At 40.9% G+C, this 144,179-nt stretch overlaps 1 long non-coding RNA gene across 1 annotated transcript; it reads left to right on the top strand.

Moving 5' to 3' along the window:
• The first annotated feature begins 42,922 nt into the window (after window positions 1-42,922).
• Window positions 42,923-44,841, top strand: LOC117813786. Its single transcript, XR_004631449.1, has 2 exons — window positions 42,923-43,130; window positions 44,631-44,841. It is a non-coding gene; the product is annotated as an uncharacterized LOC117813786 (long non-coding RNA).
• Window positions 44,842-144,179: the final 99,338 nt, after the last annotated feature.

Raw genomic sequence — 144,179 nt, 5'->3', positions numbered from 1 at the left:
GCTTTTCGGTCAAGGGAGTGGGCTCTCTCACAATCTTGCCTAAAAACACAGCCATGAATAAAGAATGGTACCAGAACCTCCTCCGAGAGCAACTTCTCCTAACCATCCAAGGGCAGTTTGGTGATGAAGAATGCCTTTTCCAGCATGATGGAGCACCTTGCCATAAAGCAAAAGTCATAACAAAATGGCTCAGGGAACAAAACATTAAGATTTTGGGCCCTTGGCCAGGAAACTCCCCAGATCTTAATCCCATTGAGAACTTGTGGTCAATCCTCAAGAGGCGGGTGGACAATCAAAAACCCACAAATTCTGACAAACTCCAAGTATTGATTATGCAAGAATGGACTGCCATCAGTCAGGATTTGGTCCAGAAGTTGATTGACAGCATGCCAGGGAGAATTGCAGAGGTCTTGAAAAAGAAGGGTCAACACTGCAAATATTGACTTATTGCATGAATTCTGTGTAATTCTCAATAAAAGCTTTTGATACTTATGAAATGCTTCTAATTGTATTTCATTATACCATAGAAACATCTGACAAAAACACCTAAAAACCTTGAAGCAGCAGACTTTGTGAAAATGTAATATTTGTGTCATTCTCAAAACTGTTGGCCATGACTGTACTTAAGATAAGTCAGAAGTTTGACAGTGAGGGAAGACTCAGACTCCTCAGACTCAAAGTGCTCAGCTTGATTCCAGGATTATAAAAAAGAGAGCCTTGTTAATAAATCTTTGTGTTCAACAGAGCATTTTAAAAAGAATAAGAGAGATTCACACAAGCCACTATCTCCAGCAGAGTACACCATTAGAAAGAGATGTTTCTGATCTTTCCCAGAAGAAGACGATTTCAGCTCATTCCAAACACTGATGTTTGGAATGAATATTTTTGTTTTGCTTGATTATTTTAAACTCAGCGGGTCTCCTCAATCCTCTAATGGTAGTTTTTCTGTCTCAGCAGTTTCTGAGAATCTCAGCTCAACTTTTTCAACTTTCATAGTCTCTTTGCTTTCATTTGATTAGAGATTCTTTATGACTGAAATGAAATCACAGTAGCTCCATATCATGCCCTTCAGTTTATTTTACTAGAGAACAACAGGGACAACAACCTTGCTTATTTCCTACAGAACTGATGAGCTGCTTTCACAGAGCACTTGATGAACTAATCCTCCTCTTTCGTCTGTGATTTCTGTTGATACACTTTATGATTCCTGAGTTTTAGACAAAACCTTGCCTGCAGGACAGATGAAGGACCCCTGTGAGAGCAAATAACACAAATCGAACCAATCCCCGTTCAGGTGGGGAAGGTCAATGACATCAGAGAGGTAACTGACTGTGACTCAAATCGCAATGCAGAATAAACTTGTTGTGTTATATGACCCTGGAGGTCACCTGCACAAATATTTCAACTGCACAAAAAAAAATTATCAAACACCTTCATATTTCATTAAATGCAAAAAACAGAAAAAATGTCATTAAATTTCACTAAAGAGAAAAATACTTTTGCTTCTGTGAAATGTTTTCAAGTGCCATGAAATTTATGTTTTTTTCTTTGGTTCTGTGTTTCATGAAATATTGTTGTGTCTTCTGAATTATTGTTCCGTTTTGCGTTCTGTTAAATCTTTGGTGTTGAATGAATTGTTTTTTGTGGTCATGAAATGTTTGTGTAGTTGATCCTCACAGGGCCACTGTGACAGGCTGACACAGCAAAACAGTAGACTGTGTTTAACCTGTAAAGTCATCTTGGCTGAATTTTAGTTAGAACCATAGACTGTATAATAAATGGATGTAGTATCCGTGAAGTCACCCATGTGTTTCTGAAGCGCTGTTTTGAAGCCAGTCGTCAGCGGATACCATATTGGAAATGCTGAACTCAACCAAACTTCATCCAAGCTAGTGTGTGGTAAAGAGGCGAGCTTTAGCCTTTTCTCTAACAGCTGCAGGGTGCCCACCTGTCATCAAGTCAGTCATGTGCTTATTTAGGCAAAATGTTGAGTTTAATATCTTCAAAAGTATAGTGTTATGAAAAAAAATCACCCCCTGTACAGTGTGTGCCGATAGAGACACAAGCTATCGAGACTACAGTTGTTCTTTGTACCAGGCTGTAAACATGTTTATTTCTGCTGTAAAGATCGTCTTCTTTGAATGGGTGTGTATGTGGTTTCCGGTGTTTCTGCAGCCAGCCTCAAGTGGACGCGCGATGAACTGCAGTTTATAGCACTTCCACATGGGCTTCATATTTTAAGACCGGACGTTGCCGCTTGATTACAACGCATGCAGAGGACTGACTTCCGAAGACACACCCACAAACAGGACGTCACAACCAAGGGTCACACTGTGCAGTGTTTTCAAACATACAAATAGAACAATCTTAGAACACATCTTGACAGTAAACTATACTTTGAGACAAATTGTGAAGCTGTGTGTTTGTCTGTCTGTCTGTTTCGGGAAACTGTCCCCCTTTCACATCCTGAAACCTTGATGACCTTATTTTATCATTCTTTTATTGAATCTGTTTTATCTTTATGTTTGGTGTCATTGTTTTCTGGAAAAAAACAAGAATACTTTACATCATTACATTTCCTTTTTGATAAAGCTTATAGTTAAGCTGGATCAGGCTTGGACCAGCTTTTGTCATGCTGCTATAGGCCTAGACTGCCGGGGTAACTGGCACACTGACACACTGGGATCCTAGCTCACCTTCTTCCCCCCAACCCCTTCATCACTTACTTTAACTCTGCCTGTCCCATTAAAGTTACTAACCATAGACCTTTCTGGAGTCCCTGAGCTCCATTGTCTCGTAGATTCCTCTGAGCTGCCGTAGACGTCCTCCTGCTGTGGACGATCTGGACTCCAGCTGATACGGACGTGCTGGACTCCAGCGGCAACAGCTTCTACGACTCGTCTCATCACTATCACCTCTCTCTCTTACTCCCCTCTATCTGTCTTTCCAGACCCAACTCAGTCGAGGCATGATGGCTGTCTAACATGAGTCTGGTTCTGCCTGAGGTTTCTGCCTGTTAAAAGGAAGTTTTTCCTCACCACTGTAACTAGCTAAATACTGCGATGTGCAATGCTCATGATGGATTAAGGTGGGGTCAGACTGAGTCTTACCCTGTCTTGGTGTTGGGTCTCTGTTCATAATTTGACATAGTGTGGTCTAGACCTCCTATGTTTGTAAAAGCGTCTTGAGATAACGTTTGTTGTGATTTGGCGCTATACAAATAAAGATTGATTGATTGATTGATTGATAAAATGATCTAGCAGGCTGATCGGGGAGTCACAACTTCATCCAGAGTCCCTGTAAACCTGACAGGTACAGAGGATGACTGGCTCCATTTTGAATAGTGACTACCACCCATTACGTAGTGCTTTTCAGATTCTCCCATCTGGATGGAGGTTTGAAGTACCAGCCTGTACAACCAAGAGATATAAAACCATTTTCTCATTCTCTTATCATAAAATCTCTTCTCTCATCTGGAGGTTTGGTGACTTTGATTGTTCATCAATCCCTAAACCACTGAGTCCCCCCTGAACTGTAAGACTTTATAATCTTACGACACAAAACCAACAGCAATGTCTTTTAGAAATGTCATGACGTTCTACATAGAGTGGGCCCAGACTGCCTTTATGTTAGTAAGAAAAACCCTGGTTCAAGGCGTCCTCAGCACCAGTTTTATCCTCATGCTACACCTCTCTTGGTCAGCTTGCTGCCCTAAAACGATTATCATACAGGCTTCTAGATAAGGTGGAGGAGTATGACTTGAAAAAGGGGCAGTATCACTCATTTTCAATGTCTGACTGAAGACGTTTCCAGCTCAGAAAAGAGGGAAATAATTTAAGTTAATGTAAAAAATTGTGGGAGTAATGAGGTAGAATTGAATAAGAAACCCTGTCATCGTCATCAAGCTGTCTGAGTATCACTGATTTTTATTTATTTATTTTTGTATTCGTTATTAGTTATTATTTGTACTATTACTATTATTATTATTATATTTGTTATTTGTTCATGCATTTATTTATTTATTTAGTCTAATTGTATCTTGTTTACTTTAGTTTGATGTGGTCTTTGCTTTTCAGAGTCCCACTGCTTGTGTGTGCTTGTTCACTGTGAAAATAACAATAAACTATTAATCCTAAAAAAATACATGCAAATAATCTAAAACAGAAAACACATCTTCTCATTTTTAAAAGCATTTCAAACTTTGAATCTCCAATAACTTCTACAATAATATTTAATACATCATCTTAAACCACAGCACGAAACAAGCAAGAGACTGACTCCCTCCAACCATGTGACCACTCTCTGCCCTTTTACTATGCAGAAATGATGGGCTTTGTTTTCCCCCTGTAACAATCAAGGGCAACATGGCTGAGTGCACCTCCGGCAGGTAAGTGGACATGAAGCTGTGTAAGTGTATGTTTATGTTAAACAGAACTCCCAAGTGTGCATCTTTTGGTTGTGCTATGACACAGAGAGTGAATGAAGGATGATGGAGAGGTCTGATGACAGTGATTAGAGAGCAGAGAGGGGAAGGTAAGGCAGGTGTGTGTACGTGGGTCGGTGTGAGGGTGTTTCGTACTTATTTGGTGCTTCTTCACAACAAATAAGTATGAAATATGCACAATGACTGTAATACTGCTCAGAGTATTTGGTGTAACTGAAGCCAGTTTGTGTAAAGTCTGTCAAAACTGAACTCCAGACGGACAGCCAAGTCTGTGGATTCAATCCTCATGGCAGAATCACTAAGTCAGGACACAATGGGGAATTTAAAGAAAATTCAATAAACAGCTAAGCGTTCTCAACTTAAACTCAGGACTCATGATGAAGTCAAAACTATGATGAGCTAAAATACATCACTGATAATAAAAAACTCTCACAAACGTATTTTTTGTTTTTGTTCACAAAACGATGACGAGACGAAAACGTTAGTGACAGACAGCCAGACATTCAAAATCCATATTTTCCCCTGCTGTGCTTCTTATCTTTAAAAATACACGCATTGCATTCATGTGACAGGCTGAGTTATTATTTGAGGGTGTACGTTTGTGAGAAACACACAACAGGGGGAACGTCTGTTTACTATCTAATTATTGACGTATTTGCCTCTAACACCGTAAACAGCTCCACGTCTACAGCTTGATTTATTCCAGTTTGGGGAAACATCAGACACAGTAAGATTTGTTTTTTTTAAGTTATATTTTTTGGGCATTTTTGCCTTTAATGGATAGGAACACAATGCGACGAGGGCTATAGCCTCTCTATATGGGGCGCTTAGACCGCTAGGCCAAAATCGCCCCACATTTAGTAAGTTTTGATCAACTCCTTGTCATCAAAGATGAAGATGCATTTCAGAGTGCCTTGAACTGACTCTCTGTCCAGTGTGCCTATCACTGCAGGTACATTCAGGGACCGTCGTAAAAGTTCAATGCAGTATTTTGTACCTTGGATTTTGTGTTCATGGCATTTTTATTTGAATGAAGAGAATCCAAATACAGGCATGGTGGTCACAGAGACAATGTTTTCTTTTGACTTTTTAGCAGTCAAGCGGTATTACTTAGCTTAAGATATTACACAATTAAAGGGTTAAAAGTGTGAAATGTTGCCGATTTTAACACTTGGTACAATCCTGATACCGATATCTGATTGACTACATTAATTATTTTAAAGGGAGGAAATGTTTTGACAAAAATCAAAGACTAAAATGTGACTTAAACTGCACTCAAAAGTTTTGAGTTTTCATCGACTAAAGCTATAAAAGGCTGTAAAGACTCTGTGTGTGTGTGCGTGTGTGTGTGTGTGTGTGTGTGTGTGTGTGTGTGTGTGTCTCGTTTTGTGGTTCAGGTGAGTCCATCAGGTGAGGGGTTTCTTATGTTTAAAGGGAGTTAAACTTTGGGTTGGCAGCTATGAGGTGTCAGTTCTTGTTTTCACAGGTCTCAAGCGTCACCAAGTCCTAGAAAGTTCCAACAAACTGTCCAGATATACATCCAGGAACTCCTCGAGAGCAAAGAGAGTGTACTGAAACAGTCGGCCCACTACTGATGCCTGGTGGCATTTCTTCAGCAACCTTGAGGAGGGAAAAAAGGCTAAAAAAGGCTGGAATGCTGATAAAATAGGTACAAGACGAAGTGGCATAGAAGGGAGGGAAGACTGAACTTAAATGCACACAGGGAGTAGGGCTAACAAGACACAGGTGTAACACATTGAGGTAATCAAGGGAGCAGGAAGTCAAAAGACCTGAAACGAGAGACAAGGGTGAGTATCAAAATAAAACAGGAAACACAAGACAAGATATACAAAGGTATGAAATAACACAACTTGACTAATCTATAACCATGACAATGTGTACATATATTATCTTTCTACCTTCCCCATCTATCTCCTCCTGCTTCCACCTAATCACCATAAACATTTTAAAGTTGTATATTTTTTTGGGGTGGGGGGCTTTTTGCCTTTATTTGATAGAAAAGCTGAAGAGAGGCAGGAAATGTGGGGAGTAGAGAGTGGGGGAAGACACACAGAGAATGGTCGACCGGTTGGGAGTCGAACCGGCGACCTCTGCAACAAGGACTATAGCCTCTGTATGTGGTGCGCTTATACCACTAGGCCACCAGTGCCCCAACCACCATCCACATTTTGACACGTCCTCAACCAACCGCTCAACCTGCTGCTTCCACATCTGTTCTCCTCTCTGCTTCATCAGTTGCTGTTCCACTGTAGATGGTTGCAACCCCTCTCCACCTTAGTTAAACCTCCTTCTTAAAATCAGTGTCTGGGTTTAGCTCTGCATCCACCCTTCATCACATCCTGCAGCTTCCTTCACAACCACCAGTGTCTAGACTCAATCAAGGAGCAGTGTTGCCAACTCTTCAGTGAGGAAAGTAGCTGTTAGCTGTCCTATAAGTCGCTAGAGGTCGCTACATGACGTCATCGACTTATTTGCATAAACTGAATCGTAATTGACGCTGTCACAGAGAGACTTGTAACGTTGAGGGAGAGATAAAAAGGGGTTAAAAAACAGCCTAAATATGTTTATAACTACACTTTCCTTAAAAAAAATTGAAGTAAAACATTACATTTTTCAACAATATCATTTTCAAGATACTTACTGTATAAAATCTACATTAACTATCTAAATGGATCAGCCAGCGGTGTCTCCTTACATGCGCGATTCATTTGAAATCTGGATGCAGAGGGGTTAACATCTCTGCTCTGAATGCAACTAGAAGGGACTGCTGCGCGACTAGGACTGAGCCGTCTGTGAGTGCTTTGGGATGGGGGAGGGGGCCACTGCAGCACCCACTGCTCATTTAGAACGATACTGTCCATGCTTTCATTTCAGAGTCTCCAAAAGTCTCCAGTAACACCAGAGAAAGTCGCTAGGTTTGTTGCTAGTCGCTTTTTTGAAAAAGAGTCGCTAGAGGAGTCTGAAAACTTGCTAAGTTGGCAACACTGTCAGGGAGGTCTAATCATCCAGGACGTTGCACATTCAACATCTTCTTCTGAATCTTGTAAAATAAACTTTGGCTCCCTCCTAATTAAATCTCCAGATGGAAATAGAGCTATGAAGTGTCAATATTTCACATCATCCTCACATGTGATACAAACTAACCTGTAATTATCTCAAACTGAATATCTGCACCCCAAAATCAAGTGTGTGTCAGCCACACCCATACACACTCATGTCCTCTGAAGAACAAAGCCTGACTTCGCTGAGATCTGTTGGCTTATGAGAAGAACTTTTATTAGAAATAAGTAAATGTTCAAACCTTCATCTACCATATGAATATCAGATATGAGCAGCAGTATGTAAAAAAAGGGATCAAACGACTCCCTGACACAGATCTGCTGCTGGTGTATATACTCTGCACTGCCTTGTTAAAATTTAATTTTCCCCATAAACATCTATCCTGAAGATTTATTCTGTGAAGTAGAAAACACTCAGTGAGATCTAAGTATTGAAGTCCTGTCTCTTGCACACACTGATTACACAGATCGCCAGCAGGCTGATTGCAGGATTTAGTCAGAGCCGTCAGTCACAATGACAACCTGTTAACCGGTTCAACCTAAACACATGGCTCCACGATTATGCAGAAGAAGACGTGGTGCTTTATGTCTCCTAGAGCTCTTTCTTTACAGGACTAACCATGATGTTTGGTTATGTACAGTAGGTGAGCAGAGAGCTCTTACCCAACCTACTGCGTGACTCACCGTTTGGCATTACTCTTATAGCTTCTTCTTATCGAGAGCTCCCCCAAGCTGCAGATGTAAATAACACTGACTAGAAACTTATAATATATAAGTTATATAATTGTTTTAAACTCTGAAAAGTAACTGTGTGAGCTGTGAGGAGAAAGAAAACGCTGCAGTTCATCTGTTCTCCCTTTCTTATCTGAGCTGGGATGTACTAGCAGAAGGTCAAGAAAGGTAGTTCTGCTTTCTCTTTACCTTGTAATGTTTTCCAGCTCCTCCTGTGGGGTCCCAAGACTTCCCAAATGTTCTGACCAGACCCTCACCTGACTTCTTCTCTCTGTTGTCTTTGAGATCAAGAGAAACATGGCCTCGGATATGGAGGTGCTTATTCTCATCAAAGCTGCTTCGTACTTGACTGCCTCTGCCTCTGCCTCTGTGCACACTGGAGGTCAAGGCAAACTGAGCTCCCCTAACATGCTGTGGTCGTCCAATAATCACTGCCTTCAAAACTCCGATATGAATTCCTGATTATGATACAGAACTGCTCTGACTCTGGTTATATAAAAACAGAGTTACAGAAAAAGCACGACTGTCATGAAATCTGAGAGAAACATTTCCATGCAACAGGGAGGAAACTCAAACCAGCACATGTCTGAGTAACTTTAGAGGTTGTTGCCCTCGCCAATACTGACATAAGTTTATCTTGTGCTACGGTTGGTGCTCTGGACAGCAGAGTAGTATCTGAAGTAGACCTGTGGTCATCTCCACTCTCTGCAGGGCAGAGCTGCACAGTGTGCTCTCATCCTCGTGGAGCTCCACTCTCCACATAAGCTGAATGAGGAGGGGACACTTGTAACAAATCCATGTTAGGACCCACAGTACAGACACAAATGGAGGCAAGGATGAAGTCTTGGAAACATGGTTTTAATTAGACAACTTGCAACAGGTAGAGTTCAGGTCTCCAGGGTGCTTTGTGGATGGTGAGTGGCTGGGGTCCTGGAGCTGGGCTTTGGTTGTTGAGAAGTTGCATGGAGATCTGGGCACAGGGAGAGACAAGGTTAGATTCAGTCAAGAGAAAAAAGGAGTTCAAAAAACACATTCCAAGAGGGCCTGAGTTGAGTACCACACTTGTTAAATGGACGATCTGGCAATGAATGAAGGACTGAGTTGGGCTTAAGTACTGCAGACAGGGTTAGTGGCTTGTTGCAGATTAGCAGCAGGTGAGCAGACTTGAGGGCAGCAAGATGAGTTAAACCCACGCCCATCTCCAGGTGAGCAGAGACAACAAACAAGACAAACACACAGGGAAAGGGAAACAGAGAAAAGAAAGGGAGGGAAGGAGACTAGGAACAATATCAGTCTATTTTCAAGTTGATTATTGATGGATGTGATACAAATTTCACGGTTACAACAAAGCTTCTCACCTGAGCGAGTCACAAAGAGCAGAACTCATTCACTCTCACTGCATGTGGCTGTTTGAGCTAGTGTTTGCGAGATGGAGGTTTTTGAAGGGCTGTCAAAATATCGGCTAATTTTGATGAATTAATCTCAGAATAGAAAAAAGGGATTGAAAAACACAGATTAATCACACTCTAATGTCACACGTCACTGATCATTTACAACCATCCACAGAAACATGAAACATGATAGTTTCAAAAGTACCTGCTGTACATTTTATTTCCTTTTTCTTTAAATTATTTCATCCATCTAAACAAACACCATCCGTGATGCTTTAGTAAGTCTGCTCTGTTTCCCTACCGCGACTGCTGCTTCTGCACACAGCTGAGAAACACCCACGCATGTACACATACACACAAACACACACATACACACACACACACACACACACACACACACAACACAAACACAAAAATGTGCTCAGGTACCTCCAAACTCTGAAATCTATAACTGAGCTGAGACCCTTTCAGTTTAATATAACTCTACACCTGTTGTTGTTTTAAAAGTGTCAGTGTCATTCAAAGTTTTCAATCGTCAACAACGATCCCTCTCCACACGCAGCTCATGAAATGAAAAACTGTGACTTTATAAAACATTCTGATGATGAAGACAGTTAATGCTGCTGTTACTCAGTGTCTGTCTGTGTGTGTGTGTGTGTGTGTGTGTGTGTGTGTGTGTGTGTGTGTGTGTGTGTGTGTGTGTGTGCGCGTGTGTGTGCGTGCGAGGGGGAGGCAAGGTAATCAATCAAGGTTTGTGAATTAGTTCTAAATAAGCTAAAGGATAGAGTGCAGTTCAAGTGTGGATGTTATTACTGACCATAGAAAAACAAAGTCATTTTTGTTTGTATTGATTTTTTTTCATTTTATTTCAAACATCTTGAAAGAAAAAGAAAAAAATAAAGATAAAAAGATATGGAGAAGCAAAGAAAAATGTTATCACAGCGTACTCACTGTACTAACATAAAAATGACGTTCAAAAAGGGGATAGGATCAAGCAGATCTTATCTAGTCCTATCCCTTTTTCCATTTTGAATTAAATTAATGATATATTTAAATACAGGCTGATGCATTTAAGTAACGCCAAAGAATACATATAATAATAATTGCATAATGGTGAAACACAAAATAAACAACATGAGTAGGTCATTCCACAGTACACATAATGTTTCCAGTTCCCTCTGTTCTTCTATTCTGTACCTGTTTAATATGTTCTCTTTGAGGACTTGTCTTAGCTTCTGTAATGATTTACATGTTTTCATTTCATCACTGTTCCATAGATTTACTCCTTGAGATGAGACACAATAGAGTAATACATTTTTAAACATGTACTGTATATTCCTCTAAGGCTGTGTAAAAAACATTTGGATGCTGTTGGGAAGTCGCAGATTTCTGACTCACTACATAAATTGGACAGATCCTTAAATTTCAGCGTTTTCAGTTTGATGAAGAGTGGCTCTGGATGTTCTCTGTAGGATGTTTGATTTATGATTCTTACGGTTCTTTTCTGTAGGATGAAGATCGGGTCTTGATAGTTTTGTATGTGTTCCCAAAGATATTAAAGCTAGGGTTGGTAGTCACAGAAAACTAGCATGAATTTGAATGTAGCATTTCCTCAGGACTCCGTCTAACCCCTCCCCCCCTCCCCTTGGAGCTTCTCCAAAATGATGCCCTCGCTCACATGCACGAGTGCTGCTGATTCACGACCATATGATGGTGACTGATTCAAAACCAGTCCTCAGCACATCGTTTGTGTTTTGCACTACGTCAACTCATGTCTTACTCAGCGGTAAGAAAACACCAAAACATTCTCATAGTGAAAGTTAAAAACACAAACAAACATGAAATGTACGCTTTGCAGGAGGCGGGCAGAACGTCAGGTCGGGATTTGATTGGTTTCATAGTTTGGCTCCTGATGGCAGGGATTGGTTGGTGTTTTCCCAGGTTTACTCCAGCTGTAGATAGCAGCTTTTTTTTACCTCTTTTTTAAGAACATATTATGTATTGATGCCATCGGGACAGAAAGATAATTTAAACCAGTAAAACAATAAGTGTATCTAAATCTGACTTCCAATCCCAGTTTTAAGATTTAGGCACAGCTGTCTTGATTGACAGGCGGGAACACTGTAGCTGTTATCGAGGAGGCTAAAGGCCCGCCTCTTTACCTCACACTAGCTCGACAGAAGTTAGGTTGAGTTCAGCATTTCCAATATGGCTCCCACCGATGATCGGCTTCAAAACAGCGCTTCAGAAGCCTATGGGTGATGTCACGGATACTACGTCCATTATGTATACAGTCTATGGTGTTCCCCCTCACAGTAGTTAATGTATGGAAGTATGAAGGAGCAATACAAAGTGAATAATTAATGGTGATTTGTTAGATCTTTATATTAGATTGAAATTGATTTAGATATCTTTGATTTGATTTACACGTTCTTTCCAACGTACTTTATCATCAGTTATGACTCCAAAAAGCTTTATTTCAGGCACTCTTTCAATTTCTACTTCATGTATCATGAGTTTACTGCTTGAGTTTGTTGATCATTTCCCAAATATTATACATTGAGTTTTGCTTAAGTTCAATGTTAGTTTATTGGAATCAAACCATCGCATTAAGTAATGCAGTAAGCCTACCTTTGATACAGGGCTACTCTCATTATTGATATGTGATTAATTAATTCAAAGGCATGTAAATAATAAGACTACTTTTATACTTGACAGCTCCGGTTTTTAGTAATGACGTTAAATGACAAAGAGGCCAATTCTGCCCCGGAACATCACTGACACACCGAGGCTTCTAGTGCGGTGCGGTTTCAGGTTCATGTAACACTTATAGGGCCTGATCTACTAAGATCCCAAATAACGAGTGCTAATTTGCGTGTGCAAATAATAATTTTGCACGTGCTATTTCTGGGCGTGTTGCGGGTGATCTACTATGACTGCGTGCGCAAATGATAACAAGTGCAAAAGTGATGCGGACCGCCCTTTAATGAGCGTTTTGCATGTGCTATCGGCTGTCACCATGGAGAGTTTGAGAGAGCAGAGTGGTCTTAAGCGATAAATGAAGTTTGAAGTCATGGAGTTGGAGGTCTTTGTGGAGGAGGGAAATAAACACAGCGGTGAACTCCAGCAAAGGTGAATGCTGTGAGAAAAAACAGAAGATCTGCAGATGAAATAAACGCATCTACTCTACTCCAAATCGCAATCAGCGTTTAGACGGAGTTTAGAGATCAGTTTGATGAGGCCTGTCCCTGCTTTTATTTTTTACTCTTCCCGTCAACGTTGCACCCTCTGAGCGCTCATTCTCCAAGTTAAAACTAACTAAAAACCCCTTGAGGAGCACGGTGGGACAGAGTGGACATATCGTGTTATCTATTGAGAATGACAGAGCAAAGAAAATGGACATACAGTGCATCGTGGACAAGTCCGCGGAGCTTAAGGCTCCTTCAAACAGTGGTGAGTAGGCCGAGTACTTCATGTTGATTTTTTGTTTGTATGTGAAGATGTGGGTCGCTGTGCCAATTTGACTAAACTTTATAGTTGTTGATACAGTGGCCTACTGTGCTCTCATTATATGAAAAAGTTAAAGTGGGTGTCAGCATGATGCGGTCGCTATCCGTGGTGCTGAACTGCTTTGAATTTGTGTTGTTTTATTTATTTATTTGTGTTGTTCTCTTGGTTTGTTAGACTTCATGTCCGTTTGATTGACTTAAAAATGACACAAACTGTGTGTAGAAACTGTAGTAATGCTTGTAAGCCCCGCTGTTGTGGGCATGTTGTAAAGTTATGATGAGCTTTGCTTTGACCGCAGCCATGTGTGCGTAACACTGTGCCAGTTTGCACCTGCCATTCAAACGTGCTAAATATAGATGCAAAAATACCGCTCCCTATCTGCTTCAGGTTTGATAGATCACATTGCGTGTGCTAAATGATTACATTTGCATCTCCTCCTCCCAGTATTTTGCGCGTTCTGATGATCTGCATGTATTCTGCATATTCATGAAGGCAAACACACTAAATGAATAGCGAGTGCTATTTTGCTCATTTGACAGACGCAATCCTCGGTGCTCCCAGTTAGTAAATCTGCTTTGCGCGCGCTATCAAGTTTGCACGTGTTTTTATACACGCAAACCTTTAGTAGATCAGGCCCATAGTGTGCTTTGTGATTTAGACAGTGTCTCTTTGTCACATGTTCAAAAGATGGGTCATCTTTGAGTGATTCAGGCCCATAGCCTCACTAAAACTTTCAGTTACAGTCGCTTAAATATACTACTCAGCTGCTTCAAACTGTCTCTTTGTGCTTAGCTATGCAAAGAATAAAGCAAATGTTGTGAAACACCACACTATTCCTCTGAGACCAAACTAGATGAATTATTTCTCACACTTCCTGGACTTAACCTTTCTAAACTTGGTTCTTGTTGACACTCGCTTCTGACAAAGTCTTTACTTGCCAATATGGCAAGGTTTGAAAGATAACTCCTCAGGTACCCTCGTCAACTATTCTAAACTCAAACAACAACAACACAGAGACCGGCTTCTACCCGTTCAGCTGTGAGAGAAAGTTGTTCATGCAATATTAAAAACAGAGATGGGGAATAAAAAAGAATAAACTAAAAGAAAAAAGATAGAAACAAAAAGCTGCTGATGCTCTCAGTGGATTTAGATAGTTGCAGCTCATCTGAACAAACCTGATGGCAAGTTGAAAAGAAGACAGGGAGAGAGAATTTGTAAAGGCTCATTTGTCATTTTTTCTCAGGACTGCTGATGACTGCAGCCGTGATGTATCACCCTTACAGAGGCAGAGTTAAATCAAACTTATGCTCGCAATGTGGAAACTCTAATGATGTCAAACTCTTGATCTCTCCCTTTGTGAATAAAGTTAACATCATGTTCCAGCAGGCAGTCCGTCAGAGCCGTGTCAGGCCAAAGAGCTGAGGAGAGAACAGAGGAGAGAAGGGAAGGTGATTAAACAGCCACGGTTTCAAAGACTCTGCCATTTTCTTCTCATTTTTATGCACATGTCATTCTGGTTATCTGGCACAGCAAAGAGTGTACAACAGGATTATGGCCAATAGCTAATGAGCTATTTAGAGCTGGTGATGCTGCCAGGAGAGATTGTCCTGCTGGCTGCTCATGTTGTACAATCATTTGGTATTAACACACAAGTGACAGCTCACACATTCGCTGCACCCAAAAAACTATTCCATGTTTCGAATCTGAAACAGACGTCAGAGCTTAGCATGTAATGTGCATGTCTGTGTTTTCTGCAACCATCTGGCTGCTCATGGTAAGCTCTTTCTCATTCATCCCTGTGTTTGTGTCTGCTTGAATTATGTGATATCTGCTAAACAGACCAGGTATCATTGCTAAGTTGTGTCTCCTGCTTTTGACATAATTAAACCACTGTTAGCAGGTGTAGTGTTTTACAGGAGAGTTGGAGTATTCTGTGTTTCAATGTTCACACAAATTAACTGGATCATTCATGATTCTTCCTCTTAAACAGGTATACCAACTATAAGTGAGCACTATGTGTTATCACTATGGATCACCTTCATAACAGCACAGTATGATTCATCCACACACTCTCTGTGTGCAAAAGTGTGCTCAGGCTCTTACTGATCTGAAAACGATCCTCTTTTCATCTCATCACTTACAATAATGAGGCTGACTCATAAAGCCTTCACACATATTTACAAAAACTTTCAACTTTTATGGACTTTACCCTTTTTAGCAAGAAGTATTTCATAATGATGACTAATATGTCATATATGGGTGCTAGTTTAGCCCAAAGACTGTATAAATAATGGACATGACGTCACCCATCTAATTCCTGAGCGATGTTTTGAAGCCAATCGTCGATGGAAGCCATATTGGTAATGCTGAGCTCAAGCTAATTTAGTGTGAGGTAAAGAGGCGGGGTTTGAGCCTCTTAACCAACAGCTACAGTGCTCCCGCCTGTCAGTCGTCAATCATGTCCTTATTTGGGCAAAACTCGTAATATTCATATCTACTGAACTGCTGCGTTAGAAAAAAATTCACACCCTGTACAGTGTGTGCCAATAGAGAAATTAGTGACATAGACCGAAGCCGTTTTTTGAACCAGGCTGCAAACATGTTTATTTCTGCTGCAAAGATCATCTTCTTTGAATGGGTGTGTATGTGGTTTCTGGTGTTTCTACAGCCAGCCTCAAGCGGACACTCAAAGAACTGCAGTTTATAACACTTCCACATGGGCTTCATATTTTGAGACCGGAGGTTGCCGATTGGTTTAGCCCCGAAGTTAAAGCAAAAGTTTTTAGTCCTCGCTGCAGAGGTCCCTGCTTAAAGCCCCTTCATTGCATGTCATCCCCCACGATCTACTCTATATTTCCTTGATCTCTACAGCTGTGGCAAAATGCTCCAAAAAAACCTTCAAAAAATATATCATGTATATTTTGAAGTGGGTCGAAAAGCAGACCACTACTACCAAACTGCTTCAGCACAAAGTGGTACTCTCCAAAATAAGATAAAGTAAACTAGAGAGCAGGAGTGGAAACCAGGAATCAATCCAATTCAGGCAAATACATCCACAAGACAGGCACTCATCAGACACAGGTGAAAACAATCAGGACAGAACACACAAGTGGGAAAAGGCCGGAAGTGAAGCTTCAGAAATAAGAGGAATGAGTGAGCGAGAAAAAACAACAGGAAGCATCAAAAACACGAACACAGGAGCAAACTGAGTCCCCTTTCACATATGCACTGCACTCCTGCAAACCTCTGACAATATCCAAGTTCCTACACAGGGCAGCTCCGTTTTACATAGAGTCTGTGTGACTCAGCATCTGTGTGATGGCCAGGTGAGCAGATGTGTGAACACAGCAGGTAATAATTCAGGTTGTTCATGTCACTGATGCGTTTCAGGTTGAGCAGCTGCTTCATAGTCTTTGCTGCTGACCTCACTTTCCTGTATTGTGTTTCTCATTATTGCATTTTTATTGTGGAGCTATGATTATGCATGAAGTGATATAAATCAACATTAGTGTCCATTATGATAGTCTCCTCCGAGTATTTTGACTGATATGCGATCTCTTGTTGTTCATGGCAGAATGAGACTGTTTGGAAACAGTTGAGAGCTTATGAGCATAAGAGGATGTGAGGATATGATTATCTATGTGTCTCTGAGTTGGGCACACGTCCATTCATTTTTAATTATCAGTGGGGTTTTTTATTTTTAACATGAATGTTAATTTGATTGTTGAAACCATCCTCAAAACCTTTAACTTAAATTAGATTGTCTATAACGCTGTCATTTTTGTGTTACCTAACTCACTGCCACATACATCTGTATCATGTAATGCCAGCCATGGAAAGAATTTGTGAAAGATGCTGACAGTGGTTTTCACCTGAGGCAACTTGAGCAAGATCACACAGCCTTATATTTGAAGTAAACTGTGGATCCTTATGGATATAATGTGTTTTGATTAGATCTTTTACTGGACTTGGATTATGGGGCCCATTTCTGTTGGAGTGGGATGGGGGTGACATTAACGTAAATCAAATTACCATAGCTGAAGTAAGTATTAGCATAGCTCACCCAGTGAACTACTAGCACAGACACTGGTCTGTGGAATGTTTTGCCTCCAAGTGTGGCTTTGTACTGAGTGATACATCGGTTAAACCCTCCTTTTTACATGTCTGTAGTGGTCTAATAAAGTGATTTAGACCAGGGGTTCCCAAAGCATGGGTCAGGACTCCCTGGGGGGTCGTGAGACACAAATGGGGGATCAAGGGATGACTTCCAGAATGTTTAGTTTTTTCAATTATCTAAAAATAGTACATTTTACCCATTATAGTAAAAAATATTGTCAAAAATAGTAGCTAAATTTGAAATAAAACCTTGAAAATAGAAAATTTAATGAGTTTTCTGCCTTTCTTTTTGCCAGATGAATCCCTAAGTTTGGGGTTAGTGAACAGTGAATAATCAAAAGCATCAGTAGCAGCAGATTGATTCATAACGGCACAGGAAACACAGACACATGCTCATATAGGTAGGCAAATTTTCTGCAGACCAACTAAATAAAGCCAAAATTAAATTAAATTAAATCACTTTGAGGGACAGTGGGGGTCACAAGACTTTGGCACCTATATTTTGGGGGTTGCGGGCTGAAAAGTTTGGGAACTCCTGGTTTAGACTGACAACAGCAGGTGTAATTCACCCAATAATCATACCTCAAGCAGCTGTTACAGTATTTCCATTACCTCTGCCCACTCAGCACAGACAGAGCAGCTCTCCAGCTCTGGTCCCTGAGCATCTTCTCTGTTCCTCTTAAAGTCAGCCCAGGCAAGCCAATCTGGCACTGGCCAATCCTTGAGCATTGATTGCTCAAGTGAGACATCTGTATGGTCACTATGTAGCCTTGCTGACCCAGGATCATAGCCATCTCTTTGCCAGAGCCTCTGGCTTCATTATCCTGCAGAGACCGGGTCTCAGGAGACAGACTAGGCAGCAAATCACCTCCATCTCAGAATTTGATACTCTTTATCCTCTGCTCTCTGTCCGGTCCTACCTGTTTCTGGCCTGTTGCTTTCTGATCTCCCCGCTGAACAGTGCAGGTAGAGCAGTGAGAGGCGTGTGTAAAAGGCAGAGCGAAAGAGAGAGAGCCAAGAGGAGGCTGCAGGGAAGAGGCAGAATGTCCTAACAACCCTCTTTGTGTGTTGTAGGAGAGCAGACCCAAGATGAAAAGGGTACATTTTGTATTTCTGTCTCTCATTGCCTCTCTCTGCAGTATTCTCTTTGCCTCACACTCATTACTGCTGTGCCTTTTATCAACAGTGTGTATGACTTTAGCTCCATGTCTGCCTCCTCTTTACCAATTCTCTCTTATTCATAACCCCTTCTCCCCTCCCTCTCTGTGGGTGAGGATGACAGAAGCAGAGAATCACAAACACCAAACAGCCTTCTGCCGGCTCCAGCTTCATCCCTGCTGCTTTTTGATCACAGGGGATGAACAGCAGTCACCTGAAAGAGACACAGCTTAAATGTTCACACTTGCTATGCAGTGAGTGTGATGGTTACTGCTTATGTAAAAGAGGCACATACCCAAAGACACTTCTATTCTGCTCTTCTATTCTCTAGCTCAAACAGATTAAATCAGGCTAAATGATCAAAATGAGATTTGATTAGACGCACATTTTTTCATATTCTGTTGGAAAGATTAGATTAAGCTCCACTTTATTCGTCCCTTGTAACACAGAACAAATTTTAAAACAATTTGGGAACAATATTGATTTATTTTGTTCCATATGGTTCTCATTATGACGGATAAAAGAGGCAACTTTCCGGAAAATGTCCAAACGGACAAAGTCATACTCAAAGCTCTATCCCACTGTACTTACAGTAGAAAGTGTGTTTGAAGTACAATCCTGAATGGAAATAATAGTGATGCTTACATGCTGATCTTCCAAATGGAAGATATCTTGACTCAGTGAGTTATCATGCTAAAACATAAAGATTTAAACTCTATATATCACTTCTCGGTTTGCGCTGCATGGCTCATTGGGACACCTGATTAGAACAAAGCCATCATGATGACAACACCTGTTTTTTTTTTAAATGAGTCACACTTTGTGTGAAAAAAGGGCTAACTGTTAGAGGATTAGCAGGTTAGCATCAGCATCAGGTTTCTTGACTCACTGCATGAGGAGCTGATCTCAAAGAGGTCAGTTTGGATCAGAACTGGCCTTCTGCTTGACTTCAAGTCCAAATAATGCAGACAAAAATAGAGACCCGCTGATGGCTTGCTGTTCCTCCTCACTATCTGTAACTTGCTAAATGCTCATGGTGGATTAAGATGAGATCAGACTGAGTCCTGTCTGTAAGATGGGACTGGATCTTATCCTGTCTTGATGTTGGGTCTTTCTTAATAACAGAACATAGAGTACGATCTAGTCCTGCTCTGTTTGGAAAGAATCTAAGGAGAACATTTGTTGGGATTTGACACTATAAAAATAAAGATTGATTGATTGATTGATTGATTGATTAATATAAAGTCACAGTCCAAACAAGGAACATCACATTTAAATCTAATGATGAGGAAATGACATCATCGCCAAACTTATCACAGCATATTCTTCAACATTCATATCATATCAAAAGATTTAGGGGAAAGCAAATGTGAGACTGTGTACCAAATCCAATGTCTGTGTGTGTTCAGACACTCCACCAGCAGAGTAACCTCAAGTGATAAACTTGACCTGCTGGTGCTCCGAGATGAGAGGTCATTGACATCATAAGTCCTCAGCATTCAGTATGGAAATCCATCCAATACTTTTCTACTAAAAACATCAACCTTGGGGGCAACAGAGAAGGAGTTGGAGCATAACCAAAGTGATGTGAAAAACTTCCTTAAGCACCACGAATATCTGTTCACACTCCGATGGTAGTCCATGTAGTACTTGTTGAAATATTTCAGTCTGGTTCAAAGTGTGGGTCTGAGTAGACACACTAACAGCATGGCAAACAGAACTGCTCACTGTAGTTGTTTCAACACTCTGTGGTGAAAATCAATATTTCATGTGCAGCTAAGCTGATTTCTGTTATGATGTGCAAATAAGATTGTTCAATTTGCAATGTATCTGCAAAGTTAGTTTACAAAGCATTAAATCAATCTTGCAGTAAGAGGAATTATATTATTGAACACTGATGTAAAAAAAGCGACAGAGGAAGAACAAATGAAACACAAGGCCACACAGCTGTATCTGTAATGAGGAAAGTGCTGTATTATTCCTATCGCTGTGCTATTAAGTTAAAAGTCTTTCTTTCTTCTGCCTCCGAGAAAAGCTGTTAAATCACAGAGTACAGCAGAAACAGCGTGCCTGGAGCGGTTTGGAAAATTGCACTGTGGTGGAACAGCATTAACTGTTGAATTGTCAATTTTCACCAGCACTGGGGGAAAGAATGCGCTGAGATAGATTTCTGTCTGATTGGCATTAACAATGTAATAATGTACTTCAATTATGTTGTTCAGACATGCAATCAAAGAGGGCGGCTGGAAAGAAAGAAGTGTTTATTATATCTGCATTATAATGTTATACTTTACAGCCAACAAAACATACACTTCTTTGGAAACACAAATTGAAGTCCCATTTATTTTTGAGCCCGAAGATCTTGTCTCACCCTGTTGGGATTGTTTTTCCCATAACAACCTGCTAACCATACATTATCCCACATATTACCCGGCTAATAACTTAAAATACAAACGCATTGTCAAAAAACATTGATTAATTAAAATATTATTTTATTGATTATGAAATGATTTATGTTTACAGTTTTTTTAAAATAGTCCCAGTGATTCCTCGTCAGTGATCGTTCCATGGTGATGGATTCTTCTCTGCCTGTTGCGGTGGATTGAACATGAAACTGTCCTCATTCAGCTCTCCTTCTTCTCTGAGCTCTGAGGTTCACACTCCTTTAAAAAGAAACTAATGTCACAACTTTGAACCCTGCTGCTATCATCACCACCGCTCATGGTTTAAGTTTCTTTGTAGAGATCGCTAACCTAAAGTTTCTCTCACCTGCTCCGCTGCCGTTGCTAATATTGCCGGACAGGATCCAATATGTAAACGTCCGTAGCCTGCTGTTTTAGCATGCTAACCGAAGCTAACATTTTAGTCACATTGTTTACCAATATGATGCTAATGGAAGCTAATGGTTTCTCTTCACCTTACAGTCTATGGTGTCAACAAGCAGAAGCAAAATGTGGCTGAACTCTTTTCCGTGGGTTGATTTGACATGACGTGTAATCAGTTTGTCTCTGGTGTTGCTCATGTTAGTGTCACGGCACACTGTCTCCCTATTGGCTGATCGCCATGACTGTCAGTCTAGGGGGTGGGCTTACCTAGTCAGCACGGCTGGGAATTTGGGAAAAGAGTTGATTACGGGACTCAGAACAGGTGTGAGACGCCAAGTGAGCAGCAGCCGATCTAATGAGTCACCGGAGAATTGAAGAGTCACCGAAGACCCCCTTCCGTTGTTTTTGTTTGACTTTTTGTCCATGTCTTATAACTAAATAAACTGGCGTCGGAGCCACAGAGTGACGCCGACGGAACGCAGTCAGAGCTGGCCGAAACCAACCGAGTCGAAGCCGGAGGAGATCCGCCGAGAGGGTGAGCCCACTATTATCTTTCCTCTAAGCTGGCAGCCAAATGTGTGCACGGGCATCCCAGCCTCGGAAGCCCTAGACGCACCGTCAATACCTGGGGTGGTGGTGCCGTGACATTAGTGAAAGTTAATAACCATTGTCAAGGGGTTTTGGCCATAGACTGTATAAAATATGAACGCAGTATCCGTGACGTCACCCATCTGTTCCTGAGAGCTGTTTTGAAGCCAATCGACGGCAGCAGCCATATTGAAAATGCAGGACTCAATCAGGCAGAGTGAGACGTAGTGTGAGCCTCTTAGCCAACAGCTATGTGTTCCCGACCGGGAGTCACGTCAGTCATGTCCTTATTTGGGCAAAAACTCAAAATCTTAATATCTTCTGAACCGTCTTGTTAGAAAAAAATTCACCCCCAGTACAGTGTGTGCCGATAGAGAGATTAGCTTCATAAGGCCAAGCCGTTTTTTGAACCAGGCTGTAAACATGTTTATTAATGCTGCAAAGATCGTCTTTTCCCATTCATGTCTATGTGGTTTCTGGTATTTCTGCAGCCAGCCTCAAGCGGATTCTCAATGTATTGCAGTTTCTAACACTTCCACATGGGCTTCATCGTTTGAGACCGGAGGTTGCCGCTTGGTTTTGACCAATCAGAATCAAGCTTCTTACATAACCGTAAGATTAGTAAGAAAGACGGGTAATAATTACAATTAGTTATAAGCAGTCAAGAATAACATTACATTATTTGAAAACTTAGATCTTTCCCCCAATGTGGGAAAATAAAAACACTAGTCCAACGTGGCAGCATAAAAATGACTATTCTGCGTTTTTTTGTATATACTTTAGTATTATTTTATTTTATTCTATTTTATTTAATCTTTTTTTTAATTCGTATTTATATCTAATTGTATTCCTTCTTCTATTCATATTTTGACTTTCTTACATACTGTTTATAAGAGCTCTGTAATGACCGAATTTGCCTCCCCGGGATAAATAAAGTATTTCTGATTTCTGAACATGAGCCATGAACTGCCCTTCTTGTCCTGCATTGTTTGGTTGAGCTGTGACCTGGATGTTGCTGTATCAGTTCCCTGTCTAGCCAGGTGTCTGTCAGAGCAGCAGTGGAGCAGAAAGCAGGGACCACTGACACGCTTTTTCACTTACTTTCACATTTTCTGTCGCTGACATTTGACCGGTTTGAACCGCTTGCTCTCTACTTGTTGCTGTGTGATCTGCTGAGACCTGACCTTGACACAACTCGCACTACCCCCCACTCCACCCAAATGAAATGAAGCTTTGGTGGGAGAATGATTCACACTCTCCTCTCTTTAAGTCTTTCTTTGATGTTATATTATTTTTTCATTCATCCTTAAGGTCCTGTTTGACGCCTACCCCTCATAGAGAAATGCACACTCTCACATACACACACTTCAATCTCCCACCATATCGCAGGAGTGCCACCGTATGACTGATCAGCACGCCAGCTATAATCTTCTCTCTCCTCCAACTCAACTGAAGGATCTCTCACTTACTCCTTCAAAGTTGTTTTTCTCCTTTCACGTGGAAAATCACCTGCTTTTCAGGGAAACAGAAAAGGATAACTGTTGGCAGCCATGCATCATGCTGGGAGAAGCATTCATTCAAATTGCATTGCATTGGGTTGAGTTACAACATATTTAACTAGACAAAAAGGGAAAGAGCAGATTCACAGCAGCAGATTTACAGCACCATTTTCCCCCTGAAAGAAATCGTGCATTTGAGATGTGAAATTTCAGAACAATTATAGAGAAATGGAAAGTGAACAATTCCCAAATGAAAGTATTAAATATTAAAACAAATAAGGTACATCTCTTTAAATTAGGGATGTAAATTTCAAGTATTTTTCATGATCAATCTTTGGAAATGTTAACAATCAATTATCGATTAATCATTGAAAAAAACGTTTACGTTTTCCATGTCAAAAAGAATGTCAAATGCGTAATTTCCCCCTAAATCAAATTTTCCTTCACGACACAATGTTTATTACTGACAGTGTTAAACAGCTAAGGATCGTATTGAGGTGCTCAAAATGTTAAACACGTTGAATATCAATGTGAGGAGCAGGCCCTTAATTAAGCAAAACTCAGAACTTTTATATCTTCAAAACGAATGAGTAATGGAAAAATTCACTCTCTGTACAGTGTGTGGGGATAGAGACCACCTGCGGAGGTGGTGGCTGACAGGAGAATTATGGCCAATCTGTCGTCTTTGATGAACATTTCTTTCCTATATATTGTCTTGTTAAATTCTTATATTTAAACAGAGAGAAGTCAGACAAAATTTCCTTGTACTTGTACAACGACAATAAAGCTGATACTGATTCTGATACCAAAAACCCTCGGTAGCCATGTTTACACCCAGAATTAGTGCTGGGTGTAAAACAGGGAGGAAGACGTATGTTACTTACGTCCGAGAATAGTGCAAAGTAAAACTCTGTAAGGTAGAGGTCCCACTGAAACCAACATTAATGTTTGGGTTTAGTGTCTTAAAATGTGTTAAGTGGAGACAGGCTGACGTGGGATCCCCTATAATATAATAACCACTGATAAGTACAACCCCACTTAGAAATGTAGATACATAAGTAAACTAAAAAATCCCTTTAAGTCAAGATATTAGAGGAAACCTGACAACTCTCAGAGCTCAGTTCAAAAGTTATTTGTAAACATGTTGCGTTGCTTGTTACATGCTCCCGCCCTGTAAACTACAAAATTCAGTGTTCTGGAATGACCTCTGAATCTTTATATGTCACACAGACAGTCAGACAGACACACACGCACACACACTCACTCCCTCACCGAGGGTAACAGAAGTGACAGAGCAACATAAACTTGGCTGTGAGGTCTATTATTTTTACAGCTCCCATAACCTGAACACCCCGGAGCCATCATTTTAGGATAGAGCCCCCCCATTAACAACCCTGACTTCACATCAAAAATGTCATCCTCTGTGATATCACAAACCCCTCCACTGTAAAGGTTTACAACCCACTGAACTCAGGTCATGTTTAATGAGAGGGGAGAGGTGGAAGGCGTTTAGATGAATGTATGCAAAGTCTATGTGTTTGGTGAGTAATCTGCAGGAACCTCAGCTACAACCATACAACCATACAGCAGCAGGTGGAGGCTTTTGTTTTGATCTCCACTTAAAGGGTTTGCAGGCGCTGTTGCCAAATTGGTTTCTCTGTATGGTTGCAACCTGCCAACTGTGGTGAAAAAAAAAAGAGACATGTGAAGACCTTCTGGAAAACATTTCATGGTCATGTAGTGGCTTTGGATGTGTCAATGCTGCTAAAGCCCCCACCCCCCTCTCTTTCTGCATAAACATAGGTACGATGGAGCCATTTGAACCACCCAAAAGCTGGTGAGTTGGTGCAGTCACAGTTTAGTTTCTGTGGAACAACAGTTACAGCAATCATTTCTTTTTAACATTAGCATCTTCTTCTTATTTCAGGGTATATTATTTGTTGAAGTTGATGGAAAAGGCTGAAATTTTATGAGGGGAAAAAGCTAATTGGCGGTCAGGTATGAATGAACCCACCTACACACACACACACACTTACACACTCACTCTCACACATATATGCATTAACCTGAGAGCAGAGAAGCATTCAGGCCTGACCTCCAGCGGCTAGCCCTCTAACCCACAGGCTAATTATAAACCTCATTATGTTCCCTCAGTCCTGTTCCCTCACCACATTAATTCTGCTGTGTGGTCGGACAGACTGCTGGCTGATGTAAAGTAGCACAAGAGCATCACGCCAAGACCTGTCTTTATAAAAGAAACACATTTACAAAGACCATAAAGCTCTCTATAGAGGGTACACACTGACGTCACTTTCCCACCAGGACTCGCCTAACATCCTGAAACATGACAGCCTTAGGGATGGGAACAAGGAAACTACAGTAAAATACAAAGATGTGCTTAAATGAAGGACTCAGTGATCCCTACAGCTTACATAAGACACATTGATCCAGATATCCAGTTTCCTGACATTTATATGGACCTGATTTATAGGGGAAATACACAAAGCAAGGCCTGCAGGGAATTATTGCTATCATGAAAATTCATATATTGATTTTATCATCTGATAAACTTGCCTCCTGTTTATTTCTAAATTTGACAGCTTCACATAGTAAACCTCCTCAACTTTAACAATGATATGCATGATTTCAGCAGTACATACTGTGATTAGGTCAGATACTTTCACTTCATTAAAAATACACAGACATAACTCAAGTCACATTGAATTATTGATTTAGTTCAAGCTGTGATAAACACATGTTGATGAATATATTACCACACGGATATTCATGAACTGACTTTGCAGGACCAAGCATACAAACTTAATCCAGTGTCCTGAGACACTGTGATCGTTCTTTATCTCATGCATGATCAATCCATCCATCCATCTTCCTCCCCTTATCTGGGTCCAGGTTGCGGGGGCAGCAGTCTCAGCAGGGAAGCCCAGACACTCCCCTCCCCAGCCACTTCCACCAGCTCTTAGGATACCGAGGCGTTCCCAGGCCAGCTGAGAGATATAATCTCGCCAGCATGTCCTGGGCCTTCCCCGCGGCCTCCTCCCAGACAGACATGCCCAAAACACCTCCCCAGGGAGACGTCCCAGAGGCAACCTGACCAGATGCCCGATACACCTCATCTGGCTCCTCTCGATCCGGAAGAGCAGCGGCTCTACTTTGAGCCTCTCCTGGATGTCTGAGCTCCTGACCCTCTCTCTAAGGCTGAGCCCAGACACCCTGCGGAGAAAGCTCATTTCTGCCGCTAGCATTCATGCTCTTGTTCTTTCAGTCACTACCCACAGCTCGTGACCATAGGTGAGGGTTGGAACATAGATTGACCGGTAAATTGAGGGCTTTGCCTTCTGGCTCAGCTCTCTCTTCACCACGACAGACCATACAGCATCCCCATCACTGCAGACGCCGCCCTGATCCGTCTGTCAATCTTGCGTTTTTCGTCTTCCCCTCACTCGTGAACAAGACCCCGAGATACTTAAACTCCTCCGCTTAGGGGCAAAAACTCTCCTCCGACCCGGAGAGGGCAAGCCACCCTTTTCCTACTGAGCACAATGGCCTCATGGCCTGTGGAAATATATCACTACATGAGGAAAGCTGGTGGGTCTTCTGAGAGTGGCTTCTATGGTACGTTTTGATTTGTTGTTGAGTCTCTGTGAAGTTAATGTTGAAGAAGGGGTTACAGTACACAATAGCATATAGCCCGAGCTAACCTTCATTCTTATCTTTTGATAAACACGAGAAGAGACTTCCTGCAGACACAGAGATGGCTGTTGAAGCTCTGTATGAACCCTGCATGGTCAAACTCACAGCTGAAGATCCAACAGGAGCCAGGGACCAGGAGAGTACCAAAGGTCTGTGGGTCCGTACGTCTTTGAAAGGTACTTTCTGTAGAATCTATCCGTCAATCAATAAAGATCTACACATGTTCTCTCAGACATTATCAATGAGTGAGATGTATAAGGTTACACTAGATGTGAAAGTAATAATACTCATATGCATTTATGAGTAAATGAAGCAACAACCTGATTGGTTGATAGCGGCCCAGATTACATTGTTTTGATTGTTTGTGACTTGGTACTACTTCCTCAGAGACACTGGAGGTGAAAGGATAATAAGATGTATGTGATGGATCATTTTTTATTCATTTGTATTTTGAATCATTTATACATTTTATTGTTGGACACATCTTAAACTTCACACCTGTTACAACATAGAGAGGAGTTAAGGGTATGTGGGTATTTGGTCTTAGTTTTTTTAAAGTGCTTTTCTGTGATTGATATTTTTCAGAAAGTATTTATTGATTTAATATTGTTGTTATATCAGTACCAGTGCCTGGATCTGGCCATTCCTCGGCAGGCGCTCTACCAAAAGTCGTTGCAGTGGTCACATCAGGCCATTGCAAATCTTCTACGTGTGCCGAGACAGAAGAGGGCAGAGGAGGCCAAGGTGATTCAGAGGGAGTTGTTGACTGCACGTCTCCAAAGAGATCTGGCAGCTGTAAGCTCACAAGTGGAACACTTACAGATTTGTTTGGCCATGAAAGGAGATGGTGAGTAATTGTATTAGCGTTTCATTTTCTTGCTTACAGGTCATGAGTATGATGCCTTGATATAACAATAATGAAGTAAAGGTCATCACATCGTGTTTTGGCTACAAAATACTTGGAGCTTGATAAATAATAGGTGAATATCAGTAGTTGGTTGGAATTACGTGTCAATTTAGAGTAAATATAAAGACAAAAAAGAAAAACATACACTTATGTACATTTTAACTGAACTGTTTTCATTGTTAACAGAAGTCTTGTGATTTTCTTATTGTATTAGATCCTAGTGTGTGAAAGGAATGATTATGAATTAATGTGCATTTTAAATATGCATGTTTTTGTGTTTTTATGTTTCAAATTAATGGAAGCTGCAACGCAGACAGAGAAGGTGCAGTCAGTGGAGATGGATGAGGCTGAGGTGGAGCAGGCAGATGGTGGTGGATGCTGAGGCAATGGAGGCGGCGTGATTTTATGTTCTTGTTGTTTTGCAGTTATTTTTTATTTTTTTGTTGTTATTTTTTTTTTTACTTGATTTATACTTAGTGTGCTTATTTAAATAAAAAAATGTAAATTTACTGTTAGTTGTCTGTATTTGCCAACATTGAAGATAGAAAATATTTGGTGACATGAAACACCTTCCAATAGCACACATGCTCAAATGAGCTTCAGATATTTGTTAACAAAAAGAATCTGGCAGATGATGATGAGTTTGACTACCATTTTACTGTGGCTCTCATAAATGGAGCCATATTTAGTGCAGTTTAATCACATAGAACAAAACATCGAAACACAAATCATTCACACGAATGGTTCAAGTCGCCCAATTTGCACTGCCAGACCACTACTTGTGTCTATTCGCTTCTCTACATTGACTTCACATGGAATTCATTCACACAAATGATTGTATTCGTGTTTGGTGTGAACACTGCATTAGAGGCCTTAATAAAATGTATTATTTATATTCAGGGGGAAAAAATGTCAGACCTTAAGACCGCTATAAAAAAGAAAACATAGTCGCTCTCAAAACAAGCTGCACTGGAGACCCCAGCCTGAAACTGTCAAGGTGTGTTCTCAATAGAGGGACCCAGAGTTGAGACAGAGACGAAGACTGTTTCTGAAACCCCTTGCTCCATACTACTTACTGATGTAGTATGAAGTAGGTACTGCCTACTGCATACTGTGTGTGATAGTAGCATGTAGTATGCCTGCCAGTTAGCTGTTATTTTGTAATATGCTGGACCCGTCTGGTCGGTGTCCAGTCTGGAATGCGGAAGTAAACAATAGCCCAGCTGGTGACACGGCTATGCCGCAGCATACACTTACGGTCTGAGAAAAAAATGAAAAGTGTTTAAGATTAAGATTTTTGTTAGTGTCAAAGGGATGAAAATGAACCTGTGAAATGTGTAATGTCTATAAGGAACTAAATTAGGAGGTGTTTGATTCACATCACAGCACTTTATATGTAACGAAGTTGGGGGTTGTTTCCATGCATTAATTTGGCATCACATTACGTTATCATTGTTATCCTGCCTTAATTAAAGTATGTGACTTTTCTTAAATGTTAATGTTTGAATGTATTTTCCTGTTGTTTGGTGTTTGTAATGATTGCCGCATAATTAAAATAAAAAAATTCCGTCTGTCAAGGCAGACGGTCAATAACTTGGTGAGCTGTCTGGGGTACATCAAGGACCATGGCTGGGGGAAAGACTTGGAGGTGGGGATTTATTTATATTGGCTGGCCAGTGCCACCTCATTGGGTGGTGTCATAGGCCTTCGATATCCCCACCTCCACTGTACATGAAGTTGTTCATGGGGTCGCTGCACACATCATCAGCATCTTCAATAGGGGGTCCATCTCCCTGATGCTGATGAGCTAGAGGGCATAGGGGACGGCTTTGCCCATCTGGCTGGCTCCCGTGCCTTCAGCAGAGTGGCTGGCAGCATTGATGGGACACACATCAGGATTAAGCCACCTGCAGCAAACAAAGAAGACTACCTTAACAGGTTACCTGAATAAACAATGCCACTTCATATTAAATAATTGCTTTTGTTTCATATCAATGTCACCAACTGCAGATTACATTTTGTCTTTTCTACAGGAAGCTTTTCTACCCCCATTCAGCTGCAGGTGGTCTGTGATCACAAAGGCTGCTTCCTGAATATATTTACAGGTATAAATAAAACTCAACATTAGATTAACACGTTACAGCAATATAGGTTACTCTCCTGAAGGGATAGTTCTTTAAAAAAAATACATAGTTAGTCATTATGTACTCTAATCTTCACCCAAATCCTCCATCAGCATGACTGAGGAGATAATGCATGAATTTGTATTTTTAGATGAACAATCCCTGTAAAATTTGAAGTGTTTTTGTGACCCAAGTCATCCATTTTGCCCTCCAAGGAGCAGTCTTTCACAAACTCTCTATCAAAACAGAATAAGGTTATACATCTGTGCACGCGCGCACACACATATATATACACACACAGAGACACTTCTGTATTATATACATACATATGTACAAAAACAAAGTTTTTTTATAACCACTATATGACTAACTTTATAACTCAAAAAACATCTCAAGGACTCAATTTACTGTCAAATACACACTGTCATATTAAAGTTTCAAGTCTGTACATTTAACAAGTTGACAGAACCAAATGTGAAGTTGGACTCGTTCAGTATTTACAGCCTTATTCGTGAGTATGTGCACATGAGTTGCAATGGCACATTTACCATCTTGTGGAATACAAATTCCTGCACTCTATGCTACAATGTTTTTCCTTTGTTACCATCATGTTCTGTACCATCATGTTCTGTACCATCATGTTCTGTACCATCATGTTCTGTACCAACAAGTTCCTGCATTTCCTGCTGGTTGAGAGGCCAAAAAGAGTAGTCTGCATGAGATGTTGATGCCAAGTCATCTGTTCTGTCCTTTTTTTCAACTTCTGGATTGTGAAGAAACATGAGATGTCTGTCTCGTGTGAAAAACTGGTTCTGTTCTGTTCTGTTCAGAGGAAATTGAATGATTGTTAAATGCAGCTTTAAACTCATTCAATGTTTGGTTGATCCTGGGGATGTACACATAATGAAGACAAAATAAATCTGATTCACTGGCCATGTCCAAGACCTCCGCTGATTCTAACTCATAGAAAATAGGTGCAAACACATGACGGCAGCTCCTGTTTATGTCCCCAGGAATTGGGAGGATAATGAGGGGTTAAGGTAGTGGGTATAAAGGGAAATTAGGGTTAAGGGGTGTATAGGGAGAGTATTAAGTGGAAGTTCACTGTCTTACTCACACTCCGGAGAAGAAGGTGGTGGTAATGCACCATTAAGCTGGATGCCAACCGCCATAAATCACGAAAAAGAAGTATGGAACTGTTTATTTTGTAGCAAACACTCTATACAGGCAGACGAAAGAGCTGTAGTCAATTTTACCTCACAATTTAGCTGACTTTAAGGAAGGAATGTAGAGCTTGTTATTCAGCTCAGTCTTCCCCACTTTAATCAGAGGAGAGCCCTCAGATTAAAGCAAAGGCCAGCTGGAAGGACGGGGAGTCTGTTCAAATTGTTAGCGTGTTAGAATTGATAAGAGTTGTGAGACGTGTTATTCTTGTACAGAGGCACTAGACCTGAATTGGGCCAGGGTACAGCTTTCTGGAACCCATACACTTCAAAATTTACTCTGTTAGTTTCACTACATTAGGGGTGCTGCTCACTTATGTTTGGTTGTGCAAGTAAGACAGGTATGTTATTATTTTGACTTTTGTTTTATTTAGAAATGGCAGATAGCCCAAACTCTTAGTTAGAGTCCTCTTCTGGTTCTACTATTTGTTCCTTTGTTCCTCACTGGTCCTTTCCAGTTGCCTAATTTGTCACAGCTCTATTTGCTTGCTTCTTTTGTAATAAATAACTTTGTTCACCCTCTGGGTTTATGATACTTCCCTCTCCCCTCAAGAGCTGGTTCGTAACAATTAGCAATCTGTCAAAATCACTCTCTTTTAAGTTTGGTTGTTGTAACATGAGACTGTGTCCAACAGGTTACATCAGGAACGACCACACAGCTTTCACATTAGTTCTTCCTTACTTTATTAGCTCAACACAAATATAGTTCTAGTCACAGAAGCTCTGTCTCACTCCTCCGGCTCTCTGTGTGTGTCTACCAGGTCCAGCATGCTACTGCAGAGCAGAGCAATCAGTCAACAGTCTACACCTGTGTTAATTAACTGAGGCACTGCTCCCACAAACCCCTCCCACACATCTCTCCCCTGCAGCTGAGCCGACACCATGCCCCATCACTATAGTTGTATTTTTTGTCTCTCTTTGAAGTCTGTGGACACTAACAGATGATCAGTGAGCTGCAGGCGGAGGAACATGCATGGGGTGGATCCATTAAAAGTGCAGAAACGAAGTGGATTACTGTCAGAAAAGTTTAACACTGAAAGTTTCTAAATATAATGTACACTTACTCAAACCACCATAGACAGGTTTAACTTTTCTTGGGATTTAATTATGTTGTAAAGCTGACCTAGCAGTGGTTGAAAGCATTGCTTCCATGCCGGTTAATCTCTGCAAAATTCCACCACAATTTGATTTATCAAACCAGAAACTGATTGCGGTCGGTGTTTTTGCGTCTATATTTAGCACGTTTGAAAGGCAGGTGCAAACTGGCACAAATGGCTGCGGTTATTGTGGCGAGACGGAGGTATAGGTGCAATGACAGACAATGGAGAGAGAATCTTCTGTGCGCGTATTAACATATTTGGACTGTCAGAAATAAGAATAGTAGAGACATATCGTCTATCCAGCAATGCCATCTTTGAGCTGCTGGATGACCTAATTAAGGTCTGATTTGGAGCCACTCACAAAATGGAACGGTGCCATATCTCCCATGGGAAAACTCCTTGCAACACTGCATTTTCTTGCGTCTGGATCATTCCAGCGCACCATCGCAGTTAGTGCCGGCGTCTCCCAGAGAGTCTGGGAGACTCCTAGAGTACTTTTTCTGGTGTGCTGTCCCAAGTGTTGAATGCTATTTCACGCAGGATGGGCAAGTTCCCAGTTCCCACGCACTCAGGATGCAGTAAATTACACAAAACATGGCTTTTATGCAGTTGCTGGCATCCCCAAAACAATAGGTGCAATAGACCCTTGTGTGCAACTTGTTCCCCCCTCAGATAGATATCGAAAACCGCAAGCACACACATTCGGAGATGGCTGGCTTTTAGGTAAGTTAATTTTATTATTTACGCTTTGTAAAAATTATTATTCATATTAATGACAAATATGTGATTCTATTTTTAAGGTGATAGTGCATACCCCCTTCACCCCTTCCTCTTGACCCCTGTGCTCAACCCTACCATTCGGGCAGAACACCGCTATAATGTGGCTCACATTTGAATGAGGAACATCGTGGAGTGCACCTTTGGCGTTCTTCTATACAGGCCAGAAAAGGTGGCGCAGATTATAGTTGTCTGCTGCATGTTCCACAACATAGTAAAACACCACTGGTTGGAACATGATGCCATGGATGTGGAGGAAAATGACGACTGGCCACATGTGGGACAGATTGATGCTGGGGGACTGCAGACACAGACCAATCTGATTCAAAGCCATTTCTCATGAGCCATATTAGGTATGCTTTTTATTTTTATTTTTTTATGCAATTAAACCACAACGAAGAACACCATGAATGAACTTAAATATTGTGGCATGTTTTGAAACAAACAAAACTGAACTTGAACAGCCACCAGAGAACAGAAAACCATAGCTATAATTTTAAAAAAACATATTTTACAATAGCGCTTTTGACTGTGTCTTTATTTTTCCCTTTTCCTCAGTGTTTTTGCAGGTTGCGTTGGTGTCCACCCATGCGTAATGGACGTTCACCTCCTGTGCTCTCCCCTCCCTCTTCATTTGCCGGTGGCTCCGTTGAAGGACCACTGACGAATGACCTCCCGACTGCTGCCAGGGCATTGACGACCATTGCTAGCCCAGACACAGCACTGACCAGCTGCCTCGTGTGCGCAGCGATGACCCGAGTGTCACATTTGACACAGCTCTTATCTCCTGTGCAATGGCCTGCAACCCATCAGTGTGATTTCTTTTTTGCTGCAGCAACTCTTAATCAATGTCATCATAACAGTCTGGACGCCTTCAGGGCTCTGCTGAGGTGTTTTCTGGTCTGAGCTGATTTGAAGAGTGCGGCGGGGACTGTCGGACATCTGATGAAGATTCTCCATTCAAGAAAAAAAAGAGATAAAAATTATTTTTACAGTCATGACGGACAACTTGCAAAAACACTGTCACGGTGGGGAGAAACGAAGTAGGAGGACCAAAGATGCAGACATAAAATGAAAAGGTTTTAATAATGGTGAAAACAAAACTACCGAAATGTCTACAGAACTGAAATCCAAAAAGTCCAAAATGACACAGAGAACACAAGAAGGACATACCAACTGAACATCAGAAAGACGAACAATGAGCCAACAAGGGACAGGAGACACTGAGGAACTAAATACACAGAGTAATTAACACAGAAGTGGAACACAGGTGAAACTAATGGGGATAATCAAAAAGGAAACATAGAAGGGCAGAAAGTAACTAAACTGGAAACACAGTTTGGGCCTGTTTTTCTTCAGCTGGAACCGGGGCCTTAGTCAAGGTGGAGGGAAGTATGAACAGTTACAAACACCAGTCAGTTTAACACAAAACATCCAGGCTTCTGTTAGAAAGATGAAGATGGAGAGGAACTTTACCTTTCAACACGACAAACCAAAGCATACATCCAAATCAACAACAGCATGGCTTCACCAGAAAAGGATTAAACTTTTGGAATGGCCCAGCCAGAGTCCAGACCTGAATCCAGTTGAATATCTGTGGGGTGATCTGAAGAGGGCTGTGCACATGAGATGCCCTCACTATCTGATGTACTTGGAGCTTTTTTTGTAAAAAAAAAAAAAAAAAAAAAGAATGTGCAAATATTGCCACATCAAAATGTGCCATGCTAATAGACTCCTACCCTTTATTCTTCCCCCTAAAAGATTTTTTTTAAATATGTTAAATTGTTCACGTTATAGGTCACATTAAAGGTGGAAAAGGTTTTGACTTGATTTATCTTTGTCTCATTTTTTTTACATCACAAAACCTGGCATTTTAAAAGGGGTGTGTAGACTTTTGATATCCACCTACATTGTCAGTATGTTACAGCGTGATTGACAAATTAGATTTATTGTTTCTTACGAGAGGTTATCCAATGTAAAGTACTGCAAGGAACCTGAGATGACTTTATCAAAAAGTAATTTTTTAGAGTGGCCTTTTATTGTGGCTAGCCTAAGGCACACCTATGCAATAATCATGCTGTCTAATCAGCAACTTGATATGCCACACCTGTTAGGTAGATGGATTATCTCAGCATAGGAGAAGTCCCCACTAACACAGATTTAGACAAATTTGTGAACAATGTTTGAGAGGAATAGGCCTTTTTTTGTGTACACAATGGACAGAAAGTAACCAAACTGGACACACAGGGATCAGAACTACAAAACAGAGAAAACAAGACAAGACTAAGAAACACAAGAAAGTACAACAAGAGACATGGATCACAAAACACACAAAGAATAACTTAATAAACACACATTGGAAAAAACAAGGAAAAAAAACTTAATTCAAGGTACTTTACCTTGAAATAAGCAAAAAAAATCTGCTAATAGAACAAGTGAAAATGTGCTTGGTAAGATTTCTTAAAATAAGACGTAATATTTAGAAAACTGTGATCTTAAAATTAGCAGGGAAAACTTATTTTCATCAATATTTTACCAGTATTTTAAAGCTTAGTGTCTCAGAATAAGACAGGAATGATAACAATTAGTATTTTTTCACTCAGAAAAAGATTTCTGCACTAATACAATTCATGTCAACTTCTTCATTTGAGATATATTCACCTTAATTTGAGTTGTATTATAGCGGCACTTCTCTAGGTTAAAGACCATCCTGTACTTGAAATAAGATGACAAAGTTTAATTTGAGCATATTGAGATATAATGTCTTCTCATAGGGAGCTGGGTATACTAATATTCAGTCATGTTGTTTTTTAGGATAAGCCAGCTGTGCTCAAAAGTAGGTGTTTCATCGTGTGCATGCAGTTTGAGGGTGTATATTTTTATCTGATTTAGGAGAAACAGTGCCTGAAAACTGTAACCCACCCTTTAAAAGACAACTTCTTTCTTTCTTTCTTTTATCAATGGAGCTGTTTTTGATAGATTCTCCAATAAAAATGCATTTAGTTAAATCAAGTTAAGTGTTTTACTTAAATCAAGATTATCCGTCTTCTACAAATAAGATCTCAGCTTGAAAAATGTCTGAAATGTAAAATAAACCTTGTTTCTTTTACAAATCAAAACAATATAATTTCAAGATTGTTTGACTTAACAAGATATTTAAGATGCATTGTCTTAAAACAAGTCCCTCTATCTTGCTCAAATGTTACCTGTTAAGTAAATGTATCTTAAATTAAGTGGGAGAAGACATTTAGACTAAAAATGAGATAATTTCACTTGGTAAGATTTTGAGTTTTTACAGTGCAGGAAAAACCAAGGCACAAAACACATGGAAAAACTGAACTAAACATAGGCTCATGACAAGTTCAGCTAATGAAAAATGGGAACTTGCGTTTATATTTTAGTTCAGTATATTATCTGTGCAGAGTGATCGACACATGGGCCATCAAAGTCCTTATCCTAACCCTGTGAATGCTGGAGACACATGTCTGACGTTTACAGAGATGATGACACCAAAGATGATCACCATGTTTCTGACAGATGAGAGATTATGAAGATAAAGACTTAAGTCAGAACAGGGAGTGTTAATGTATCCTCAAGGTATATAACAATTATTTTAATGATGCGCTGTAGACACTTTATGCATTTATGTAGAATAAATGGAGCGACGTGTCCCCACGGGCTTGTAACTGAAGAAGTCTCTTTTTTTCTTTAAACAGTCTTTGCCTGCTCGTCATGGGAGAACAGTTCAGGGATGAGTTGATGGTAAATGCGGAAAATTAAAGAAATCATGCTCTTTAGCATTTTTATGTGGAAGTGAAGTCTTCCTCCTGATTAAAATATCCAAAGTCATTTTACTTATTGACTTTCTCCTGTAACTCCCCAGCAGTGAGTCCTGCAGGGCTACACTTGTCTTTAATCAGACACTCAGTCTTTCAACACCTGACAGACTGGCAACAAGGTCATCTGTCGGGGTTTAAAAAGTAAGGTTTGAAGTACAGTTTCAAATGTTTTCACTAATTTTCAGCTAACACTCTCTCTCCTCTCTCATCAATAGCTCACTTAGCAGTACTGCAAAGGCCTATTTGTTCACTGCACATGCTTTCCAGTAACATGTCACTACTTTAACCACACAGACAACTCTTATACTGAAAACATCAGTTACCCCCAATTTACACAGGATGCGCAGCATCGCACAATGGCAAAATTCCACAAGATGCGTATACGGTCCGTCTCCGATCCATCACAGCACCAGATCTTATAGGTTTCTATTCTAGTCAATGTGATAACTTCCACTGAATCTGTTCTTTTGCGTTCCGGCTTCACTGTGATCTGGCAGGTCGGAACGCAACGGATCAGATACACAAGACTTCTATTTTTGCCGAATGCCGGAACACGACGCATCAATCTCAACAGAGCAGATTGAGCGGGGCAGGAAGTCAGGCACCAAAACAAAATGAAAACATCCGGCTAATTTTCAGAATGAAACACTCTGTGTTTATCGTAGATCATTTTTAACTTAACTATGACACCAAAATGTCATGATGAGCGGAGCCAGGCCTGGAGTCAACAGGTCAGAGGTTTTACAGAGGACCATAAAGACAACATGGATGAGGAGAGGAGGAGGAGAATCCTTGATTCAGTAATTACCATGGGAAAACCTCGGTCACATGACTCCAGCTGTCCATCAGTCCTGCTCTGTGCTGAGTTCTGACAACGCAACTGGTGGGTGTTGACGGACGAGAGAGCATGGAGACGGACTGCAGTGGATCGGAGACGGACTGGACACTGAGCTGTGTCAACCAGTTTCTCAACAAAGGGGCTGAGCTGACCAGGATCCCCTGTGGGCAGATTGTGAAGGACCTCATACAACCCTAGTTTGAAAAAATCAACAACTATTAACTAAAACTGTAATCTTTAAGGCAGCTTATATAAAGATAAATACACAAAATAAACATTCAAGCCATTTGTACCTTGAACTGCTTCATGTAGTCAGAGGAAAACTTCACTGGCATGACTGAAATCAGACTTCTATAACTCGTGGTTAATGACACACATCAGGAAGGGATTTTCTTAATAGCCTCATCTGGTTTGACTGTAACATTTCATCTCTTATGCTTCTTGCCTCACTCTGGATGTTGTGTGTTTATGGGATTGCGGTGTAGGATTCACAGTCCCTCTCTGCTGTGCCATGGAGGACTCTAACAACTTGATGTACTCACTACAGCCACTTTAATCAAACCTCTTGTTTTTCCTCAGAAGTTCACACAACCCACACGTCTGCTGTCCCGGCTTTCAACAACCATAAATCACTAAGTCCTGGCCCAAGGCTTTGTTTGGTGTCAAAATTGCCTAAATCTTTGAAAACCCTGCGGGATAAACGATTCTGTTTTGAAGTAAATTTTGTATGGAATCCTTTATTTGAACCAGGCTTTATCATATGTTCCCTGCTTTTAAAACTGCATAAATCCTGAGGGTTTTCAGAGGTGCTGGTCTCATGTAGGGGATTGACAGTGGGGCTCCGTTTTGTGATTTAATCAGTCTTTTTTGAATGTTTATCTTTTTTCTTTTCACCTTTGTTTGTATTTTAAATGAGGCCTAATCAGTTTAACACTTTGACTTTGACAGCCTGTTTGCTGTCGTCTGTTTCTTGACTTGGGCTTTGATGTTTCGTTATGGTAGTCAGGCCTGGAGGTACATTTAAATTCTTTTTTGTGCTACTACCACAACCTTCATTTCTTCATATTGCTCGCCTTTCCTTGGCTTCATGCTCCCTTGAAAAAAAATGTTTCAATATTTTAACACCAGTAGGTAGTCGAAAGAAATTAGAGACAACTGAACTGTGTCAAACCAAAGATTTGATTTAATGCAACCTTTAACAGTTATGAAACCTGACAAAACTTTAAAAATACTCAGAACTTTAGTTCACCATCATCTATGCCTGCTTCCGACGGCCAAATTCCACCAGATCCGTGTCCAGTCCGTCTCCAATCCGTCACGGCACCGGATCTGATAGGTTTCTATTCTAGTCGATGTGTTAACTTCCACTGGAACCGCTCCGTTGCGTTGCGGCTGCGTCTCTGATCCGGCAGGTCGAAAGCAACAAATCAAATACGCAAGACTTCTATTTCTGACGCATCAATCTCAACAGAGCAGATGGAGTGGGACAGGAAGTCAGGCACCAAAACAAAATTAAAACATCCGGTTAATTTTCAGAATAAAACACTCTGTGTTATCACCAGATCGTATTTCACTTAACTACAACAACAAACCGTCATGATGAGCGGAGCCAGGCCTGGAGTCAACAGGTCAGAGGTTTTCAGAGGACCATATAGACAACATGGATGAGGAGAGGAGGAGGAGAATCCTTGATTCAGTGTTTGCTGTGGGAAAACCTTGGTCACATGACTCCATCTGTCCGGCGGTCCAGCCGTGTGTTGCGTTCTGAAAACGCAACCGGTGGGTGTTGATGGATGAGAGAGCACAGAGCCAGACCAGACACGGATCTGGTGGAAGTCCCTTGTTAGGGTGCTGCAGCTGCACCTCCTCCTGGCTCTGACCCTCAACATTTTCTGAACCATCCTGCCTGGGTGTCGTTCCATCAACTTAAGTCCAGTACATTTTCAGTTTCTGTATCTGTCTTTTCTCTTAAACATGTAAGTAATTGTTCTCTGCATTATTCCTTTTGTATGGTCTTGGCATTCTTCACTAACTAGCAGTTACTTTGACATTTTTCCAAAACGATACCTTACAAACAATCACAGATATTTAAAACATGTTGGCAGCGTGTCAGCAAACTACAAGAATGTTGGTATATTGTTGTGATCATTTATTATTTGTCCTGTCCTGATGCAAATTACATTAATAAACTCTAATGCACAAAAACTATAATCTGTTTTAAGAAGTACAGACATTAATTAATGAGGAGACAAAGTGTTGTTTAAGATGATTTAACATCATCAGATATGTTGTTTTGGCAAGCAGCAGCTCTCCCCTCCTCCAGTACTGCGGATCTACCACTGAAACTGTTAGTGGCTGGCAGCACAGGACTGTCCCGGGCTACTATCACTTCTGCTGCTAGTGTGAATCAAATGCAAGGTTCAATCCCTGTAACTTCAGTATGAAAAATATATTAGGGTGAAAAATGCAGTTTGCAGGATTTTTTAATAAGATATGGCAGATCTTTTTCTTACAGGCATAGTTTGATGTTTTTGAAGACTTACTGAGATTTAAGTTTTTAATCTTTTACTTAGATAATTACGCTAATATTAATATATGCACATCCCATGTACTTTGGCTATAGTCCACTAGTAGTATTCACTGGCTCTGCTCCCAACTACAGTCCTTTGCAGCATGTTTCCCCCACTCTCTACTCCTCACATATTTTATATCTCTCAGGCTGTCCTAACCAATAAAGCAAAAATGCAAGAAAAACATAAATAAATAAAAAGATTGAATCACTTATGTGGTTTTTTTAGAGTCAGTAGCTGGTTAGCTTAGCTTTGTCATGATTTGGATTTTAGTTTGGTGTTCAGAAGTCTGTTTTTCACTGTGCTCCTTGTCAGAGGTTGGGTGTGGTCACCAGGAACTGGGCTCTCCAGTCACTCACCTGTTATCCATCTGCTCCTGATGAGCTGCCTCATATAAGCACCAGTCTTCTCCCCACATGCTGATTGTTTCCGCTCATCCAGTGGTGTTGCTGGCTCCTTAACTGTGATTTTGTCATCTAGTAGTAGTGCCTGTGGATTTGTCCTGTGCCTAACTTGTGCTCTTCTTCTTTTTCTTTTTTCCTTTTTGGAGTTTACATTCACACGTTGGTCACATACTCGTGTTGAAGTCATTCAAAGTATGTTAAATTCCACAGGTCTGCATCTGGTCCTTCCTACCTGCTTAAACAACCAACTGTTGGCTCTCTACATATTCAACAGTGGATACAGAAGCGGTATTAATCTGCCAACCACTTAATGAGGGATGAGAATAAGTGTGCAATAAACTCACAAAACATCCAACTACTGTAAGACATGCAGTGCAGTTTATGAGTCTATTTATTTCCTCTCTTGTTAGACTAAAAGAATCAGAGAATCTCTTTGATACAAAACAAATTATACTCATCACTTTTCTGAACTAAAATTATTTAATTAAGAACCTCAGAGAAAAAGCAGTTTAGATAAAAGATCTAAGCTTGTAAAGCAACTTCTATACAAATCCTGATATCAACTTTGAGACGTCTTTATTTGTGTTTTCTTGTTCGTATCTGATGTTGCTCAGTTTGATGTCTGGACTCATTCAAGTGTGAGGTCGTTAAAGCTGATTCCTCAGCTCTCTGAAGTTAGAAGGATATTTTAAGCCATGACTAAAGGGTGTTATCAAACATAAAAGCACTGCTTTAAAAAAGAACGTTTTATTAATTTATCATAACTTATGACACTGTGAATGTGTATGAGTGAGAATGTCCTTGAATAACAAACACAAATCCCCCTTTCATAAACAGCTTTCATTCAGTGCTGACTGTATCAGACTGTTTATTTTGAACAGACATGAAGCGGTCTGTCTTTGTGTCTTGATTAATATTGTATAGGAGCGCTACAGTACAGGGAACAGATGATCCTCTGTGTAGTTATATGTGCTTAGAACTGTTCTGTAGTCCGACAGAAACGTTTCACTTTTTATCTTTTCCCCCGTTGCCCTTCGCGATTGTCTTTTAATGAAAATTCTGTTAGAAGGGAAATGTGAAATCCTTTATCTGTCTTCCCATCTGTACTTCAGTTTTTCACAGGAAAGGTTTTTAAGCTTGAATGATAACAGCAAGTGTTCAATTCCCAAATGCAGTAATTCCTCAAAGATGAACTCTTTTGTAAAACATGGTGGTCTGAGGTTGCTTATTACCTCTTTGTTTTTACCAAAGCATCATGATTAAAAAGCATGCTTTGGCTTCAAACGCCAGCCTCATGCATGAATCTTTCCTCTATCACTGCGAGGAGAGAAGAACTTAAAGTTTACAGAACAAGCTCAAAAGACCAAAGATTATGCAGCTAATTACATATTAGCTGAAACAACAGCCAGCTATGGGAGGACCAAAAAGCACGCAATCACCACTTAGAAGGCAATTACAATTACTATCAGTTCCACAGCTACGCTGATGAGGAAGGTGATAATGGTGACAATCATGGTGGCTAACAAAGCATGCAGTAATCAGAACCAGCGATTGGATCCTGCTGCCCCAAGAACAGCGCTAACAAGGTACCCCTCTGAGAGCCAGACACAGTCCAGGTGGGTGGCACACAGAGAGTATTCAGGTGTATATATTTCAATGAGGTACAAAGGAAGAGTGAAACTTAGACTGATGTGAGTATCAAACCTGCAGGACTGACCCAATAATGGACAGAACCACAGTGATGTCATTCACTGGTTTCTCAACTATGCTGCCTCAAATTCAACAACACCATGTTGGTTATCTGGAGCTATAAGTCACCATATTTGGAGGAGAGGGTGGAGCTGGAGAGGATGAGGGTTGGATAATTAATGAACTGGTGAATGAGAGAGTTTATCCAACAGAGTACAGCTGTCTATGTAGTGGACTTAAGAGTCTGTGTGTTTTCTGTTTACTTTCACTGCTTCTCATGTGGGAAATGAGGATTGGGTTCGGTCCTGTCACTGGTTTTCCAATATTCTAAAACGCACCCTTTTCCTGAGGTGCGCCCCAAGAAGGTGCTTGGTCAACTTTAAAAGGTGTCACATGATTGAGGTGATCAGCTGCAGCTGGGATGTGATGAGGACGCCGACCAGTGTAACCATGACAAGACTCAACCACAGAGAGACCAACAAACTTTGGAGAACCAGTACGTAACTTTTGACTTAACTCAACCAAACAAAAAAGAAACTTGAACTCACGGGCGAAGCTTGGGCTGGCCACTCACCATCCAGAGTACTCTGGCAGACCAGTGTGCAGGTGAGCTGACCCACTCAATGCCATGAATAAGAGCAAGTCTATACCTTTCCTTCTTTAGTTTTTAACCAAAAGAAAACTTAAAATTGTAACAAATGTTGAAAATGTGAGAGACTTCCCTCGTGATGATGACAGATGAACAGTTTGGCTCTAAATAAACACAGGGAACAACGGGCAGGACGAAATTATGGTCATAAAGCTATACTGCTAGCTGCTTAGTAACCCAGCACATCCATGGCTGTTTACTGGGCTTCCTACTGTACAGTCAGCTTGCCTCCTGATTGGCCATTACTCCGTTCCATGTGACAGTTCACTGAGTGTGTGCTTAGCTGTCTTCAGGGTTCTAACAACCCAACAGGATATCTAATCGAAAATACTGAACATGCATATTATTTACATCTTCAAATCGGTGCGTCCAAGTAGGTTGGGTAAATCAAAATCACTCATAACAAACCTCACACCACAGGAAAGTCAGGCAAGGTTATCTATAGACTGTATGAGAGTTGAGAAACACGCACATCAATCAATCAATCAATCTTTATTTGTATAGCGCCAAATCACAACAAACGTTATCTCAGGACGCTTTTACAAACATAGGAGGTCTAGACCACACTATGTCAAATTATGAACAGAGACCTAGCTTCAAGACAGGGTAAGACTCAGTCTGACCCCACCTCAATCCATCATGAGCATTGCACATCGCAGTATTTAGCTAGTTACAGTGGTGAGGAAAGACTTCCTTTTAACAGGCAGAAACCTTGAGCAGAACCAGACTCATGTTAGACAGCCATCATGCCTCGACTGAGTTGGGTCTGGAAAGACAGATAGAGGGGAGTAAGAGAGAGTGGTGATAGTGATGAGATGAGTAGTAGAAGCTGTTGCCGCTGAAGTCCAGTAGGTCCGTATCAGCTGGAGTCCAGAACGTTTGCAGCAGGAGGACGTCTACGGCAGCTCAGAGGAATCTACGAGACAAGGGAGCTCAGGGACTCCAGAAAGGTCTATGGTTAGTAACTTTAATGGGACAGGCAGAGTTAAAGTAAGTGATGAGGGGGTTGGGGGGAAGGTATCCAAACCAAAGAGGACAAGTACTGAGTTGAGTAAGTGTCACTGAACAAAACAAAGGAAAAGATGCCTCACACACTGCAGGTCTCCAATATTTCAGACAAGTTCATTCACCAGGGTAATGACATGAGGCGCTTCTATCTATATCTGGTGTACTATGTACAATGCACAGACCATTGACATAGACAAATCTTGACAAATCTAGTGCACATAAGGCATATCTCGCATACATAAAAGTGCGTACTTTGAATATGGAACATACTAAATACTCAGTATGAACAGTACAAATAGTATGATAATATGTGGTTGCGGATACAGGCATAAACATGGTCTCAGTGTTGAAAATAATTGGTTTCTAAAGAGGCGTTATGAAGCACAGCAGCGGTGGTCACCATATTGGAACTGCTGACTCAACTTATCTTTTTATCCGTTTAACCACAGGTACAGAGCCGGAGCTGAGGGGGACCATATGGACCTCATGGCAAACATGTTAAATTGTGTCCACCTGTCAGTCAACTTATCCACGCCTCTAACAATCTGAATTAATGCAGAACTCTGTGTCAATGTAATCAAAGGAGATGAGATATGAGAAATCACCTCATGTACAGTTGAACACAGAAAAGAGACATCAAGACTAAAAATGTTATTTTGATACCAGGCTGTAAACATGTTGCATTCTGCTGTGAGTGATAGTGATGGGAAGTTCAGCTCTTTTCAGAGTGCCGGCTCTTTTGACTCGGCTCCCAAAAGAAGAGCCGACTCTTTTGACTCCTGAACGGCTCTTGATTTAGGATCTTTTGTGGGCGTAGATTTTACCTTAACTTTGCAACAAACTAATGGTTTGTGTGTTGAAGACCCTCTTACGTACAGTGGTTTTATGAGAGACCTTACACTTGCCTAATTTTGTGCATTTATTCTGTTACAAAACTATTCTTACTTTTGTTTAGTATTTTAATCAAACTTTTTTATTGCACAAATTAACAAAAAACTGCAAACATATCCACAGAGCCAGAACTAAACTCAAGCAAACAGAACCAGAACCAAACTGGAGCAAACATTATTAATGTCCTCAGGTTGGCATTGAGAAAAATCAGATGCCTCAGCTTGGATGGGCTGATCCGATTTCTCCTCTCAGTGAGTATTTGCCCTGTCTTCAAGAAGACTCTCTCGGAAGGAACAGATGTCGCCATGATATGCAGCCTCCCCTCCATCACCTATATCCTATATCCTCACATGTGATTGGCCGCATGGCCGCCTTCCTCGCCAATCAAAACAAAGTGCTGCTGTGAGCAGAGCTGGGGCTGAGCACTGTGAGAGCTAAGCAGCGAAAGGAAAAAACTGGGAGCCGGCTCTCTCTCGATGCAAGTCGGCTCTTCTGATTCACTATAAAGCATCGGCTCTCAGAGCTGCAGCTTTTGATCATGACACATCACTAGTGAATGAGGGTATTTCAACATGTGGCTTAAGAGCTAGTATCATGTACACAACTCTTTTGCATTTCCTTACTGGCTTCAATGGTCAACACCAGCAGTAGCGATTTTTCCAACATACAGTCTGCAGGATGCATCTGTCACTTGAAGTACCACCTCTCCTTAATCATACATAACTTCAAAGTTTGATAATAAGACCAGAAGTGATTGTTGTACCTGAGTGTAGACATGATGAACTCTGCTGTAGTGTAATTATTCAAATGAAGGACTTTGTGTTTTTTTGTGGCTGCTTGAAACTGCATTTTGTAGCACTGCTGTATTGGCTTCCCTTTTTAACACTAGAGGTCGCCACTTGATCCAAACATGACAAATACAAAGCCTCAATGCTTGACTTTGCCACCTGAGGAGACAGGAGATTTTTTCAACTCATTTATTTATCGTTCCTTTGTCTTTATGTCACAGCAAGCCTTGGAAATCATCGCAATGTGCTTGTTAATAAGGACAAATTCCATTTTGCATCAACTGTAAATTGACCCAATCAAATGATCCTACCCAGTATTTTCAACATATTTCATGTATTTGCTTTTTTTCATATTCACCTCAAAAAAAAACTTATGTGCTGCTGAAAACTATTTTGGGAGTCATTTTAGGTAATTGCTGCATTCTGATCCAGAATTGCCTCAGGCTTACTTGGCAGCAGCCAAAAGTATAGAAAATGTAGTCCACCCACTCAACGTCGTCTTAGTGATGAAGAATGTCATTTCCTGTCTAATTTGAGATTCCACCTTAGTGGATTTTTTTGTGCACCTGATCCTGTCGTAGGTTTAGGAGCAGAGCAGTATTTAATCAAGTGACTCACTTCACTCTGATCACAGCATCTAGCAGCAATAATCTGTACCTGGTAATTTAATCACTCACATCCACTTCACTGATGCAGAGGTAAATTTAACTCTGACCTTCAGCAGGTGATCAAGACAGCAGCCGCTGTTATCAACACACACTCACATACTCTAATAATCACTTTCTGAGTTTCACTTTGTGAGCAAGGAGCAAGGACTTCTTCATGTGCTGTTTGGGTGACTGTCTCAACGCTGCACTGCAAAAACTATAAACTTTGCTTCTTTTCTGTACAAAAAGCCTGAACAATACATAAAGCACTTTGAAGATACTCAAATATCATATAATAAAAGGAGTTCAAGTCACATTAATGGAGACAACAGATTAAAACAAAGGCTAGAAGCTGCAAACATTAGTAATCAACAGCAGCTTTGAAAAGATGAGTTTAATCAGTGATTTGAATCTTAGCGCGTCAGCACAGTCTCAGAAACGTTCCAGAGGGAGAGGGCACAACGGACAAGACTCTGACAAGGCTCAGGTTTGACGGCTGGTCCGAAGTGCTGGAGAGAGGAGGACACAGAGACTGCAGGCAGGCAGAAGTGTGAGGGCGGAGCAGGTTAGTGAGGTAGGGAGGGGCCTGGTTATGATGAGCTTTGAAGGTCACGAGAAGGACTTTGAACAGGATGTGTGTTACACTTAATGTAAGCCACTTCATCGAACAAGTCAAGATAATAGTCTCATTTCAAGATATTATCAGACAAAAATAAGACCTGTATATATTTTTATGTGAACTAAATTCTGCTGATGGAGTGATAAAATTGAGTTTTCAGGTTTCTTGAAATGAGAATAATGTGTTAAATCTGGACTTGCAAAGGAATGTGACTTACATTAAGTCTATTAAGACATTTTTACTGGAAAATAGAGAAAAAACTTTGCAATGTAAACTTACATTGACTTATATTGTGCTTATTCAGAATCAAAATTTTTGATTGAGTTGTAAGAGGCCAATACTGCCATTATGTTCATCCTTTTCTCTCTTATTTTCGTTTTATATCGGCAATATGAGTTCAATATATGTTTTCTGTGGTTCACACTGATATGTGTTTCTCTGTTTGCATGTGAATAGCTGTTTGTTTTTTAATGTTTTTATTTATTGATGCTTCTGGGCAGGCAGCTGACTCTGTGCAGCACTGAAGTCAAAGATCACCTTGTCCCCCCGATCACCTCGAGGGGACGATAATAATCATCTGGATTTCATTGTACTGCAGACAAAAAATAGAACACATCACCATATGTGAATTATACTGCATAGATGACATGTGTAATGTCTTATAATTTAAAAAGCCTCCTCCAAGGTCTATTACTCCATTCACAACATGAGCTGTGCTCTCCTATCACTGTGCACAAACAATTACTCCTCCTAATACAGCTAAATGTCATCAGTAAACCTCCATTAGCTGTTCACAGTAATGAAAGGCAATGTCACATATCCATTTGCGACTAAGGAATGGGATCACTGCTTTGTTGAAATCTAATGCTTTGTTCAAATGTACATGTGCTGGTAATTTTTAATCCAGCTTATCAGTCGTGTCCCGCTGAGTCAACTGATGAAAGAACAGTGTGAAAAAAAAACGTCTCAAACACAACCTCCCTGCCTGTGCCCCTTCTGCTGCCTCCCTCTCTGTTTATGCGGAGTCAAGAATGTCACATGTGGATCCTCACAGCCCAGATGGATCAGTGGGTGGTCTGAATACACCTGAGCTTTGCTGCTGCTCTGGAAACCCCTGGTGGGATGAAGAACTCTATATACTGGGGAAAAAAAGGACTTCTGAAAAGTGACTGACATCCTATCTGCCTACTGTAAAAGCAGACTTCCATCAGTGAGACATCTCACCGTCTCTTTAATGGGTCGCCTCCTGCCACGTGCGAATATGTATGTGCTTTTACAGCACGTCATAACAGGCCTTCTTCTCTTCTTCCTGTTGTGATTTGCACATTAACATTTGAAGAACATATAATTGTCACTGTCAGACCTCGGATCTGCGCGCACTTGCAGCAGTCTTTCCTTGATGGACACTTTGATGATGATGATGATGATGATGTTAAGCAGGGGAAGTCCATCAAGAAAAGATTTCCATGTGCTCCTGTGTCCTGTAAACAGATGATTTCATCTGCTCTGTGCTTCCTGTGGCTGAGGCATTGTGCCCTAAGGAGCTAATTGTGCCTTTAACTTTGTGTGCTGTGACTCCTCCTGCTGGCTGTGGAGCACACCTGCAGGCTCAGACTGCTTTTGTCCTTCACGGATCATAATTGTAGGTATTTGTTACTTTGGCATCACCATGGAAAGAAGCGCTGAGCAACTGCCAACTTCATGTAAACAAAAATTTGTGTAAGAGCCAAATGTGTGACAGAGAGGAAGACTATACCTCTGAAGAGCTCTGCCTTATGAAGGAGGCTTCAAGGAGAGAGGAAAATGCACTCTAAAATATTTTAGGTTAGGTTACTTTATTTGTACCCGTAGGTAAACTTGTCTTGCAGTCATTAAGATTTCAGGTCATTACAGAATTATAAGACAGATGTCAGACAGAACAATCTACTTAATGTGCTAAACATACACAAATATACTAAAACTAATACAAGAATAAAAATGATAAGATCAATAGACATGATAAAAGTGCTCAAGGTTCCATTTAAAAGGCATATCAGACAAGAATCAACCAATAACAACTATAAAGCCACATGAATAAAGAGGAAAATCTGGACTTAAGTCTTGAAAGTGGAGTTTGATTTTGTATGAGAAAAGGCTTGTTTAGCTCAGTAACAGCAGCAGGAACAAAGCTTGTTTTTTACCGCTGTGTCATGCACCTTGGGACTAAAAACCGTCATCCAGAGTGAAGGAGCTGGAAGTCGATGAGCAAAGGGTGTGAGGCATTATTTAAAACAGAGGTCGCTGTCCGCTGTACCTGTCTAGTGTACAGGGATGCTGCTTATGCCTGTGGCTCACCAATCAACTTGCTTACCATTTAACAATCTGGTTTACTGAATTCTTTAACCATGAACTAAAGAAAAGTACACAACAGATTCAATAAACGCACGGTAAAAACATGGTCATAATGGTTCGATCAATGTGAAATAATGCAAGTGTCCTCAAGCAGTGCAAACGCTGGTGAGCCTTTTTACACACTGCTGCACAGTTTGCCTCAAAGTTTAATTTCAGGTCGATTACTGTCCCAAGGTATTTGTAAGTTTGCACAGGCTAGATAGGCTGACCCTTGATTAGAGTCACTTCACTCATGTGCTTATTCCTTCTAAAATCAATGAGCATATATTTTGTTTTAGATACATTGAGCTGAAGGTAAGACTCCTCACACCACTGAATAAACTGATCAATGACCGGACCGTGGCTGGTTTCATTATCATAGAGCAGACTAAAAATGACAGAATCATCAGCATACTTAATAATGGTTTTGTTTTCATGTCTGCTCTGACACATGTTAGTGTAAAGGATGAAAAGTAGAGGTGACAGCACACACCCTTGTGGAGAACCTGTAGAGGAGCATCTCCGATCAGACGAATTTCATTTACTCCAACAAACAAATTCCCCCAGATCTGTCACCACACCGGATCTGATAGGTTTCTTTTCTGGTCAATATATTAATTCCCACTGGATCCGCTCTGTTGCGTTCCAGCTGTGTCTCTGTAGTCAGGCACCAAAACTAAATTAAAACATCTGGTTAATTTTCAGAATAAAACACTCTGTGTTATCGTTAGATCATTTTTAACTTAACTATGAAAACAAAATGTCATTTTGAACGGAGCCAGGCCTGGAGTCAACAAGTCAGAGGTTTTCAAGGACCAAGAAGACAACATGGATGAGAAGAGGAGGAGGAGAATCCTTGATTCAGCGATTGCCGCGGGAAAACCTCGGTCACATAACTCCAGCTGTCTGGCGGTCCTGCTCTGTGCTGCGTTCCGAAAACGCAACTGGTTCGTGTTGATGGATGAGAGGGCACAGAGCCTATCAGGCTATTCTTTGACATTATTCCCAAAGGTCATTTTAATTTGGCCGTCAGATGAAGCCTGGCTAGCGGTTCACTTTTTCCGTCATGTGTGCTCAGCTCATTAGTGCTGCATTTCTTTAAATAACAGTCAGACCCTGCAGCAGCTGGTTCTCCTGCCTGTTTCCCAGCTGAATACTATGGTTAACCTTTGACAGAAGAACAACTAGTTAATCATAGTCTGAATACACACTCACGATGTTTAACCAGAGGATCAGTGGAGCATTCACCACAGCAAATGGCTACAGGTGTGTTCTATTAGAGACTGTGCCCATTGCCTGCAAAGTAATACAGCAGCAGCCAGTGTTGTATTACAGGAAGGCAATGAGTGCAGTTGTTAGACTTTACAGCACAGGCACAGAGATTAGAGTTGATGGATTGTCAGCTCTCCTCCAGTTATCATGCTCCTGTCCTTGGTGGGCATGCCATTAACAGTTAACTTAGATGAATCAGAGAAGCAATGAAAATACATGGCATCGTGGAAATCCCCAGTAAGTGCTCAGCCTGTACGAACGTTAAATAAAATCATGCTTTTATATTTCAGTGTCTGCTCCACGTGGACTGAATGTTTCATGTGTTAATATTTATCTACTCTACTAACTGTTCAATCCTGAGACGGATACCAACATCTGCCCACTGGGTTAGAGAGATTTTGTCTAACCAACACAATCAAGGTACTGAGGTAAGACCGATGGAAATGACTCCATAATGATACAAGAATTAAATTAAATATGAAGAGTCGACCAGGGAGGCCTCCGTGCTATCGTATTGTCTTTAATTGTGAATCATGAATTTCACAAGGGAACTCTAAGATATGTGTTGCTGCTCATCACAGGTACACCTGTTCATGACTGGCTGTGATAAAGTAGCGATGTTGAATGTCAGACACGACCACCTCAGGAGTTAAAAGTTGGAATGAAATCTGGAATGAAAATATAATGCATCATCATTTGAGAGGTGTCAAAAAGAGAGTAAACATTTAACAATATATGAATCTCTCTGGGATTAAAGTTCAGGTTCTGAGCAAATACAAACACAAACCAGAGGACACACAGAGAAACACAAGGGTGTAGATAAATATCCATCCACCCATCCATCCATCCATCCATCCATCCATCCATCCATTGTCTTGACCTCTTATCCCGTTCGGGGTCTCGAGGGACTGGAGCCTATCCCAGCTGACATTGGTCGGAAGGCCGAGCACATCCTGTTCAGGTCACCATCCTATCACAGGACAAACATGGAGAGACAGACAACCATTCACTCCCACACTCACACCTACAGGAATTTTAAGTGACCAATTAACCTGGTGAGCATGTTTATGGACTGCAGGAGGAAGCCAGAGTTCCTCGAGAGAACCCATGCATGCACGGGGAGAACATGCAGACTCTATACAGAAAGGCACCTTCCCGGCCAGGGATTCGAACCAGGAACCTTCTCTTGCTGTGAGGCAACAGTGCTATCCACTGCACCACCATGCAGCCCATGTGTAGACAAATGAAGCTCTAACGTAAGTTCAGACAGGAAGTCTATACCTTGCATGCCACTTCAGAGTTCATTTCACTTCATTCATTGTGCTCACTCCTCAAAGCATGTGCACTCACATGTGGTCATCAACTGTTCTCATCACCTGGAATTACCTATACAATCGCAATGCAACACACCCACCTTGTTAGCCAATCATTTTGCTGCTGCCCATTTGAAATATGGCTGTCTTCCTTCAGTTCAGTCATTCATTTGATGCAAGCGACCCTCCACCTCCCCATCACTGCTCAGATTTGGATCACCGTCTATTCCCAGTCTTTGCAGTCCTGCAGCATCATCAGCCTTAGATGACTTCATCAAACATCTCATCATCACCAGCACGTCTTCACAGTTTTGATCAGCTCCTTCGCGTCATCAACCTCAGACATCTTCTGCATCACCTCCACCACACTATAGGTTTTGCTGCCGCTCATGGCAGACACCTTTTGAACACTCGATCTCCCTGTAGAGTCCAAGCGCCAAAGAAACTGTGATAAGAAATCATGAATGTATTTTGGCATCTTATGCAACCTCATAAATTCAATATCACCCAAGCTTTGTAAAATAAATGTTATCTTTACTTCACTAACTCATCTCTACTGATTGAAATACCCAACTGTAAAATCTTTATTTTGGTACGCCTTAAAGCTGCTGTTGGTAGGAATGGTGTAAAAAATGTAACTTTTTTCTGATGGGTTTGGAGAAAAGGTCATAATAATAAATCGGTGCTCATCTGTAAGTGAAGTAATTTGAGATTATGGCGAAATCTGTGTTTTCCAATGCCTTTGTATCAAGCAATTTTATTATTCATCCGTTATCACGGACCAATCAGAGCTACTCCCCAACCCTCTGTTCTGATTGGTCGAGTGGAGGCCCAACTACTACTTCCTCATATAAGGCGCACAACGATCTTTTGGGGGCAGGGTTACGACAGCAGAGAGGGGAGAGGTAGTGTTAACATTCAAAATCTCTCTCAGAACTGATGTTTATATTACGACTACCAACAGCAGCTTTAACCGATAAATAAACACGTTTGTTTGTCTGTGGGTTGCTGATGACTGAGCTGTTTTCCAGTGTGTTGTTTCTCAAGTTTATGTTTCCTACAAGTAAAAGTCAAAGTCTTGTGCATATGCATATTTGTGAACAGTGCTGAGCTGCTGAAAGTAAGCTAAAGAGTTGTTTGACAATGAGGCTGAGCTTAGAGGAATAACACTCAGCCTGTGTGTCAGGGATCGCTCTTAATTACCCTCAATCTGAGCACCACTGTTTGTTTCACAGACTAATGACTAAGATGGGGATTAAGCACTTGGCGCTGTGATAATTAGCCCACTAGCTCTCCCCGGGCATCCCAACGGGAGCCTCTGACAAAAAGCCATCAACCAGGAGGATGCACTGTTGGTTTTTCCCTGGCCCAGTGCTACCCCCTCTGACCTCCCTGGTTACTCACCCTACTCACCCCCTGCCATCACCCAGACATGTTAGGCTGGATCGTTACAGACATTGGCCGGGTCCCGCTGAGGATCATTATGGAGTCAAGAAACAGCATGTAGAGGTGGAAGTGGTATTCAGATCCTTAACTTAAGTATCCTGTGGGACTCTGATGTAAATAGACATACCAAACTCCTTTAAGAACTAAAGATGTATCATCAGCATGATGAATTCTGTGGTTTCCAACCTTGAGATTGCGTTTACTCTGGAGAGTCTGTAGGGGTTGCAAGCCTGAACACTCCCACACTGTAGGAGGCAGTACGTAGTCTGCCAGTGATCACAGAGCAGCTGAGTAAGCTGACAGGAGAGAGAACATGGCGTCACCGGTGAGGACGTCTGAAAGTTTTTCTGAGGATAATACAGCTGCAATTTTCAAAATGTGGCCCAAGGATTCCCAGAGGAAGAAAAAAGTCCTAAAGTTTTAACACAACAGACTCAGATAAGTCATCTGGTCATCAGCAGTGCACCCACGTGGCAATAGCACCAAGAAAAAGAGCGCTATAGACCCCTGTACTGTTTGTAAACAGTTACGGCTGCTCATGCATTATGGCAACAGAAGTACTGCGGAGTACAATAGTTGGTAACACTTTATATTAACTACACACTTTTAAGCATTAGTTAAGCATTAATTAAGCATTAATTAATGCTTAACTCATCATCTGTAAAGCATTGTTCATATATTAATACTCATTTATATATCATGTACAAACACAGATATAAATGTTTTATTATTCATGAACATGACTCTCTATAATGTGTTAACTAACTCTTTGTTCATAATTTATAAATGATGGATTCACCCATTACAAATGAGCTATTATGGTCATTTAAACCAGTTATAAACATATTTACATGTTATGATTCTAACATTTACTAAGGGTTAGTGAACACCTCATTACATAGCAAATTATGATTAATTAAGGTAGTAACAAAGGACTTATAAGCTGCTTGTTCATGGTTTTGTGAGCTGATCTAAAGTGAGGACTTTTTATGCTTTACAAAGAATTCATTAATGAGATTTAAGACTAGCAGCACCTTAAAACACAGAAGTCCCATATATTGATTCAACAGAATAAGGAAACAGACACAACACATGTACTTAAACTTGTGTTTATTAAAAGGAAACAACCTCTGTATAAAACCATGTTCATCAAAATAACTCATCATATGAACTTAAAATACTGTGAATCTGAATAAGAAAATCTCTCAAATTTAAGTGCTCACAGTGGAAAAACTCAAACAGAATATGACATCAAATATATAAAAAGACACAGTATCATTTAAACTGGCTGTATAAAACAATTTGTAAACATAAGTTAAAATGCAGCTGCAAAACTGAACAAAAATAACATGGAAAATCCTACCCCAACCTACCCCAACAACAAAGCTCACTAATGTTTTTTTGCGAAGGGGCAGCAGCTTTGTGGAAGCCTTATACGCTTTAACTGTTATACATATTTCTGGATCCTCCTCAATTGCAGCTGCACACAGTCTGGCAAACACACTGAGTTTAACTTGAATGTTGAAGCCTTTCATGAATTCCTTGTACCTGCCAGGTGCAGCAATGTACAGCTCTGCAATTGGAGCATTGGTGACAACTGTTTCTGTCCACACCAACATGCTTAAAAGCATTCGACATGGTTCCTCCTCGACTGAACTGCTTCAGGATCTCTTTGTACGGGCCACCATCTGGTCCAGTGTTTGGGCTTCAATTCAAAGAAAAAATAATTTTTCTCCAGCCAAAATATAAATTGTTTATAGATTCATTAACATAAGGAGCTCATTCTAAGCATTGAAAAACAATGTAGTTTTTAGTTTTCAGTTGATAAAACATTTCTAGAAAATATATTTATTCATTTAATATGACAGAAGAAAAAATGTTTTACAAAAGAAAGAAATACAAAACAAGATGAATACCATACGAAAATACGATTTACCATGGTACAACTGCACAATTAGGGCTAGGAAGAGTAACGCAAGCAATGTCATGTCATGACATAGGAACCAGCAAGGAAATCAGCAAATGAACAGCACAGCTATGCAGGAGCAAACCAAGGACTCAGTGTGAGAAGTGTGTAAAAGTATCATTTTACCTCTCTGGAAGGCCTTCGGTTCCTTTTTTCCCTTTTGACTTCCTCCTGTACTTTTTCTCAATGCCCTTCTTATTCCTCCTCTTCTTCTTTTCGTCACTTTCTGATGAGGACCTTTGGGATGAGTCAGACGTGGAATCTGTGGAAGATTCCACCGAGCTATCACTCAGTGTATCTGACATACGGCCTGGCTGGATGGAACGTGGATAATCTTTTCTGAGACCTGTTCAAAGGACAAAAGATGAGATAAAAATATGGCTGGAAGCACATGGAAAAGGGAAAACATGTTTGCATCCCAGAGATAAACTCCAATAATAAGGCCCAACTGTACTATAATTCATACTACATACAGTGTGGTGGAAGACATAAGACTTACATGATGCTAGCTGTTCTTTCAAATAGTCCCTCTCTTTGGTCAGTTCGTTGATTTTATCCTGTTGCCACTCAATCCTCATCCTGCACACGTCGAGCTCAGAGGTTCGCCCTTCAACAGCAAGCTGTGCAGTGGAGGCCATGGATGAAATTAAGAAAAGCAAATTGTTCATTATTGAATTAATATATAATGTTCCATTATCTGATTTAATATCAAAAACTTTATTGTATAGCCACTTTTCATAACAATAGTGGCACCCACCCCCTTTGAAGTCAAGTTAATTTTATTTTCTATAGGCAAGGCAAGGCAAGGCAAGTTTATTTGTATAGCGCATTTCATACACGAGGGCAACTTAATGTGCTTTACATTAAAACATTAAAAGCATTGGAAACTTTCAGACAAGCATAAAAGAACACAATTAAAATGACAAATATAATAAAACAGAAAAGAAAAAGGAAAATTAGAAACATGTTAAAAATAAAATTAAAATTTGCATTTAAAGTGAGTTAAAATGAGCTAAGATAGGAAGGCAGTGGCAAATAAAAATGGGGGTTGGCCAGACGTGGAAAACATTCGGGGCTTACCCCAAACCTAGGAGGGTTACTTCCAATAATCACATCTACTTTAACTTATTTTTATAAAATAATTTAACAAGTGTTACATTTTTGTCAATTTCTAATGTTAACATTAAAAAATTTAACTCGACAGTGTCAACCCGGTGTCAACATTTAAATCTGCTCTTAAAGGACTCAAAATGGAGATGATTGTCCAAAGTCACAGTATCAACAAAAACAATAGTAAAATCCAAAGAAACTACTGTCTCTGCAGCGCACTGAAACGCAGTAGCTGATTTAAATATAAGTAATGCCTCTGACATATGGAAGCATGTTTAAGAAAATATATTTTTATATATTTGATGTCATATTCTATTTGAGTTTTTCCACTGTGAGCACTTTAAGTTTGAAAGATTTTCTTTTTCAGTTTCAGAGTATTTTAAGTTCTTATGAAGAATTATTTTGATAAACATGGTTTTATACAGAGGTTGTTTTCTTTTAATAAATACAAGTTTAAGTACATGTGTTGTGTCTGTTTCCTTATTCTGTCTGTTTCAAACCAAAATTAATTTAAATGATAAATTAACGTCACTTTGGAGGATGTCACACTGAATGCACAATGACATCTATATTCAAGGAAATCAAAAAGAAACTTACAAAAAGAAAAAAATAACACTGACTTTCATTTCTTTAATTGCTTACACATGAAAGTAAAAGGGAATACGTCTTTGAGAAACAGCATATGCAATTTAAAAAAAAAATCAGTATGAAAGCTACTGTAACAAAAATCTTTGGCTTGATTCTCCTGTTAGCTATGGGACTTCTGTGTTTTAAGGTGCTGCTGGTCTTAAATCTCATTAATGAATGCTTTGTAAAGCATAAAAAGTCCTCACTTTAGATCAGCTCACAAAACCATGAACAAGCAGCTTATAAGTCCTTTGTTACTACCTTAATTAATCATAATTTGCTGTGTAATAAGGTGTTCACTAACCCTTAGTAAATGTTAGAATCATAACATGTAAATATGTTTATAACTGGTTTAAATGACCATAATAGCTCATTTGTAAATTATGAACAAAGAGTTAGTTAACACATTAAAGAGAGTCATGTTCATGAATAATAAAACATTTATATCTGTGTTTGTACATGATATATAAATGAGTATTAATATATGAACAATGCTTTACAGATGATGAGTTAAGCATTAGTTAAGCATTAATTAATGCTTAACTAATGCTTAAAAGTGTGTAGTTAATATAAAGTGTTACCCAATAGTTTATCAAGCTATCCAAGGGAGTTAACCGTCAAAACCCCAATTGCTACCCTAACAAACTCACTTTGACGAACGGTACAAGACTTCCAGCTCCTTGTGAAATCAGTGAGTGGAATAGACATCAGCAAGTGGACAGATATTCAGTTGACGGATGCTTTAGTGGAGAAACCAGTGTGTGCACCAGAGAGTGATAAAACACACAAGTCACTCCATGACTGCATTATCTGTGGACATGTACAGACCACCAAATATCAAGACATAAACTTGTGTCTAGAAATAAGAAATCCTCCCACACCAAAGACGAGCTCACAAGACTGCTAAGTCTGAGACCTAGATCATAACAAACGAGCCAGGAGACTTAGTCCAGACAGCAAATTGCACCGGTACAGATCAAAGTAATTCTGTGTTTTTTAATCGCTAATCAGCAGAGTAATTTGTCTGATAATATTCCGTAGTATTAACGTGAAATTTAATTTTTTTCTGTTAATCATCATTAAAACTTTCACATATTATTTACCTCTCCAAATGTGGTCTTAATTGTCTTATTTGGTCATAACCTCGACAAAAAAACAACTTTTTCAAGGTGAAAACTGGGTTCAGCTGTTCGGCAGTTAATGTTGTGTAATTAAAGTTAAACCTGATTGAACCGAGGTCGGATAAAGAAGAGATTTAATAGCTCCCAGCTACAGCGATGCTAATGTTCCAGTGTAAAGTGTGACCCAGTTAACTGGTGACTGTTGGCTGAATGCACCTCTCACAAATGCTTTTAGTTTTTTATTAAACAAATATCTGTTGAGTTTATTTTTATATTACGATACAAAATAAACAAGGATGCATTTGCAAGGAGTCTCCATGTTTCAACAGCTGTTGTAATCATGACAATCACTGACACTTTGGTTGAACGTCTCCAGTTAGCACGGTCACTCTTAACACCAAAACACCGGTTGTTCGGAAACGGTTTCTGGAGCATCGATTCTGACAACCGACCGGGGAATACAACCAGACATTTTGGTGCTCCCAACAGTTTTTAGTTAGTGTTTAAATCTTGCTAACTCGTCTGACTGAACAGAGCTAAACGCTGCTTCCGTTGCCAAAATGCACACACACCTCTTTGATGACATAGGCTGTGAAGGGGTCGAAAGAGCCTATAGAAGGGACACTTGATGATCAACCTCTCCCTGTGGTAGAGACTCAAGGTTTTTACCGGCTAACAGCACATTCAGAATCTTGGTAAACTCTTCTAAGTCGACACTACTATTTAAACACATCCCTGCCTGCCCTGTTTGATCCACAACAACAGAAGTGACATACGTTTGACCACAGACAGATGGACTTCTGTGAGTATGCTGAGTTTGACAGCCTAGTGGCTGGAAGAAGGCTGCGACATGAAATGGACTTTATTGCAGCTCAGGAGTGCTTCGGGTCACATACAGTCTGTGAAACCATGCTCGGGCAGTGGGACATTGCAAAGGAGAGGGTACATGTTGTGCTTAGAGACAGTGCACACAAAAAGGCCAAGGATATGGATGAGTGGAGTTAAACGCTTGGACTGAATGCACACACTTGTTTTTTTTGGTAACACTTTATATTAACTACACACTTTTAAGCATTAATTAAGCATTAATTAATACTTAACTCATCATCTGTAAAGCATTGTTCATACATTAATACTCATTTATATATCATGTACAAACACAGTTATAAATGTTTTATTATTCATGAATATGACTCTCTATAATGTGTTAACTAACTCTTTGTTCATACTTTATAAATGATGGATTCACCAATTACAAATTAGCTATTATGGTCATTATAAAGCAGTTATAAACACATTTACAGGTTATGATTCTAACATTTAGTAAGGGTTAGTGAACACCTTATTACATAGCAAATTATGATTAATTAAGGTAGTCACTATGGACTTATAAGCTGCTTGTTCATGGTTTTGTGAGCTGATCTAAAGTGAGGACTTGCTTTACAAAGCATTCATTAATGAGATTTAAGACCAGCAGCATCTTAAAACACAGAAGTCACAGATATTGATTCAACAGAATAAGGAAGCAGACACAACACATGTACTTAAACTTGTGTTTATTAAAAGGAAACAACCTCTGTATAAAACTGCGTTTATCAAAATAACTCTTAATATGAACTTAAAATACTCTGCAACTGAAAAAGAAAATCTCTCAAACTTAAAGTGCTCACAGTGGAAAAACTCAAATAAAATATGACATATCAAATATATAAAAAGACATTAACATTTAAACGCTGGCTGTATGAAACCATTTGTAAACACAAGTTAAAATGCAGCTGCAAAACTGAACAATAACTTGGATTCTGTGTTTTAAGGTGCTGCTGGTCTTAAATCTCATTAATGAATTCTTTGTAAAGCATAAAAAGTCCTCACTTTAGATCAGCTCACAAAACCATGAACAAGCAGCTTATAAGTCCTTTGTGACTACCTTAATTAATCATAATTTGCTATGTAATAAGGTGTTCACTAACCCTTACTAAATGTTAGAATCATAACCTGTAAATGTGTTTAGAACTGGTTTATAATGACCATAATAGCTCATTTGTATTTGGTGATTCCATCATTTATAAAGTATGAACAAAGAGTTAGTTAACACATTATAGAGAATCATATTCATGAATAATAAAACATTTATAACTGTGTTTGTACATGATATATAAATGAGTATTAATGTATGAACAATGCTTTACAGATGATGAGTTAAGTATTAATTAATGCTTAATTAATGCTTAAAAGTGTGTAGTTAATATAAAGTGTTACCTTTTTTTTTTTTAAGCTTTTAAAAAAGTTGAAGACTTAGAGCTGTTCTGTTTTTGCCTGCACAAAAGTGACTTCAGTTTTAAAATGTATATATCCATTCCTGCTCACTATACATCTTAGCCTTTCTACCCCTCAGCTGTGCATAAACTATGAGCTTCTTTTTAAAAGACTCAAGTATGAAAAATATCTGTAACCTTATCAGTATCGGCTTTCAGTATCAGGTAGTTATGGGTTTAATGGTATTAGCTCTTATTGTGTATCCCTACTTTGCATAAGCGTACCTCTGAAATGTAGTTTTTAATCACCACAGAAACTTTCACAGAAAAACTCAAGTAAATTATACTTAGAACAAAATGCAGTCAGTATATTTGACAAAATTAATGAGTAATATTGGTGCGATGGACTTTGTACTATTTTCCTTGTATTCAGTCAGGCGGAGAGAGAACAGAACATTAAGGACAAACTGAGGTGTAATTATTGAATCTATCAGACACTCACTTCAGTTTCAGTAATAATGAATCAGTGCTTATAAAATATCAAACTTATAGTGACAATATTCTATTTTTGGATATTTTAGAAACATCTTCCTCAAACGATTCCCTCATGTCCTGTTTTGGATTAGCAGCAATGACTTTTCCAGCACGCAGCTTGCCTCGGAGTCTCGTGTGTTTATGTCTTTGTGTGGATTTGCAGCCTCTCTTTATCTGCTCAAAGTCAAAGTCAATTCATCAGATACCAGGAGCGTATATTAGCAAGATCTGTAATGAAACATTGATAAGACTTTTGTCAGAATCAATCAGTGTGATGAAATTAAACTAGATGTCTGGAGTTTGGAGCAGTGTCTGTCCTTTGCTCATTATAACAAGGTTATTATTTCATAATGTCCCACACATGTGACCAGTAACTCTCTCATATTCATGTTTCAAACTGTCTCTTCTGTTGTCTGTCACATATTTGTTTCTCTGATTGCGAGCCAGCTGCTTTATAACATCAGCAAATAATGAACTTTCTCTGAATCATATCTTCTAATATATGAATGTGAACACACACGATTTCTCTGCACTGTTCAACTTCAAAAAGAAAGATTAACAAAGGCAGAAAAACACTTTCTCATTCGTATTCATTTCTTTGATTTAATTACTGTTGTGCTGTACTTTGGCCCTCCGGAGAGCCTATGGATTAAGCATCATAATTAAGTCAACCCACAAAAATACTGCTGCATCTGCTCAAGCCAAAGATCAAAACAGCAGGGATAATAAAGCAATGAGTTCTTTGTGTGCATGCTGCTAATTGATTTCCATGCCGTTATAAAGAAACAAACAATTTCTATTCTCATATCTCCCAATTAAATCTAAATAGTTATCTGCACACACTGTTCACAGGTATATTTGGCTCTGGTGGAGAACACATGAACATGGATATGATGTTATTCACAGTGTCAGAATGAATCACATAAGGGCCGGAGTGGCCGGTTTAATTGTGCATAGATGTTTCATAATACATGTAAACAAAAGTCATGATTTTAATAACAAACCAGAGCTTAAACTGTACATTCACAATGCAAATTAGTGCTAAATAAATTATGTCATGAGCTAGCTTTGTGGCAAAGTGGAAATACCCACTGTTTAACTCAAAGTACAGATAATGAGCTGTGTGCTTTACGGCTTTGGCTTTTATTTGAGTATCTGTATTTTATTGGAGTATTATTTTGTAGGTAAACGTCTTCCTTTTACTCCACAACATTTAAAAGACAAATATAATATATAATGAAGTTTGCTCTGAAGCTGATACATCTTCTCTTTTCAGAATCTGATCTGTGGTGCCTCTCCATGATTACACATAGAGCACAGATCACTCAGATCAGGCGATTCATTCAGAGATAGTGATTAAGGTTACAGCAGAGGGAGATGATGATTCTCCACCTGAGCACCATGGCCGTATCTTAAACTCAGGTTAGAGGATTTTCAAATGAAGAATGATTTGTATTGTTTTAAATGTTTGCATACAAACTTCAACATGACCTATACAAACTTCAAATTTTCGCTTATTCTTTTATTTTGACTCCCTAATATGTCGAATTTTTTAATTTTCTGTTTCCTTTAAAAGAAAAGTATCACTTGCCTTAATTTTTTTAAGTTGATGTGTAAAATTTCAAATAAACAGGTCTTTGAAAAAAAACCAAATATAGTATACATATTTAGGTTTATTTTTTAATGTAGTGTGTCAGCCAGAATTTAAAATATTCCTGTACAGACCACTGAAAATGTGGCAGTCTGAACCTGAACCTCAGAAATCTTTAAAACACAACAAACATTTGCATTTAATGCAAAACAGAAGTGGTACAAACAGCCGGAATGTCATCCCATAATATAAATGTAAAGGTTATGTGAAGAATTATGCATTACAGTGTTTGTGCTGTGACTGCACATTCAGCTGTATTTATTTAAGGGGAATAAATACTACAACTAAACAACTCTACTCACACCTGTAACATCATGTCCCACCAGACATACATGTACATGTGAGTACATTGACGTGTATATCTGGGCCCAGCTAGATTAGTCAAGATACAAGTTGTCATGTTCAAATCCATGGCCACTATAGATTCCTGGGAGCTTTTCTGCCCCAACTGACGCCTCATTTTGCAAAAGAACCACCAAAATGAAATTGGAGATGACATAAGCTTGAGCTGGATGGGAAACCTGCTGTGCACACAGTGAATATGAAAGGTGACGGTGATGTTCCCTGTGAGCATCCTTTCTGTTCTGCAGTATTTCCACCACAGTGCTCTGGAGGAGGTCAAACTGCTCTATCCATCAATTAAATAGTCAGTAATCCTGGACACCACGCTGCTGTTCACCTGCCCCACTTTGAGCACGGCCCTGAGGGGTCTGACCATGAAGGCAATGCAATCAAAGAAATATGATTGCCATCATGCAACCACCTCCGTGGGTGGGAACAAGCCCTGTGGAGCTGCTACTGCTGCTACGTATGAATATAACAATGTCTTTATTGTATCAGTGTGATAAACGGCCCATTATTCTCATTTATTACTGTGCAATGTTTGACTTTAAAGAAGTGTAAGCAGACTGCTGAAGATTGATATTTAAGTTAAAAAATAAACCCATGGAGTATTCATTTATTGTCTCTAATTTATGTGTTTGTGATCGAGTAAATTGATACATTAATTCAACACTTTTTTACAGCTCCATTTGTAAAACCTGTACAACCTAACCAGGATACAGTTACTCCTCCAGCTAACCTCCTTTTCTCAGAATGAAGCAAACAGCACAGCACGGTGTCAGCAATCAGCCTCATCTTTCAGCTGAGGTTTCTCAGAAATAGCTTTTGACTGTACATGAAAACTGGCTACAATGATGAGGAAAAATTAAGTCTTTTATTCTCAAGGAACTACAAAATATAACACTTACATTGATAAGAAAATCAATTAGCAACATTTGAAGCAAACAGTGCTGTAAACCACCAAATAATCAGCCCTGCAGACACAAACAAACATCAGTTGTACATTTGATTCATTAGAGATGTCTAAAACTGAAAGCTTGTGACTAAAATGTTCCACCACATGATTGTACCACAAAATGTGTCATTTAATCTGCACATGTTGAGTTGATTCAGATATTATCTATTACAAACATACAAAGTTAGTATAACAAGTTCAGGAACAGGACCATGCCTCCAAAACCTAATCTACTCACCTGCAGCTCATCATCACTTTCAGCTGACTATTCAGATACCATGACCCTACTCATCACCCCTTACCTTGACCCTTACACGTCTGTCCTTACCTCGACCCCCACGCATTCCTTCTTACCTCAACCCCTTCTGATCCCACTTTACCTCGACTCCTATCCATCCCTCCCTACCTCGACCCCTACTCATCCCTCATTACCGGGACCCCTAGCAGTCCCTTCTTACCTTTACCCCCTAGTCCCTCCTTACCTCGCCCCACTCATCACCAGGGGTGCTAAAAAATACACGTCGTACGAATGTTTCTCACAACCGTATGCTGTGGTGATATGTAGTTGTTATTTGACTGTTTTGGGTTCAAGGCCTCTTTTTTCTGAAAAGTTTCTTTTTCATTAGTTATTAGAGGTTAAAAAACAGGGTTTTACTTCCGGATTCACTTTGATTGACAGCTGCCATAGAGAGAAACTCCATAGAATCTTGGGACGGTATGCTGTGGGCGGAGCTCGTTACGTGGCAACACAGGAATTACCTTGGCAACAACAGAAATTGTCTACAGGGCAGACTCTGGCTGCACAATGGATGCGCATTGGAACGGGGTTTTTTGGCTTCAAAACCGTACAACAGGAAAAGGCGGCAATTAGGCTTTTTATATACAGTTTATGCTCATCACTCTTTAACTTGACCCCTACTCATATTGCCTTACCTCAACCCCTACTCCTCCCTTCTTACCTCTACCTCGACCCCTAATCATCCCTCCTTACCTTGACCCCTACTAGTTTCACCCTCCTTACCTCGACCCCTACTAGTTTCATCCTTACCTCGACCCCTACTCGCCCCTCCTTATTTTGACCCCTAATCATCTCCCCTTTACCTCAACCCCAACTCATCCCTCCTTACCTTGACCCCTACCTCTCCCTCCTTACCTCAACCCCTACCCATCCATCCACCTTTACCGTATTGCGTGGTTTTGTTTTTGATATTCAATGATCTGGTTTTGTTTACATACTATAGAAGGTCTTGTTACAAATACAGTTATAACGAACAGGGTGTGCTCTTGTTAGTGAAATAGCATATAAAGTCAGTGATATTGGCTTTTCGGGTACAGCATGCAAACACTGAAAATTGTAAATTGAACTAGCATGCTGAAATCCTTCTGATGCCTGAGGAGATAGGAGATTGTTTTCTGAGGGCATAAATTTGGTGAATGTAGGCATATTTCTGTGAATGATACACAGAGGCACAGAGACCAAATAAACAACTTATATTCCAAAAAGCTCTGCTCACCTGTTCCTGTCTCCTCTACCTGCACCACCACTTTTTACACAGTCAACATGACGTCTGAGAGGAAATGTGTTCTCTCTCACCTTCAAGATGATTATTTTTTCTCATCATAGCCACCCCCTCCGTTAGATCTGCTGCTGTAATAGACTTTATTATGAGAGCTCACCCAGCTGCTGAATGCTATTTCTGGCTTTTCCAGTGAAACTCATATTCATTATCAGAACCTTCTTTGAGCTTTCGGAAACAGGCGACATTCACTGAAGCAGCAGGGACATAGGATGGCTTGTGACGCCATAAATGTGTTAAACCAGCGTGAAACAGACACAAACTAAGAGGAATATTTACAGAAAATATCACATCAACATTTGAAAACATGAACTGCATGTTTTCACTACTATGAGGCCTTAGCAGTTCTTCATTTGAGACAATCATGGTCACATGCCTGTCATGTAAGATATCCTTTTAATCAGAATGAATCGCTCAATCTCAGTAACCACGATCAATGGATTTTGTTTTTCATTCAAAACTGTTTTTTTTAAGTCCATATCAACATGTTAATCAAATCTTGCCAGTGTGTTTATATGGGAATCATATGAGTGCAATGAAATGTTCTTTAACATCTTGACTTTCTTATTCAAAGAAATGCTGCACTTCTTCACCAGTGTGGTCTGAAAACATGAATAAAGGTACGAGGTCGCTTCAAAGTGCTGATTCTATGAAATACAGTGAAATGTCCAATCAGTGTCAATATGGTGTGCAGTTATTCTGAGTTAAGTAGGGGTAACTCACTGATGTTCAGTGGTCCCCGGTTTATGTGTTTGCACTTTTCAGGTTTCTTTCTGTCTCATACTGGCCCTGTACGTGTGAAACTTGTTCTCTGTGACGGTAAGACATATGGCGGGTCACATCATCCTAACCTGAGGACGACCCCTAGACACAAGTCTTCTACAGTGTTAACTGGCCTGCAGTGAGTAACCACCTTTTAGTATGCGCTGAAGTTAACTTCTTTCATTTTGCGTCATCCACTCCCCAAAACAGTGCTCTGCTGGCTTTTGATGATGACCTCATTCTGATTAGCGGCATCTTTATGCTTAGCTAGCAGGAGGCAGCTCACACTTGAAATGTTTGGGTAGTGCATATTACTTTTGACTTCGAGGTCAAGGTTGTTCATGAGCCTGGTGGGATAGCTCAAGACTTTGCCCTTTTCTATCCATAGATGGGTCTCAGCTTGGGCGGAAGGAGGTGGAAGGAGGCAGGGGACTCAAAAGGGTGACAGGACACCATGGACCGGGGACCAAGATGAATAAGTAAAGAAATAAAGAAAAATAATAATAATTTAAAAAAGGAAAATAAACTAAAATAGTGAAATCAAAAAAACTTTAGACTTGTCAACTGATCGGTTCAAAAGTGCAGTGGTGGTGTTATTTCCCATCCCGGTGGCAGCAGAAAGCAAGCTTGTCTATGGTGGGCCAGAAGGGACAACATGGCACACAATTAAAAAAAAAGAATATATTAATTTCTAACCTTAATCGTGAATAATGAGCTACAGCTAATAGCCCTATGTTAGTATCACCAGCAGGATACAAATGCTCAGTGCACACATCTCACTGAAAACCAGAATCTTGTCAGATTCTAGTCCCAAAAGTCCCCACAGGAGTGTTTTCATTGGATGCTCATTAAAAATAATATTCTTTCAGACTTCAGGAGCTCGGTTTGAGTTTTGAAGCAGAACAAGTTGTAGACGTATAATACGGCAGATCGAGTCAACAACATAACTGAAGACACCTATCACCTGGATGAGCTGATCATAGGTTGGAACACATTTTCATTTCACTGTAAGAACATATTCTTGTTGTAGTGGGAGGTGGTTGGTGGAAATGGTGGACGGATAATAGACTTTGACACTGGTGACCTTGGTGTGCAAGTTTTCTGAGTCCTATGGTGGATTTGAATTTAAGCTTTCTGGTTTTAGTCATATGTTTCAAATTATGTGGATTTTTTCAGTACAGCAAAACCAAAATATTTCCCTTATGTACCAAGTGCTGTAAATGTCTCAATAAAACCAGTTTATTTGTGTGAAAAGGACTTAAACAACCTGCATTTTAGTGAACCTCAAGATGAAATAAGCAAAATAAGACTCTGAGACTTTTATTCAATAACACTTCTCCTGTTGAAGCAGCATTGTTTTATAATACCAGTTCCATACCAGTATGTAATACAAGTAGCTCTGTAACAACTTCCATGTGACCTTAACTAGTCCAATGTGATGTCTGTGTGAAGTGGCCAAGAGTTCACTACAGCTTACAGGGCAGTTTCTCAGTCTGGTTTTTGGCAGACTTATAACCCAATGGGCAGCACACACTGCAACACTGATGTTTACAGACTTTGTCATCTGCTACTGACATCATTCTCCACTGTATGCCACCAGTAGATTTTTCCCTTTGACTTCAGCATAGAGTAAGCTAAGTGATAGAAGACAAATATCACTCAGAGAGAAACAAAATGAGTTTTTGATACATGAGCACGCCGAGAGGGTTTATAAATGAGATCAGTAAGCAGCCGTAAAACAGTGATGAGAAACAGGCCCTTAAAATACAAAGTAAATTAGACTGGAAACCACCAGATGCAAAGAAAACAATGTATTATTTTCTCAAAGGCACGTTCATTCAATAAAGCACATTAGGTGCCATAAACAAACAAAAAGTAATCCAGGTGCCCCCTGGAAAATTCTTGTTTCACTTTGTTTTGATTGGTGCTGCCCAAGGAAACACTGAGTCTACGAACACAACCACATGATTTATTGTTGTAGGTAATGCACAATCAAATCTTTAAAAACTCTTAACAACTTCAAATGTGATCTGGACTGTTTTCATGTGAAGCAGCTCAAAGGCAGCAGGCAAGGAAATGCTTGTGCACAGCTGACCACTATTTTTTAAACTGCACAGGGCTGCGTTTTCTCAACTGCACCTTTATCTGACAGCCCAAAATACATGCTTCACAAACAATTCTATTCATATTTTTAAAAAAAAACAAAAAAAAAACTACAACAAAATGCTGCAAGGATTAACTAAAGGGAGAAATATGTTTCTGCCTCTGATAGATTAAGGTGATGTGTTGAATATGTGCAGTCTTTAAATAGTGTATATCACTGTGCTTTGAGGTTCGTCACGGGTTGCACACGCCTCACTCATCACTGCGAACTGCATGTCAAAGCTGACTGGCCATCCTAAGTGTACGCAGGCCCACACATTGGCTACGTCTGATTTCTAAATCCTGTCTTGGCTTGGTCCAAACTCATTTGTGTGTGTATCTGCAAAGATCTAAAAGCCACTATGCCTTGTGCTCCTGTGACATCTTACAAATGTGTGTTCCCCGTGTTCGGACAGAATTAGGCAAGAGAGCGTTCAGTTTTGCTGCACCCTCTTCTTGGAATACGTTCCAGAAGGACTTGAAATTGTCAGATTTCATTTCACTTGAAGCCTTTGGCTCCATCTTAAAAGAAAGACAGACCACATCACAGTGCCTGTGTTTTGTTTTAAAAAAAAACCCTGCTGTTTGTGATCACTAATTTCACTATTTGCTAATGAGTTTCACCTTTTAAATTATTGATTGTTTTTACATACTGTCTGTATAAATGCTCCATACTATGTACTATTTAATTTGACGTGTGCTTGACCTCTTGGCCAGATCACCCTTGTAAAAGAGGTCTTGATCTCAAGGGGTTTTCGTCTGGTTAAATAAAAATAAAAATAAATCAAACACTACAACATTATTAAGATATGATAATAACACAAATAAGCAAGTTAGAGGATCTATTTTTACTCATGCATTGACTCAAAAAAATCATACAAACACTTCTAAGTCATTATGATACATGATTTATGGAGGACATGTGCAATACAGGCTTAACTTTATAAACAGAACAGTTAAATATAAAGTTAATATTTTCATATTATCAGACGCATGTGGCACAGGAGTCTTCTTTCTTTCAGATGTCTGCACAATTTGTTTATTTATTAACTGTTTTTGAAGTGGAGCTGAATCTGCTGCAGCATTACCAGCAGGCTAGTTATCAGTATAGGCTCTGCCCACTGGTGTCAGAGGTCTTGTTGTGCTGTCTTTGTGTGTATCTTTTTGCAGTTGCATTGGTCCACCGTGTCAAACACCGCAAGTAAAGCTGGGGAAAAAAAACAGACTAGTCATGGGAAGATTAATAAACATTTAGCAGTAACTCGCTTCCTTCTCAGTATTCCCCTTATTCTCCAGGAAGACAGCGATTCCGGGAAACAACGAGTGAGACTCGGCCCAGTGACCGAGGTCTGGGGCGTCGACTAAAAACCTTCAGACCAATCGGAGTTCACGGGGAAACTTTGTAAACAACTCTTACACGCTGTTGTGGAGCCCCTCTGCTTCATGTACCACGCACGGACACGACGGTGCTGATGTGTAATGACACACAAAGCCGACACAGGTAAGACAAAGTTGTGTTTGGCTGCAGGTATGAAGCTGCTGCTGAGTGTTTGTGAGATTGTGCGCGTTACGAGAGTGTTTAGAAGTGTCGTCGTGACGCGTAGTAAGCAGCGGTGCTGGTCCAGATCACGGTCCAGATCAGCTGTCATGTAAAGGCTCAAGTGAGGAGGACAGATGTGGAGGGAAGGTGTTTGTGAACGAAGGAGAATCCGTAACTGGTCATATTAAGACCTTCTGATAACGTAGCATTTAAAGGTTGCGTCAGCGTGCCGTATGACGTCGGCGCTGTTACCTATAGTAAAACCGTGAAGTCCTGTTACACTCCTTAACACGATAAATGAGTGTTTTATGTCACATGTGTCTGTTCCAGAGTGTTTGAGAGTCATCAGTGTGGTTGACAGATGTGTTCACTCGAGTTTTTGTTCAAGCAGAGGAGGTTTTAATGTGACATAGAGGAACTGGAGTCAGTGTTGATGATCCCTTGACTGAGGAGGGAGTCTGACTGTGCAAAAACCAAACAACAGAAAGGTCTTTGAGATGTCCTGACGATTTTTTCTCCCCCCCTCACACCCACATCTTTCACTGGGGAGAACAATTATTTGTTAGAAGTAGGACATGAGAAAAAACCTGGGCTGTTGAAACTGTACAGATTCCACTGACTGAGTGAGGCAGAGCTGTGATTGGTCAGAGGGGGAGAAGAGCAGGCATCAATAACAGCTTGGTCTGGTTCTAGTGTGAGACAGGAAATTGTGACGATCCATCAGTACAGCAGGTAGTTACTTATGCAGAGAAGGTGTCCATGTCCTTCAAGTATGTTTTAAAACTCCTTCTTATGTATTGAAGTGTTACTGAATCTTGTTAATGACAGCACTTCTTCAGATTTATGTACGCTGGTGCATTTCCTAGACTCCCCCCTATGTCTCAGTCAGTCATTCTGTCACTCACATTGAGCTCAGTCTAGCTTGGTGAAACCATTCCTGTACTTGCATTTGAGCTCCAGTGGTGCCGTAAGTGAAGTGCACTGTAGATGAGCCATATTCCGTTGCCTGCTGTTTTACTGTCACTCTGAACAGACTGCTTTAAGCTGCAGAAGTCTTCACTCTCAACGGATGTGGGCACAACTTTCGTTGTGGAACGTCAACATCTGCACGCTGTGTTCCCTCAGCACGCCCACCTCAGCTGAAGGAGGGGGAGAGGAGGAAGGGGGAGGGAAAAGCTTCCTGTAAGAGTGGCTAAAAAACTGAATTGGCAGTAGTTTTGGCAGAGACTCAGGTCTGGTGGTGGGGGGAGTGACTTTGTACTCACAATCATGAGCGTCTTCACTGTGACTTCTCTGAAAATGTGACGCATTTCATCTTGATTGTGTGTTTTTTCGTGGGATTTTTGATTTTGAAGATGTGTATCTCTCCTCCTGCAGTGGCTGCTCCGTCAGTATCGTCAGTTAAAGCTTAACAGGCACTTCATACTCATCTCCAGGACTCCTTGGAGCGTAAGAAACTAAGTGGTGTTTTTGGCTGCTGTCACTGGCAACTTTTGGCTTCTTAATATTGTTTTGGATGCAAAAAGACACTGTGGCAAGGAGTTGAAAATGTAAACACTGAGCTTCATTTGTGATGATATTTAATCCGTTTGGATAAATCAACCCAAAGAGAAAAAGTAAAGGTTTGGAGGATCATAAATATTTTTCTTGAAGTTATTCAGCTTCAATCTGAGCTGCTTGTGTTACATTTATAAGAACAGATACACGGCGCGGTGCAAAGCCAAGACAGGGAGGGATAGAATTATTTGAATACCACGAAAAGATAGTTTGTTGATACATCCATTTATTAAAACCATGACCCTTTAATCCACATTTTGTGTATACTGAATGGGATGTGTAGAAATATGGACTCATTTCCTGAAATTCTTCCTTACTTGGCAGCTGCCTCTTGGAAGTGGACAGCAAATTGAAAAAGTCTCACAAAGAGCAAAATAATAAAAATTTGTTAAAATAAAATGAGCGTTTGTGCTCAGTGTGTAGTGAAAACATTTCTCTTTGTATCCATTGGCTTAGGTTTCAGTGGTGCAGCCAGCAGAGCAATGCACTGAGGCTGCTGCATGTTCAAGAGCCCCTGATAAACGCTTGTATTTATCATGGTCATCCTACTTACATCAAGTGAGTTACATGAATGGGCCCAAACTTTACAGGGAGCATGTGAGGTTTATTGATCAGTACATTAACGGTGTTGAATCAGTCTGAAGTCAGGTTTTTTCTCCCTGTGATTATTTAAATGTTGCTAAACTACATTAATTATTAAATGAATATTATTTATACCTATAATCTACTTAATCTGTTTTATGTTCTTCCCTAAAGTGACAAAGGAAAGGCTTGCTGGGAAATGCTAACTTGTACATTCAACGACCTCATGACTCCACCTCGTGATACGTTCTGAGTCTAATTTTCACACCAACCCTTTTATGAAGACAAATAATAACCAACGACCAGTTATAACTTAAATTGAGCCAAATGAAAAACAGAGGTCAGACATCAGGATGAATGTTGAGTTAAAACAGATAAAGTCATATTTAAGAGGCAGTGTGGGGCAGGACAGACTCAGCAGATCAGTACAACTCTCAGTTATCACAGACCCGCTGAGTGTAAGGTCGGCAGGATGAACTCCTGATTGGTGGATACAGGTTTATCTTTTTTATGAAGTGGGATGAAGTGTAAATTTCCAGCAATACAATTTCTAGAGCTCATGTGTTAGGAAGTCACTACTGTTTGTCTGTGTGTTGGCATGTATAAAGCTTCTGTGCTTTACTTATGTCTGTGTATTTTGTGCTGAGTGTGAGCTACCTGTAGATGTTTTGAAGTTGAGTGAACTCAAGCTGTGGTGGTTTAGATAAATGTGTCTACAGGTGTCCGTCATTCATCATTGGCTGGTTTGGATGAGAGTTGCACCATGAGACTCTACAGGGTTACATTAATTGTATGTTTTTTTAAAATTGGTACAAAAAAATAGTTTAGTCTAGGGATGTACATTTTAAGTATTTTCCGTGATCGATTTTTGTTAATGAAATCTTAACTATCAATTATCGATTAATTGATAAAAAAAAAAACATTATTATCCTTGCGTCAAAAACAATGCCAAATAGGTTGTTTTCCCCCTAAATTTTATTTTCTACAGCAACAAAATGCATCTAACTGACGGGATTGAATACGGGCATACGTTTGACACGCAGAATATCAACGATCAGGCTCATTAAAATATTCTCCGCGGACATAGTCTTATAAAGTGAAGGCTCATAATGCTAAGAGAAAAGTAATTCAGACTCACAGTGTCCAGTTTTCTGTCTACTCGTTCTTATTGAGAAAAATAAACATGTGTATTCGATCAGGTGTCAGCCGGGAGCGCAACCGGGTCATAATCAGTCCCGCTGGAGAAAAGCTCAGACGGCTCTGATGTTGCTGGTATGTAAACGTAGCGTACCAGCATTTCCCACTGGTCTTTTGCCTTTGTATCCAAAGGTGGGAAATATCCTGTTTAAAGCTGTCAACCTTCGTGTCTGTGTCGTTGTTGGCAGCAGTTTTGTATTGATCCTCTTTTAAAAAGCGCACGTGGAGACCTGACGCACAGCCGCAGCCGCCAGCTGAGCGTCTCTGCTTTGCCCAACACCTTGAACAGCTGATACACATCGAAACATGCTTTAAACTTAAAACACCTCCCTGATAACGGAGTGTAATATGAGACCACATGATGTTTGTTCCACGTGACGGAAAATTGATAACAAAAATGTGTGTTTCGAGTGATTTCTTAACAATCAATGAATCGATAATCGATTAATTGTGGTCATCTCTAGTTTAGTCTGAATAGGTCTTTTCTCTATAGAGATAGGTCTTTTCTGAATAGGTCTTTTCTCCAGGAGCGGTTAGTGAACCGGTCCTGGGGAAAGTTTGTGAACCGGTCCTGGGAAAATGAGCCAAGCATATGCGGGACTGCTTTAGCCACTTGGCCGCGGCTCAACTCAACTGCGTCCCAAAATTTCCCAAAATCCACCGTAGTTAGGGAAATAGAAGAATGACAACAAGCTGTCATCTTCACTGGTGGATGTGCAGACAGGGACACACGAGCACAACGGTGCAAAGAGCAGAGAGACAGCTATACAGACAGATTACAGGCAGTATGTGATTAGCAACCAAGCTAACAGCTAAGACAACACTGAGGGGAGCTGGCTGAGATGTCAGGAGACGGTCTGAGTAGGAGTGGAGTAGTTTTGTTGAACATGTGTGCACATGACTCAGTGTTTCATTTCTAATTGGTTGGATATTTATTATGTAGTAAATATCTAGGTTAAAACAGCCCCCGTAAAACCCAGTGTGAAAATGTGTTGAAAAACAAAATTGAACATATTTGAAAATGGATTGAAGTTGAGTTCTAATATTTCTACATAGTTTTTAGTATTTACATCTGAAATATCATAGGTAGAACATTTTTGTTGATTTGGGTGACCAGAGGCTTTAACCACTGATGGAACTGAGCTACAATCATCCAAACGTGAACATGCATGTCAGTAAACTCAAGACGTGCGGACACCTTGAAGGGAGACAAGAATAGTTTGTTTTGATGTTGAGCTGCTGCGACTGAAACCAGAGAGGCCGTCTTACCCAAAACACAGACGTCATCACTTCCTGTCACGCTACCTAAACACAAACAAAGCGTGTGTCAGCAGTGATGGACAGACCACAGTGTTTGGTGGTTTGATTTCTTTTAATGCACAATGACATTGTGAAGAACAGGTGTTGAGCTCTTGACGAGAAGTGGGATTCACTAAACGGGCATGAAACGAAACACTCAACTCAGGACATGATGGGACTCACAAGAGTGAATGGCAATCTTAAACGAATGAAAAGAAAATGGTAAATAGTGTGCAAATAAGAGGAGATAAGATAGTCCTTTACTCGTCCCACAACAGGGAAATTCAAGTGTCACAGTAGCAAAGTAGACTGTGCAAAAAAATAACTAAATAAAATGAAAGAGGTAAAAAATGAGCAAATCTTAGAACATATATATATATATATATATATATATATTGTTGGTTATATAGTCTGACCACTGCAGGAAGAAAAGACCTGCAATATCTCTCCGGGAGACACCATCAGGGACCGCCCAGGTATTGTCCTTGTGTGAGAACAACCATGGTCCATCCTCAACTGTAAAATCCTCACTTACTGCATGCTCTGTGTTGCAGTTAGTTCCTTTTGATTTTTAAAAAGGGCATCAATATATTCATTTTTCATTTCACCAGTCACTTTTCTTTTGTACCGTCGTTCTACTGTCTCCCAAGGCACCTTCACATCCCTCGTATTAAATGATGCTGTAAGCAGAGTAGAGAAGATCTGCAGGTGTGTTGGTTGTGAGGAGCATGTGTGAGTGATCAGGTAGAAACATCTTAAACACAACAAAACAAGAAGTTGCAGCGGATACAGAGGAACATCTCTGCAGCGTTAGACTGATAAACAGTTGTTACATAAGGGTTCCCGGTAGACATGATGCAGTAGTTTCACGTTGAGAGAGAGGAGTCAGTGTTGTTGGTAGAAATGACTCCTTGTGTACTTTCATACGCCCGAATGCATCACTACACTACTCAAAGTAAACATCTTGTAAGTAGGTGGATTATTGTATCACCTTAAAACCGAAACTTTGCACCGAAACCAAAGTCTCATCCTTTCTCCCTCCTGCTCGTCTTCGCTGAGAGCAGGATGTGGAGTTGGCGTAGAGACATAAAGAAACTCCACATTGTTAAAAGCACGTGTGTCATCCTCTGAGGAGAAGGTTGAGAAAGTAACCGCTCTTTAATGGCTGATTGCTGGCGTGTTTTCAGTGAAGCAGCAGAAGGAAGAGGAGGAGGAGAAGGAGGGGGCAGAGCAGTGTCAGGTTGGATGTAAGGATGTGTCTACTGTGGAGTTGGACCAAGATCAACGCAGCTGCTGTTCCTGCTGTGTGCCAGCTAACATACTGTAAGAATGCAGCTATATGGAGCGTTAAAGCCTCCCCAAATGAACCGTCTGTATGATGTCATACTTAGTGTGCATACATTCACATCCAACTCAACTATTGCAGCATTAAAACGAGTCAAGAGAAGCAGCTGTATGTACTTTTATTTTTGCTGTGTCTTTTCATGCATTTGTTTCCTCTCATTCGTACTCTGCATATTTAAAACAGCCTGCCTGCTGAAGCTTGTAACATGTGCAAGGTTTTCTGAAGTGACTACTGAAGGAGAAACAAGTTTTGTTTTTTTTTGCGGTTGTTTCATAAAAGCTGTTTTTAGCAGTCAGTGCAGTAAGTCCGTCCTTACAGCTGATTTGAGGTGTCTCTTGTTCTCTGGTAGAGACATCAGCTGCTGTCATTGCTCTGTTGTGGTGTTAAAAATTCCCCCGTGTGCCGTGCATACGTCAAGACCTGACAACACATTTCCCAAAGGTACACTCAGAGTTCTTACGCCAACCAGCTGCCAGCGAGACCCTCTTTAATGTGGTAGAAAGTGACAATTCTCTGTAATAGATTATTTTAATTTACTCTTCTAGTGAATGAGTTTCAGATCTGTTAGATAGAGTACAAGTGAAATGACGTACGTGCACAGAAGACGTTTTTTTACGTTGTTTATTTAGGGGGAAGAATATTTGTCATGTAAACTTAATTTAGTGTTACTATACATTATTAGGAACTTTTCTTAGGGACACGTAATGAGGACATCATTAGTTAAATTAATTTAGGCTTTTGATTAGAGTATTATATCAGGGTCTCATAAAACCTTATATTAAACTCTGCAGCTTCTGTTTTGTGTCTGAAATGATTTGACTGTACCAACATTGTAGAGCAAACAGGATACAACACATCTAGTCTGGTTGGGTTTTGATTCTGCTTTTTCAGTCATCTGTTGGCTGATTTGAATCTTTTGAACACAGTGATGTAACGCACACAGTGATGTCAAATGATAGATGATAAAACTCTGACCTCTAGTGGTAAATAAGAGTATTGCAATTCAGGTTCACCCAACAACAGATGGGATGATTGAAACTCTACTGTATCATGAGCTCAACAGTAAGAACATTACAACTGGATTTAATAAGCAGTTGTCCTTCTGAGTGAACCTGCAGCAGAAACACATCCGTATGGTTATCAACTCAGAGTTTTTTTACAGGCTTGATTCATCTGCCTGCTGACTTTTAATAACAGGCGGACTTTACATGACTTTAATCAACCTTACATTTGGTTTATTGATTCACTTGTAATATTTTTTTGTCATACACACCAGTGCCAACAAGATACCAGTGTAAAATGCAGAAAGAGGTATTTAGGTGTGCTATAGTTAATTTACCAGATGATGCCACTTGGCTGCCAAAGCATGCTGGAAACATAGTGAAGAAGATTAATCTTATACTGGTCTATACTTTTTGGGCTTTTAAGCCTTTATTCAGAGAGGATAAGGCAGTGGATAGAGTATGACTCTGGGAGAGGATATGCCAAGGGCTGCAGGTTGAAATCAAACCTGATTGCTAACATTGAGGTCCAGCCTACGTGGAGAACTGGAGTTTACCCACACGCCCAAACCAGCGCCCTGTAGTAGCTGACCTTACAAGCTTTTCTGCATCCAAGAGACATAAATCCAGACCCCCTATCAATTCTGCATGCATTTTTTTTTACAGTTACATAACACTCATCTGATAGAAGAAAATGCATTTTGGTGCATATTATATTGGAGTCAGTGTGTTTTTATCAAATGTTCTGCCAAAGCTAGATATTATAATGTGTAAAGAAATGTAAAAAAAAAAAGAAACACGTCCGCGTGGTTATCAACTCAGAGTATTCTACAGGCTTGATTCATCTGCTTGCTGACTTTTAATAACAGATTGACTTTACATGACTTTAATCAACCTTACATTTGGTTAATTGATTCACGTATAATATTTTTGTCATACACACCAGTGCCAACAAGATACCAGTGTAAAATGCAGAGAGAGGTATTTAGGTGTGCTATAGTTTATTTACCAGATGATGCCACTTGGCTGCCAAAGCGAGTTGGGACATAGTGAAGAAGATTCATCTTATACTGGTCTATACTTTTGGGGCTTTTAAGCCTTTATTCAAAGAAGATAAGGCAGTGGATAGAGTATGACTCTGGGAGAGGATATGCCAAGGGCTGCAGGTTGAAATCAAACCTGATTGCTAACATTGAGGTCCAGCCTACATGGAGAACTGGAGTTTACCAACACACCAAAACTAACGCCCTGTAGTAGCTGACCTTACAAGCTTTACTGCATCCAAGAGACATAAATCCAGACCCCCTATCAATTCTGCATGCATTTTTTTTACAGTTACATAACACTCATCTGACTGCAGAAAATGCATTTTGGTGCATATTATATTGGAGTCAGTGTGTTTTTATCAAAGCTTCTGTCAAAGCTAGATATTTAAATGTGTAAAAAAATGTAAAAAAAAAAAGAAACACGTCCGTGTGGTTATCAACTCAGAGTTTTTTACAGGCTTGATTCATATGCTTGCTGACTTTTAATAACAGATTGACTTTACATGACTTTAATCAACCTTACATTTTGTTTATTGATTCACTTGTAATATTTTTTTGTCATACACACCAGTGCCAACAAGATACCAGTAAAAAATGCAGAGAGAGGTATTTAGGTGTGCTATAGTTTATTTACCAGATGATGCCACTTGGCTGCCAAAGCATGCTGGAAACATAGTGAAGAAGATTAATCTTATACTGGTCTATACTTTTTGGGCTTTTAAGCCTTTATTCACAGAGGATAAGGCAGTGGATAGAGTATGACTCTGGGAGAGGATATGCCAAGGGCTGCAGGTTGGAATCAAACTTGCACACATCAAGCTCCAGCCTCTGTAGGGAACCAGAGTTTAACCACTCCCCCAAACCAGCGCCCTGTAATAGTTGATTTTACAAGCTTCACTGCATAGAAGTGACATAAATCCAGACACTCTATCAATTCTGCAATAAAATACACACAGTTTTATAACACTCATTGGATATCAGAAAATGCATTTTGGTGCATATTATATTGGAGTCAGTGTGTTTTTTTTTCTGTCAAAGCTTGTGCTAAAGCTAGATATTAAGTGTGTAATGAAATGGAAAAAAAAAGAAACACATCCTTGTTTATCAACACAACAGCATTACAGAGTTTTTTTATAGGCTTGATTCACCTGCATGAATACTTTTAATAACAGGTTGACTTTATATTACTTTTATTCAACTTCAGTGTGTTCTTATCAAAGCTTGTGCTAAAGCTAAATATTGAAGTTCGTAAAGAAATGTAAAAACAAAAATAGTGTCATCAAAACAAATCATCTTTTTATTGATTTTGACATTGAAATGGTCAATGTGCAAAAACAAATCATTTTGTGTCTTTGTAGAAAGTGTCTCATAACACTTGTTATATATAGTATATTGTTTTATATCATATTTGTTTGTTTATTGTCCCAGTATTGTCAGATATAATAGGATTCTCCTACAGTAATGAAGTTAAATGTGTGATTCAACAGTATTTAAAAATATAGGCCCTTTGATATAAAATCGCAGACAGACAATGATTTTAGAGTCACTTGCATGCTTGAACTATTGATGTTGTTCTCCTTGATCACCACTAGAGGGCAGAAAAGTCCCATTGATGAAATGAGAAAGGTGGGATTTAAAGGGACGCTCAGAAACATCACATGGTGCTCAGGTTCACAGGCAGTCAAAACCTGCACAATGTAAATGTAGTCCATCAGCTATCTGATACCAAAAGACTGTTCAAACATGATTATAAATCTGATGAAGCATCTGGTTCTAGCTTCCTATTTGACGGTTTGTCATATTTTCATCAGGAACAGCATTTTTGAGGCTCAGCCATATCAGCCTAACAGTTCAATAATTGAGGCAGTCAAAGCAGTCTTTACCCAGCCTGTCAGGGTATTGCTACCACAGGTTTCAGCAGAAAATCAATAAATATCTTATTCTGCAGCGAGGGAGAATATCTCAGACTGTCACAGCACAGATTAGGTTATATGTCTGGAGCTACATGAATACTAACGACCCAGCAGAGAGGCAGGCCTTTATTTTGTTGCATGACCCACAGCTCTGGTTTTTGCAGAAAAGTGGATCCCAGATAAGTCAGGCATGAATGCAGCAGCATGCTAACACAGCCTTGACTGTCTGGTAATAACAATAGGAAGCAGACATGTAGGGATGTGAGGGGGTGAGCGGAGAGTAAGCCCTAACAAGCAAGCTCCCCTGCTCTCTCTTTGAAGTGACACTACACGTCCTCCTGTAGGCCCCCCTGACCCCAGCATCTGACCTCCACTTGGAAGTTTATACAAGAAGCAAAACCAATCTGGAGTGTGTTCCACAGAGAGGATGGAAGTGGATTAGATGGGAATGTGGTGTGTAGTGCCTTGTATGTGCATGCATACACTGCCGCACGTACATTTGTAAGAGAGACAGAGAGCACGACAGAGAGCGGGGAATAACACAGATGAAAAGGTTGAAGAGGCCAATTAGAGACACAGAGACCTTTTCAGAATTCTCATAGACTTTAGGAAGGATGTCGTGTTTTAACTCCTACTATTTCTCAGAGTGAGAAGCCCCCATGGTGCAAAGAACTGAGCCATATTGTTGCTCAGTGTTTTCTCTTCATTTGGAGCTCTGAATCTCCCCGTGTGGAGTGGTGGATGGAGCAGGGTGCCTGGAAATCACATGGAAGTTAGTGGCTTCTTGTGTTTGAGCTTTTGTGGCTTTGTGGTGTATCTTAATTAAAATAAACTTCCCCTGATGAATAGTTTCCATTGAAAAGTGTAGGGTATGGAGGCATGGACGACCAATACCGGACAAACCTGTGTCATCACTGTGTCGAGAAGCTGAGGGCTCGGGGATGAAAAGTTCTGAATGAACAAAGCTGCGTGAGGACTCTGGCTTGTAAGCATCCTGGTATCCTTGACTCTGGTCCAGCCGCAGTGTGCAGCTCCCTGTGAAGCTCCCACACGTAAACCTCTGCGCCTGTCATCACTACCAGAGGTTCCAGTGTGTGAGATTACAGAGAGGAACAATCTGAGTCCTCCAGGTCACTGTGTTCATCAAGGAGGCCTCTCACTGAGCCGCCTTCACTCACCTCAGAGCCTCTGGTTGCCCCAGACTCCAGTGTAGACTGTTTTCAACCCCAGGAGCATGTAGGCTGAGTTAAGGTGTTGCACCCTCTGTCCTAAATCTGTGTTGTAAATAAAGTTGGGCACTCATGACTGTCCTGTTTCAAGGTGCAACAGGTGTGCGAGTTTGACCTGGTCAAATGTTGTTAATAGGGGCTGGACATTACAGATTTATCTTCCTATTTCATGCACAGTGTCGACTCTGATGACATAAATCCTGCAGTTTACCTTTCAGGATTCAGCATTTTGTATTCTTTAGTTAAATGTATATATTAAATGACGTATCAATAAATGATTGTTCTGCAGTTTATCACTTGTTGCAGGATCACAATATAGGGATATCAATGTTATTGTGAGCTGTGTATGGGGTATCTTATTGTATCTTGTGTTAACACTGTGAGATAGATAGACGCTGTGAGAAGACAGAAACTACATGTACACAAAATGACTCTGACTCTTAGTACAGGAACTTCTTTTGAGGGGACTAGAAGGTTCCTGCAGGATAGTGATGTGTCGGCTCTGGTACATGAATGTTAGACCATTCGAGAGCTGGTTTTCTTTTCTCCCTCCTTTTGTTTTTGTACAGATCGAAAGGACAATATTCTCTTAACAATGCTTATCGAACAGGCACACCATGCACTAACTCAACAACAATAATAATAATAATAATAATAATAATAATAATAATAATAATAATAATAATAATAATAATTGATAAGACTTAAATAGTGTTTATTTAAGTATTCAAAGTTGCTTTACATGATGTGCAAAAGTAAAATAAATGAAGATGGGGAGGGAGTAGAGGTCACGTGTTGTATGCTTTTTTGAAGAGGTAGGTTTTGAGATGATTTTGAAATGAGTGAAGCGAGTCAGAGTTAAGGATGTTTGGAGGGAGAGAGTTCCAGAGAGTTGGGGCAGAGATGGCAAAGCTCTGTCCCTGAAGCTGCGGTGCTTGGTCTTGGTGATGGGGGACAGGAGGTTAGCATCTGAGGGTCTGAGGCGATGAGATGAGGAGTGGCAATTTAGGAGGTTGGTCAGGTTATGAGGTGAAAAGGATATGAAATAGTTTGTTATGATGATTAATTATTCAGGTGAAATATATGCATGTCAATCATAGGTCAAGACATGCTACAAACTCTAATGGTTCTATGAAGAGCTGATCGAGAGCTGAAAGTCCCTTCTCCACTGCAGGGCATTGTTTTCTGTGTTTTCACAGAGCTCAGAGAGATCATGAAGATCAGGGTATTGGTCTGATGACCTTTGGAAAGCCACACCTGTGTTACACACTTTACAGAGCTCAGCATACTTTATTTAATCTGTTCAAACTGTTTCAACCACAACGTGCACAAGGAACTTTACCTGTGCACCTATGCATATAAATGGCACTATGTTCATACAGTCACTTCAATTGATGATTATCCAGTCTTCTAAAAGAGTTGAGTACTAAACAAATCTGAAATGATTACATGTTGGCTGAATATACACGGCTGCTAGCAGACCACGCTGCTTCAACCCTCTGAATCTGATCCTGACGGAGAGGCGCCTGTAGCAGGACCTTTCTGAACGATTGGTCGCAGATTTTGTGTTTCTTGTTGTTTTATTTATCAGTATGTAGACGTGTGTCTTGGTACACAGCTACAAACATGTAGCTATGTGGCCATGCTAACTAGCGCTAGCACTTATCCATCATAAATAAAACTCATCCACTAGATCTTCAAATCTGCAGACGTGTGGAGTAAAACCGACCTCTGCCAGAAAGGCAGCAGGACCTTTTCTGAAGGATTGGTCAAAGATTTAGTGTTACTTGTTGTTTTATTTGTCAGTATGTCGACGTGTGTCTTAGTACACAGCTACAGCTTAAGCTACGACATGTAGCTATGTAGCTATGCTAACTAGCGCTAGCACTTATCCATGATAAATAAATCATCCACTAGATCTTCAAATCTGCAGAAGTGGGGAGTAAAACCGACCTTTGTGTTTATGAAGACAGCCTACAACTAGCATGCCTCCCTCCTAAGCTCCTTGTTAGCACACGTGTGCAGGTAATGGAAAACAGAGGAGGAGTTGAGTTGTATTTTATACAGTCTATGGGCTGAACAAGCTCCGAGCTCTGACTCCGTGACAGACCGGATATTGTTGTTACGTAACAAAAACACGGTAACCTGAAACGGCTCGTTTCACACACATTTACAGAAAGGTGGAGAAATCAGAACGGGGGCAGAATGGATTTATTTCATTCTCGGGGGGTTTGTAGACATGCCAGGGACACATATTTCAGGTAGAGAACCATTAAAAAGTCCATTTTCTATGATATGTCACCTTTAAAGGCATATCAGAAAACAATCAACCAATAAAAAATCTAAAAATCAAATTGATAAATAAGAAAATCTGGATCTTCATATATTTTATGATAAATGTGTTGAATCCAAATATAAATCCAAGAGAACATTTTTTTTTATCCCTGAAAAGCCCCCATGAAATCTGAGCTGATAGCTGATAGCAAGATTTAATTTAGCCTCTAATGTTGTAAAGCATGGCCGTTATATCAAATGTACATGTAGAGTGAGACAGCATTGCTCATTTATATCAGTTTAATGTTGGTGTGTTGATGATCAGTGCTCGTATCATCATAACATGAAAATTGTGATTTATTGTGCAGCTCTTGTGAAAACACACTTTGTTCCTCCAGAGGTCTCCTGAGAGAGTTCCTGTGATAAACATGAAGCTTCAGGCATCAGAGCACATCGCATAATCAGTCCTTGAGTGTGTAGACTCAAAATACTTCATTGATACCGAGCACACACACACACACACACACACACACACACACACACACACACACACACACACACACACACACACACACACACACAGACCTGCAACATTTACAGAGGTGATGGCAACGCAAATACACAAGACAGCATCTTAGTTAGCCTGTAGCACACTCTTTATGTGTGTGTCTGTGTGTGTGTTTGTGGGTGTGAGTGTGTGAACCCTCTCTGATGAACTTTTCAGCTCCTGGTTTTGAAAAAGTTGTTCTTTTTTCTGTGTGGGGGTAATTGATCTCTCCTCCTCCTGCAGCCTGTCACATAAATATGAATGAGTTAATTTGTGAAGGCATGTGGCCTTAACCTTCTTAATTAGAACAAATAAATCCTCCAGATTGGGAAAAAGGTCACCGCAGAAGTAAGCAGTCACAAGAACTGGCATATCAAGTCAATCCCCCTGATTGACTGCACAGCTCTGGTGTCCTTTCTACTCTCTGTGTTTTACATCAGTCTTCATTTGTCTGGTGGATTATAAAGAGCCGCAGCTTTGCCTGTTTGTGTTTATCAGCCTCAGAAGAAGATGTTTGGAAAGAAAAATAGACTTGCACAGTATCAAGGTGTGTGCATTGTTCTAGATCAGCAGATCTGTGTATTCTGTTTCTGTGCAGGTGTGAAGCTGTTAGAGGAGTATTGTAGTTGAACATGGAATTCCTCAATGCACTACCTTTTCTGCTTATCTGTCTGAGGTCACTACTCATTTGACTTCTACTGGGGGCGATTTTACCATCAGACGTTAAGGGGTGCTCAGCCCCTGGAGTCATTGTGATATGAAGAGTTGCTTTTTTCTTTTTAAGTTACTAGGGATGTAAACAATTCATCGAGTATTGATTCATTGATTGTTAACAAATTTCTCTAAATTGCACACAGTGGAGACGCTCAGCTGGCAGCTGTGCCTCAGGTCTCCAAGTGTGTTTTTTAAAGATGATCAACACAGACTAGTGGAAATTGATAGAACGCTATGTTTGCAGACCAGAAACATCAGAGCTGTCTGGGCTTTTCTGCAGCTGGACTAATTATGACTTGGTTGCGCTTCAGGCTGACACCTGACCACGTAAACCAGTTGTTTGCAAGTGTTGGAACCTACCGCTAAACCACTGATTCACTGAACATTTATTTTCCTACATATGAGATTTTTATTCACAGCATTTTAGAAATGAAAGATGGATTTTGCTGTTTTTGCAAAGGTATCTAATTTGTTAGGTTCTGCTATTATCACAGGTATGATTATTATTTTAAAACGTAAGAGGAGGTTGGGAATAATCAACACTGTATAAAAAACATTACATATTGTAATAAAGTAACTAACCATATTATAATGATTCTGGATTTGTTCATAATTAAAAGTTTCACTTTTTCATATGGGTCCTATTCTCACCACTCAAAAACATATGTTATCTGTTTGCTCCCCAAAATAATCAGATTTTTGAAACCTCTGGATTTTTCTAAGAGGAGAATTTTTCCTCTACATCGTGACAAGTCAATCAGACTTTAGTGTTTAGCTCCTGTTACCTTTGACATTTTGGTCAGACCACTCACTCACTGTCAGAAGAAGAATGCAGGTCTGAGCTCTACCTGCCAGGATGCCTCATTACCACAGGTCATAACAAACGTTAGGCTGCACGGTGGTGCAGTGGGTAGCGCTGTTGCCTCACAGCTAGAAGGTTCCTGGTTCAAAACACCGGTCGGGCAGGTGCCTTTCTGTGTGGAGTTTGCATGTTCTCCCCGTGCATGTGTGGGTTCTCTCCGGGTACTCTGGCTTCCTCCCACAGTCCAAAAACATGCTCACCAGGTTGATTGATCACTCTAAATTGCCCATAGGTGTGAGTGTGTGCGTGAATGGTTGTCTGTCTCTCTGTGTTAGCCCTGTGATAGGTTGCCGACCTGTCCAGGGTGTACCCTGCCTTCCGCCCGGAGCCAGTTGGGATAGGCTCCAGCCCCCCGTGACCCCTAATGGGATAAGCGGTCAAGATAATGGATGGCTGGATAACAAACGTTAGCTAGCCAGCCAGAGGACTGAACCGCCTGAATAATGGAAGGCTAATGACTTTATCAGGTGCAGAAGTTTGTATAACTTATGTTAGATATTTTCACATTTTAGTGTCTAAGTGCCCTGCTGAACCAAGCCGTAACCGCCGGTCTCAAAATATGAAGCCCATGCAGAAGTGTTATAAACTGCAGTTCATCGAGTGTCTTGAGGCTGGCTGCAGAAACACTAGAAACCACATACACACCCATTAAGAAAAGACGACCGTTAGAGCATTAATAAACATGTTTACAGCCTGGTTCAAAAAACTGCTTCAGCCTGAAGAGCTGCACACACTGCACAGGGGGTGATTTTTTTTTATAACGCACAGTTCAGAAGATATTAAGATTACGAGTTTTGCCCAAAAAGGACATGACTGACTTGATTGACAGGCAGGAACTCTGTGTCGGCTAGGAGGCTCAAAGCCCGCCTCTTTACCTCACACTCGCTCAAGAGCAGTTAGGTTGAGTTCAACATTTCCAATATGGCTCCCGCCAATGATCGGCTTCAAAGCAGCACTTCAGAAACATATGGGTGACATCACGGATACTATGTCCATTAATTATACAGTCTATGTGCTTCCTTGGGAACAGGGTCTTTAGCCAGGATTACACAAAAAAAACACAAGTTGTAAAATTAATTAAATAGATGAATAATTAAACAAAATGTTAAGTCTGTGATCTCTTTGAGTTTTCTACATTGTGTGAATGAACATGCTCAGATTGTTCCCCCTTGTCATCAGCTCCTCTGTGCTCTCGTCTCTTACCGTGAATGAAATGCTTTGAGAACGTATTTTTGTGGTAACACTTTCTCCTCACATTGCATTACAAACCACACAGCCCTGAGGTCATAGGTAGCTGTCTCACTTCCAAATGACCCAGAGCTTTGACACGCTGCAGCAAAGACCAGCTTCTCCTCCTGGACCTTAGGTACCACCAGGCTGACTCTCTCAACCTGTAAACAAACGATCCAGCTCTCTGATTGGTCAAGAGGAACAAGCTCCTCCCCTTTTCCTCACTCTCCAGTCTGAACACATACATTGCTCTCATCTCATCCTCCAACCCTTCATCCAGCACATTACTTGGCTTGATCCTGCATAATGCCATCGATCCAACAAAATGATGTCAAAACTGTGCCCCACCAACACACACACATGCACCTTATTGGCTCCCGCTCTGTGATTTACAGTAACTCACAGTCCCAGCACCGTTTCCTGGAAAGTAGGGCAAAGGTCGGCAAGCGTAATGTGACTTTTTCTGCATGTGAATGTGTTTATGTGGGTCCTTTTGCATGTATGTGAGGTCTTAGAGGGAGGAGGAGAAGCCAGAGCGAATGTGAGAGACAAATGGGGCACAGGGCCCAGCGGAGGGGTACCCCGATAGGCCCCAGAATTCCCCCAAGCAGCACCCAGTGTGGAGGAACAACTATGGCCTTTGTTGGTCACCCCGTGGATCTCACACACAGTTAATATAGACTTTTCCCACTGACTCTGCCAAGAGTCTGAAGTCATTTAATGAAGTGGCGGCTGAGTTTAGAAGGAGCCAGTGTGCTCGCTGCTCGTGCTGACAGAATGGAAAATGTCTGTGTTATGCAGCGAACAGCAAGTGACAAGAGGAGTGTGTTCTGATTCACCTCCACACACACACACACACACACACACTCACACACAGGGATCACACATGCATACATGTGCATTAAACAAAGCTTCATGAAGAGAGACGCTGCAGTCATCACTTACTCTTTTCTTGTGGAGTATGGCTCACTCATTGATTCTCAGGTTTGTGATCATCATCAGTATAACAACAAGTGTCATTTTGTCTGTGTGTGGATCTGAGTTCCTTAGTAAACATAATTCTGGTGACTACAGTAGGAACACTTGTGTGTTTGAATGAGAGAGCCTAATTGTTTCCCAGAGTCTTTGTTTGCTTCATTTATCAGAGCAGAAGCTCACCTTTCATGTCCATTTTCACGCCTGTCCATTTATCCACTTGTGCTGTGAATGGACAGTATCTCTGTATGTATTTGGTCGCACTTCTATTCAGGCCTCTGTCTTTTCATCTATCTATGGGCAGATTGCAGTCTGTTTTGGTGTCCTATTGTGCAGCTGTCAGTTATTTTCAAAACACTCGAGTGTCATTTGCCTCAAATTCCATCCCTTTCAATTCCCGCTCCTTTTCTATGGCTCTGCTAGCGTACATCTCATTGAGCCCGCGTCAGCGGGCAGATTCATTCTTCTCTTCTTTTAAAGCACATTTCTTTTTTCATTGCAGCCATAAGCCTTCTTTTTAAATCCATGGACAATGTGTTTTTGTCCATCCTCCATCCCTTTCAGTGAGAGTGCAGGGATTCTCTCCCTCTCTCTCTCCTTCTCTCTCTCTCTGAGGGCATCTGGGGGACCCCTGAGCGTGGTGCTCCCCTTGAAGCCCAATTGTCTGCCTGTAATGAACCATGCTGAAAGATAACAGAATGAAATGTAATAATTCATGCGGGCCTCGGTGAGGAGCACGTGGCTAGCGGTTGGCCCTGGCGGTGATAGCCTCCTGGTCTGCTCCCAGAACAATGCTCAGCCCTGCCAGTAACACTCGCCTCGTTGTGGTCCAGCAGTCTTGTTGCTGTGTCCTCTCACTGTCCTCTCGCTGCTATTCAGAGTCACTTAACGCTGGATGGCTGTCTTTGATCACTGGCATGCCAGAGCATCTCTTTGGGAAACAAAGCAAACTGTCTCCTAGGACTCAGCGTCTTCTCAGAACTCCTCGATTCTTTACTCCTCGCCTCTTGTTTTGTCTGTTGGGGCCATTTTTTCTGGCTTTGACCCTCAGTTCAGATTGCCAGATGAGGTTTGACAAAGCAAATAACGTCCAAGTGTCAGGTTGTGTGATCCCATAATGATCCTCCTCTTTTGTGCGGTTGTTCTAACTTGCCTTGTCTACGTTGAACAAGAAAACAGGAAGATTTCCCTCCCTTACTTTATTCAGAGAAGTAAAAAACACTCAACTTTTTACTGACAGTACCTCGTGTCCTGTTCTAAAGGAGGTCGGCTGCATCCTACTTTTAGGGAACTTAACTGGAACATTTGATGAATAAAGCTGAGCAGTTTTTCGTTTTTATGAAACAGGCTAATATTCATACGGAGGCCTCTTCCTGAGGGTCCTTCTGTCTTTGATTGTATATGAGTACAGAAGAAACACTCTGGAATCATCTAATATAATGTCCTGTGTTTTTCACATCAGGACACGCCCCCATCAGTCAGACTTAGTGTCAGAACATCCTGAAACATGGCTGCCTTCAGGGGGAAAAAGCCTGAAAGCAGAACTTAATGTCTGCTTTGAATAAAGACATTTGTACTCAGAGATCACTCTAATGAGAGTGAGAAAAAATAAGAGGAGGAGGACTTTCTTTCATTTTGAACTTCAAGAAAGAAGTCCACACATGGAGAACCAAGTCAAACTTTTGACAAAAAGTGAAAATTCAAGTTTGAGAAAAGGAAGACGGAATTCAATGTCCCGAAGAAGTCAAAATGTATTTATGTGGTAAAAGCTGAAATATAATTCGAAGGAAAAAAAGTCACCGGTTGCTAACATGTGACTCCCACCAGGTCCTTGTCCGACCTTCCCCAATCCACGACGGTCCGGCTCCGGGCTCTCTCGTCCGTCAACACCAACAGTTGCGTTTTCAAGTCCCAGCACGGAGCAGGACCGCTGGACAGCTGGAGTCATGTGACGGAGGTTTTCTTGCGGTAATCACTGAATTAACGAATATCCTCCTCCTCTCCTCATCCATGTTGTCTTTCTGGTCCTCTGAAAACCTCTGACCTGTTGACTCCAGGCCTGGCTCCGCTCATCATGACAGTTTGTTGTTGTAGTTAAGTGAAATACGATCTGGTGATAACACAGAGTGTTTTATTCTGAAAATCAACCAGATGTTTTCATTTTGTTTTGGTGCCTGACTTCCTGTCCCGCTCCATCTGCTCTGTTGAGATTGATGCGCCATGCTCCAGTATCCGGCAAAAAAAGAAGTCTTTGTCTCTGATCTGGAGGGATCTGGTGTGCTGGATCAGAGATGCAGCCAGAACACAACAAGGAGATCCAGTGGAAGTTAACACATTGACTAGAATAGAAACCTATCAGATCCGGTGTCATAACAGATCAGAAACAGACCAGACACAGAGCAGCTGGAACTTGGTTGCAGCCTGAACACTAACGCTGACACTCAGTGCTTTAAATGCTTTGTGCCACTCAATGGATGAGATCACAGTGACTTCCACCCACCCTGACATCACATGCATACCCTCTAATTCCCCAATAACAGTCCATCTCTCAGGAAGCAACTTTTTCTTGCAACATCAGCAATACAGAAGGAATGTCATAAATTGGCCTTGTGACCCGAGTTTTGGACAGACTTGGACCTCTAACAGGAAGACTGGAGGGCAGTGAGACACAAACTTTAAGATTGTATTACCAAAGAAAGTGTGTACCTGATCTGACTCGGGGAGAGCTTTGCAGTTTGTCTTATTGTAGGTTGTGCTGTTCTATGACTAATTATGTGGTGTGGATGTTGGTGGTGGAAGATGGCAGTGGATTACGAGGAGAGCGAACAGAGACTCAATTGATGCTCTAGACCAGAAGCTTGCAGTTTTGACAGAGTTTTGGTGTGTGTGTGTGTGTGTGTGTGTGTGTGTGTGTGTGTGTGTGTGTGTAAATGAGTGTCAGAGTTTCTGTTGGCATGTTGGTTTTCTTGACTGCTCTTTGATCGGTCTTGTAAGAGAAAAAGACAATGGTGATGGAAAACATCATTAATCATGATGTAACAAAATCAACACACAATCCAGCCACACTGTCACTTAATGCAAAGCCACAATAGGTATCTTAATTACACCATGTATGTCCTGAAACTCTTTTCTGTGTTGAGATCATAGACTGTATGATAAATGGACCTAGTATCTGTGACATCACCCATCTGCTCCTGAAGCGTTGTTTTGAAGCCAATCACTAGCAGGTGCCATATTCGAAATACTGCACTCAACCTAACTTTTCCCTAACAGCTACAGGGTGCCGCCCGTCAGTCAAGTCAGCCATGCCCTTGTTTAGACAAAGCTCTTATGTTTAATATCTAATAGATGCAACAGCCTCAGTGAAACCAAACCCCAGTGCAGTGAATAAATACATGAATCCTGCACAGATATTGTTATATATCATTACATCTTTCTTATGCAATATATTGATTAATGCTGTATCGTGATATTATGGTTATCATGGGCCAAGTATCGCGTATCGTATCTTGAGTCATCCAGCGATTACCACCCCTAATATTAAGTGTGATATTTCAACTAATATTGAATGGTTTACAGTTTGTGTCTCTCCTGAATTCAAAATAAATCTTGAAATGTTTATTTCCTCTAAATTAGCTCCTATTAACCAGACTGTGACTGATAGCTGGACTATGTCGTGTTCACACCTTAAGGCTGATTTATACTTTTGCGTTGAATCGACGGCGTACCCTGCGCCGGGGGTCCGCGTAGCTCCCGTACCTACGCCAAGGCCTACACATGTAGCTGACGTGCACCTCCTCCAAAATGTAACTCCCCGTAGAGCCGACGCAGAACGCAAACCCTGTGATTGGTCCGCTCGGCGGCTTTGTATTTCCTGTATTCACAGCACTTCTGGGATCCTGGACATCGGCCGCTCATCGGCCGTGTATTTCATCTCCTCCTCTCTATTCTTCATGTAATCATGTCTGTATGATAAACAGCAACATGTATCAGCTGTAGATTAACGCTCTGAATCTCTGTGGAAAAGTAAACAGAGATCGTAGCGGGACCGGAAGCAGGCGACCGGCTATCAGAGAGACCACACTGCCCTCAAGCGTTTTGGCGGAGAATTGCTGCGCGACACGGACACATCGACGCACAAGTATGTGGTGCTCATGTCTGCGTCAGCCCCTGCTGCGTAGGGGCATCTCAGAAGTATAAATCAGCCTTTATGTGAACGGTCGCAGTATTCACTAGAGGTGTGAAAAAATATCGATACAGCCATACATGGCGATACTTTGACCTCCAGTATGATATTGATGTTTCAACTCATAATATTGATATTTTTGTAATAATAAAAATTCACATTTTAGTCGAGTTGGAACTAAAAGACAGCTTCAGTATTTCAAAAACAATAAAGTGGAAAAGTTGTTTTCAATCAAACAGTTTTAACTTAATTTGTCCTTTCAATTTTGAGTAATATTGTGTGATCTACATATACACCGTCCCTTTTTTTTTCTTAGTTTACTGTGTAGAATATCACAATATATCAAAATATTGTGATATCGTGATATATTTTTGTCTTTACTGACTCAATTTGCGCATCAAAACCCAGTGAACGCGAGTGCACAAGACGCAAATATTTGCGAAAGGGGGGTTCCCTCAAATGCCACACCAGTCTGTTGGTATCAAACCAGGTTGAGCTCGACTACATTGAATGGGCAAGCTGGTTATGCTGAACGGGGCAGAGCTAACTGCCTAGTACAACCAATAGCTGGATTCAAGTGACAGACAAAGGTTTTCACAACTTACCTGATAGTCGGACCTCCTCACTCACTTTCCTCACAGGGAGCTCCTTTTTACTCCTCATCCCATGGTAGTGTCACAAAGTTTGGAGAAGCTACAAAGAGATATAATCAAATTGTTGTATATATCACAGAAGAATGAATCTCAGATGGTCCATTACATCATACGTCACCAGAGGATCTGCACGATGATTGGCTATCGCTGCACAACAGGTATTTCAACTGTTGCAGATTAATTTGCGATTATAATTAGCTTCATTCCAGTGGATCCCGCCATTTGTGCTCACAGACCATCTTTACATTTACTTTACATGTAATTTATTCCAGAAAAATGATGTTATTTGCGTTTGGTGTGAACTGCATCTAAACGTTAACACCCATACCTCCCTACAAAGCTCTAACATGTGCATGCAATAACTGTTAGTTCATGTAATTATTTTAAATGTTGTGATAAAGTAATACTACAGCGATGTGATTATTGCAGAAACTGCAATTGAGATAAAACTGAGAGCAAATTAGTACCACAGACAGATTCACCTGATGAGACACTAAAGCTGTGTAGAGATGATCCTGTTAGCAAGCAGCAATATTTAACTCTTTTTATAGCCACAGCTCAGCAAAATGTTCCACTGCTACAGTATCTACTTCCAGTTCTTTTATCGGGTGTACGACATCACTGTGCGTTGGCAGCAGTGGCTTTCGTGAAATGATTAAAGGTGACATATCACGCTTTTTTCATCAATATATATTGGTCTAAGAGATCCCCAAAACATGTCTTTGAAGTTTATGCTCAAAAAAAACACTTTGAAATCAGATTTTGGTCTGCCTGAAAAGCCCTCTTCTTCAGTCCTCCTCAGAACACTCTGTTTTCCCTCTGACCACGCCCCCTCAGGAAGTGGATGTGCCTCGGCTGTCCAGCACGTTGATCTAATGTTTACATGTTGGCTGAATATACACGGCTGCTCAGAGATCACGTTACTTCAACCCTCTGAATCTGATCCAGAATCTGATCCTGACGGAGAGGCGCCTGTAGCAGGACCTTTCTGAAGGATGGGTCACAGATTTAGTGTTTCTTATTGTTTTATTTGTCAGTATGTCGACGTGTGTCTTGGTACACAGCTACAGCTACAGCTATGAACATGTAGCTATGTGGCTATGCTAATTAGCGCTAGCACTTATCCATGACAAATAAAAAACCTCCACTAGATCTTCAAATCTGCAGACGTGGGGGGTAAAACCGACCTCTGCCAGAAAGGCAGCGGGACCTTTCTGAAGGATTGGTCACAGATTCTGTTTCTTGTTGTTTTATTTGTCAGTATGTTGACGTGTGTCTTGGTACACAGCTACAGCTACGACATGTAGCTATGTAGCTATGCTAACTAGCGCTAGCACTTATCCATGATAAATAAAAATCATCCACTAGATCTTCAAATCTGCAGACGTGGGGAGTAAAACTGACCTTTGTGTTTATTAAGACAGCCTACAACTAGCATGCCTCCCTCCTAAGCTCCTTGTTATCACACATTTGTGCAGGTAATGAAAACGGAGGGGGGATTCAGTATTATTTTATACAGTCTATGGGCTGAACAAGCTCTGAGCTCTGACTCCGTGACAGACCGGATATTGTTGTGACGTAACAAAAACACAAGTCTGAAACGGCTCGTTTCACACACATTTACAGAAAGGTGTGGAAATCAAAACAGGGGCAGAATGGATTTTTTTCATTCTCGGGGGGTTTGTAGACATGCCAGGGACACATATTTCAGGTAGAGAACCATTAAAAAGTCAATTTTGCATGATATGTCACCTTTAATACATTAGAGCTGCCCCACAGGATCCCTTTGAATCCCTTTCTGAGGTTGAATTAGCTCTGAGTTGTTTTGTTTTGTTTTGAGTGTTCGTGGGATTTTTTATTAAGCCTGTAGCGTAAAATATACATAAAACTGAAGACTTGCGTTATCCAACATCGAATAATGAGTTCAGATGTTTTCTGAACAAACGTGTTAAATGCTTTCTGGCTCAAGTTAAATGTTGCTTTTTGTGACATTTAAGATAATAAACGTGTGTTGAGCAATTTAGAGATATAACTTAATGCATTGGTTTGCTATTGTGAGCATTTTTCATCTTTTTCTAAATATAAACTGAGCAACATGATGTGACAATAGAGACAGGAAAGAGAGGACAATACTTGTTTGTTAGATTCTGTGATTTGGGAGTCAGCTCACCAGTGTGTTTAAAGCCCTTAAGTATACAGCATTGTGTATTCTGTGTAGAGAAAGAAGTGTTGTTTTTTCTGTCTAATAGAATCAGAGCTGCCAACTCCTCCTGAGTGGATGTGGCATTATTTATTTAGATACAGTCTGATAACTTACAGCGCGCTCTCACTGCGAGGCTCGCTGCCACGCCACAGTTTGCAGCAAGGTTAATAGAAAGGGCTTAGATCAGTTTCCCTGAGTCTGAGAGCGTGCTCGTGTGTGCGGTCTGGAGGAGGCTCAAGTTTACATGGAGCTTCAACTTAGCCTGAAAGTTTTGTTGACTAATGCAACAAACCATCAATACAAGCCCACTTTTGGAAGGAAGCACGGGGAAGGAGGAAAGATAAAAACGGAGTGTAGGAGAGTCTTACTGTAAGCGTGCTCTGAGTGTGCCAGTTCACCAGTCTGGTGGTCCTTCTCTGAAGGTTGTTAATTAGTGCAGAATGTAGACTACAGTTCTACTGCCAGCTCTGATGAAAAGAGGAAAGAGAGAGAGAGAGAGGGAAAACTGTACAGCTGCCAAGAAAGAGGAATTCGTGATAGGTCGAGAGTGGTTCCAAATGCTAGAGCGGAGTATGGAGACTCCCAGAGTCCCTGCCTCCTGACCCGAGTGTTTTCTGCAGGGCTCCGAGCTCTAGAGTCACACTCCTGTGTTGTGAGTAACATAGACCAGGGACGAAGATGCAGTTAGAAGACACAGACTTGAAAAAGGAACAGTTTGTTTTGAAGTTTTTATTGAAACCACACTAGTACAGTTTAGCATGTACTCTAACCATGGTGATACTCATTAAACGCTACAGTAGTGTCCTAGAGTCATGCATGGTCTGGAAGACACCACAACCCCAAAGACAGAATCCAAGACTGCATGCAAGAGCAACATGTGCATGTGTACGGTGCGGCAAAGAACTGAGGATGCTACTGATATGCTCATCGTTGTGATGGACCTTACTTGATTGAACACAAGTGAAGGGAGCCGCCAGCTTTACAACTCTGATGATGTGTTAAATTTCACTGCCCTTCAACTTTATATCCAAGGTCAGGCTGTGGGGGCTGTTAGGGGCCCTGAGGTAGGGTAGGTAGTGTCAATACTGTCAACACTTGGAGCACACATTAAGGGAGGCTGGGTCAGGTGAAGGTGGAGATGTTGTCCGGCTAGCTGAGGTCACCTTTTGATAGACTATGTAACTTATTGGTTTGGCAAAATAAGCTGGATGAGGGTGAAATTTGGAGGAGAGGGTTCTTTACTGTCTGTTCTCCTTGTCATTAAAGTATCTTTTGTTTGTTTGAAGTTAAAGAGTAAAGTTTTGTAAAGTGACCGGATTGATGCAGCTGAACTTGATTCTTCCATCCTTTCATCTCAACAAACCTACTTTCCTTGAGGAAGTCAATGTTTACTCTTCTTTTATGATGAATCCTTTTTGTGTTATTGACAAAATATGATGGAGGATGTTCAACAGGTCCTAAGTCCCTCTAAAGGGATTGCTCAGTCCTGCGTCAGGTGTTGCTCTGCACATAAATGCCTGATGAATGGCTGTAGGTTATGTCAGGTCCCATCTATAGAGTGTCATTCACACCTTTCATGCCTGAAAGCATGCAGCTTTCTCATAAGCCGTCCAAACTGTTGCACCGCGATTCTAAGAATAACAACACAGCTACACAAAAGAGAAACAGACATCTGATGTCAGTCAAACCCAGACCAGTGTGTCTGAATGTATGTCACCCTGTGAGGCTGTAACCCCCTGTCAAACAGAGCAGCAAAAAGACGGGATGAGGATTACATAAGAAACGTAAGCCTTCTCTAGGATCACAGGCTGCACATGTAAAGACCGGCTGAGATGTACAAGAAACAAAAAAGATCATTATCCAAATGTACCAGTGTGTCAGTACAATTACTCACCTTTTACACACACACACGCAAACACGCACACACACACACCTTGTTCAGCACAGATCCTGGGAGTGGAGAGGTTGGATGGAAAACAGCATTATGTCATCCCAGTTGCAGCCTCCCTGACTGGCCACACTGTGGTGCTTTGTGTGCAGCAGTCAGAGGAGCTGAAAGGATGAGTAATGTGAGGGCTGCTTTACTGTACATCAAATATACCCAGTGTCATACAGATACTAACAGGCTTTGAACGGATTATTTTAAAGCTCGTTTATGGATTATTTAATCCAAAGAATATTTATAGATGAAACTATTGAAAAACAAAAATGTAAACAATATTTTTAAAAGTGTCTTCTTTCACTTTAAGAGCATAAAGGAACTCATACAGCAAAGATTAAAAAGGAAAACAATTAAAAAAAATATCAAGTTGACCAAACGGGAAGAAGAAGAGTACTCACAGCTCTCCTCTGTTTATGACTGAAATAAATGAAAGTTTAATCAAAGTTTGGAGCAAAGATATATATTCTATCAATTCAAAGAGTAACAAACTAGTTGGTGTCACCTGCAGTGATAGTGACAAAGTTTATAAACTCCAGTAAACATGTGTCAGTGAAAGAATCTGGTAATAGATTCCCATCACTCTCTCTTTCAGCCTCCCTCTCCACTCTGCCTCCTAACATCTGCTCCCAGCCAGCCACCTGTCTGCTGTCACATGCAATATTAATGTCTGCCATATACTTGTTAATTATTTCCTCTGAATGTGGTCATGTCAAGCTAAATATGCATAACAGGATTGTAAAGAACCATTTTATTAGAAGTGATCACTCTCTTTCTCCCTCCCCTCTCTCTCTCTTTCTCTCTGAGCATGTCCAAATGCCGTCTCTCAGGTCTTTCTATCTACTGAAGCGGTATGGTGTGTGTGTGTGTTTGTGTGTGTGTGTGCGCTCAGCGTGCCTCCATACATCCACCAGAGTTTGTTTCCCAGGAGACACACAACTGCGTGTGCTGGGAGGGTGGCAGAGGGATGGTCGAGGGGCTCGATGGAGGGGATAGGGTGATGGAGGGGTGGCATGTCGAACCGGGGATGCAAAGGGGGGACTGTCGAGGGGTGAAGTAATGAGAGGTGTTGTGGAAGGGGGGGGTGGGTTGGGGTGGTGGAGGGGGGTGGCAGCAAAGTGAGGCGAGGCCAGGCGGGTGGCATGGCAGTGGGGCCTCCTTGTGTCCCGGTCCCCCTTGTCCCTCCTGGTCGCTTTTCTGCGGACAGCATCTGCAGCCTGCTTTACATGCAAAACACACCCTGCAGAGAGGGCGTCTACACATGGGGCTAAGGGGGCCAGAAGAAAAGCATTCCTGAGGCAGCGCTGGGAGAAGAGGGAGGTGGGTCTCTTCAGCAGCCTCTCTCTGCTAGTGTCTCTCCCAGATGAAGCTGTGGGGGGATGCGGTAATGAGGGATGAGAGGATAAATTCACTGCAGATTATTTTGCTTTGGATCTGTCTCCAGCTCATTTCCATACACGGTTAATGCTATTGTTTCTTTATTGACAGGGGCAGCTTCATTTACACTAGACTTGACACTGTGTTCACCACCGTCACAGCATCCCCTTTAGTCTGAGAGCAAACCATTAGATCTGTGAAAGTGGACCATGTGCTAACATAAAAGAAACAGAGGAGAATATTTGAGAAGAGATTTGATCTCTTCGTACTTTCACTTTAAAAACATAAAAGCTGCAGAAACTCAAAAACTAACTCACTTTCTGTCCAGTGTCTGATGTTTTCCAGGTCTCGCACCTGACCTCACTTACCAGAGGGGAGAGTTGTCCAGGAACTAGTCCGTACAAAGTTGTCCCCTGAGCTGGCAGCATGCTGTCCCATTGTTTATAGAGGAAAAAACAGTAACAGAGAGCCGAGGCCTGATATAATGATCATGTACTTTATTCCACAGCTTTCTATTTTTCCTTTTTCCTTCCATTATGCGCAGCGTTAAGTCACTGCACTGCCCTGAACAATGTATCCAACACTAACCAGATGTCACAGCAGTGTGAGTCATCCTATACAGAGGACACTGCATGTGTGTGTGTGTGTGTGTCCACGTCTGTTTGTCCTAAAGGGAATGCCACCTGCCAAGGAAAGCATGCAGATTTACACAGTCCACATCCACACACCTGACATGTCCTCATTATATTTTGCCTTTATAATGCTCAAACCACAGAGCATTTACCGTGTACCAGTCAAACGTTGTTTCCTTCAGGTCCGGTTACATTATGCCAGACAGCGTCTAACAGAGGCATTAGAGAAAACGGCACAGAGACAGTTTAAGTCTAATGTCTTACAGGCATGGGAGGCAGAGCTGGACTGTCGTGTTGTGCCTGTGTTCACCAGAGTCAGTCTGAGGTCACTAAATGTCTTGGTTTCATGATCCGTGCCAGTGACAGTTGACTCATTGAAGGGTTTGGGATACTCAAGTGACTTTTCTGTGTTTCATCTGACGCAGGATCGCATGTCTTTCTTTGTGGTGCTCAACGGGGAAATTGGAGGAAAGTTTAAAATGGTTCTGGTGCCACTTGTCTTTGTGAGTCTGTCAGACTGATGAAAGATGCCTTTTCATCTGTAGATGAGATGATGAGTGTGTAACTGTTACATATTATCACTTACAGATCATTTTGATCTTGCAAGATCATTTACTTCAGGGGTGTCAAACTCATTTCAGTTTAGGGGCCACATACAGCCCAATTTGATCTCAAGTGGGCCGGACCAGTCAAATCATAACATAATAACCCATAGAGAAGGACAACTCAAAATGTTTCCCTTTGTTTTAGTGCGAAAAAGTACAAGTACATTCTGAAAATGTTCACATTACATGAACTATCTTTTTAAATAAACAGCTGTTGTATTTTTCGCCATGATTAGTCTCATTGTGGGACTGAATATTATATTATTCAAGCACTGAAACCTGCTGCGAACACACCAAACACACAGGTTACCCATTCACCTGACACAGTGTGCAATGTTTACAGCAAAATAAAAGGTCGATGATGATAATGAAGAAGGGGAAGTTGACTATTATGGACCCCCCAGCTCCAGCATGAACAGTTTGCTTCCTGGCCAGTGTTGTTTGCAGGGGATTAGTGCTAGTGTTAGTAGTGACGGAGCGCCTGTGATTACACACATGTATAGTAAGCATGCGCACAATATTCTTTATTCTTTATTCAGATTCCCATTAGCTGCCACTAACGCAGCAGCTACTCTTCCTGGGGTCTACATAAAACAAAACATAACATACAAAATATACATAAAATACAAAACTAAAAATTCTACAAACATTACAAAGAAAAACTGTAAATGCTATATAGAAATAAAAAACAAAAAAACAGAAAAATGCTACAGACATGAAGTACAACAACTGAATATACTACAAATTCAAGATACAACAACTGAAAACGCTGAAAACACAATGTAGAAAAACTGAAAACAAAATGCTACAGACATCAGATAGAAAAACTGACAATGCTACAGACATTAGATAGAAAAGCTGACAATGCTACAGACATTAGATAGAAAAACTGACAATGCTACAGAAATTAGATAGAAAAACTGACAATGCTACAGACATAAGATAGAAAAACTGAAAATGCTACAGACATCAGATAGAAAAACTGACAATGCTACAGACATTAGATAGAAAAACTGACAATGCTACAGACATAAGATAGAAAAACTGAAAATTCTACAGACATAAGATAGAAAAACTGAAAATTCTACAGACATTAGATAGAAAAACTGAAAATGCTACAGACATTAGATAGAAAAACTGACAATGCTACAGACATAAGATAGAAAAACTGAAAATGCTACAGACATAAGATAGAAAAACTGAAAATGCTACAGACATCAGATAGAAAAACTGAAAATGCTACAGACATCAGATAGAAAAACTGACAATGCTACAGACATAAGATAGAAAAACTGAAAATGCTACAGACATAAGATAGAAAAACTGAAAATGCTACAGACATCAGATAGAAAAACTGACAATGCTACAGACATAAGATAGAAAAACTGAAAATTCTACAGACATTGGATAGAAAAACTGAAAATGCTACAGACATTAGATAGAAAAACTGACAATGCTACAGACATAAGATAGAAAAACTGAAAATGCTACAGACATAAGATAGAAAAACTGAAAATGCTACAGACATCAGATAGAAAAACTGACAATGCTACAGACATAAGATAGAAAAACTGACAATGCTACAGACATAAGATAGAAAAACTGACAATGCTACAGAAATTAGATAGAAAAACTGACAATGCTACAGACATAAGATAGAAAAACTGACAATGCTACAAACAGAAAATATGTGGCTCCTTCTTTCGAGAAAGGTGCTGCTCCTGTTTTGACAAGTTCACATATAAAAAACTTTAGTGTTGATTTAATCTTGAAGTGCTCTAAAAAGTCAATGAATTACCACCGGATTATGCAAACTGCAAATGTTCTCCCGGGCCCCGTTCAGGTGCGCACTATGATTGTATGCGACCCCCAGAGGCCAAATCTGAAATAGTAGTTAATTGTATTAAAAAATTGCAGTTAATGTCTTCTCTGGCCTTTTTTCACTTTGGGAAGTCATCTACGGACCGGGTTGGAACCTCTGGTGGGCCGGTTTTGACCCGCGGGCCGTATGTTTGACACCCTTGATTTACTTCATCATTAAATTTGTACATATGTTCGCATTTTCCTTCCATGTATCCTCCTACCTGTCTCACTTTAAATACCACTGTACCAGAGCATACATGTGACTTTCAGTTTAGACTGCAGACCTAACAGACACAGGATCTCCATATCTGATCAGAGTTAGTCTCCTCCTCTTAAACTTTTATCCTTTTTGTTTGCCTTCGTTTACCCCTGCATCTTCCCATGAATCCTTTCACTCTCTCTCTCTCTTGTCCTTTCCCTCTAAATCCTCTCCTTCCAAACAGCAACAAGCTACTACTGCAGCCTCGTCTTCCACTCTCCAGTGAGACTATTCCCACAGACGGAAGCTCCCTTCCCTCTTTTGGTTCCCGCTGCAGAAGTGAATTGTGTAAGATTGCTCTCTTTGTGTAACTAGTGTGTGCAATAATAAACGGAGGAAATGAGTGCTATTGCCTCACTTAATGTTAACATTATACATATCAGGAGGTAGATTGCTGCTGGTTCAGGTTTCAAAGCGCCGGCCGTCACACGCAGCAGATTACGGGAGAGATGACTGAACTTTTTCCAGTCCATTATGTCAATCAAGCCAGAGTCTGACCCAGGTCTATATGAATACCTCTTTTATTCACTGGAGTGGAAATAGTATGAGGGATTAAGTTGAGGGAACATACATACAGAGACTGTCTGATTACACTTTGTGTCAGTCTGGCCTGTGAGAGAAGACGTGTGATCATTCAGTTTTGCTCTGATCAAGAACTGATCCACAGAGCGTTAACTCTTCATGTTTAATGTCTCTTCAACATTAAGCTGGTTCAGCATGATGAGCAGATACCAAACCTATGACACACACCATAAAGCACCTCACAAGACCTCTCCTCAAGATGAACTGCAGTGTTGAGTGTTGACATTTTTGTCCTGCACATACTATGTGCTTAAAATATGATGGTCCTCCACATTTGGTGCGACTAAGCCCCGTGTTCAGTTTTATCTCCTTAAGAGGGAGTGTGGACCGGCTCCCACTGTCCAAGGAGCCGCTGATTGAAAGGTTAAGTGTCCTTTCAAAGACGTCCAAGTCTTAACACATCTTTTGAATATGGATTCATGAAACACTGAGATGTGTAAAATAGAAGAATAGCCCTGACCCTGTCCTGTTCAAGATTTTAAACACACTTCAAGTGTTTGAGTGTCCTTCCATGCATGCAGCTGCCTGCTCATGCACTCTGTGGCTTGCAGGAAGCTGCTGAAAGACCTGGAGAGCTGTAGTTCCTGCAGCTGGGGCTGCTGTGCTGCCTGGCTGCTTAAAAAGCTTGCTGGCTGGTCCACTGCTGTGCTCGGAGCCAAAAGAGGAACTCCAGGAATCATCTTTTGTGTCCTCCTCCAGCACATACCTCTCATGCTTTCACAGTGAAGGGAAAGCCTTCAATGCTGAATCTTTACCAGTTTGAACTCTGTGCTTTGTTGTTTTATTTGCTGTTTTTCTTGTTCCTCTTTCCTTCTGTCACTTTCTCTTCTCTTATTTGTGTCGTGCCCAATTCCAGATGTTTAAGTTCCTATGAAGAGATGAGGCCATTGTACGATTACAAATATACACAATTAAGATCTGGTTTTAAGAGCAGCTCTAATCTTCGTTGGAAGGCTCTCTGTGCCGCCCAGAGACTGAGCTTTGTGTTGTCGTGTTGAGCGGGTGCATGGTCGCCTGTGTGGCGCCCTCAAATGGAAACTCCTGTAAAATAATCCAGTCTTCTCTTTAAAAGGGGATGTTTAACTTTTCTGTTTTGGAATTTGTGCACTTCACAATCTATGAGGTCTCCAGCACTCACACCCCCAGCAGGAATGCTGTGCGTGTGTGATTGTGATTGTGCTTGTGTGTGTGTGTGTTTGTGTGAATGCATATGTGTGCAGCATGCAGATATGGTTGTTGTGCGCTCTGTGTACATGGCTCTGTGTGTGTTTTTGTGTTGTGGGTAGCATCTTTTAAGAGCATTTATGTGTCAGAAAGAGCTCCAGTGAATTCATATGTATCTCATTAATGCAGATGACAACACCCCCAAAGCATGGAAAAAAACAAACAGCAATAAAAACAAGCAACAATACAATTACAGTGAGATTCTTGCATGGTGCCATATCTTAAATCAACAACAGAGCCTGTTCATGGGACCCGACGTCATTGGGTTACATTTACTGTATAGTGGTTTACATTAAATGTTTGCCTTCAGTGTGTTCTTTGAAAGCTGTGTTTCCATTGCAGCCAGTAATTGTGGGTCTTCTATATCCGTGAGTGCACATGTAGCTGCTTAAAGTCCCGTTCCAATGCCTGCGTTGAGCCTGCTCTCTGCAATAGCTGAGCTTTTTTTTTCCAGCATCATGTGTGGCGGCCCACAACAAGCTCCCATGAACTCCCATCTATGCTCACGTTCTGGGAAACGGAGGCTTACTGTGCAGCCAAACGAAACTACGCTTTAACCTGATACCTTCCTTGAACTCTGCTGAAACCTCTCATGATATCTTTTTTCTTCTTCCTCTGTGCTTCAACAGCTCCCAGCTTGCTCCTGACGTCCAAAATAGTTAGTCTGCTTTTATCCCGCTCCCTTTTAAGTCACACTTCTTTGACACCAAAGATGAGATGGAAGCCACAAGTGTTCTCTCCCTGTAATTTTCCATGTCTCCGTGCACACAGAGCATGAGCAGATGAAGATGCGGCCGTCCGTCCACATGTGTGCACGTGTGTTTTCTGTGTGTGTCCTAACTTTCCTCCGGGCCGTCCTGTTCCGTTCCTTTTCGTTGTTTCACATGTCATTGTGCAATGCTACCACTCATCAATGACATTTCAAAGTCTGACATACGTCACTGACTAAAATTCCTCAAAGTCACCCAGCCACATGGCTCCCCCTCGGTCCCCACCCATCCTGTCCTCCCCAGTTTTGGTAAGGGGGCAGCCTGGTGATCCCTGTGTCATGTCTCCTACACTGACATGACAGAAACATTCCCTGACCCCTTCATCCCTCCCCATCATACACACAGACACACACCAACACCTACCCCCCTTCCCCTCCAGCCAGACATCCCTGTCTTGTCCCAGCTAGCTAGCGGCTGCAGAGCGAGGGAACAGGAGGCCCCACCACTGGGCCAGCTGTTCCAGACCCCCTCGCCGCCCTGGGCCCCACATTCCCTCATTCAAGGGAGCTTTGTAGTTCTGACATCTTGGAACAGTTGAGCAGCTCAGCTTCTAATGCTGCTGTAATGGTGAGAGAGAGGGAGAGACATGGAGAGGGAAGGAGGGAGGGAGGGAGGGGAGGAAAAAAGAATGAGACCGGCTTTATGTGTGCTTGCTTGTTACTCTCAATCTCTCCACTCCCCCTCCCTCCCTCTATCCTTTCAGCCCCCTCATCTTGAATCCCTTTACTGTACTTTTACCAGGGCCTTTGCTTTGGTAGTTTGGTTACATCCCTCTGCAGTGATTCCTAAGTCCTGTGTCTGTCTTTATTCTCCACCCTGCACAGTCTAATGCTCCTCAGCGTGTCGAAGCTGTTTTTAGCCGACTGTCCCCAACCCGACAGTCAGAGCCGCTCTGTGGTGTTCAGAGTTTGTACCAGACACCTTCTGTAGGAGTCTGCTGGGCTCCAGGGTTACATCATACCTCTCTGCACTTTCAGCAGAGTCACCTGTTGATCAAGCAAAGCACAAATTTCAACTACTACTATCCACATCACCACTATCATCTTTGTTAATAATAGAACATAGAGTACGGTCTAGACCTGCTCTGTTTGTAAAGAGTCTGAGGATAAAATTTGTTTGATTTGGTGCTATATAAATAGAGATTGATTGATTGATTGAAAAGTAACCTGGGGGAAGTGTACGAGGGAAACTTGTGGATAACAGGGGCTCGCTCTGCATTACGCACAGAGTGGCTGTGATGTGTTAATCTAATGTAGACCTGTGGAGGTGTTATCTTGTGAAGTTAAATAATCCGTTACAGCAGCCTGCTTCTGTCTCAATAATGCCTCTCTGGTTTTTAAGCCTTAGGATTTGCATAAAGATCAGTTTCATCACTTTGTGCCAACGCTTGAAGCAGTTAGGGAAAGCATGCGCTGAGCTTTGTTTTGGCAGACAACGCCTTTTACCTGCCAGCAGCGTGCCGCTGTTGTTAGCTCTTAAAAGCTCGCTGTGGGATTGTTTGGTATGCCTTTTATTCCTAGAACTATCTCAGTCACTACTTATAATATGGATGATTGGTTCCCATGGGGCTAAGTTTTAACTCGCTGAACTCCAGGACTGTTGCCAGCCTTGCACTTTACACAGCCCCATTTCTCCTCAATGACATGCCATTCAGGAAAGGCCAGTTTTATGGGGTAATCAAGAGAGTTTATCTCAGGTTATGAAACTGTAGATTTCAAGACTTGACTAATAGCTCTCTCCACTCCCTTGTCACAGTGGAAGGGCTATTTGTTCGGGCCACTTATCCACCTCAATCAGTTTACTATTACTCTGCAGAAACTTTCATGGGAAACTCTGATCAGGTGCCAGGAGAGGTGTAGACCTCCCACCAAACACTACAGTTGTGTTTGTGTATGATTGTAAATGTATGTGTTCACACATCATATAGTTGTTAAACATGTTTCTGTGTGACTGAAAATAATGGTGCTACTTCCTTTGCAACAAACAAACTGAGCTCTGAGCTTGCAGGAACCCTCTGGTCAATGACATTCAGACCTTTTGAATTCCTCCCAGGGCAGCTCCCTCAATAGTCCCTCTGATGAAGCTGTCCTCTGCAGATAATAATGCATATTTCCTCTCCTGCAGACACATCTCACAGTCACTTCATGGTTCAGTGAATATGCTCTTGTTTAAATATCTTAAGCAGCATTAGAGGAGCGTCAGTGAGGGAACAGAGGTTTTATTTATTGTTGCAGTACCCGCTGCTGACCTTTAGATGGAACTGCTGCATTCATTTTAAGCCTTTAGTAGCATTCTCATGGCATAGTGAGTGCAGAATACAAGCATTATAAGAATAAATAAATAACATCAGTGCATTGAATGGCCAGATTTAGTAAAGATGAATGAGAAAACAGGAAGAGCCCGAGGCTTTAAAGCGGTGATTAAATCTTGGATGTGTAATATCTAAATTGATCATTTTATGGCACACTCGGCCATGACATTTTGAAGGGAATCACATGTGCACAATAAGCTCACAGTTATAGTTTTATAGTGGAGTTGACTTAATCAAGCAGTGAGCCATGATGCCACTATAAGAAATAGCACCTTCATTTGAATGTTTGTTGTGAACTGAAGTGGCTCTGGTAATTCTAATCTTGAGTTTCACTCCGCCCAATTTTCCCAGAATAACTTCTTTAAATGTTGAAATGTGTCTAACTTTCTGATCTGATCTGATCTCTTCACTTAATATCTGGACAGCTTAGCCAACTGTTGAATGACTCAAATAAACTTTTTTTTTAAATCCAGTGGTCTCTCAACTTATCTATGATTCACTTATTACAAGAAGTAGCACTCAGCCAACGAGAAGAAATAAACAAAGTGTTTACAGGATAACTCTGACGTTAGCATCAACGTTGTTCCTGCCAGGACACAAAATGTGTTTCCTTTTTTTATGAACAGAAATCTGCATTAAGAGCTGGAGTTGTGCAGTTTAATAATCACAGGCATATAGTTAACAGAAGAGTCTCAAGAGTAGACATGATCTAGTTTCATCTTAGGAAATATAGGATCTGGTGTCTCTTTGGAGCTTGACCCGCGCAGGAGGCTAACAGCCAGAGTGTCTCTGCTTCCTCTCATTTCATTGTGCCTTTATTTGTTTGCGTGAGCGCCACAACTTTTTGGGGGGTCATCCTTATGTTCCCACAGCACAATGGTCCCACATTTCAAGGACATTTTCAAAATTAGGTCTTGTGTTCCTACATTTCCCCTCAATTTAAGCCCTATCCTCACACAAGAGTTTTTGGAAGCACTTCATTGTGAATGAATGAGTGAATGAATGAATAAATGAGTCATTTTATTTCGATCAGCAGTAGCAGAGATCTTTTTAACTTTTTGACCATGTTGTTGTGTTGATATTGTCTGCATGTGTTTTGCTAGTCTTGATTTGTCTGCCTGTGTTAGTTAGTCTTGATTGTGTCTGCCTGGGTTTTGTTGATTAATGTGCATTATCCCAACTCAATAAATAAATAAAGGAAATGAAATCGTCAAAATCTCAATCATTACAAGAAAAAATAAAATAAGCTGAGGGTTTTGGCTGAAGCAGAGCTCATAGATGCCGAAATGTGGGAACATAGGCACGCTCCCCTTTTTGGAAGTATGATACAAAATAAACGGACTATTCCTTTAATAATGCACGGAGAGTTATCGTCTATGAATGCTCCAGGATAGCGTGAATGTGACAGTTTCCCTTAGAGTTTTCACTGACTGAAGTAACATGTCATTAGTTATTATTATGCTGAGATCAGTCCTCTGCATTAAAAGCATAAAGAGTGAGCTCATCACACCAGAACATTTTCACTGTCTGAACATCATCTGTGTTGTTTCATATGTACCGTGACTAGGCAGGGGCTGGGTATTAGTTTCAAGGTTACCAATAACCGTCCCATCTCACCATTCCTAACCCCACCCGCTGAGTAAAAATGAAAGTACAAACTTTCAGGTCATTAATAAACAGTGAAGCTCCGTGTCAGCCCCCATCAGTCATTTGATTTAGGTTAGTGAATGTGCATGTAGCTGAGAAACTATCTCAGGGGTTTGGTGGCTAGCTGCGGTTAGCGCACATGCTACGTCTGTTTAGCTTTTCGTAAAACTCTTTCAAAGGAGGAGAGAGCGTAACAAGCAGTGTGTGAGTACACAGAGACAGACCGCTGCACTCAGCATCTTTTTCTGGGAGCTCTGAGTTATTTCAGTGTAACGCTGGCCGCTCTGGATGCTAGCCTGGAGGTGCTGGAGTTACTGCTCTGGCTAACCAATCATAAACTATTTAGATGCTTGTCAGGTGACCATCACAGAGACAGCGAATCATTCTTTGTGCATCAGCTTTGAATTCACAGAAGTAAAATAGCTTTATTTGAAATGATTCATAATAGTTGTATATGTGTTTCTAAATAAAATCTATGAAGCAGGTTTTCTGTATTATTTTAACTAAACACACATGTTAACTAATGTTCCATGTATTCTATATGTAAGTTGTAAATTTAATAGATTTTGTTAAATGGTAAAAAAAAAAGTGCTTTTTACCGTCACAACCTCACACTGGCCTGTGAATGACCATGACCGGCAGAATCCATGCATTTAAAATAAACTACACTACAAGTCAAAAGTTTGGACACACCTTCTCATTCAATGGTTTTTATTTATTTTAATTATTTTCCAACATTGTAGAATAATACTGAAGACATCTAAACTTTGAAATAATCTGGTTTTGCCATAATCTGGATTACAACAGTAGTCAAATAGGGCTATCCATTGAGTACTAACCCTACCTCTGAACAACACAACTGATGGTCTCAAACACATTAAGAAGGCAAGTCATTCTACAAATGAACTCTTGACAAGGCTCATGTTCATTAGAAACCATTCCAGGAGACCACTTCATGAAGCAGACTGAGAGAGTGTGCAAAGCTGTCATGAAGAAAAAACAGAAGAGATACAGAATCTAAAATATAAAACATATTCTGCTTTGTTTAACTTTTTTTTTTTCATTCAATAATTCCATTTATGTTGTTTCATAGTTTTGATGTCTTCAGTATTAATCTACAGTGTTTCAAATTATTAAAATGAATACAAACCCTTGAATGAGAAGGTGTTTCAAACTTTTGACTGGTAGTGAATATGGATCAGCTCAACCACCTGTGCTGCTTTTGAATCTTTTTTTCATGACTGGTCTTCATGATAGTGACACAAAGAAAGAACATAGCCTCAGACGTATACAGTCAATGCATAGAGTTATTTACATTTGACATGTGTATGTATAGAATTTATAACAAAGCGGTGTTTGAGCAGTTGGGAGTTTTGAAAGAACAGCTTGGCAGAAGTGTGGAGTGACGAACGAGGGCATGTGAGGTTTGTTTTCAGTCTCGCATCCATCATCACATTTTAAAGCTGATTCTGTTTGTTTTGTCATTAACAATGTTTGTTCTTATAGTGATACTTCACCTTTCTTATAGTTTCCTACATGCTCAGTTTAATCTGTGGTTATGGAGGGATCACAATCAGTCTCTGAGAAACTTCATAAATATGCATCAGGAGCCTTGGAGGTTTTTCAGGGGCAGGGTGTTTTCTTTGAGGCCCACAGGTGTGTAACCATCTGAGACCTAGCCGTTGAAACAGTCTCCCTACGCTCCCAGAGTCTTACCATGTCTGCTCTCCACATCTTGCTGATTTAGCAGCATTTCATGAATCCTGTGCATGCGTGTCTGACTGCCCCAGCTTTAAGAAAACGTAAGGATGAGTCAAGTACGAGTGTGCGTGTGTGATTACATGTGATCTATCTCTACAGATATGTTTGTGCAGCTTCTTGTCAGATGAAAACTAAGCAGATAGTTTCCGTGACTAAAACAGCCTGATATATTACAACACCACATGCTCATTTGCATGTTTAATTTTTAGTCAGAGTGTATTTCCCTCAGTTTGTGGCATTGTATACATCACTAACTCCAAACCACATTATTGACAAACATAAACACAGCATCCTTATTTCACAATCCTTCTCATAGCTCATTACACATTTCATCTTGTATCTTCTGTTCTCTTGTGACGGTGTTTCGAGCCGAGTTAAAGCCCCTCACACTCATGCAGAAAGATGTCATGTTTAAATGCTTCACCTTATTGTCGTCACAGTTCATGTTGGATGTAAAAGTTTGAGCATGATGTGTGCAAGAGGCAACAAAGCAGCCCGTTGTCAAGCTACCAAACAGCAAAATGGAAACTCAGTGACGCAGGCTGCATGCACGTCCTCTTCTTGGTATTCATTTTTTGGAGGATTTCTAGGAATGTGTTTTGGTTGTGTTTTTTTTTTCTATTTCCTGTTTAGGTTTTTTTTTTCCTACAGCTTGAAACAACTCAACAGTACACAACTGTTGTTGTCACTCCTTTAACAGCGGTTGTCTGGATGTCATCAGTTACGGTTTAGACAGGTGGAAGGTTGGTAGTTTAAATCTGGAGAGCCAAGCTTGACTTACACCTGAGCAGATTACAGCAGCTATTCTCAGTCTAAGTCTCTCCAGCCCTTTAAAGTTATTGTCTAGTTTTAGTCATCAAAAACTCAAAACATGAGAGTTCAGCTTCAGTCAATGAGGAGTCATTCAGTTTAGTCAAAACTAGGGATGTAAATTTTAAGTATTTTCAGAGATCGGACTTTGGAAATGTTAACGATCAATTATGGATTAATCATTAAAAAAAAAACACGTAAGCGTTTTCCATGTCAAAAACAAAGCCAAATGCATTTATTCACCTATATCTAATTTTTCTTCACAACACAGTGTATATAACTGACAGTATTAAATAGCTACGGATCATATTGAGGTGTTCAAAATGTTAAACACTGAATATCAACGTGTGGAGCAGGCTCATAATCTCTGCGGACATACAGTCATAAAAGTGAAGGCTCAGACTTCAACAAGAGAACTGAACACAATCATATTTCAGACTCACAGTGTCCAGTTTTCCGTCTACTCGTTCTTATTGAGAGAAATAAACATGTGAACGCAGTCAGGTGTCAACCGGGAGCGCAACCACGTCATAATCATTCCAGCGGTGGAGAAAAAAAAGCGCTCGTGGAGACCTGTCACTCGGCCGCAGCCCCCAGCTGAGTGCAACACCTTCAGTCAGCTGATTCACATCAAAACATGCTTTAACTTAAAACACCTCCCTGATAGAAGAACGGAATATAAGAACACAAGATGTTTGCTCCAAGTGATAGAAAATCAAAACAAAAAATGTGTTTGAGTAAGTTCTTAACAATTAATTAATTGATACTCGATTAATTGTTGACATCCCTTGTCAAAATCTTTTCTCTCTTTAAACTTGTTCATTTAGACGATCAGATTCAAGATCATACCAGCTGTTGAAATCTGAAACATTTCTCTCTCTGACTTACTTGTGTATTACCTTTTCTGAATACTTTAACCTAGACTCTCTCAAAATGCAACGCTGCTGTGCCGACCCTGCTGATCAACAAATACTTGATACTTTAAATTTTATGCAAATCTGTGATCAGGCAAAGCAGGCTTAGGAACAACTAGTGGTGATTGTAAAATCACACATTTTAAGACCTCAATGGGGCATTCAGCTGTTTCAATAAAAGGCTCTCAAATGTTGAACTCAACACCATCAGAAATAAAACTAACACAGGAAATAAAGACATTTAAAATAAAATAAAATAAAATCAAGCTTTATCTTCATTTTGTTCATACTAGTATAAAAGCAAAACGAAATCAATTTTCCAGGAGATCATTAGTAAAATATAGTAATAAAAAATATGGCAGTAAAAAGACAGCAATAAAAATACATATTACAATGTATGTTCAAAATACAGCTTCCATACACACTCATCCATCACAAACTTAAAGTGTAGTATAAGGTTTAACAAAGGCGTCAAAGCCTGGCTAGAGCAACATCAGAGGTGTGAGCACTTTTAATTCTTCTATAATGATCTTTAACAGTTTGTTGTGATTTTATGTAACCTTGATGTAAATATTCACCCTCTGGTCTTTTTTACCACAATAGTAATTGTATGCATGTTTTTCTATGTAATCTTATTATCTTTCTTTCTTCTTTTAACAAAAAACAAACAAACTAGGGACATGAGCTGGAAACTAGCAACAGCTATAATCTCTGCATGAGGCATCAGGTACTACAGCTGTAACAGGAAGAAGTTATGTAATTTGCATTGTCCCTGTCAAATAAACTATTATATACACTACCAGTCAAAAGTTTGGACACACCTTCTCATTCAATGGTTTTATTTTAATTATTTTCAACATTGTAGATTAATACTGAAGACATCAAAACTATGAAACAACATAAATGGAATTATTGAATGAACAAAAAAGTGTTAAACAAAGCAGAATATGTTTTATATTTTAGATTCTGTATTTCTTCTGTTTTTTCTTCATGACAGCTTTGCAAACTCTCTCAGTCTGCTTCATGAAGTGGTCTCCTGGAATGGTTTCTAATTAACATGAGCCTTGTCAAGAGTTCATTTGTAGAATGACTTGCCTTCTTAATGTGTTTGAGACCATCAGTTGTGTTGTTCAGAGGTAGGGTTAGTACACAATGGATAGCCCTATTTGACTACTGTTGTAATCCAGATTATGGCAAAACCAGATTATTTCATAGTTTTGATGTCTTCAGTATTAATCTACAATGTTGGAAATACTTAAAATAAATAAATGGAAATAAACTGGTTGGCCATAATCTGGATTACAACAGTAGTCAAATAGGGCTATCCATTGTGTACTAACCCTACCTCTGAACAACACAACTGATGGTCTCAAACACATTAACAGGCAAGTCATTCTACAAATGAACTCTTGACAAGGCTCATGTTAATTAGAAACCATTCCAGGAGAAAGGGGGCTACTTTACAGAATCTAAAATATAAAACATATTCTGCTTGTTTTTTAACACTTTTTTGTTCATTCAATAATTCCATATATGTTCTCTCATAGTTTTGATGTCTTCAGTATTAATCTACAGTGTTTCAAATTATTAAAATGAATACAAACCCTTGAATGAGAAGGTGTTTCCAAACTTTTTACTGGTAGTAAATATGGATCAGCTCAACCACCTGTGCTGCTTTTCAATCTTTTTTTCATGGCTGGTCTTCATGATAGTGACACAAAGAAAGAACATTGACACAAAATGAATCTAAACCCTTGAATGAGATGGTGTTTCCAAACTTTTGACTTGTAGTGTATGTTAAAAACAAGAGTAAGGAAAGTGAATGACACACAGATGAAAGTGTTAGTGGTAGAAGAATGATCTTACTCTAAGTCAATAAAAACATGCTTTGTGTGGCTGACTTGAGAATATTTTATTTCTTTGACTACAAATAAAAACAAGGCACAGGGCTGTATTTCACTTTTACCAAGGTCCATAAATGCTCCTGTGAAGATAGGTGAGCTGGACAGACATTCAGTTCACAGTACTCTGAACTACATCTTCATCTTTCATGATTAAGAGTTGATCAAAACTACAAGACTTCTTACTGAATATGCTCTCTAATGTATCGCCACAATAGGAACAAAATCAAGGCTTAGACGCTGAGCAAATAATGGTAACAAATGGCAGATGTTAAATATCAAACTGATATCACCTTGGTAGCTGGTTGTGGCTTTGTCACTGACAGATAATGGAAAAAAAAAACATCAGTGAAAATGAGAAAGACGCATGAGAGCAGTGAGAATTTGTACTGACACACACTTGTTGCAACACACTTGTTGCAGGTAAGGGACAAGCATAAACTGTATAAAATATGGACGTAGTATCCGTGACGTCACCCATCTGCTTCTGAAGCGCTGTTTTGAGACCAATCGTCGGCGGCAGCCATATTGCTTCTGTGGAGCCAGTGTGACGTAAAGAGGCGGAGTTTGAGCCTCCTAGCCAACAGCTGCAGTGTTCCTGCAGGCAGCTGTGTCTCTCATTAGAAGACTCATAATCTCAATATCTTAAAAATTGCCGCGTTAGAAAAAAATCCCCCCCCCCCACAGTGAGAGCACATGAACTGCAGCTTTTAACACTTCCGCATTGGACTCATATTTTTAGACTGGAGGTTGCCGCTTTGGGACAAGGTTAACTCTCTATCCCTTAACTAGCCTGTCACAGGAGTGCAGTGCTTGTATTTAGCCAGATAGACACAAAGTAGGGGAAAATATTAGGGAATGTCTGACGATCCACAAAAAGTTTAGTCCCATCATCTTTTTGTTAAGAACAACAACAAAAAAAGAAAAGTTATGGGGCACTGTTGGCCTAGCGGTCTAAGTGTGTGCCCCATATACAGAGGCTATAGTCCTCATTGCAATGGTCCCAGGTTCGATTCCAGCCTTGACCATGTACTGCTTGTCTTCCCCCACTCTCTACTCCCCACATTTCCTGTCTCTATTCAGCTGTCCAATCCAATAAAGGCAAAACTGCACAAAAACATAACTATATATATATATATATATATATATATATATATATATATATATATATATATATATAAAGGTTTTGTTTGTTTTTGTCATCAAGTTGTATTTTTAGCTCGTCATCTTCCTGTCGATGAACATATTTTTTTTTTTCACATTTGTATAACAAGAGTAGTGTTGCCAACACCTGGCATTAAACATAGATTAACTGTGTATAGACATATAGATATGTATAGACATATTCATACAAATAAACTAACGAAAAACAAACAAACAAAAACAACAAAACAAAAACAAACAAACAAGTAAAAAAAACAAAAAAACTGAAACAAGGCACTTCAGCTAAAAAAGGTACAACAGGGTACATAATTCACTTGTATTAGATTTAAAGGAGGTCAGGAAAACACAGGTCACTTGGGAAACAGGGACATTTACATTCTGTCACATGATCAGGTCTGGAAAGAGAGAAAGAAAAAAAGAAAAAAAAAAGTCGAACATTTATTAACGTGATATTGTTCATGAAAGTACCACTCAACTTAAACGATAACAGATTCCAAAAAACAATCACCTCTTATTAAATAATGTGTTAGTGATTCTGTTTTTAAATATTAAAATTGAGTCAGCAGGTTATTCAGTTTTTACGATACATCAACACCACCATTATTGTAGTCTGGTTAGCTGGGACTACAAGGGACAAAGCTTGCAACCTCACCAGTGCTTTGCTTTTTCCTGAAAGAGCAGCATCTCTAACATCTGAAAACAAAAGTAATAGTCAAACTAAAATGCAGTTTCTTTGTAACCAGTCACAGCTGTAACGGTGTCTATTTCTGGAAACAATTCACGAGCATCACAAGTGTGTATCCTCACTGAAGAGGATTTCAGGAGTAATGTTTCAGGGTGTTTGTATTGAATCCTGACATCCGCCACAACAAGTCAATACTAAATGACTGCAAAGGTTTAAACAAATCAATGAGTCAGTTGTCTGAAATGCGTCGGTGTCAACATCCTAATGCACTCTCTCTTGGCAGTTAGAGTCAGTGCGGGGAAAGCCATCAGTGAGATTATTTCATAAGAGACAGTTTCATTAGATGTATTGCTACATTGAAGCACATGCACAAACCGGCTGAACAGAGGAAACGATTTAGAAATAGTGCGCTCAAGTTTCCTGTTGGACGCAAAATTTAGGATGTCTCGGTGTTAAGGCCAAGCTTGTGGTCACTTCACTGCTGGTGGGAAAATCCAAAGTGAAGATTATTGCTGACTGAACAAAACCAGAGCCTAAAAATGTCAATTTACAGGAGATTTCCCAGCATGCCGATGGTGCGAATGAGACAGATAGTTTCCTTTGTTGTATGTTTGAAACTCACTGCCTGTGTCTGAAAAAACCCCATCTATAATGATCAACTTTTGATTATTTTCACATGATTCCATTTAAAGCATCCGAGGCTGTGACTCAGAAATGAGACACTTTGAAGATCCAGTGTGCGCGGTGCAGATGTCCTCAGGCTACATCCACTGGACTAATACTTCATTTTAAAATGGCACTGTAAAATGTAAACATGTTCGGGTAGTTGCCTGACTCTTTGAAGTGAGCAGACAGTAGACCTACTTATATAAGAGATTAGAGATGGATAAGTGCTTTTTTTTTTGTCCTTTCACAGCTTCACTGTAATTTGAAAGTGTCTGCAGCTTGCAGGGTGACGTCCATGGTGGTATTTCAGACTTGTTAAAGGCCTGGGGAAACACTGCTGTTATGAGCTATGCAGCTAAGCCAGGCAACAAAGTTCTCACTTTGAATTTGAGCAAAGTTACCTCGTCATACTTTAACACTGACTGAGCGTTTAACTGCTTGGATGATCAGTGTGTCTTGGAATGAGGGCAGACACTGAGAGACTCTCTAATCCCACCTTGTCAGTCAAAGAGAGTCCTGACCAAAAACAGTCATTAGCACTTTTCCTCTCTGCCCTGCTAACAGAGCTTGAGGGGAAGTAGAAAAGACACGTGTGCAACACTGGCCACCTCCAAAAGTCAAGAAATTATCTTGTCATTTCGAGTAAATCCAGCTTAGCTCTCTCAGTTATCAACACAGACATAACACATCGCTGAGACACTTGTTGCATACTGAAAGTTTAGACTACGCTGCAGTGAGGACGTGTGGCAGCGAGAGTTATCTGATGTATGAGCAGAGGCGACGTGTAAAGAAGACGAACTGCAACAATTATTTGTTGTCTTTTTGCCATGGTGATATTTGAGCAAAGTTGTGATGCATCATTATGACCTACTTGTGCTGTAGACAGTGTGGTCAGTGACATAACAGCACACAGAGCATGCTATGAAGCTGGCTTGAAGAGAGAAAGCGTCTGAAATCATTCGTCACTGTGGTGTTGGGCAACATAAAAAGAAGACATTGCATTATCTTTTCTTTCTGGGGTAAATGTCAGCATGTAGAATTAAAGATAATCAAACCATCAAATGCAGGGTGAAAGGTAATACAGAGTGAGCAGGGGTTAGGGGGATTAGATCCAAAAGAAACACTACTACCTGCTTTTATGTTATAATTCACTTTAAACTGAACATTTCTGTTAAAGTTAACGTCAGACAAGGTGGACCTGACTTCTGCAGGAACACTTATCCAGCTCTGCTTCTCGGGGCTTTGCAGTTGACACACATAAACATACATGAGACAAATGTCCCAACTTTTATCATTTTTGATTTATCCCTGAAAAGCTGCCTCGCAATCTGAACTCCTCGCTCGAATATTGTTTTGCAGAAAGCACCAAAAGAGTGGGATTATGTTACGTCTAAGGCAGAAATCTTGACTTTGCAAAGCCTGCAATGTGATAGTTTCATGTGCACATATCACAGTCAGTGGTGGACAAAGTACCCAGCTTCATTACTTAAAGCTAGGGTTGGTAGTCTCGGAAAACCAGCATGAATTTGAATGTAGCTTTTCCTCAGGATTCCGTCTAACCCCTCCCCTCCTCCCTCGGAGCTCCTCCAAAACGACGCCCCCCCCCCCGCTCACATGCACGAGCGCCGCTGATTCTCAACCATATGATGGTGACTGATTCAAAACCGGTCCTCACCAAAACATTATCATAGTGAAAGTTAAAAACACAAACAAACATGGCTGCTGTTAGTACTTACAACTATCATGCTAGCATTATCCAGTTGTACCGGTGACACGATATCAGGAGAAAAGTTATAACACATATATAATACTGTAACAACTCTACTGTTTGTTAAACCTGTTCAGTGTAGATGTTCTTAATTCCTACAGTGTTGACGGTCAGTGAATCAATCAATCAATCAATCAGACTTTATTTATAAAGCGCTTTTCATACAATGACATTGTAACACAAAGTGCTGTACAAGAAAAACAGCTTAAAATAGAATAAATTAAGATCCCAGCCCCAGCCCCGACCCCGAACCCACCCCATAATCCTAAGGCTAACAACACAATATGCAACAATAGTAATAAAAACACTAAAATAAATAAAATAAAAAATAAATAAATTAAAAAAAATTAAAATTAAAATTTGCTGAACGAACTGAGGAAACGCTCTCATGTCATCTTAATGAGTGAAGGCATCAGGAGAGGTGTAGAGAGTGCGAGTGGGAGAGAGGAGAGGAGAAGTTTATCATTCATTCAAACATTGATTGTTGCTTTGTTGGTTGGCGTGACCGGTTATTAAAACTCAACGTGTTCACGAATCGGCTCGTCATCACTACAGCGTCCGGACGGACGCTACAGTACATATATATTTTCTGTAGGACTTACTGAACGTCATTAATTCTTCTGCTTGTTGGTGAGAGCTTTTTAGACTCTGATCCGGACTACAGTCCTGAGCAAGCACCTCATCAGGTCAGAGGGGACAGGCCCGAGGACGAGCGAGAGGGGCAGTAAATAGAGTCAGGGGAAGTAGAGGCAGGAGACGGGGACTCGAAGGAGTGCACGCCGGGGAAATGTACGCGCAGGAGGAGGGCAGAACGGCTGGACGGGATTTGATTGGTTTAAAATTTGGGGAGCCAAAACACAGTGAATGGTTTGTGTTTTCCCAGGTTTACTCTGTCTGTAGATAGCAGTTTTTTTTCACTCTTTTTCAAGAACACATCATGTATTGATTGCCATCAGAACATAAAGATCATTTTAACCAGTATGACAAAAAGTGTATCTAAATCTGATTACCAACCCCAGCTTTAAGTCAGAGTATAGATCCTCCTGGTCAAACTTTACTCCAATATAAGTGAAAGTATTTAAAGTCCTGGAGTACTTACTTTTAAAAATACTGAAGTATTCAAAGTACTTCTTAAAATATCTCTCAAAGTATTTTCACAAAGGTTGAGGTCAGTCAAGAATGCATGGGTGAGTAGAGATACTCAAAACATGTACTCAAGTACACTTAAGTATATGTATTTTGTTACTGTCCACCACTGATCACAGTTGCTAGGTTAATGTATCAGGCAGCCCAACTGTGGAGAAAATAAAACTTTGCAAGTTTATACAACCTGTCACCAAATTTCACTATCAGGCCGTTTCGATGACAAACTGCAAGAAATGAAACTCACTGTACTTTAACACAAGCATGAATGCCTTTGTTACTCCATTTGACTGTATTCTTCATGATACTCTGCAGCGTTTGGATCAAATGGGGTGAAACTGGTGTGAGGTGGTGTGTGGTCGTCCTGTGACAGTTGCCCTGTTACTTATGTATCCTCTGTTCTTCCCGTGGAGGGGGCTCAGACAGAACGTGGGTCTACAGAGATTTCCATCAGCCGTGGACTCAGATTTTGGAGCCATCTGGCACGCTGAAGCTGTGAATGTGCATCTTACCTTGTGACTCTCTGTGTGCCATGGCCGGCGAAGTTTGACTCGTGCTTTCAAGGTCACGACCCTCAACTCATTTCCTTCCAGGCGGCCATCCTGACAGCAGGGTTAAGTTTCTGTGATACCCTCGGATAAGTGCTGCTTGAAAGTGCCAAGTTTCTGAAATCAGTCCTCTCAGCTTTGATACTCTGGTTTCTGTTATGACCCCGATCCGTCCATATTGGCCCTCTGTCCATCTGGACAGCCCCCCCACCTACACACACACACACACACACACACACACACACATGAACACTCAAACACACACAAACGTCCTTTATTGGTATCCGGCTTCCCACCTCAATAGGAAGTTTTTTAGAGTCACAGATTGCATATTGGTTTTCTCCCTCCTTTGGCCATATGTGATCACTTTATTGACTTTTACAAATGAAGTCTTAACTGTTGCAGTTGCACACATTTATCACCATAATATAAACATTCAAATGTATTTACTTCTTTTAAAACTGGAGCAGTGATAGCAAAGATAAAGCAGTCAATACATCCAGCCATGTGGTTATTGAAATATCATTAAAGTAAATACTGCCTTTGATAATTGTTCCTGTATATAGTTAAGTACTCATCAGGAGAACACGCAGGGTCTGTGATATGCTCAGTGAGTCTATAATTACCATTCTCAAATATTTGAAGGGTTTTTAGTTCTGTGTGGCCGTTCACAAAGTAACTGTCCCCTGAGAGCTGCCCTGGAATTTGTTGAATCTTTGAACCCTGTGCACAGCCGGCTGGTTTCACAGGCCTGAGGAATCTTTCAGTGGCCCTTGGTGCCAGGAGGAGGGCATCAGGTGTCAGGCCTCAGTTCTCCCTGCTCTGGCCGCCCCAGGGTTTTCGAGGAATGAAAAAAGCTAGTGAGATTTCCCAAGCGAATACCAGCTCATTTAGACAGACCAGAATGGAGCAGAGTACATTAAAAGTGATGTGTGTGAATATTTGTGTGTGTTTCTGGTGGATCTGTGAGTAAACTGGTGGAGGAGGTCAGTTCCTCTCTCTCTGTGGTATGCCTGTGTGGTGATGTCCTTGATAGACTTAGCCCTCTGATATAAGTCAGCTGGTCTCCAGAACTGAGAGGAGGGCAAGGCCGACCACAGCATCCCCCTCACAGGTGCCTCCCATCCTCCATGAAGGACAGAAACTCGTGTGGAAGGAAACTGATTACACAAGTTTTAAGAGAGCAAGAAACTGTACCGCTTCAGACTGTCAGAGCACCCAGGCTAATCTATGACGTACATCTTACCATGTATGTAAAAACACAAATGTATGTTTATATTGTTTCTCACTGGTCAAAAGGTTTGTGGTTTAACTTTAGAGAGAATGAAATGCCAACATGTTTCTGCTCTTATGAATCTGTACATCTTCCCTCTTGAATGCTGACCTTCAGGCTGAGAAATGTTGAATATTTTCCGCCCTTTCTATCTTTAATTTTGCCATTAATCCACTTCCGAACACTTCCTCCTGAAGCTGAGGAGAGGAGAGGAGCACCAGGTCTTTCTGAGCAGCAGTAGTAGCCAGATCAGCAACATTTTGGTATAGCAGAGCCATCATCTCAGACTGAACTGCTTCACTCTTCTATAACTCTGATTCGTTTTAATTGCAGGAGGAGTTCCTGTTTATCTTTTTCTTTGCTACAGGAACTTACATTCACCTTGCCAAAAATCCGACACACCTTATTTTCTAAGATTGTTCTGTCTTTATTCAGAGCTGTTCTCTTGTCTAATGTGGTATTACGCAGATAGGCAGAGACTAAAAATGGAAAAGCCCCATTTGGTTTTGATTTGAGATAGATACAAGATTTGGTTTTGGTGTTTGATCATAGTTTGGGCTGTGGCCTAGCGACGGTTTCTCAGAATTAAGTTTTATGTTTTGAACACAAGCGAACCCTCCCACCTCACCTCTTTTTTGTTTTTAATGTTTCTTTACAGAGTTAGAGAGTTCAGCCCGGCTGTCATTTCTTATTTGGTTAAAATCCCACATGGCAGTGTTGTGATTTTTTACAGGTGCAAGATGTAAAGATGTTGTCATTAAAAAATGTAATTAGAGTAAAGTTTTGAATGACTGAAAACATTCACACTACAAATATAATTTATACCACAGATATCATTTGACCCCTTCAGGTGCAGCTCATAAAGAAGAAACTGTTGTGACCCTGTGAGCGGATCATGATGCCTGTATGAACCACTTAAAGACTGCCCTTGATGGTTGAGAATAGGATGTTTGGACAGGAAGCATTTTGCAACCAGCTGAGGTCTTAAAATAAGCTTATTAGATGTTCTATGATGTATCTTGATCTGGTGAGCCTTTAGCTAAAGTCAGCCTACAGCTGCTCTGGATCCACTTCAGAAGTCGTGGTTTTGTTTCCACATTGGTGCTGTTTCATTGCCTGTTTCCCATGCTCAGTTAGCTCTCAATAAAGGTTAAGATTACTTTAGCAGGTAGCATTTTAAAGATTGGATGGTTATAGCTGCTCTTCAGGGAGGGGAAAGCATCAACCTGCCTACATGCTGAAGCACAGTCCTGCCCTGGCATGTCCCTCATACCTTCACCGGTTCAAAAGACTGCCTCGTAGAGCCTCTGTCAAGAAATCTTTAAATATGTTTACCACTTCTTTCTCTCTTTCTTCAGAACATGCAGTACTTCTGATAAATAAACTGTATATGAAGTGTCCAATATGATGTGATGCTCGTAACTCCACAGCGGTTCTTCTGCTAACAGCCGTCTCTCAGCCTTGTTTTTGCCCTGTCATTATTTCCTCATGTTTTGATGGAGCCATGTGCAGCCTCACAGCTATGTTCTGATGGGAAGCTTGCACAGGGATGCTATTCATGAATGGGCTTGAGTATGACAGACTTATTGCCTGGTTCCTGGGAGTGGTAGTCACCTTGAGCACAGTGTCATGACTCAGGAATGCTATCGATGATCGCTATTTTTACATGGTAGCCTTCAGGGAAAGGAGGAGGAGTGGGATAAATAGGGGAGCACTTGGTTTTACCTGTTCTAACTCAACATGTTTGAAGATGGAGGGTGTTCAAACATGAATGTTAGGATTATAACTGTAGTTATATTGCGGGTATGGCTTTTGGCCAAGCATTTGTGTGGGCGTTGACCTATTTCTTAACGTTTGATCTTTAAGATCCATGACAGCCTTTGTGTCAACATTGCTAGTTTACTTGCACCTTACATAACTTGTCATCAGCTGCAGTAGACTCTTGATTGAGTAGCTTATGAAGTGATATTGATTGAAAATTGTTCTGATTGAACTTTGAGAGTAGAGAAGGACAGCAGAGGTTGAAGGCATCACCCTGGAACAGAGGCTTTGAATGTCAAGCCTGTCTGACTTGGTCAGAAGTTCAGCCATTCCGCATTCTTGACTAAAGGATAAAGCAGCCCTAATCCCCTTTACCAGGTAGCTAGAGTTGGCAGTGGAGCCAAGAATTCCTGTGGCATACCGATTTGGGGAAGTTGCTAGGGTTTGGATGGACAATTTGAACAACAATAGAGTACTCTCATTCAAAGAAAAATAGGGTTTAAGTTCTGTGAGAAAGTCCTACCACCGCAGAGATAGGTACCATGTGGAATGTGACATATTTAGAGTGCTTTTGATTCAGACGCAGTGGCCACTAATAAAAAAGTGGGCTGGGTGATTTAGGGTGTCCAGAAGTGGGGTGGAGAGCTCAGAAAGGGAGCCAAAGTGAGAGAAAGACAGAATGAAATAGGGAGGGGAGGTGGTCATGGAAGGTAGGGATGTCTGTTGTTCATCTCATGACAGCCAGGCCATAGTGTGAGCGTCCAGCCAGGGCAGACTATAGGAACAGCAGGCTCTACAGCAGCTTACCTGGCCATCAAACTGAGCCAATGACCTGCCAGCCTTGCTTCCAATAGTTCCATGTCAGGGATCAGGATCAGCCTTACAAGAGTGACTTCAGAGACACAGAAGGCAGCGTCTAGCTCCTTTATCTGCCTCCATAATGCTGCCAAAGACTCAGGCCTCCGCAGAGGTGGAGCAGCATTACTGACCTGTCCTGCTGCTCCTCTCAGGCCCAGTGGATTAGCTGTGAAAAGGCCCCTAGAGAAAAACTGTGGGTGAAATACACTGGCCTGTCTTTGTCCCGTCTGTCTGCTGGGCTGGGGAGCACTGACTTTAGCCCTCTGTCAACTAGGCCCGGTGAAACCCCTCAACAAAAGCCATTCATCTGTTGTACTGTACATGCCAAATGGCTGGCATTCCTCTTCACGAGTTGTTTTGTAAGCCGCATCTGTCTGTCTGTCTCTGAAATTACAAGTCTGTTAAGAGAAGAATGGTTTCTGTGCAGCTGGGGTTTTCTGCATTTGCTGAGTAGATCTGATTAACCTTCTGTCTGCCCATTACTGACCATTGGCCAGACATGTTTTTTAGCGATTCACTCATTGAGACACAAGATTAGTTTTTTTGCTTTTACAAGAGCTGCACTATGCAGGGTAACAGACTCTGTATAAGGCTCTTTGTTAAGGCACTTGAACTGTAATTAGATATATCCTGTTTATCAACTATTGAATTGGACTTCTCACCTAATATTTGAGTGGCTTTATTAAATTGATACTCTGTGTTTCAGCATTATTTAGTATGAGGACTTGGTCATTTTATTTTATCAATATGTAAAATCTTCATATAATCTAATATTCATAAGTATGTTCAAATAAGTCTATAGTCACCTAATTATAAACATATTTTTGTTTTTGTTAACTTAAAAGTAACAGGTCCCCTTACCCATAGGCTGCCATATACCACCATGTTTCTACAGCAGCACAGAATGGACAAACTAGTGACATGTGTTTTTATATTTAGTGTGTGGCTGTACAAAATGCACCAGCTGTAAGAAAAAGAAGTAGAGTGGTTGTTGTTGTTTGAAATATAATTTGTATTAATCAGGGATGTCAATTTTAAGTATTTTCTGTGATCTATCTTTGGAAATGTTAACAACTAATTATCAAGAGAAAAAAAAAAGTTTGAAAGTCAAAATCAACGCCAAATGCATTTCATACCCTAAATCAAATTTTCCTTAATGACACAATATTAATACACAACATTATAACTAACAGTATTGAATAGCTTCAGATTATATTGCGGCGTACACAATGTTAAACACACTTAATATCAACATGTGCAGCAGGCTCATTATCTCTGAGGATGCATTCATATAAAGTGAAGGCTCAGACTACAACATGTGGATTTACTGCAACAAGGGAACTGAACAGAAACATATTTTAGACTCACAGTTTCCAGTTTTCTGTCTACTCATTCTTATTGAGAAAAAATAAGCATGTGTACGTGGCCAGGTGTCAGTCGGGATTGCAACCGGGTCATAATCAGTCCAACAGCAGAGTAAAAAAGTGCTCGTGAACAGCCGCAGCCCCCAGCTGAGCGTCTCTGCTGTGTGTGACACCTCTAACTGATTCACATCAAAACATACTTTTTAAACTTAAAACACCTCCCTGATAGCTTAGGGAAATATGAGACTACATGATGTTTGTTCTACGTGATAGAAATTAATCAATTAATCGAGTATCGATTAATTATTAACATCTCAAGTATTGATACACATTTATTTTAGGGGTGAGCCTGACTAAGGATTTGCTTAGTTGAATCTGATTCATCAGATTTTGCCCATAGTCGACGAATAGTCGAATGTTTGTTGTTTTTCCTTACTGACCCAAAGTCTGCATGATGGTGACCGCATGACAATATTACACATAACCCTTTACAGTTAAGAGACTCGTAGCTTAAAGTAAAAGGGACAACAGAATATTAGAAGCATAAAACTTAGATTTTTTTAATCTATATTGCAAAAACAACGAGGTGATGAAGGAGAGAAAACTCAAATAAGGCCACCATCCGTTAAACATGGAACAACGCGCCGTTATAGAATAAGGAACCAGGAGATATTTAAACAGTGTTCATACAGAGGAGAGCAGCACTGCAGAGGGTAGTTTGTCCAACTTAAGGCTAAACATTTGTATAATGTTCAACATCAAACCTGAACCAGCTAAAGGGTTTTTAAATCTCTTAGCAGTACCTTCTAAAACAGTCTTTCATCGCGTCTTTGTCCGCTCGAGTCTTCTCACATTGTACGTGAGGAAAACCATCGTGTTTACGGGCAGAAGTGCGCTCCTTGCTTTGTTAAACTGTAAATCCTGTCATAGATAATATCCTCTGTGATGGCGTGGAGGTGGATGGGATGCTGTGGATTGTTTTTGAGGCTTCGGACAGCTTTGGGTATTCCTGCTCGTTCTTTTGGCCCCGTACAGTTTTTGTGTGGTCCGGTAATCCTTGATCTCACAGCCCTCTTCATGAAGCTGCTCCTCATCTTCATCACTATTTTTAGGATCAACTGAAGTTTTATTTTCTGACATTTTGAGCTACCATGAATGTAGAAAGATTTAAAGAACAACTGAGGTACATCTGCTCCACAGGTCCCGCTAAATGGGAGAGTCCACCTTTAATTACCAGGGGAGATTTAATTACCACTTTAAGGAGATTTAACACTTCAAGAGCTGTTCTCAGAATTACATGAAATAAGTCTATATTTATATCAAAATAGGCTAAATGAGACACTGTTTTTACGGGAAACAGGAAAATAATGTAAAATTAGACATAGAGCACCCCCATGGTTTGAATGGAATGATCCACGTTTCATATGCAAATATTCGACTATGAGATTGGCAGTCGACTAAGGCTCGTTAGAACGAATCGTCGAATATTCGACTATTTGGGGTCACCCCTAATTTCTTTTATGGTAAAATCTTAAAAAGAAGAGCTTATTGTCCTCAGAGGCAACTGTCGCTTCACTGACAGGAGGGGTGAGTAAGGGAGCATTTCAATATTAAATCTGATGGTAAGATATCGCTGAATATTCACATTTTCTACACACTGTACCTTCCTGTTTTTTAAGATTTGACAGACTCCACCTATTGTGCCCAACAAACATCTTGATGGACTGCACCAGCTTTAAATACAACTTGGAATGGTACTCGATCAGTTAAATTCTCTTAATCAGTAAGAATGTAAAGAATTTGTCTCCCTTCAAAGCAGTCTCATGTGCCTCTCTGGTCTCTGAAGTGTGCATGATTTTGAGGAGCAAACACACAGATCATTTTCAATTAGAAAATCCATGTCATTCACTGAGGTCGTGAAATGGTTTTGCTGCATTGAGTGGACTGAACACAGACAGAAAGGTTCTTCAGGTTTGTTGTACATTTGGTTCACTAGTTGGAGGATTGCACTTGCAGCAAACTAGATAAGGAGACATCACTTTTGAAGTCTGAATTATATTTAAGCTGCAGAATATTGTGCATTGGATAGTTATAGAATCTTCAGTGGTCATGTTCCTTCATGAGATGAAACCTTGATATCAGGATGATTGATGGGCAGCACATGTATCCCAAAAAATGTGCATGTCCTGTCTCACACCTGCATTGGAGAAAGTTACCCACAAGCTACAAATTCCTCTCTGAACCACAGCTCCTGGATTAAATTAGCATAAACTTTGTGCAGAATTGTGAGTTAAACTTTGTGCAGTATGTGCCATGTCACCTACTGTAGTTAGCCTCAGTCTTGTTGCTTCTGAAGAAAGAGGACTGTCTGTGTGTGTGTGTGTGTGTGTGTGTGTGTGTGTGTGTGTGTGTGTGTGTGTGTGTGTGGAGGTCAACTAAAGCCGACTGATTCCACAAGAGCCTGTAATTCGGTCCTGTATTAAATCTCCTCTGTGGCTTTCACACTCTCATATCATCTGTGTCACAGTGTCACTGTGCATGCTCGTGAAAAAAGTATGTGTGCCTTCGTCACGTGTCATCCAGTCCCACACGGAGAGCTCCGTTCCCACACGGTTAAAGAAACGCTGCCCAGAGGTCGGTTGCCCATTCCCAACCGGCTCACCGTTTCAGCGGCTGGAAATCCCCCTGCGCACAAAGAGGCCAGATATGATACCACAGCACTGCAGGCGAGGGAGGGAGCAAGGGACAGTATTGATACGGCAAGCACTGTTGTCTGGGAAAGTCCTTAAGGGGATGCAACTGATTGTTGTTAATTGTATGAGGCTGCATTCTATCCCAAGTGCTGCCGGTATGTGTTACTTGTTCTGAATTGGAGACACAAGTAGACTTACTGCTGATCACTCCTCGTGTTTTGTTCTTGTGATTCATTTGAGTTTGGAGGATTGGGCTTTTATCAATCACCTGAAGCTCGCATGGAACGTCACCACATGACACAGCAGCGGCTGGTTTTATCGTTTACATTCACACAGAGCTCATTTTAAGTTTCCCTGCAGGCTTCTGTGCATCAGAGCACCTAACTGTGCTTTCATAGAGGATGTATTGATGCCTTGCAGCGCTCATTTAGAAAATTCCCCATGGTATTGTCCATCGCCGTAGCTGAGACGTATGTATAAAGTGTCTTTATGGATTGGCACAAAGTTTGTCCACATGGATAATATCAAACAACCTTTCTATTCATCTGGGAAAGTATTATTCTGCTGGAATTCTACATTTTCCAACCTTTAAAGTTGACCCATTAGACTTCAGAATCCCATCAGTATGTTGCTTGGCATGCAGCTTAAACTTAACCTGCCAGTTTTAAAAGGACAGTGGTTAGCCCATTTACATGTATGAATAATGGACGTAGTATCCGTGACGTCACACATCTGTTTCTGAAGCGCTGTTTTGAAGTCGATCGGCGGCGGCAGCCATATTGGAAATGCTGAAATCAACCTAACGCCTGTCGAGCGAGTGAGAGGTAAAGAGGCGGGCTTTGAGCCTCCTCACAAACAGCTACAGTGTTCCCACCTGTCAATCAAGTCAGCTCTGCCTCTTATAATGGAAAACTCGTAATCTTAATATCTTCAAAACTGCTGCGTTATGAAAAAATCTTCTGCATTGGCTTCATTTCTCGTGGCCGGAGGATGCCGCTTGGGTTAGCCATGTTGGCTGTTTGTTGTCATCACCTTGCTGTGCATATACTCAATTTAACGCAACTAGTCTCCTTTAGCCTACTGATAACAAAGTGGATGTGTTGAAAGCTGTTTGACATGTTTGATCTGTACACAATGGATAGCCCTATTTGACTACTGTCGTAATCCATATTATGGCAAAACCAGATTATTTCATAGTTTTGATGTCTTCAGTATTAATCTACAATGTTGAAAATAGTTAAAATAAATAATAACCATTGAATGAGAAGGTGTGTCCAAACTTTTGATTGGAAGTGTAAAAATCTGAAATCTTTGACAAGACCAAATCTATGTTTCTAAACCTGAATTCATCAAAAATCAATCTGAAGTGTGTTACCGGCTAAATAAACCATGTTTATAAGATTTGATTGTGCATGGAATAATGAACAGTAATTTTATAGTCAGTCCCTCCAGGATTTCACGGGATTTTTTTGTGATTGTTGCGGCCCAAAAAGCCTGAATTTGCGACAGCTTTTTGAAAAAATTGCGGCGAAAGTTGCGATTTTTTTCTTTTTCTTTTTCCCCCAATAACATCTCAGGTGCAAGTAAATATGCTAAATTACAGTTTTTTTTAGAAAACATTCTTGATGTGGCCACTGACAGTAAAATGCCATGAAAGGACTATATTGCACATTTACGACGGTCTCTGAATGCACCTCGCAGCGACTGATGCACAGTCAGTTCACGGCACTCTGAAATTAATCTGCATCTTTGATGACAAGGAGTTGATCAAAACTTACTGAAGGTGTCTGATGTTTCACCAAACTGGATTAAATCAAGCTGTAGATGCAGAGCTTTTTACGGTAACCACGGCAACAACGTCAAACATCAAATATTAAACAGAAGTCCCCCGGTTGTGTCTTTGTCACTAACGCACACCGGGGGTAAAAATCATCAATGAAGATGAGAGACAGATGCATGGAGGTGAGGAGAGCTGGTTCATAAAGCACACCTGCTGCAGGTAGAGACCAAGCGTACACTGAGCCCCTCAATCTATAAATAATAACGTTGTCATCGTCACTTGTCCTGCCTGCTGTCCCCTCTTTTCACCCGTTCTCTGTGCGTGTTTTGTTGTTGAAAAGTGCCGATCAAGGGAGGACTTATGTTTATGTTCCAAGGAAGTCAAATTGATGACAGAACCGATGACCTACAGGGGCTGGGATTGAGGGAAATTTGCGGTGATTGTAAAAAATTGCAGGGCCGCGAAAAAATCGCGCTGATTGGTTGAATTTGCGTTGATAGTTGCGATCGCAAAATCGCAACTTCCTGGAGGGACTGTATAATGTCGTGTTCTATTAAATGCAACAACAACATATCGGTCTTCATAATCATTCATACATTCATTCATAAGAATGTTATTTGCTCAGTTCAGTGTTTGACATCACAACATATTCGATACACATCTTCACTAAATAGAGACTAATAAACTCTTCATGAGCAAACAGGAGCATAAAGAAGAAAAACTTATAGTACCTTAATCACAACATAATCTACCACTAAACCAGACGGCTAACCTGTCAAAACATCAAATGTAACAAGAAACACTGAAAAAATCAAATACAGATTTACTGGACAAGTTTGTACTTTTAACATTCTTTTAAACTGTAAAGTATTAGAGCAGCATTTTATATCATCATCCAGATTATTTGAAAGTTTAACTCTGCAAACTGAAACACACATTTGCTGTAATGTAGTGCGTGAATATGGACTTTTGAAAATACATTTCTGTCTATGAGCCTCCTCATGAGAGGTAAACAAACAACTTTTGTAAGTTTTCAGGTAATGATCAGTTTCTGTTTAAATCAACCTTTTAACCCTTCATTTTGCCGCAGTATTATAGTGTGATTTATATACTTTTAAAATTTATAAATGTGGGTCCACTTAGCTTTTTACACCAAATGACTCTAAAATAATTCTGAGTCTAAACTACAGATGAACTGAATCGTAGAAGCTACAGATGGGCTTTAAACATCAAACTGTGTTGAAATTGTGCTTTATAAAAGTCAATTTGTTGGAAATGAAATATTATTTATATTCTTATTCTTGATGTGAATTGATGCACAGATATGTTATCATGTGTGTCCTGCAGGCTATGGTTCATCATCATTCATTCATTCAAACTATTTATTTATTGACATTGAAAGACAGAGGGAGCATAGGATGCAGATGTTGTTCCACTTGTAGGTCATATATTTATGTAGGTTAAATTTTGATATGTGCTGCTTGCTGCTCTGTAAGCTCAAACTCATCCCTGATTCATACATGTGACATAAAGAAGACGGTCAAAGTCATTGGAGCCCGAGTAAAGATATTCTCTCAAGAGTTCCCACAGTACCCTGAAGAGGCGGGGACATGCTGGGGACATTTGCAGATGAGAGGACGCGTGCTGTTCTGTCCTGGTGGTCCTCTAGGGATGGACAAGGTGCATTCCCAGTTAGTCCCTGCACTGTGTTGTGGAAAGAGAGATAGAAACCAGAGAGGCCAAGTCAGCCGAGGGATCCATGATGCAGCCACAGAGACGATGTGTTCCCCTGGGCAGCATAATAAAGCTCTCAGTAGGACGACGTGGTTTGAATGCACTTCAGACAGAAAGGGGTAGAAATGTACAGCCCCATATGCATCTACTCACCACATCATATTTCCACAGCCATGAATGAGGCCCTCACACAGACAGCCCCCACTGCTGTCTGACAGTCAGAGCCAAAACCTTTCACAACATGTCTTCTACACAATGCAGAGAAAAAGTCTTTCTTGGGTTTGCAGCGAGCAGAACCCTCGGGAGGACAGGGTCTGTCTTCAGGCTGCAAGAGCATAGAGAGCTTCAGAGAGAGAGAGAGGGAGCTGTAGAGAAAGAGAGATGGGCTGCTTTTCTCAGAAATCTGGAGAGCAGTGTCATATTACCCTCAGCACTTCATGTGGTCTCAGGCTTTTTTTTTTAATCATGTTTGCAAAATTGTCTGAAGCAAAACTGGTTTTACTTTTGATTTGCTTTATTAATTATTTATTTATTCAGGGTTTTGTTTCTTCCTGCAAATGTTGCTTTGTTCTGAAGAACTAATTGGGTAATGAACGAAAGACAAAGTCCAACCGATCAGAAGTCAGGTGCTGCCAAAGTAACTCCAATTCAACCTGAGATCAACATGATTGTGTGTTCCAAATGTCATGACAATGCATCCACCAGTTGTTCAGACGATGACAGAGATCGGACCTCTCATCAGTTGGGTCGTGTTCAACTACAATTATCATCTCCAAATAAGGCAGCCCAGTGTGAACCTGACAGCTATCGTACTGAATTAACAAAATGAAGCTACAAGTGAACGCTGTGAGCAGGAGGCTAATAAAGGCCAGCTAACACATGAATTGTGCACTATTACTGTGATTGCAATTGGCCAAAAGCCAGAATACACAAATATGAGCACAAAGCAGTGTTTCTGCAGACCATGACATGCCCAGACTTTGAAATTATTGTTGTCTCACAATCTCTTTGTTATGTTTTTTTATTACAAATGAAATGAATGTCAACCATTTCAGAGTATTTTTGTTGCAATAATTAACTTTTTATATTCATATTCAACCCCACAAACTTTCATTGCATGTGTTTATGGTAATGAAATAATCAATAATTATTGATTTCCTCACGTTTGATCACACTGAGCACCAAGTCTCAAGTGGGTTCACTTTCTGTATCCCTCTGAGCGCTCTACAGATATTCAGAGGATAAGACAAATATTATTCAGGTTGTAGATGTTGATGAGTCTCTCAGTACTTCCTTTTACTTTGTTTACCCTCCACAGGCCAAGATTTTAGGGGGATTTTCAGTCACTACGCCTATTTAAAGACATCATTTGTGTTTTCTGTGGCTGAGCACAGCCTGTTTTTGACAGCATGTGTGTCCATTGTTGTTTCTGCTACATGAAGCACTGTTGCCTGTGGTCTAATTTGGTTGAGCAGACTTGACTAATCTCAAACGGGCTACATACCAGCTGTGAGAGTTTGCAGAAGTTCAGCATTCTTGATGTGTTGCATCGGCATCTTTACCGACCATGAGCTGAACTTAGAGAGGTGCTGGCACCCTCTGCTTCAGACCAGCCTCTGCTCTGACCCCAGCTTGTTCACACTCTCTCTGGACTGCCATGTGCGATATGTCTGTTTAAAGCCTTCCCTCAGTCCTGAGCCTCCACGTCTTCACAGCTGTACTGAACCTCTCTGCTCCTGTTCCTCCAGTTGTCTTCTCCACTGAGGGGACCTTGTCTCCAAACTGCGCTCCATTCCAGTCACCATTTGGACTTAGGAATCCTCTGGAATCTCCTTTTGATAAGGGGAATGAAATATTGCAAGGCTAGGACTCAGGCAGGAAGCCTGGCTTAAGCAAGGTACTATTTTGGTTGAACAGTCCCATTGTCTGTGGACTGGGGACGGCTGACTGCCTGGGGGAGAGGGTGGAGGGTGACAGAGAGAGCAGGAATGATGTACTGTGTGGACATCGCTCCCCTCTCTCTATCCTCCTTCCTCCAGCTCTGATCATTCAGAGGGTCCTCTGTCCCCCTTTTCAGCGTGGAACTCATGGCAGTCACACTCTGAAACATGTGCAGAGGAAGGGGCAGGGGGGCCTGTTATGTAACAGTGCCTTCCCTAACAGGAGCTCCACTCTCTTAAAGATGTAGTGTGGCAGAGGTGCAAGTGAATGAGGACATCAAAGGCTATTAAAAGAGACGAGGAAGAGATGATGTCAGGTGAAGTCCCCTTTCTTTCTGGAGTGGACAATCCCTTTTGTTTGTTTAGCTGCAATGATGCCACGTGCTAACAATAACTGCTTTTAGGAAAGGGTGGGATGTCATGATGAGAGAGAGGGAATGTCGGCCTTGGACTTTTTATAAATGGAGATGTAAATATGGAAAGATTAATGTGGAAAGAGAAGAGCCTGCTGGAAAGGCAGCACTTGGAAAAAGATGTGTTGTCATATCTGCAGTCATGTTGCGGAGTCCCAGCTAACCTTAAACTGTAAACACACTCAAATATTTGCAGTGATAACTTTCAAAGTAGCTTTCTGTTTCATCTTTCAAAGTTTATGCTGTATGTTAGAGAAGCTTCCCAGGCTGACGGCTGAGTGTGTGAACTCAGTGACACCACAAGGCCACACAGACACTCACCACACACACACACACACACACACACACACACACACACACACAAACGCTAAAAATGGGAGGGGATTTGATGTATGTTACGGGAAATGTGTTCTTGTTTTAGTTTTACTGGTACGCAAGGTCTCATGGCTGCATCCTCCCAACCGTCAGAAGCCCTCGCTCCTTTAAGTCTGAACCCCTTAGAGACTGTCAGAGGCATCAGCTCAGACAGGCGCGAATGTAAAGCGTCCAGATACCAAACATCAGGGGTTCAGCTCAGGATGTTTCCCTGCTGACTGGATTCTGTCAGCTCATCCTATCACCAGGCTGGGAAAAATACAACTCCGCAAACTGTCCCGAGCAAAACCAGACTGACCAATGAGGGAATAATACTGGAGTCGATCTCTTTCTGCTAATATGTCCTGCGGTGTTGACTTATCTCTGATCTTTGCAAATTGCAGTAACTTTCGGACACTAATCGCTAGGTAATCAGGACTAAAACAACACAGCAACAGGCACAAGCTTCTCAGCGTCCGCTGGCACAAACAAACAAGATGAAGGTCACACAAAATGCTCTGGGCTAGAAATACGTCATGTGTGGGCCACCGCGCTGACGAGCATTAAAGGCCACACACACTCACACCTACACACACACATGAGAATGCACGTAGCGCACCTAGAAACAGCTCACGTGTACACTCCTGGACAAACTCCTTCCACTTGCTCCCTCAGACTACAGGGGCCTCCGTACAGCCTGCATGCACACCCACGCGTTCCTGTTGCTGCACTCGTCTTACTGCCTGCTCCGGCTGAGCCTCTGAGCCAGCTGGTGATAACAACACTTCCTCCTCGCTCCCCTCTTGTGCTTCGCTGTTGTGCTCTTACCATCTGCGGTAACTGGCTGGGGTCACAGAATCATGTTACCCACACAACTGGGGACCCACAGATCCAGCGGACACACACGTACATCTCAGATCTGAGGACACACACACACACACACACACACACACACACACACACACACACACACACATGTCATGGCAGTTATAGATGTGAGGACATGAGATGAGGCAAGAAAAGACATCCAGGCTACTCATCCTGCATTTGAACTCAGGCCAGCAGAGTGGTAGATTGTCCCTGGAAGATAAATGCAGAAAAAGAACATTACAAAACAGACCCCGACACAGTGTTACATTTAGTAAGCCACTATAAGCCAAGAGGACTTCAGACTAAGAGGAGGAATTAGAGTTAATCTTGTCATTCTCAAGATTTTTTTTTTTTTTGGAAAATATAGTTATTGCTTTTATAAACATAGAAAATACAGACTAAAAATAAGAGTATACCCCCCCACCACCCTTCCCAAAAGGATTTAAAAAAAAAAAAAAAGAACAAAAAAAGAGGACGTCTATTGCAATAGCAGCCCTTATCACATTAAAACCTTATCTGGAGCAGTTCTTATTAGGGGGAAAGAAAAAACGTGAAAAACAAAGGCACATACTCACAGCAGGATGGTGCAGTTAAGACACAGAATATTGATCTTTGCCACAAAGAAAGTTAAGCAAAGGGTCCCATATCTTATTGAACCCACTTCCCCTGTCTTCGTTGTGAAATCTCAGCATCTCAAGATTTAGTGTTCGCAATGTCTCCCAGCCACACATCAAAGGTGGGCAAAGAGTCCACACTCTTAGTATTAGATTTTTGCAACCACCATTCCAAACACAACAGCTTTCTTTTCACACTTATCGGCAAAAGATTTGGAGCTTGCAGCTCCAAGGATGGCCACCGGTGGGTCAGGTTTCCAACATTTTCCAAAAGCCTCATGGTGCGTTCACACCAAACGCGAATAGAATCATTCGCGCGAATGAAGTACATGTAAAGTCAATGCAGAGGCGCGAGTAGACGCGAGTAGAGGTCTAGCAGCGCGTATTGCGTGTATTCAGCGGCGCGAATGGTGCAATTCGCGCGAATCATGCGCATCATTCGCGCAAACCACGCGCATCATTCGCGCGAATCACGCGCATCATTCGCGTGAACGATTCGCGAGAGTTGAAATATCTGAACTCAAGCGAATGAATCGCGGCGCGATAGCCAATCGGCGTGCAGATGCCCCGGTGACGTGTGTTGTGTGACGTATGGACTAGCAGAGATTCCAACGGGGATTCCCTCATCTGGAATTTATGGGACACTTTGATTCTATCACCGTGCAGCTTCCCCAAACTCTGTGACTCTACCTGTTCTTATGGGATGAGGAATAAACAGGAGCTGACTGTGAGGACAGAGAGGGAGGAGGATTATGTGGTGAGTTTGAAAATCTTTGTCTGTCAGCTATCGGTTGTAGTACTAGGAAATTATCTCTGCCCACTTTAGTATAACCGGCTTCCCCATTCAATGTCCGCGAGCTCAACCTTGTTACTGCGGTCAAGCCAGCCTCCACTTCAGAAACGAAAGTCAAGCCAGCCTCCACCGTCTTCTGTTTGATGACAACAGACAGCTGTGGCGTGGGAGCCCCCCTCCCTCTCGTGTATATCCGCGTCTTGGCACTCGTTTACACGCGTTTTTTACGCGCAAATTGAGCGAGTCTTTCGCGCGAGTAGCGTGAGTAGCGTGAGTAAACACAAATCATTTGCGCGTCCATATTCGTGCGTCTAGCGCGATCGTTCGCGTTTGGTGTGAATGCACCATCAGACAAACAACCAAAGATGTTTTCCCAATACATTGAAAGTTTTCTACCAATGACCAGAGTGAGTGCATTAAATTATTCTCTAGATATTTTTTAAGCATTCAGCTTACATTTTTCAGGATGTGCCTTTTATGCACGTCTCTGTGAGAGATTGTTGGAATTACACGCTATCTGCTCAAACAGGTAAGAGGGTTACAGTGAGGTGGGTAGTGTGTGCAGGAGGTGGAGGAAGAGTCTGTTTTTTAATGTTGACTGTTGTAGCATGTACGAGGACATTTCAGATCTACAACCCCGATACTAGAAAATACAATTCAGATAAAGACACAAGCAGTGGAAAATATACAGCATCCCAACTCTGCTCAACAGTAGTGATGTCATCCCTCTGTATGCATTGAGTGCTCTAGACTAGGGGCTGCTTGGAAAATGTCGGCATAAAGTCAGGCTCAACAGATCCATCCATCTGTGATTACATTCACATCCTTCATGCACAATGTCTGAACATATTCAGGAGGGTTCAGTCTCACCTTCTATGTTGTATGTCCATCAATACAGAAGGGATGTATAATCCCTCCATGAGCTCTGGGTCATCCTTGACTTACCTTTTAGATACCCAAGCCACCTTAAATGTCACTTTTGATGTGAGGGAGTGACAGTTGTACTGACTCTTCTTCTAAGGCCATTCATCAAAGCACTTTGTCATCACATCAAATTAGAATACAGTGATGTGAATGGGTAAATATGAACATGCATTTCCACTTTGGTGACCTTTGGTACGTGACTTTTTACCACTGAAAGCAAACCACCTGATTATCATTTAGAAGAGCAGAGGCAAAAAAGTGACATTTGGCATGCTAGCTGTCATAGCATCTAGTTCAATCAAGTACTGCTCTGACACATGCAAAAACAGGCTCATCCAGTTAACCCTTGTTATACTTTTTTTGCCAAATAAATAGATTATAACCGTCAGCCACTTAAAGGTTCTCAAGAAGTCGTTATGATACCAAGCTTCTTGCACCAACTTGACTTAGTTCTGCTGTACAGCTATGACTAATAGTATTTTAGTTTGATAATGCTGTTGGAAGTTGTTGGAAAGATTTATAGCTACGTGGGCATCGCTCTGAGTCATTACTTGGGACTAGAAGTGCTTTGTGGTAACATTAACATATGTACATCTTCAAATGAGATTTGCGGATAATTGGGTAATAAACGAAAGAAAAAGTCCAACAGATCAGAAGTCAAGGTGCTGACAAAGTTATCCCAATTCAACCTGAGATCAACATGATTGTGTGTTCCAAATGTCATGACAATGCATCCAGCAGTTGTTCAGATTACGTGGGATAGTGGTGTACTTAGGGATGTGCCTGGTGCCCTCAGAAAAAGTGTTCTCTAGGACTCAGCTGTAGAAAATAAAATATTACACAGTGCTCTTTCAGTGGAAATTACATTTCAAAAAAGTGCCCTCCGGATGCCCCTCCAATAGATGAAATGTTAAAAAGTCCTCTCTGGGTGCCCATCCAATAGATGAAATGTTAAAAAATGCCCTCTGGATGCCCCTCCAATAGATGAAATGTAAAAAAAAGTGCCCTCTGGATGCCCCTCCAATAGTTGAAATGTTAAAAAGTGCCCTCTGGATGCCCCTCCAATAGATGAAATGTTAAAAAGTGCCCTCTGGATGCCCCTCCAATAGATGCAATGTTAAAAAGTGCCCTCTGGATGCCCCTCCAATAGATGAAATGTAAAAAAAAAAGTCCCCTCTTAATGCCCTTTAAATAGATGAAATGTTAAAAAGTACCCTCTTGATGTTCCTCCAATAGATACAATGTAAAAAAAAAAGTGCCCTCTGGATGCCCTTTAAATAGATGAAATGTTAAAAAGTACCCTCTTGATGTTCCTCCGATAGATACAATGTTAAAAAAAAGTGCCCTCTGGATGCCCCTCCAATAGATACAATGTTAAAAAAACGTGCCCTCTGGATGCCCTTCCAATAGATACAATGTTAAAAAAAGTGCCCTCTGGATGCCCTTCCAGCAGATAAAATGTGAAAAACTGCTCCTTTGATGACAATTTTTGTGAATTACCTTTTTTTTAAAAACACACTCTGAATGCCTTTTAAGTTAAAGCTGCTGTGAGGAACTTTTGTTATGTATCGGTTCTGGCGCCCCCTTGTGGACAAAATGATACCTCTTATCTCTTGTCCTTTACATGCAAAAGTAGTGTTTTCAACAAAAACCTCATCCTGTTGTCTTGTAACAGTCAACCTTATCAGGCAATGTAATTGTTTTCCATGAAACATTAAAATAAAGGCTGTTTCTGAAGCGAGATGTCCATCATCTGGTCTGAAACCTACCCCCTCAGGGCGGTTTCAGGGATTAAAAATGACAACAGAGAAGGTGTCAATGTTGCTGCTGATGGTCTTGTTTGCTATTAAAGGTCATAAAGAGGCATCAGTATCATTTTCAGTCTGTTTCTCAGCCAGTTAAAAACTCCTCACAGGGCCTTTAAATACATTTTAAAAAGTGCCAGATAGATGCCCTAATGGCGAATTGAACATAAAAAGTGCTTTTACACGGGCGTTTGCAAAACATTAGTATTTTCACCATAATGCAGGGAATTAAGTTTATCCTCCAAAGTTCCTTGGGGAGAACCCTCAGCCCCCCTCTTGTTACCTCTACCTCAGTACATTGAAATAAATCCTAAACTGTAAGTATCCAGGGTTTGAAAAGAGGTGCCCTTTTAATATTTCGCCCAAGCCCCTCAAGCAGCCTGAGTACGGCACTGCACGGAGACAATGATCTTATTACCTGTCGCTCATCATCAGATTGTGAGATGATTTTCTTCAGCGGTGATGTCCTGGTTGATTCTGGGTATAGGGGTGAGGGGAGTGTAGAGGAGAGAGGGAGTGTAGGAGGAGAGTGGGAAGAGAGGAAAGCGGGGCCGTTCTGCTGTGAGGGAGGACAAGAGTGGCATGTGGCTGGATGGTATCCTTGGGAAAGTTTGCAGCTCTCTCTCCCACTCTCTGGATCTTAGCTGGGGACAAATACCACATGGAGCTGAGAGGAAGCCCGCTGGAGTGTGCAGGGCTGCGAGTACACAGGAATGTTTCACTTCAAATGGAAAATGTTCACAGCTGTTAGTTAGGCTATCTCTCTCTCTCTATTTCTCCATCTCTATCAATCCATCTCTCTCCCTCTCACTGTGTCAGAAGCCTGCTGCTATGTTTAGCCCCGCTCCTCGAGTGCTTGTGATAACCAGTATTTTTAGCTCTGCTGTGGTTCACTTTGCCTTTTAACCTGAATTTTAAGTTTAATATAAACCATGCTGACGTTTCAGTTCGCCATCACTGAGAGTCGAAGGATATTTATTGACCCTTCCTGTGGTTCAGGTTCCTTAAAACATATTAGATATCAGTAAAGAGGAAACCGTCTATTTTAAACCCAAACACATAGTTTAAAAAAAGCACAGTAGACAATGTGTGGTGTCAAATAAAGGAAGCACTTGGATGACCCCCAAACAAAAACGACAACACAGGGTCTCAGTCCCAATGTATAGCCGTCTAGAGACTGATGGATCTGGTTTGGCTGAACATGAGTCGGATCACCAGACGATGTGTTCAAAGGAAGTAAGCCCAGGCTCGATGGTTTTAATGATGGGTTGTCCTATATGCTTGACACACGTCATCTCTTGCAAACTGTGTGTGTGTGTCCGTGTGCATGTGTGTGTGTGTGTGTTAACGTCTAAACTGAGTAACAGCGACAACTCTTCCTCATGAAACCAGAGCAGGACTCTGGTCAAAACAAGTGGTGTACAGGTGCATTCTGGGTAAATAGGGGAAGAATCTGAATTTACAGCTTCCCATAAAAATAAAGGAACTGTACCCGTTAGGATTACAGCATTGGAAGAGTAGTGTGTTCATAATCTGAGTAGTATTGACCAATAACCAAGCTGCAAGCTCTGGTCTAAAAATATGAGTCCAATGCGGAAGTGTTAAAAGCTGCAGTTCATTGAGGATCCGCTTGAGGCTGGCTCCGGGAGTACCGGAAACCACATACACACCAATTCAGAAAGCAGATCTTTACAGCAGAAATAAACATGCTCACAGCCTGGTACAAAAGACAAGTGTAGTCTGGATTCTCGATCGGCACACACTGTGCGGGGGTGAATTTTTTTCTAATTCGGCAATTTCAAAGATATTGAGATTATGAGTCTTCCAATGAGAGACACAGCTGACTTGATTGACAGGCGGGAACACTGTAGCTGTTGGCTAGGAGGCTCAAAGCCCGCCTGTTTATGTCACAATCGCTCATCAGCAGCAATATGGCTACCGCCGCCGATTGGCCTCAAAACAGCGCTTCAGAAACAGATGGGTGACGTCACGGATACTACGTCCATATTTGATACAGTCTATGCCAATACCACATCAGCAGGCTTTGGTGTATGCAGAAATAATCGGTATGGAGAGCAAAAGCAGTCCACCGCAAATCCCTTTGGTGGTAAACACACATCTGCACGTTAACAACAAATCTTCTTGATGTTGTGTCGTTCAAGCCCCTCAGTGTTAGGATTTCCCATCACTCTTGATTGCATCAAAAGATGGATTCGGCTTCCATTCAACAAACAAGCATTATATAATTTGTTTTCTCCTCCAGTCCTGACGAAGCTTGTGTTGAACTTTTCATCCTGATGTTATTTCTATTAAAACTTAAACTCACCAGAAGGAGATGAACAGCAATACTCTGAGGGATGTCATGAACCAAGAAAGGGCTGTGTGTGCTGTAGTTTTCACACAGATTGGGGTACATTTCATTATGCTTTTGTACCCACGGTTATCTTTCAAGTTGCTAAATGGACTGCTAACAATGCAACACACAGCAAAATCAGACCTGAGCTGCAACTTGTCATAAGGCAATACAAAAACAGGTTCCAACATTGACTGTAGATGTATTTTTCACAGCTTTGCATTCATCCTCTTCTTGATCCTTACTGGTAGGTCCAATTCTGAGGCAGTTCATGGATCTTTGACTGTTTTGACACAAAGACTAGGGAAACCTGAGTGTTAGCCACACTTTTTACCAATATGATGCTAACAAAAGCTAACAGTGTTACCTCACCTTACGGTCTATGGTGTCAACAAGCAGAAGCAAAACTTGCCAGAACTCTTTTCCATGGATTGGTTTGACATGACGTGTGATCAGTTTAACTCTGGCGTTGCTGATGTTAGTGAAAGTTAACAACCATTGTCAAGAGGTTGTCCAGGAGTTTTGACCTATCAGAATCAAACATCTTACACAGCAGGACGATCAGTAAGAAAGCCGGGTATAGACTGTTCTATAACAAACTTGGGCCAGCACTGTAGAAGAAGAAAGTAGGCAAAGATGTGAATGGCACTTTTTGATAACTGTATTAATAGTACTGAAATGATTCCTCGAATAACTTGAATAACTTGAGTAACTCAATCACATAAAAGCTTCTTGAGGCAAATAATGTGCTTATTAACAGGATAAAATAACATCAATTATTTATTAGTCCCACATCAGGGACATTTGTATTGTTACGGCTGTGAAGGCACAAATAGATCTGCTGAAAAAACATTTAGAGCATGCATATGTCTTATCTTATTACTCCATCAATCACTAGGTTACTAAAATAATGGTTTACTGCTGTCCTAGTTATGAAACAGTATGGGTGATGCTTAGCTGTAAGAAAACAAAAGCAGGAGGCTAAGAAGGTGTACCTGAGAAGGTGTTTGTCTCAGGGTTCCTCTGTTCTAAGTCTGATTTTAGCTTTCAATCAACACTTATATGCAATCCACGTTAGGGATTCTGTGCTCACCTCACTTTGAAACAAAGGTTTAGTCTCCATATGGGCTCTCTCATTGGCCATCACAGTCCTGCTCCAATAGTACTGATGTAATCATCCAGATTTCATATCCACATAATAAAAGTCAAATACTTTGAAATGATCAAATGACACTATTGAGTCTGTGAGCAGTGATGGAGGTTTAAGGTCAGACCTCTTGTAGTACCAGACAGCTTGGGTCAGATGTTGATGAAGGTCCCAAACCAGATTTCTTTCCCAGTGATCCAGAGAGGCCAGTGAGGTATAAAATCACCCAGACTCTGAAATATCCATCACTGAGCTGTTCTGTTGATCTGCATTAAATCATACAGGTGATCCTAATAAACTCGTACTTTGGTGTACAACACAGTGATGACCAATCCGTCAGACGTCAGTATGCTGTCATCAGCTCACCATCGATGCTCTGACTGCCGGCTGTATATTCGGCGCACATCTGCAGTTTATAATGCATGTGTTTGAGTCCCGGTGAATAATGGGATCTTGTAACCTGTGTGCATATAGGAATACAAATTCCCATGCAATTGACCCCCCATCGTCCACCTATCTGCCAACTTTGTGTATACACTTGCGCACACACACATGTACATGGTATATATAGAGTGAATATATACAACACCACCCAGCAAACCACCCACAAACTCACCCAGAGGCTTAAACCAAGGTTTTCTTTTTTCTTCTGAAACCACTTCCCTGCCTTTCGCTTGCTCCTGGTGACGACACTCTCTTGGAATTCACTCCTTGTGCTGGTGGTGCTCTCAGAGAGGGAGACCGACTGTGTTGTTCAGATCTCTCTGTGCTCAGCAGCCACTAACTAGGACCATTTGGTGTCTCCTTTCTCCTCAATCTTTTCTTTACCCCTCCTGTTCCCTCCTGTTTTTTTACATTTACTGTTTCTTTTTTTCTTTATTTGTTCTCATCCTGTCTGGGTTATGGCATTTTTCATTATTTAGTTTGAAATCAGGCCCTCTGTGAACATGGGGGTCCACAGTCTCAGGGCTGCTGTTGGGACTGTAAGGGCTGGGCTGAAGTGTGAGGCTTGTATGTGCTGAGTTTTGATATTAATAGAGGTGCCTATCCATCAGTTTATACCTCCAATATTTTAATGCATCTGCATTTTCACCTGTGTGTGTCTTTGTGAATGAAAACTATGTTATTTGTTTGATGGAGCGTGTGTGTGTCCAGTGTGTATGTGTGTGAGAGAGAGAGACATGGGGGGGCATGCTGTTGGTTCCTCTAGAGGCCTGTGAAGGGACAGCCTCCTCCTCCCTAAACTGAGGCTGCCTCTAGATTGATGGGGGAGGTGTTGCCTCTGCTCACTCATCCATCACACACTTTATTTGGGTTTTGGAGGAAAGGAAAAGGGAAAAAAGGAGGAATAAAGGAAAAAAGACTTCCAAAAATATCAGAGTTGGGGGCTGGGGTTTGGAGGGTTGAGGAGTTGAGTTAGGGGAGGCCCCTTGGCCTGTGTAGTGCTCCACTCCTGCCCCCCTCTCCTTAAGCAGATGCTGGAAAAGAAGTCTTACCCTTGTGACCCCCTGCCATTCTCTGGCCCCAGCACTGATAACAAAGGAAAGATAAAGCCAAAAAGGGGGGACGATTTAGTAAAGATTAGTGAGCAGGTTTCTGAGTGCACCACGGTTCCTGTTCTGTGTGAGCGTGCATGCACATGTTTATATGTGCCTGGTAATGTGGGGTACCAGTCGCAGATAGAGGGAAAGAATGGCCTGAGAATGGTTGGTGGTCTTCATCCAAAATCCAGGCTGGGCAGGGTTTATGCTGTGGCGGGATTGTGAGCACAGAAACAAAGTCTGCTGTGTCAGTCCATAACTTGTGTTCAAAGTTTATATTAATGTAGCCCCCGAGGAGTATAAACCACTAAGTCCACAGACTCAGACTGTTTTATCTACCAGCTGTCTGAGTTACCAAATATTTCAAAATTGCCTATGAGGTTCATTCAGTCATACTTATTGCATACATTATTTAGCACCAAACTTTCACCTGTCTTCATACGACAGAGGCAAAGGATGCTTTTACACTTT

This window comes from Notolabrus celidotus, chromosome 6 (assembly GCF_009762535.1).
Source record: "Notolabrus celidotus isolate fNotCel1 chromosome 6, fNotCel1.pri, whole genome shotgun sequence".
In the NCBI taxonomy this organism is placed as follows: Eukaryota; Metazoa; Chordata; class Actinopteri; order Labriformes; family Labridae; genus Notolabrus; species Notolabrus celidotus.
The sequence above is the reverse complement of the archived record's forward strand: the minus strand, read 5'-3'. Positions and strand labels throughout refer to the sequence as shown.